This window comes from Pinus tabuliformis, chromosome 5_2, assembly GCF_031772625.1.
Source record: "Pinus tabuliformis cultivar Carrire ecotype Pingquan chromosome 5_2, CPIR1, whole genome shotgun sequence".
Classification (NCBI taxonomy): Eukaryota; Viridiplantae; Streptophyta; class Pinopsida; order Pinales; family Pinaceae; genus Pinus; species Pinus tabuliformis.
This window is the reverse complement of record NC_142306.1, coordinates 679,320,009-679,464,187: the sequence shown is the minus strand read 5'-3', so window position 1 is coordinate 679,464,187 and position 144,179 is coordinate 679,320,009. Positions and strand designations below refer to the sequence as shown.

At 37.9% G+C, this 144,179-nt stretch overlaps 3 protein-coding genes and 2 long non-coding RNA genes across 8 annotated transcripts; 2 read left to right on the top strand and 3 right to left on the bottom strand.

The window, feature by feature from the left end:
• Positions 1 to 44,699: 44,699 nt before the first annotated feature.
• Positions 44,700 to 46,480, bottom strand: LOC149160942 (uncharacterized). The gene is made up of 3 exons (XR_016261482.1): positions 45,382 to 46,480; positions 45,159 to 45,200; positions 44,700 to 45,052 (listed from the first exon to the last, which is right to left on the bottom strand). It is a non-coding gene; the product is annotated as an uncharacterized LOC149160942 (long non-coding RNA).
• A 12,437-nt stretch (positions 46,481 to 58,917) lies between these two features.
• LOC149160941 (putative anthocyanidin reductase) lies at positions 58,918 to 61,524 on the bottom strand. The gene is made up of 6 exons (XM_089434738.1): positions 61,461 to 61,524; positions 61,119 to 61,255; positions 60,210 to 60,440; positions 59,937 to 60,131; positions 59,241 to 59,439; positions 58,918 to 59,147 (listed from the first exon to the last, which is right to left on the bottom strand). The coding sequence occupies exons 1-5, from the start codon at positions 61,522 to 61,524 to the stop codon at positions 59,413 to 59,415; spliced, it is 654 nt and encodes a 217-aa protein (XP_089290864.1). The 3' UTR covers positions 58,918 to 59,147; positions 59,241 to 59,412.
• Positions 61,525 to 67,500: 5,976 nt separating this feature from the next.
• LOC149160938 (uncharacterized) lies at positions 67,501 to 120,947 on the top strand. 4 transcript variants are annotated; one of them, XR_016261818.1, is made up of 2 exons: positions 67,501 to 67,809; positions 120,739 to 120,947. It is a non-coding gene; the product is annotated as an uncharacterized LOC149160938 (long non-coding RNA). The 4 variants fall into 4 exon arrangements; XR_016261817.1 differs by lacking the exon at positions 120,739 to 120,947 and adding an exon at positions 99,555 to 99,697; XR_016261819.1 differs by lacking the exon at positions 120,739 to 120,947 and adding an exon at positions 90,996 to 91,188.
• Positions 101,092 to 115,974, top strand: LOC149160940 (uncharacterized). Its single transcript, XM_089437604.1, has 5 exons — positions 101,092 to 102,098; positions 102,213 to 102,354; positions 102,479 to 102,770; positions 104,805 to 104,910; positions 115,898 to 115,974. The coding sequence occupies exons 1-5, from the start codon at positions 101,135 to 101,137 to the stop codon at positions 115,972 to 115,974; spliced, it is 1,581 nt and encodes a 526-aa protein (XP_089293730.1). The 5' UTR covers positions 101,092 to 101,134.
• LOC149160939 (F-box protein At3g12350-like) lies at positions 118,337 to 119,681 on the bottom strand. The gene has a single exon (XM_089436837.1). It carries the CDS (start codon positions 119,589 to 119,591, stop codon positions 118,359 to 118,361), a length of 1,233 nt encoding a protein of 410 aa, XP_089292963.1. The 5' UTR covers positions 119,592 to 119,681; the 3' UTR covers positions 118,337 to 118,358.
• Positions 120,948 to 144,179: the final 23,232 nt, after the last annotated feature.

The following is a 144,179-nucleotide window of genomic DNA, read 5'->3' as shown; positions in this document are numbered from 1 at the left end:
ATTCCATCTTTATAGCTTGTTTCTCTGTGGTTTTGGAATGATTCCTGTATTTCCTGTGTGTGTTGTTCCTTAGTCTTTTTTCACTTCCCTTGAAATGGTGACTCTTCCTCTGCTTTCTGTTGTTTGATTTATTTTTCCCTTCCCTTTGTGTTGTTGAAGAGCACTGTAAAACTTCCTTACTGATGGGCTTAGAAGCTCTGTTGGCTTTGAGTTGAGCTGCCCTGAAGACTTCGAGATTGAAAGAGAGCTCTTTCTTAATATCCTTATCACACAGAGAGACAGAGTGGTCGATATGGATGACTGGCAAAGGATTGATGGGAGAGGAGCTCAGATTTTTATGTACTGAGGATCCGGGGAGTCGATGGGGCAAACTAGAAATAGAGGCTACAATGATCTCCTTAACGCAATTACAGTTGAATGATGGAGGGGAAATCTCGTGCTTTGAAAAGGGAGGGCAGTGGAGATAACTATCATATGAACTCTTCTTAAGATCCTTTGCACACAGAGAAATATATCTAGTGTATACACTTATGGAGGAAGGCTCTTTGCGATGACTTGATGGATGGGAATTAATGGGGGAGGGACTCAGAGTATTAATCAAATGGGGAGAGTGCGAGGCAAATATTTCTTGAGGTCGATGAGAGGGATGAAAAACAATGGCTTCATATTTCTCTTTGACAAGGCTGCTATTGAGAGATGAAGGGGAGTGCTCGTGATTTAAAGAGGGGAGGCTACAACAATGACTGTCATGGAGAAAACGATTCGTGCCACTGTGCTAGTGAACGAGATGCTTATCCACCTTAATCTTCGGACTGATATCAAAATTGGATACTCTCAGGATTTTTTGGTGTGGTTCACGTGATTTCCTTGTGAAGTGAGCTGTTGGAATATCTCTGAATTGATTTGTTGTTGTCCTTTGAATAATATTTTTGTTGATCTTCTGGCTTTTTTTGAGGAGTGTGTTTTTTATCATGATAACTGATTTGATAGAACTAAGGGATTGAATTGTGATAGAACTCCTCATTTTCTCTGATATCTCCTTCCCTTCTGTTTGTTGCCTTATTTGCATAATGGTCTGTTGTTTTGTTATGCTCTCTTAATATATGCTTAAATGTGACTTTGCCTGCATTGTCCAGGTTGTTCCTTATTTGTTTAAATATCCTATTCATGGCTGCATTTGTGGGTTTTTTGTTGCTTGCCATTGCTTCAATAATGATCGCTGAGTCTCCCAATATTATTGGGTCTTTGATGGCTCTTTTTTTAAGGATTCGTGAGCCCAACAACAAACTATAGGCTTCTGCTTTGTTGTTTGTAGTTTCCCCCAGTCCCCATTCATAGAAGACCATCATTTTCCCAAGGGTTAATTATAATACCTCCAGCACCTGCTTTCCCCTGGTTATTTTAGATGCCCCACCAAAGAACAAGCAAAAAAAAAATTGGTTTTCTTTCTAGGTTGTAAATTCTTCTTCATTTAGTCGGATCTCCCAGTTTTGTGTTGTAGGAGTGTTCCTGAGACTTTTATTTCCATTGTTTTTTATTGTTGCTTTACTGATCCAGTCCCTTTCTTCTTGTTGTAGGAGGTTGTTGTCAATTGCTGTAGTGCCTTTCATATTTAGGAATTCAGATGTAAGACCCCATGTTTTTTATAATATTCTCCCTATTTTTGGTGCCTGATCTTTGAAGATGCTCTTGTTCCTTGAGAGCCAAATTTGCCAACAAAGAACTGCTGGGAGACATTCCCATAACCTATTTATCGTTGCCTTTTTCTTTGTCGAGTAGGGGTATGTCTTTTTCCATTCTTGAAAGAAATCCAAAAAAAAATTGGAGAAATTTAGGTTGATTTCCAAGGGGCTTGATAGTTGTTTCCAACACTCTTTTGTTACCGTGCAGTCCAGAAAGAGATGTTGAATAGTCTCTTCTTCCTTCAGGCACATCGGACACCTGGATGGACCATAGAAACCTTTTTTTTTAGGTTTTCAGTGGTGAGGATTTTCCCTTTTAACAGGGTCCATATGAAGATTTTGATTTTAGGGAGGCTTTCAATCTTCCATACTGACTTCCATGGTGTCCACTCTTGTTGATTTTGTTGTTCTTGAAGGGTTGTGTAGCCTGTCTTAACTGTGTAGCATCCTCCACTTGGATCCCATGCAAAAGTGTCTTCTTCCTCAATGCTTGTTGGTGCTGCTCCTTTGAGGTGCTGCCGAAGGCTGTCCCATTGACCTTTCAGATGTAGGGGAATTCTTGTAATGTGCCATTCTTGCCAATTTCGATTTTCCCATCTGGAGATTGAATGTAGAGTTTTCATGCCTCTATCATTCATCCATTTTTTAATGTCTTCATGGCCCGAGTGGAGGGATAATGGTTCCTTCCCCATAATTCTATCCTCCCATATCAAGACAGTTTTACCATTGCCTGGAATTTTAGATATATGTTTGCTGATTAGAGGTATCATCTTCTTCACAAGCTTCCAAACTTGTGTGCATGGTCTTGTTGGAATATTTTCAGTCAGTAAATTTGTTCTTAGGTGGTTCATATATTTTGTGGCTAGAGTTTTTTTCCACCAGCTCTCCTTACCTGTTATCATTCTGTTGAAAATAGCAACAAGAAATGCTAAAAATAGAAATGTTATAAATAGCATTGCTATAAATAGCATTTCAGGTACCAGTGTTGAAGATAGAAACAAGGAATGATAAAATAGAAATGCTAAAAATAGCATTGCTATAAATAGCATTTTGGGATACATTTCAATTTTAGTGAGTCCCTGAACTAAAATTGAGAATTAAAATTCGAATTTGATCTTAGCAGCAGTTTGAAAAACAATTAATTAATTCATCTTGAGTTAATTAGTTGGAGAAAATCAAACATGAAGTCTATGTGAAGACATGCAACAGTTTTCCCTTTGATTGAGGAAAGTTATCCCTTAATTAAAGTGATCAGGATGAGTTGTAATTAATTAGCTCAGTTAACTAAGTTAAGTCCAGTTAGATTAGTTCCAACAGTTTGTGGAACTGATTGTGAGTTCAGTTAGTTAATGCATGCATGCATGTAACTAGTGTACTTCAGATAACTGAATATTCTCTCATAAATAACTCATGCATGTCAGTTTAGTCAGAGACCCAGTTGAGATCAGAGGAAGGGACAGTGTACTATCAGTTGGAGGAATTTTCCTATATAGGAAACTCATCCATGCAGAAGGAATTATCTCCTTCAGGATTGCGCAGTTATTTCTGAGTTTGGTGAGTTGTGCGAGAGGTGAATTCACACAGGTGGCAGCCAGAGGACCCAGGAGAAACTGCGCAAGGAAATAGGAGGCTTGGAGGATTGAAGGAAGGCATATGTTGTGTCTATTCAGTCTATGAGCAGCATTGAGGGATTGTACTGAGAGCTGGATAGCTTGTGAGCTAAAGCTTTGTGTAATCCGGAGATATTTCCACTTGTATGATAATACAGAGATCAAGGTTTTTAGTTGAGGCTTTCCCCAGAGTATTCTTTTGTGTTCATGTGTGATTGATTTTTCATTCTCTGTTATATGTGTTCTATTTGATCTTTCTCAAAATCGATTAAGCTTCCGCAAGTTTGTTTGTAGAAGTAGATCAAGTATTTTGCTTTAGTATATTGCATTATCAGGTGATCTACAGTGAGAATTTCTACATGGTATCGGAGCAAAGGTGATCAAAGCAGAGAACAGTATAAAAAGAAGGGAGAAGTTCGAAGCTTGAAGTTCCTGATTATAGAATTCGAATTCTTATCACATCTCAAATTTCACCAATGGCGTTCAATGGTTTGAGACTCGAGTATGCCCTTGATGGCAGCTCAAATTATATATCATGGAAGGATCGCCATGGAAGCGGTATTAGACGACAACGGGTTGAAGGACTTCATTGATCAAGAAGTCCCTAAGCCAACAGCTGCTAATGCCCAAGAATTGGCAGAATGGAAGAAATGTGTGGCTAGAGCAAGGAGGATTCTTCTGGAGGGAGTTCGAGACCACATTGTCTCGAGTCTCCATGGGAAGGAGACACCGTTTTCAATGTGGAAAACATTGAAGGATCTATATCAGAACAACGGCGATCAGAGGAAGCTGGCACTGAAAGACAAGCTTCTGAAAATCAAGTGTCAAAAGGGCGACACAATCTCTACATATCTGAACAAGCTCACCACCTGCAGAGATGAGCCTGGAAATGTAGGGATCACGACAGCCGATGATGACATGGTGAGTCTTGCTCTCCTCGGTCTTCCTAAGAGCTAGCATAGCTACCAAGACTTGGTAAATGGAAGAGAGAAACTACTAAATTGGGAACGACTGTGGTCGGATCTGATGCAGGAGGAGATCAGGAGAAGCACCAGAGATGGTTCTTCATCCAAGGAGGATGAAGAAAATTGTGCCTTAGCGAGTAAGGCAAAGAAAGGGAAGGAAAAGAATTATTGTCCCAAATCGAGTTCTTCCCATGGTGGGAAGAAGATTGAAAAATCGAAAGTTCAATGCTTTCATTGTCATGAGGTGGGCCATTATGCAACAAATTTTCCATTAAAGAAATCCAAGATGGGATCCAAGGAAGGATCTGAAGGTGAGGCATTGACCTCTCAATTCGAATTGGATTTTACCCTCATCGCATGCATGGTTTCATCGATGATGGGTTATGGTTGGTTTCTTGACAGTGGAGCCTCATTCCACATGGCCGGCGATAAGAGTTTGTTCAGTACCTTGGAGGAGAAAGACCTTCAGATACTCATAGTGATGGGTAATGACGAAAAGTATAGTGTTTCAGGTTTGGGCATGGTTTCTTTCCAGAGGGAGCATGGAGCTCACATTACCTTGACAGATGTGAAGTATGTGCCAGGACTGAAGAAGAACTTGGTATCGATCGTGATGCTGGAAGACAAAGGCTATGATGTAGTCTTCAGTAAGGGAAAGGTTTTCCTTAGACACATCACCACGAGACAGGTGAAACAGATCGGTTCACGAGTCAAGAACCTGTATGCTCTTGAGGTTCAAGATGCATGCAAAGCCTTGAGGAGAAAGGCAACTATTGGAGACTTGGTGGTTGAGAGGGAGAGTACATTACCTCTCAACATGCAACGCCAAAAGAAGTCTCAGACAATTGTGGAGGAGCCACAATTGGTGAAGCAGCTTCAGGGGGTTGTGGAGCAGCCACAACTAGAGAAGCCGAGAGGAGATCAAGTGGAGGCATCCACTCATGCAGAGACCTCCAGTAGGGGGGAAGTTCGAGCCAAATGGGCAGAGGGATCACATGCATCCATACCTCTAGGTAGGAGGTGGGGCGATGTGGAGTGACAGTCCCATGAAGGCTAAAATAGGGGTAGGATCTTTGAGGTACCCAACCTCTTTGATTAGACCTTGCTACGGGAGCCCCGACGAGGATTAGTAGGACTGGCCAAGTGGGTAGAGACAGATGCGGATGGAGCAGCAGAGGGAGATTCAGCATCAGAGTGTGTTTCTAGCCCAATAGGGAGGTCAGTTGGGAGATCAATTACTTACTTCTCAGTAACTGAGTTGCAGTGCAGCAGTGGGCAGCACGATGCAACATGATGAGAGGAGGTGCAGTGTGGATGCATGCTGGGAGATAGGACTAGTAGCAGCATGGATGAAACAGTGGGAATCAGTGTGTTGGATGCAGTCAGAGATCAAAGTGACAGAGGCTAGAGAAGTCAGATACTGAAGAGCACAGAGGTGAAAAATTTTCAGTCGACAGAGGCAATAGCAGTCAGAGACTTTGATGAGAAAGGCATCATTCTGATTCAGGTTGGATAGTTTTTTTGTTTTTAGAGTTGCTGGAGAAACAACACTAGGAGAAGTGTTGCATGCAGAACATTCCAAAGGTTTAGGATCGGGTTCGAGTTGAATGCCTTTCTTGTTGAGAGGGAGTGTTGAAAATAGCAAAAAGAAATGCTATAAATAGCATTTCAGGTACCAGTGTTGAAGATAGCAACAAGGAATGTTAAAATAGAAATGCTAAAAATAACATTGCTATAAATAGCATTTCGGGATACATTCCAATTTTATTTATTCCCTGAACTAAAATTGAGAATTGAAATTCGAATTTGATCTTAGCAACTGTTTGAAAAATAATTAATTATTTCATCTCGAGTTAATTAGTTGGAGAAAATCAAACATGAAGTCTATGTGAAGACATGCAACAGTTTTCCCTTTGATTGAGGAAAGTTATCCCTTAATTAAAGTGATCAGGATGAGTTGTACTTTGAGTTTTAATGATGGTGGGGATGCAGGCTTTAGAGATAGTCTCTCCAATCTTCCAGCAGGCTCTTCAATATTTGGGTCAACCTCCCTTTCAACTTCTGTTGTTGGCGCATCAGTCATTAAACTGATGTTTCATCCCTTTCAAGAACTCTTTCTAAGTCTTACTACAACCAAGGCCTTTCCTGGAAGCGCTTAAGGAGGAGCTCAACTGGCGCTATTTACAACGTTATATTGTATTTATATATATGCTATATCATATAGCGTTACATTCCAGCTCGTGTATCAGATACAGTCAATGATGCCACACCCTCTTACGCAACCGAAGTCATATATAAGTATATAACAGTCACGGTTTATGCATGGAGCACACGCTCAACAGAATGATAGAACCTTTTTATACCAATATGGCTTCCTCGGCAATTAAACATACAACAGGCATAGAAATAGCAAATTTCAAATGGTTATTAACCATACGCATACAATACGTAGACAATATATCTATATCCACTTACGCCATCCGCAGTAGGTTCTCCCCTCTTGTTTGATATCGCGTCGATTATAGTCTGGCTTCACCATAGGCAAAGCTCGTATATGATGGCCGACGTTGTCTATGCATATCTATGCTCTCGGCTATTATTACAGGCGGCACTCTCTGCTTCGGTTCGATACCTTTCCACGCCCAACAGCTTCAGATATGAATATATATATATACACGGCATATAATTAACAATTAACGGAACCTTGTTACGCCATCCGCCGCCAGCAACCACACAGCATATAAACACGAATCTTTAAAGGGATTTAACATATGATACGCTGACACTAGATTACATATTTCTGCTAAGCACATGGTAATTCGACACATAACCATAGATGAAAGTTAACGTGGGCGCTGCTACAGACCTCTTAACCGGAATTCAGAAATGGCGTTGTAACATCGATTCTACACTCGTCCCTCCGGAGTTCCGATTGCATCCCCATCGGAATCGCTGGTTTAAATCGAAAATCGACCATGCATTACACCTTTAGAGCTCCGGCCCAATGCAGATACAGGATCGATCCAACTAACAAATTAAATACTTATAAAACAGCATTGTAACACCATGCCAACAGTTCCAAGTCTCAGCGCCGTAGCCAAACAATGATGATAATCCGCAGGTAAATCATTCAGTTATAAAACAGAGGTACCATCATTATGAAGAGAACAAATTCAATTATCAATGCATCCAGAGGCGCATGAGGGCCAAACAATTTATTCCAACACACACCATTATATTCCATAGTGTTATGAGTATATACATTACAAAGAACTGAACTGAACAATTTGGAGCGCATAGTTTTTCTCCTTTAAAAGTATGATCAAGGTGCTTTTTCCTAGATTTTCTGCCTTTTGTTTTAGGATCAAAATAGGCATTTTATCCTTATCTTTTACAAAAGCCAGCTTTTCCCTTTTTCCCATAATGATTTAAAGCATGAGTTTTATTCTCCCTCTTATCCTAATTTTAACTGAAAAACATAGAAATTCTATCCTATTTCCCTCATATTCTTTTATTTAGAAAAAGAATATTTACATAATCTGCTTTATTAAAATAACAAAATACTAAAAATTATCACACCCCCCTTTTCATGGTCTTGATGCTCCCGCATCAGACACCCAACCTTAAAATTAATCATGATCTCCTGATCATGTGTTTGGATCTGTGGATGCCTGGATCCCATATCTTGTGCTGCAAGTCATCATGTGCTATTGCTTGCTGTCTTTCTCCAGGTTCCCATATCTTATGTTGCCTCGCTCCGCTAGCTGCACTTCCGCAATCTTCTTCTGTCGTGTTCTTGCTGCTTCTCTTTTGTTTTGTTGGTGTTGGCCTCTTCCAAGATACTGGAATCATCAGCTTTCTGATGCTTTCAATCTCTTGGTCCAATAAATCTCCCAGTTGTTGATTCCTTACTCCTATGCTGGTCTCTGTTCTGACTGCCACACGATCATCCACCCTCTCTTGTCTTCTGGAACAGAAAACTTCTTCTCCTTTCATTTGACTGTTCAACTGAGTCAAATGTTTCTCAGGACCAGCAACAATACCTGCATTGACAAAGCACATGTTAAAATTAAAAACATAAGGCTCCTGGGCCTTATCTCCTTTTGGCAATGATTCAAGTGGTTGTTCTGTTTTTTCCTTCTCTTCTGCCAGCATATCAGTATGCTGATCCGAATTCTTGACACTATCCATAATGCTTTCTTGCTCTTGTCCCCTGTACTGAACTTTTTCACTTGCAATCTCTCTGTCATATCTTGGATTTTCCAACCAGTATTCTATCAATGCAATTTCTTTATGGCATTGTTGCAGCATTTCATCATCACTTACAGTCCCTGCATTCACACACAAGCTGTCAGTTTGAAAATCACAGAGTTCAACTGTAGGTTCACTTATCCATGCTACAGACTGATCTACTTCTTCTGCATCTATAAGAACTTCTTCTTGTGTTGTAGCAGCTTCACGAGATTGCATATCCTCCTCAGCCCCTGTAACCACATCAACAGTATCAGCTCCATTATCAAGCTGGTATGGCTTTACCCAATAACTCAAAAATTCATCAATGATCTCCTCTTCATGACTCAACGGTGTACTTATTGTCTGCTCCAGGTATTCCTTTTTTCCAAGTAACAGAGTTCTTGAATTAGTCTTCTGTTCCGGCTCATCTTCTTCTTGCAGAGGCAACAATGTATGATTGATACCATCCTTCCCAAACTTGTAGGTGTTTCACTTTCCGTCATGCATGGCTCCTCTGTCATATTGCCAAGGTCTTCCAAGCAATATGTGACACACGTCCATAGGCATCACATCACAAACAATTTTGTCTTTGTACTTGCCCACTTGAAATTCTACCTCACACTGTTCACTTACCAACAGTTGATGTCCCTTCTGTAACCATGACACCTTATACGGTGTTGGATGCTTCGTTGTCTTCAGCTTCAATTTCTCCACTACATCTGTAGAGACCAAATTATCAGTGCTGCCACTATCAATAACCATCTGGCAACATTTCCCTTGGACTTTACATACTGTCCTGAATAAAGCTTTCCTCTGTGGCGGTTCAGCAGCCACCTCCTTCATTGGCTTAAGTAAAACTTTATTAACCACCAGAGATTCTCCTCTTTCTGGTGCATCTTCTTCTTCTGTTACCACTGCTGCTGGTGCTTCTTCTTCAGCTGGAGCAACAACTGCATTCCTCTGCTTTATGTCTGCATTCTCTGGGTACTCAAAAGCTCTGTGTCCCGGCTTGTTACATCAGTAACATCTTATCTCTCTGCTTGCTCCTCTGCCTCCTCTTCCTCTGGAAAAACTCCATCTGCCTCTTGCATCACCTTCTCTGGGTGCATGCGGGGTTGAGCTACTGCTAGCTCCTTCTTTAGGTGCTGTAGATCCTCCTCTACCACCTTGACTTCCTTTTCCTCTGAAAGTCTCTTTCCCTCTGGCAGACTGCTTCCTTATGAGTTTTTCCTCAGCTTTCAGCGCCAGCTGATAAGCTTCCTCTACTGTTTTAGGAGACAACAAACTGATCTCATCTTGAATGTCCATTCTAAGGCCATTCATGTATCTAGCCACCTTCTCATCTGTGTCTTGGGATTCACCAGCTCTTATGCTTATTTTATAAAATTCTTCTGTATACTCTTTCACTGTTAAAGCTCTCTGTCTAAGATTTTGCATTTGTCTAAACAACGTTTGCTAATAATTATTGGGCAAGAACTTACCTCTTAACTTTGCTACCATTTCGGCTCCAGTTCTTGATTGGCTGCTTACCAAGTCTCTTCCTTTCCGCCTGCACGCCATCCCACCAGAGTGCTGCATGGCCCTTTAACTTGGTGACGGCAAACTTGACTTTCTTCTCATCTTCTGTTTCTTCGTAATCAAAGAATTTCTCCATGCTGTTAATCCAATCGATGAATTCTTCTGGATTCAATCCTCCTTGGTATACCGGTACTAACTGGTTCCATGGACTGGCTGTGGACTTTAACATTGACTGAAATAACTTTATCTCAGGCGTAACCTCTACAGCTTCCTCTTCTTCAGCAGCTTCAATTTCGGGCTCACTGACATCTCCATCATCTATATTCCTATCTGAAGTTAATGCCTCCACTTTAATTCGCAGCTCTTCTATGGTTGCCATTAGCTCAGCATTTGTAGCAGGTCGTCCTCTTCCACCACGTCCTCGTCCTCGTCCTCTTCCAACTCTGAAAGCCATCCTTCTTCTTCTCCTGAGATTCAGTTCAACGCCAGTTGATGGCTCTGATACCACTAATGATGGTGGGGATGCAGGCTTTAGAGACAGTCTCTCCAATCTTCCAGCAAGCTCTTCAATATTTGGGTCAACCTCCCTTTCTTCTCCTGCTGTTGGCGCATGTTTCATCCCTTTCAAGAACTCATTCTAAGTCTTACTACAACCAAGGCCTTTCCTGGAAGCGCTTAAGGAGGAGCTCAACTGGCGCAATTTACAGCGTTATATTGTATTTATATATATGTTATATCATATAGCGTTACATTCCAGCTCGTGTATCAGATACAGTCAATGATGCCACACCCTCTTACGCAACCGAAGTCATATATAAGTATATAACAGTCACGGTTTGTGCATGGAGCACACGCTCAACAGAATGATAGAACCTTTTTATACCAATATGGCTTCCTCGGCAATTAAACATACAACAGGCATATAGAAATAGCAAATTTCAAATGGTTATTAACCATACGCATACAATACGTAGACAATATATCTATATCCACTTACGCCATCCGCAGTAGGTTCTCCCCTCTTGTCTGATATCGCGTTGATTATAGTCTGGCTTCACCATAGGCAAAGCTCGTATATGATGGCCGACGTTGTCTATGCATATCTCTGCTCTCGGCTATTATTACAGGCGGCACTCTCTGCTTCGGTTCGATACCTTTCCACGCCCAACAGCTTCAGATATGAATATATATATATACACGGCATATAATTAACAATTAACGTAACCTTGTTACGCCATCCGCCGCCAGCAACCACACAGCATATAAACACGAATCTTTAAAGGGATTTAACATATGATACGCTGACACTAGATTACATCTTTCTGCTAAGCACATGGTAATTCGACACATAACCATAGATGAAAGTTAACGTGGGCGCTGCTACAGACCTCTTAACCAGAATTCAGAAATGGCGTTGTAACATCGATTCTACACTCGTCCCTCTGGAGTTCCGATTGCATCCCCATCAGAATCGCTGGTTTAAATCGAAAATCGACCATACATTACACCTTTAGAGCTCCGGCCCAACGCAGATACAGGATCGATCCAACTAACAAATTAAATACTTATAAAACAGCATTGTAACACCATGTCAACAGTTCCAAGTCTCAGCGCCGTAGCCAAACAATGATGATAATCCACAGGTAAATCATTCAGTTATAAAACAGAGGTACCATCATTATGAAGAGAACAAATTCAATTATCAATGCATCCAGAGGCGCATGAGGGCCAAACAATTTATTCCAACACACACCATTTTATTCCATAGTGTTATGAGTATATACATTACAAAGAACTGAACTGAACGATTTGGAGCGCATAGTTTTTCTCCTTTAAAAGTATGATCAAGGCGCTTTTTCCTAGATTTTCTGCCTTTTGTTTTAGGATCAAAATAGGCATTTTATCCTTATCTTTTACAAAAGCCAGCTTTTCCTTTTTTCCCATAATGATTTAAAGCATGAGTTTTATTCTCCCTCTTATCCTAATTTTAACTGAAAAACATAGAAATTCTATCCTATTTCCCTCATATTCTTTTATTTAGAAAAAGAATATTTACATAATCTGCTTTATTAAAATAACAAAATACTAAAAATTATCACACCCCCCTTTTCATGGTCTTGATGCTCCCGCATCAGACACCCAACCTTAAAATTAATCATGATCTCCTGATCATGTGTTTGGATCTGTGGATGCCTGGATCCCATATCTTGTGCTGCAAGTCATCATGTGCTATTGCTTGCTGTCTTTCTCCAGGTTCCCATATCTTATGCTGCCTCGCTCCGCTAGCTGCACTTCCGCAATCTTCTTCTGTCGTGTTCTTGCTGCTTCTCTTTTGTTTTGCTGGTGTTGGCCTCTTCCAAGATACTGGAATCATCAGCTTTCTGATGCTTTCAATCTCTTGGTCCAATAAATCTCCCAGTTGTTGATTCCTTACTCCTATGCTGGTCTCTGTTCTGACTGCCACCCGATCATCCACCCTCTCTTGTCTTCTGGAACAGAGAACTTCTTTTCCTTTCATTTGACTGTTCAACTGAGTCAAATGTTTCTCAGGACCAGCAACAATACCTGCATTGACAAAGCACATGTTAAAATTAAAAACATAAGGCTCCTGGGCCTTATCTCCTTTTGGCAATGATTCAAGTGGTTGTTCTATTTTTTCCTTCTCTTCTGCCAGCATATCAGTATGCTGATCCGAATTCTTGACACTATCCATAATGCTTTCTTGCTCTTGTCCCCTGTACTGAACTTTTTCACTTGCAATCTCTCTGTCATATCTTGGATTTTCCAACCAGTATTCTATCAATGCAATTTCTTTATGGCATTGTTGCAGCATTTCATCATCACTTACAGTCCCTGCATTCACACACAAGCTGTCAGTTTGAAAATCACAGAGTTCAACTGTTGGTTCACTGATCCATGCTACAGACTGATCTACTGCATCTATAAGATCTTCTTCTTGTGCTGTAGCAGCTTCACGAGATTGCATATCCTCCTCATCAACAGTATCAGCTCCATTATCCAGCTGGTCTGGCTTTACCCAATAACTCAAAAATTCATCAATGATCTCCTCTTCATGACTCAACGGTGTACTTATTGTCTGCTCCAGGTATTCCTTTTTTCCAAGTAACAGAGTTCTTGAATTAGTCTTCTGTCCCGGCTCATCTTCTTCTTGCAGAGGCAACAATGTATGATTGATACCATCCTTCCCAAACTTGTAGGTGTTTCTCTTTCCATCATGCATGGCTCCTCTGTCATATTGCCAAGGTCTTCCAAGCAATATGTGACACACGTCCATAGGCATCACATCACAAACAATTTTGTCTTTGTACTTGCCCACTTGAAATTCTACCTCACACTGTTCACTTACCAACAGTTGATGTCCCTTCTGTAACCATGACACCTTATACGGTGTTGGATGCTTCGTTGTCTTCAGCTTCAATTTCTCCACTACATCTGTAGAGACCAAATTATCAGTGCTGCCACTATCAATAACCATCTGGCAACATTTCCCTTGGACTTTACATACTGTCCTGAATAAAGCTTTCCTCTGTGGCGGTTCAGCAGCCACCTCCTTCATTGGCTTAAGTAAAACTTTATTAACCACCAGAGATTCTCCTCTTTCTGGTGCATCTTCTTCTTCTATTACCACTGCTGCTGGTGCTTCTTCTTCAGCTGGAGCAACAACTGCATTCCTCTGCTTTATGTCTGCATTCTCTGGGCACTCAAAAGCTCCGTGTCCCGGCTTGTTACATCTGTAACATCTTATCTCTCTGCCTGCTCCTCTGCCTCCCCTTCCTCTGGAAAAAATCCCTCTGCCTCTTGCATCACCTTCTCTGGGTGCATGCGGGGTTGAGCTACTGCTAGCTCCTTCTTTAGGTGTTGTAGATCCTCCTCTACCACCTTGACTTCCTTTTCCTCTGAAAGTCTCTTTCCCTCTGGCAGACTGCTTCCTTATGAGTTTTTCCTCAGCTTTCAGCGCCAACTGATAAGCTTCCTCTACTGTTTTAGGAGACAACAAACTGATCTCATCTTGAATGTCCATTCTGAGGCCATTCATGTATCTAGCCACCTTCTCATCTGTGTCTTGGGCTTCGCCAGCTCTTATGCTTATTTTATAAAATTCTTCTGTATACTCTTTCACTGTTAAAGCTCTCTGTCTAAGATTTTGCATTTGTCTAAACAACGTTTGCTGATAATTACTGGGCAAGAACTTACCTCTTAATTTTGCTACCATTCGGCTCCAGTTCTTGATTGGCTGCTTACCAAGTCTCTTCCTTTTCGCCTGCACGCCATCCCACCAGAGTGCTGCATGGCCCTTTAACTTGGTGACGGCAAACTTGACTTTCTTCTCATCTTCTGTTTCTTCGTAATCAAATAATTTCTCCATGCTATTAATCCAGTCGATCAATTCTTCTGGATTCAATCCTCCTTGGTATACCGGTACTAACTGGTTCCATGGCCTGGCTGTGGACTTTAACATTGACCGAAAGAACTTTATCTCAGGAGTAACCTCTACAGCTTCCTCTTCTTCAGTAGCTTCAATTTCGGGCTCACTGACATCTCCATCATCTATATTCCTATCTGAAGTTAATGCCTCCACTTTAATTCGCAGCTCTTCTATGGTTGCCATTAGCTCAGCATTTGTAGCAGGTCGTCCTCTTCCACCACGTCCTCGTCCTCGTCCTCTTCCAACTCTGAAAGCCATCCTTCTTCTTCTCCTGAGATTCAGTTCAACGCCAATTGATGACTCTGATACCACTAATGATGGTGGGGATGCAGGCTTTAGAGACAGTCTCTCCAATCTTCCAGCAAGCTCTTCAATATTTGGGTCAACCTCCCTTTCAACTTCTGCTGTTGGCGCATCAGTCATTAAACTGATGTTTCATCCCTTTCAAGAACTCTTTCTAAGTCTTACTACAACCAAGGCCTTTCTTGGAAGCGCTTAAGGAGGAGCTCAACTGGCGCAATTTACAACGTTATGTTGTATTTATATATACGCTATATCATATAGCGTTACATTCCAGCTCGTGTATCAGATACAGTCAATGATGCCACACCCTCTTACGCAACCGAAGTCATATATAAGTATATAACAGTCACGGTTTATGCATGGAGCACATGCTCAACAGAATGATAGAACCTTTTTATACCAATATGGCTTCCTCGGCAATTAAACATACAACAGGCATAGAAATAGCAAATTTCAAATGGTTATTAACCATACGCATACAATATGTAGACAATATATCTATATCCACTTACGCCATCCGCAGTAGGTTCTCCCCTCTTGTCTGATATCGCGTCGATTATAGTCTGGCTTCACCATAGACAAAGCTCGTATATGATGGCCGACACTGTCTATGCATATCTCTGCTCTCGGCTATTATTACAGGCGGCACTCTCTGCTTCGGTTCGATACCTTTCCACGCCCAACAGCGTCACATATGAATATATATATATATATACACGGCATATAATTAACAATTAACGGAACCTTGTTACGCCATCCACCGCCAGCAACCACACAGCATATAAACACGAATCTTTAAAGGGATTTAACATATGATACGCTGACACTAGATTACATCTTTCTGCTAAGCACATGGTAATTCGACACATAACCATAGATGAAAGTTAACGTGGGCGCTGCTACAGACCTCTTAACCGGAATTCAGAAATGGCGTTGTAACATCGATTCTACACTCGTCCCTCCGGAGTTCCAATTGCATCCCCATCGGAATCGCTGGTTTAAATCGAAAATCGACCATACATTACACCTTTAGAGCTCCGGCCCAATGCAGATACAGGATCGATCCAACTAACAAATTAAATACTTATAAAACAGCATTGTAACACCATGCCAACAGTTCCAAGTCTCAGCGCCGTAGCCAAACAATGATGATAATCCGCAGGTAAATCATTCAGTTATAAAACAGAGGTACCATCATTATGAAGAGAACAAATTCAATTATCAATGCATCAAGAGGCGCATGAGGGCCAAACAATTTATTCCAACACACACCATTTTATTCCATAGTGTTATGAGTATATACATTACAAAGAACTGAACTGAACGATTTGGAGCGCATAGTTTTTCTCCTTTAAAAGTATGATCAAGGCGCTTTTTCCTAGATTTTCTGCCTTTTGTTTTAGGATCAAAATAGGCATTTTATCCTTATCTTTTACAAAAGCCAGCTTTTCCCTTTTTCCCATAATGATTTAAAGCATGAGTTTTATTCTCCCTCTTATCCTAATTTTAACTGAAAAACATAGAAATTCTATCCTATTTCCCTCATATTCTTTTATTTAGAAAAAGTATATTTACATAATCTGCTTTATTAAAATAACAAAATACTAAAAATTATCACACCCCCCTTTTCATGGTCTTGATGCTCCCGCATCATTTAATTAGTTAGCTCAGTTAATTGAGTTAAGTCCAATTAGATTAGTTCCAACAGTTTGTGGAACTGATTGTGAGTTCAGTTAGTTAATGCATGCATGCATGTAACTAGTGTACTTCAGATAACTGAATATTCTCTCATAAATAACTCATGCATGTTAGTTCAACCAGAGACCCAGTTGAGATCAGATGAAGGGAAAGTGTACTATTAGTTGGAGGAATTTTCATATATAGGAAACTCATCCATGCAGAAGGAATTATCTCCTTCAGGATTGCGCAATTATTTCTGAGTTTGGTGAGTTGTGTGAGAGGTGAATTCACACAGGTGGCAGCCAGAGGACCCAGGAGAAAGTGCGCAAGGAAATAGGAGGCTTGGAGGACTGAAGGAAGGCATATGTTGTGTCTATTCAGTCTATGAGCAACATTGAGGGATTTTACTGAGAGCTGGATAGCTTGTGAGCTAAAGCTTTGTAATTCAGAGATATTTCCACTTGTATGATAATACAGAGATCGAGGTTTTTAGCTGAGGCTTTCCCCAGAGTATTCGTCTGTGTTCATGTGTGATTGATTTCTCATTCTCTGTTATATGCGTTCTATTTGATCTTGCTCAAAATCGATTAAGCTTCCGCAAGTTTGTTTGTAGAAGTAAATCAAGTATTTTGCTTTAGTATATTGCATTATCAGGTGATCTACAGTGGGAATTTCTACACATTCTCCATATGATTTTCATTCCTAATGCGACATTCATTAGGCCATGCAGTCTTATAGATAAGCCTCCTTTTTCATACGACAAAGTTACTTGCTCCCATTTTACCAAACTAAACTTTTTGTTCTCTTGTTTCCCTCCCTGCCAAACGAAGCCTCTTATTATTAATTCCATTTGCTTGTGTGCACTTGCTAGTGCCAAAATTGTAGCATACTGATATATTGGGAGCACCGTGAGTAAGGCTTTAACTAAAATTACCCTACCTGCCATGTTCAGCCACATCATACCCCACTTTTGGATTTTCTCTTTCATTTTTTCAATTTGTTTGATCCATAGCTCTGCTTTTAGATTCTCTTTTGAGATAGGTAGTCCAAGATAAAAGAAGTGAGTCCATCTTTCTTGGATAGGGATCTCAAGGATCTGTGAGATTCGTTGCATGGTTCTGGGAGAGGTATTCCAACCATAAATTCTGCACTTAGTGTTGTTTAAGAGACCGCCAGAGACCTGCAAAAAATTATCCAAAACTTTTTTAAATCTTCGAGCAATTATGCTTGAGGCACCTCCCAACAAGAGTGTGTCATCCACAAACAGAGAGTGGTTAATGCTTTTGATTCCTTTTGAGATTTGCAGTCCAGTTATGGTTCTTTCTCTCCTTTGTTTTTCCAGTGCTCTACTTAGAGTATCTGCCATTATGATATAGAGGAAAGGAGATAGAGGACACCCTTGTCTCAATCCTCTTGAACTTTGGAAGAAGTCACTTGGTCTTCCGTTTATAAGTGGTGCTATCCAAGGGTCCGTGATGCATGCCTGGATGACCTCTATAATTTCTTTTGAGAACCCAAATTTCTTTAGAACAACCATGAGATATGGTAGGCTGACCCTGTCAAAAGCATTAGCCATATCTAGTTTTATGATAATTCCTTTTTCTTTTCTTTGCATGCTTGAGTGAATGGCTTCCTGGACAACAATAACATTATCGATGATCTGCCTGCTTGGAACAAAGCCTCCCTGATTTTCCAATATTATTTCCGGAAGCACTTTCTTGATTCTATTTGCTATGATCTTTGTTACTATCTTATAGGAAGAGTTGCATAGGGAGATTGGTCGGAATCTACTGAAAGTGGAGGGATTGGATTCCTTTGGAATTAATGCCAGATAAGAAGATTTTGTGTTGCCTCCCATTTTTTTTTTTGTTGAATACGTTCCTTACCATTCTTAAGAAGTCTTTTTTTATAGTTTGCCAATGCTGCCTATAAAAGGCTATTGTGAATCCATCTGGGCCTGGTGCCTTATCTGGGTGGAGGCTCCATATTGTTGCCTTTACTTCTTCTTCTGAGATTTCTTTCATTATTTCTGCATTCTGTCCTTCTCTTATCTTTTTTTGAGTGTCCCGCAGGAAATTTTCATAGTCTGTTGTTTCTTCATTCGCTGTCAAGAGATTTTTAAAGTGATTATGTGCTGCTTTTTTCAGCTCCTCCGCTCCCTTAATTTCTTGTCCAGTCACTTGGATTTTGTCAAATCCGTTTCTTGCTCTTCTTATTTGCATGGAATTGTGAAAAAATGTCGTGTTTTTGTCCCCTGCATTTAGCCAAAGACTTATTGATTTCAATCTCATCTCTTCTTCTTCTTTTCTATTTTCTCTGTAAATTTCCCAAAAAAGTTCATTTTCTTGTAAATAGTCTTATTTATCCTCCTCCTTATTTTCCTTTGCCTCTTGCACGTTGTCCAGTATTTTAATCAGCTCAGCTTTTCTTTTTTTGTTTGGCTTTTCATTTTCCCTTGCCCAAGTTTTCACTTCTATTCTCAAATTTTTTAATTTGGTTTCCCACACAAAGTGAGGCGAACCTGTGACCTTCTGTGCCCACACTTCTGAAATTAGATTTCTAAAATCTTCATTGCTGTCCCATATTGGGCTGTATTTAAAAGGTAAAGGCCCTTGGTTATCCATTTTGCCCATAATGATTGCTACCGGCTTGTGGTCAGATGTCGTGGTGTGAAGAATTTTTTATCTTGCTGAGTTGAAACTTGAGAATATGTTTTCTTGAACCAATATATGGTCCAGCCTCTCTTTTATATTACTTTTTCCCACCCTTTTATTATTCCATGTGTACTTCCCATTGCTTGGTAGGATATCAATTAACTTGTCCTGTTCCATGATTGTTTCCAGAGCCTCCCTAGACAGGTTTGCATGGTAGGACCCTCCAGATTTTTCTTCAATATTTTGAATCAAGCTTAGGTCCCCTCCTAGGATCACTCTTCTATTTTGAGTTTCATTTAGAGTTTCTTGCAATGTGCTCTAACATTGTTCTTTTTCCCTGTAATGATTTGGGACATAAATGTTGATAAAGTTATATTGCTCCTTGGTGTTTATTTCCTTTAGGTCTATTCGGATCCAATGTTGCTCCTTTTTTTGCTGCATCATTTCCCATTTTCCTTTCTTCCATAGTGTACATATTCCTCGTTAGGCCCCTATGGCCTGTACTGCTATTCCTTCACAGTTTTAAATTTTTTTTTTTTTATCATTTTTTCTGATTCTTGGCTGCTTGTTTTGGTCTCTTGGATCATAAATATATCTGAGGTTTCTTTTGCTAATATATCTCTTGTTGCATTCACTTTGAAGGGTGTTCCCAATCCACGACAATTCCAGGAGACCATGATCATTACTTGTTTGTTTGATGGGATGAGGGACCTTTCCCTCTATGTTGATTTTGATTTTTTTCATTATTCCCAGAGCTTTTTCCAAAGAAAGAATCCATGGGTTGTTACGTGCCTAGTGTCATCTCCTTAGCTGCTGCTTCATCTCTCGGCAGCTTGTTAGAATTTCATCCTGCCATTTTTTGTCTTCAAAGGTTTGGAGGCACTCCTTGGATTGATTTCTAGTTAATATTCGATCCACTGATAGGGGAGGGGGAGAGCGGAGGTTTATAGGAATTGATGGCATGATAGGGGAGCTGGGTGGATGTGGGGGGGATCGTGGAGAGGGGGGAGTCGAGGACTCTTCCAAGGGACCAAAAGGGTTGGGGTTTGTAAGAGATGAGGGGATTTCTGCATTAGGTGAGGTCGGGGAAGGTTCAATGGATGCTTTGGGCTGTGATGAGAAAGGAAGGGGTTGTTTGTTGGATGATTTCTTCTGCTTGACTTGTTCCCATTTGTTTTTGGGTTCTTCTGCATTTTCATTTTCTTTCTTTTTTAGACATCTATTTGCAAAATGACTGTATTCATGACATACCTTGCACTTGAATGCGATTTGTTCATAGTCCAGCTATTGTATATGCGTCCATTGGTCGAATTTGATCTTTATTGCTTCTGGGAGGCCTTTCCCTAAGTCCAATTCTACACAGATCCTGGCACACGCTTGCATGTTCTCCTTTGGTTCACATATGTCAATGTATTTCCCCACTGCATTCCCAATAGATTTTACTTATTCATCTCCCTAGCAGTGAAGAGGAAGATGTGGTAATCTGACCCATACTGGCACAGCGCTAGGGACATCCATTTCAGGGTCAAAATCAGGAGTCCATCAGTTTAAATATAATCCTTTCATGTCCATGAATTATGGGCCATTCCTGAAGATTAAATCGCGATCTTCTTTTGTTTCGAAATGGAAGGTATAATACCCTCTTCCACAAAACCTTATTGAGATTTTTCCATTGATTGACGATGTCCAGTTTCTTTCTACCCATTTATGAATAGATTTGGGTGATGGCCATAAACATGTGAACTGGCCAACCAGGCCACGTTCTGCAAGGGACGATGTTGCTCATCGAGGGAGAGTCGGCGGAAGGGAGATCTCAAGAATATCATCCAGTCTCTTTACAAACTCAGTCAATGAAGGCCTGTTTTTTGGAGGTCCCATTGCGAAGATGAGGGATGCAAACACATTTGCAGAGTCTTCATGTTCTTGTTGATGATCTGATGATGGATCTCCATCTTCTGGAGAGTCCATTTGCTCCATTGATGCGGCAGGAGGCTGCTGGTGGGCGGTTGTGAGCAGCGTGAGCCCAAGCTAGATGCGTTCAGCACATCAACGGAGGAGAGCAATTAACTTTGACTATTAAATAATTATATACTAGCACACTCAAATTATTTTATTTAATAATATTTAAATATCACTTTTATAATTTACATATATTAAAACTTATATACTAAGAAAACTATATACATTAACATAATAAAATTAATAACTCATTATTTTCTGTATTCAAGCTTCTGTGATCCATAATGAATTAAACAAAATCTTTTGGTAGAAATCACATGAGAGAATTTTTTGGCCTACGCGTTTCGAACCAACAAGTGTAGTCCTGATGATGAACCACACTTATTGGTTCAAAACGCGTTGGCCAAAAAATTCTCTCATGTAATTTCTAACAAATTATTTATAAAAATTAATATTATAAAAAAAATTATTAAAAAAAAAAAACAAACAAACAAAACAAAACAAAACTTTTTAATATTCATTTTTATTAATCTCAATAACACCCAATTATAACAAAACATTTACATGATGTTTGAACCAAAAAATCAATAAAAATAAACACTCAATCATAATCATAACATGGGTCTAAGATGTTTAGAGAAAATAAAGTTAACCCATAAAAGTAAAAACAAAATGATAACATAATATTTAATATAATAAATTTAGAAAATAATATCATTAAAAATTATTTTAAAAAATGGTTAATAATGTAAATTTTATTATATTATTCCAATAAACTATAAATGATATTAATAATAAATTTTATTGATTAACGTATTAAAAAAAATAATGTTGACATTAAATCTAAGTTGTGTCCAAAAATTTATAAAACTTTCCTAAAGTTGAACATTATAAATTAAAATTTGTTATTTTTAAATAATATTTAATTTTATTTATCTTAAATATTATTGGCTGAAATTTTTGAACTCTTATTATATAATGATAGCATATGTACTACTTTGTACAATCCCTTCTACTCTGTTTTGTACAGCCTATCACACGAATTGACTTTGATCACTCACGATTTATTATAAAATTCATTCTCTATCGAACACGTATAAAGGAGGTCCCAAGCCATTAATTATGTCCATATGGTACGGGGCACTAGAGGACATTTAGCAGTGATATGAGATGATATTCTATGGTACAACAGATCTTTTATTTATTGGTTTAAACTTTATTGTGGTGAATGATGTGAAGTAAGAGTCCAAATTAACATGTTAAGCATTTAGCCAATTTTTATTTTTTGTCATAAAGCTTATTTACGAGGTGACACGATTCAAATCAATGATGAAAATCATGTTTGATTTACGAAAAGTTATTTTCTTAAATTGAAAAAGTTTAACATTATGCATTTCATTGCTATGGAGGTCAATCATCTCACGCATTTGTTGAGGGGTTAATACGCCATATAGAAGACACACAAACATTTATCTGGCAAATAGTTCAAGTGGAACTCAATTCCGATGTGGGTTGGACGGCCTATCGTGGAAAAAATTTGATTTTTGGTACCACGGAGGATTAATGAAAATTGTCCCTCCCAGAAAACGGAGCCAAGGAACTAGGGCCACTTCGAAGTCTAGTTACATTGCATTAATCAAAGCTTTTGTTCTTTGTCTTATCAAATCTTGAGTGAAATTCAAAAAAAAAAAAAAAATTAATTAATTAAATATTAAAAAAAAAAATTCTCTTTGATAAAGTAAACATTATATATTAATATTCAATTTTTGGTCAATGTAAACCTTATATATTGAGATTCAATTTTTAGTCGAAGGGCAGGTTAATGGATGGTCAACCCAATTACACAGCAACTCTGATAACAAATTTTCTTCTTAAAAAATGGAAAAGATTGGAACAATTTTCACGCATTTGTTTAAATAATTCATTTACAAGCCACCACAAACTGTAAAAATTAAATAAGTACAACAATATTCAATAAAAAATTATTAACTTATTTAATATTTCACCATTTTCCGGTACGTAGATTTTAAAGATGTTAGATTTCTTAATTATAATTTGTGTAGGTATTTCTTAAACGTATTTTTGTCAGATGCGTGCATTTTTATATTTTAGTCTATTCCTGTCATTGTCTAGTTTATTCATGTCATTGTTGTATTGAGTCAATGTTTACTATACTTTCAGTTAAAACCGGAGTTGTCTTTAGTGTGACTTTTGGTGCCGGAATCCGACGGAAAAATTTGAGGTGAAATCTTGATTTGTGTTAATTAAACTGGCTTTTAACTGCATATTTGGATTCAGCGCCCTGTAAAACCCTTAAGACACTTTGATTGTGCAGGAATTACCCATCAAGCTTGTGATTTCAATAAATTGCTACCAGATTTTAGAGAAATTTGATCGGGAAAACCCACCAGAAAAGCTTTCAAAAAGTCGCACTAAAGACAACTCTGTTAAAATCATATTGACAATTTTTTCTTTTTCCAAAAATTTGGAACAATTTTCAAGTATTTCCTTTAATAATTTTGAAACAAAAATGGTTAAAAAAAAGTCATATTCAGTGACACGCCATAGCAAATTGCATCAATGTTAATAAATGTTCAGTAATTACACCAACATTCAGTAGAATTCTATTATTTTAAAGTTGATACTAGTCATTTTCGTATTTAGTCCATGTCTACGATACTTTTAATTAAAATCATATTAACAAATCCTCTTTCTCCTTAAATCATTTTGAAACAAAAATTATTTAAAAAAAATCATATCCAGCGACAAGCCCAACAAATTACATCAATGCTCATAAATGTTCAGTAATTACAACAACATTTAGTATAATTCTATTATCAGATTATTGAGCTATCAAAATTAAAGTATAGATGCATGCTCCCAACAATCTGCTAATGCAATGGATTCTATTTAGACAAAAAGGGAGGTTTTGTTTTTGTTTATACAAATGCAATGGATTTTATTTAGACAAGGGGTGTTTTGTTTTTATTTTTTATTTTTAAATCAGAGGAAAATGTATTTTTATGGATTAAAAAATATAATGATTTGATTTTAACGAGAGAAAAACTAACTATATAGATATATATATATATATATATATATATATATATAAACTCTGTGGCTTATCTAAACTCGCATACTTTTTTTTTTCTCTGTAAAAACTAATTCTATTAAGAGGAAATATTGTACAATAAGAAGTTACATCCAAGAGAGGCAAGAACACAGGCTGCCGGTAAGGATATGCTATCCACCTCGGCCCCTAAACGAAGAAGAGAAGAGAGCTGAACTGAGCAAGGGAGAAACAAGAAGAACAGAAGAGCGAGAACAAAACAGAGGATTCTACCCAACATGTGTAGAATCAACTATTCGGCATTTTTTCCCTTTCTTTTTCCCAACTTTGACCCAATCAGGGGGAGACTGATGAACCAGCATGATTTGCAAACTGAGCTGAGCTGTCGGGGAAGGCTCCTTGTCTGAATCCGAGGTGGAGGATTCATGAATTATTTTCTGTGAGATTGATGGGACGGATAAATCCTTAGGATCAATCGAAGGCGGATCCTGAGCTGGCTTCGCTTCCATTCCATCCACTTCCTCTTCCTCTTCATCCGAGCTGAAATCAAAGTCATCCATGGGGGGAGGATCATGAGGCTTCCAGCTTTTGGATTTCTGCTTAGGCTTTACTTTCTTCTTTTGGGCCGCCATCATGGGACAAGAACTCTGAAGGTGCCCTGTGAGATGGCAGTTTCGGCAGCGAAAGGCTGTGTTCTCGTAATCCAAGTTCTGAGTCCAATGGAAGTCTCCGATTTTGAGATTGATCTGGTCAGGGAGACCTTTGCTTATATCTATTTCTGCACAGATTCTGGCAAAGGTGTATAGGCCCTTTTCCCCTCTAGAGACGTCTGTGTCTAGAAAGCGTCCTAGAGAATTGCCGATCCCTTGGAATACAACAAAATGCCATAGGTGTGCCGGAAGATTTGGAAGTCTGACCCAGATAGGGAGCTTGGTGATGATTGCTGTAGCGGGATCGAAATCTGGGAACCAGGGGGTGAGGAATAAACCTGCTGAGCCCCAGAACCATGGGCCTGCAGTTAAAGCTTTTTGGTAATCCACATCAAGAGCAAACACTACGATGAAGAAGCCCTTTGAGCATAACAGCACCTGGCAATCGTTGGTCCAGTTAGAGTGAAGCCATTGGTAGAGGTCTGATGTGTGTGGCCATAGCCCATTGAACCTACAAATGATGGCGTGATCTGCAACATTTTGGGTTAGCTCATCCAGCGTTGGGTGCATGATTTCGATGGAGGGGGTTTCCTCCAGTTTGTCCACCAGAAAGGGCTTGGGAGCCTGAGAAGGTGGAGCTGTTTTCTTAGGCATCTGAGCATGGACAGCTTCTTTGTAAGAAAACGACTTAGTTGAGGATGACTGTCCTGCAACTCCCCCTCTCAGACGTAGGGTAAAAATAATGGATGCATTTCTCTTAATACTGTAAAAAGACAGGAGGAGATGATCCTCGAGTTGTTTACCTTCGTGGAGAAGTCTTTGAGCTGCAAAGGGTATACCCAGCTTGAGATCGAGAGCATGTTTGAGGTCCAGCACAAGATCTGACGAGCTCACCCACTGTAGCAGAGTTTTGCCAGAGATGAGTCTGATTAGGATTTGGAATGCTACTTGATCTGTTTTCTGCTTTCCTCTGCAGATCTGGGATGAGAGGAATCTGGTGCATGCACTGCTTGCTGAGAGCCCAATCTGTGTCTGATTCTTTTTTCCCTTCGCCGCGCCATCTTTTTCAGGGCCTAGTTGAGCGCAGACGGTGGCTGAACATTGCAACCCGTGAAGGTTTCTCAAAGCCTCTTCAGAAAAACCATTCTGGGTGTGGCTTGAGATCAGGGTCCTCCATGAGACCAAATTTCTGTATTGTCTTTCGTCAAACACTTGCCGCGCATCCTCCCTGCTTCGGCATTTTGCATATTTTTTGAGACTAAGGTTTCCCGAAGAATTTTTTTCCTCCAATCCACACATCCTAGCATACCGCAGGGACGTGGATTGTTCCAGAGGAAAACATACATGTTCTATGACCCATCTCCCCGCCCATAAGCGGTTTGGGAGAGAGCGTAGGGTATCCACAGACTTTAAAAGCGATATCTCAAGCAGCTGTTGTTCCCCCTGTAACCAGAAGGCGTATCCATTCGTGCCGTCAGAAATGGTCCTGTGGGGTTCTTGGGAAGCACCTTCACTCGTTAAGCAAACCTGAAATAAATCGTGGATACCAAAATCTGCTCTTCCGCTGGAAATGACTTCTGTTGCCTCTGAGCTGAGCGGATCCAGAGTAGTGAACAGAGCCACATCGAAACCGGAGCCAGGGAATCCAAGCACGAAAGGGATGAGACTTGCCCGAGCTGCGCCGTCCAGGGAAACATTGGAACGCAGGGAGAACCTAGCCGAGCACGCCATTCTTCCTCCGGACTCAAAAATTCTGATTTTTTTTTTACGGGCCGCTTTCTTCCTTTGTTTCTAAAGGGAAAAATATATAAACTCGCATACTTGCTCCGTGGCATATCTCAAATTGCTTTGTGATCTATATATATTTGGCATATTGGAACTCATTTTGCGGTGGTCTGAACTCCTACGACATATTTAAACTTGCTCTATGCCATATATACAAACATTGCATCTTCACATCTAATATAGCTATCTTCGGCTTCGGATTGAAGTCCGGGAATTAAATACTATATGTGATCTCGGATTGAAGTCTCTACTTAGAATTAAAAAACCATATATTAAATATATTTGGCATTTGGGCATTGATCAAATAAAAAAATTCAAGCTGATACTAACTATTATCCTATATAAGCGTTGTAGATTTAATCTAGATTCCCAAATTTACATGCTTATCGGTTATCTTAATAATATCCATATCACTCAAATGATCATGGATTAGTTGCCATCATAAAGAATTTTGTTTACTTTAATTTAACTATATTTAGACTAAACAACAGGTACTTGCTACTATGTAGCACTTGTTCATAATAGTTTTTAGGAAATGTAGGGCTCTTCATTATTTCATGGTTTCCAAACTTTGATGCCACAATAATTGTGGTCTCCAAAATGCTAGTATGGGTGAGGCTACTGAGCTTTCCACTCCTTTTCTAGCACCATAAGCTTCTCAAGGAAATCGGAAACACTCTGGATCTTAAAGATCCTAGAGAGAATAAAGATGTAGAAAATTAATGATTTGCACCCTTTTCCTAGTTTAAAATTTTTGCAAAGGTTTTTCAATCCCAACCCACATGTTTTGACATGCTGATATAAAATTGTATGCATTCATTTGCAACATTTAAAGAGTGCTTCTACTAATTCTGTTTGCACAACTGATAGTAGAAAATAATAAGCACACACAACAGTTTAAACACAAGTAGTTTGGTCAATTTGACCCTGGAAAAATCCCCACAGCCTCTTAGGGAAAACCAATTTTGAAAGGATGATTTATTTTGTTTATATAGAGATTTTCTAACAACAAAAATATATAGAAGATTCTACTTATCTCTCCCATGAAGAATCCATTCTTCAGTCCCTTTTACATTGGAATTTTGAATTGATAATCGCACAGGTATTTTCTCTCTTGGCAGCGAAAAAATCAAACCAGAAGCAACTCCTTTTGCACAAGGATTTGAATCTATGAACATGTATTATCTCTGCCTTGCAACTCAATATGAAAAACAATTATTACACCCACCTGAAATAAGTGTTTTCTTCCTTAACAACTAACTGTAGCATACTCTAATCCCTAACCCAAAAATCTCATTGTTAACCCATAGAACAAGCCCAAAAAAACAAGACCAAGAATTTCAGAAGCTCGAAAAAGTGGGGTCGAGAATTTCGGATTTAGTATGTTGGTTGTAGGAAGATATGAGTTGAATGAACTCTAACCTCTGACAAAAGAATAGATCTAAACTCACTTTGACCTGTGTGAAAATGACAGTAGTAGCTACAATAAAATTCATGCCTTCCTTAAGTCTTCAACTCAGGTTCCTAGAAGTTAGAACAACTGTAGCCTTAGTTCCTTAGCCTCTGTTGTAAGGTTTCTTCACAAAACTCTCCTCCTTTCTTAAGCTGCTCTTCTCTCCTCTTTTCAATGTACTCATGAGAATAATGAAATGAGCTCCGCCTCCTTTTCTCTCTTTTTGTCCCTTGAGAAAAGATTGGAACCCTGCCCCTAAGATCTAATGGTTGAGATTTAATCTCAAACCATTAGATCAAGGGTGGAGATGATTCCCTTACTTGACCCCTCCTCATGTGGTCTTCTTTTCTATTAATGAGGCTCCCTAATACTTTTTGATGTTTTAGTACCTTCATTTTTTCTCATAAAGTCACTTTAGAATATAAAAGTCACTCTAATGATATAAAATGTACTTAGTACTTTTTCATATAAAGTGACTTTTAAAACACATGTGACTTTAATAACTTAAAGTGCCTAGTACATATCCACATAAAAAGTACATTAGCCCCCTTGATATTAATAAACTCATAATATCAGAAAAAATGTGATTTATGTGTCTCCTTAGGTCAAAAGGAGAAAATCCTAGGAAACACCTCCTTGGTACATTTTTTACACTCCCTTTTACCAAGGAAGGTGTTTCTCACCACTCTCATCTTGTCTCTAAAGAATACGTGTTTGCCCCTTGACAATGACCTGGTTAGAATGTTTGTTATCTGTTCATCGATGGATATATACTCAAGCTTTACAACTCCCCTCTAAACCCAATCTCTGATGAAGTGGCATCTGATCTTTATATGCTTTGATCGGTCATCAAATACTGGATTCTCAGAGAATTTAAAACAACTGTGATTATCACAGTATATGATAGTTAGTCTCAGCCTCTGACCAAATAAACCAATAGCATCTTGCAAAGCCACAATACCTCACAACATGCTTGACTAATTTCCATATACTATGCCTATGCATTGCTCAATGCCTCTGACCTTTGTTTCCTGCTAAACCATGACACAACTACTTAGCCCATTGAGAAACAACGTAGAAGCAGTTATCATCAGATAAGGATTTCCGAAGGTGATATTTGGAATACTGCTTTTAAGACAAAACAAGGTTTGTTTAACTGGTTAGAAACGCCTTTTGGGCTTTGTAATGCACTCACTACTTTCATGAGGGTGATGAATGATGTATTGCGTCCATTTCTTGATGATTTTGTCATAGTCTACTTAGATGATATTTTGATTTTTAGTAATACTCGAGAAAAGCATGTAAAGCAAGTGCAAGATGTTTTGAAAAAATAAAAGTTGTAGTTGAAAATGTCTAAATTTGAATTTGGTAAAACATATTTGGTGTACTTAGGTCATATTATAGGGGGTGGTGAATTGAGAAAAGATCCCTCCAAAGTAGAAGTTATTGTAAAGTGGCCTAATCCTAATAATGTAATAGAAGTTAGAAGTTTCTTGGGAGCAACCCAGTACTGGAGAAAGTTTATTGCTAACTTCTCGTCTATTACAACGCCATTACATGCTTTGACAAGTGTGAAACAAGTCTTTTAGTGGAGAGGAAAACAACAAAAATCCTTTGATGCATTAAAAGAGACGATTGGTACAACACCAGTTCTAGCACTTCCAAATCTTAAACAACCATTTGAAATTCAGACTGATGCAAGTGAATATGTTATGGGAGCAGTGTTGATGCAACATGGTAAGCCAATATGTTATCATTATGAGACTTTTTCTAATGCAGTAATTAATTATCCGACCTATGATAAGGAGTTGTATGCTCTAGTTCAAAGTGTGAAGAAATGGAAACATTATTTGATGGGTAAAGAAACAATTATTCATATTGACCATCAACCTTCGCAATATCTTCAATCACAACCTAAGCTTCAACAAGAAAGACATTTTAGGTGGATGGGATTTTTACAACAATTTCATTTGGTCATTAGGTATAAGAAAGGAATTTATAACAAAGTTGCAGATATGTTATCCAGACCTAGAGTCAATGCATCTGTCATTCTTAAGCATAATTTAGTCATGCATGAAAGTTATATTGAACAATATGCTCAAGATGAAGACGTTAAATATGTCTATGTAGCTTTATGTCAAGGCAATCACATTGAAGAGTTGGATTATCATGTTCATAACAAGTTATTATATCATCTTGGCAAATTGTGTGTTCCACAAGGTGAAAGAGTTAGTGTCATAAGAGAAGCCCACACTTCTCTTATTGTTGGTCACTTTGGTGTATGCAAAACAATTGCTCAACTACAGAGGTATTATATTGGCCTCGCATCAATGAAACTGTGTCAAGATATGTAAGAGGATTTTTTTTATGTGCGCTACCAGTAAGCCAAGTAACAAGAAATTGGGTTTGTATACTCCACTTCCTATTCCTTCTTGTCTTTGGGAAAGCATTCCTATGGATTTTTTAGGAGGATTACCTATGTTTAGAAAAGGTCATGATTATTTATATGTTATGGCGGATCGATTCATAAAAACGTGTGCTTTGATGCCTTGTAAGAAATATCTAACAACTGAACAAGCTGCACAAATGTTCTTTCAGAATGTATGGGTTCACTTTGGGTTACATGCTTCTATTATATCCGATCAAGATTCTCAATTTACCGGGATGTTTTGGTCAAGTTTGTGGGAACTCATGGACACAAAATTAGAAAACAGCACAAAATTTCTTCCACAAACCAACGGTTAGACATCAGTAGTGAATAAGACAATAGTGCATCTAATGTGTGGATATTGTGGTGAGCATCATAAACTTTGGGATGAACATTTGCATTATATCCAGAATGGCTAGAATTGTGTCAAGCATTCATTAACTTAGACATCTCCATTCGAGGATTGTTTCAGACATTTTCCAAAGTCTCCTTTGGACTTTATATTTGGCAACGATATTGCAATGGATGGACATAGTGATGTGGATAAAGCCAAGCAATTCATTGAACAAATCCAATTGGTGCATCAAACAATATAAGGATAGTTGGAAAAGAGTCACGCTGAGTACAAATCTAGGCATGATAAGCATCGAGTTGATCATAATTTTCAAGTGGGAGATCAAGTATGGTTGTATATCAGCAAGGAAATACTACAAGGTGAAGGTAAAAATCTAAAACCAATCATGTATGGTCCTTTCAAGATTATGGAAAAGTTTGGTAATAATGCTTTCTGATTAGATTTGCCACCTTACATGCAATTTTTTGATCCAGGTGGATGTTGGTGGCCACCCACCTATCCCATTTGGACCCCCACAACTGTCTCTTTCAGCTTTTTCAGTTTCCTAAATTGTAGCACAGTTTACTATTTTTAGCAGTTTTTCGGGTCCTGAACTTCCGGAGCCGTTTTGAGGCCCTAAACGACGTTTTTTTGGGAATCTGGGGCATGGACCCATGTTGCCTCCCAAAGTGGTAGTTCTCGGATAGATCTTTCTAACGAGCTATCGTACGCGTCAAACGGAGATCATATGCCAAAGTTACGACCCCGGGAAATTGATGTACCAATTTACCCAAACGGGGCCCACAATTTGGCGTTTCATCTTCTAGAGTTAGGTTTCGGGATGTGAAGGGTTTTCCATTGTTTATCAACAATAAATAGGCCTTCGAGCCTCATTGTAACTCAGTTCGGAACAGTTCAGAGGCATGTAGCCGCACATCTCTTCTCAGAGATAAGCTACCATCGCCCTAGCTGGTTTATTTCCATTTCTGGTTGTAAGCATATTTCGGTTTTTTCCATTAATGAAATGAAGTATTATTTCCGCTGCATCTCTGTATTTATGGTTATCGCATCTCTGTATTTATGGTTATCTCTGTAATCTATTGCGTTCCTGTTTAAATCCGGATCAGTGGTATCAGAGCGATCTGCTTTTTCTCTGTTTTTCTTTGCATGTCCCCAATGAGGTCGGGATATAAGGAGTTAGGGCTTGAACTGGTCGAACCTTTGCAAGACCAGCCTCGCAAATCCCGACGGCCTCCCATGGCAGATGAGAAGAAAGACGAGGGGGCAGGAGATCCTATCAAAATCTTGCTCGAAGAAGCCCTCGAGCGACAACGGAACGCGATGATGGATAGCTTTGCACAGATCCTTCAACGGCTACCCAGAGGCGACGCATCGGCTTCCAACAGCGACTCTGGAAACGCCACACCGTTTAAGGTACAAGTTAATTTTGAAATCCCCATCTTCGAGGGTCAAATAGACGCAGATGTCGTAGATAAATGGTTAAATCTGCTAGATGGGTATTTTTCTGTTCATGAATTTTCAAGTCGGGAAAAGATTGTTTTCGCTCTTCTCAAAGCAGCCCCCCACGTCAAGGACTGGTGGGAAACCTACTGCGAGCAGAAGGATGAAAGTACAGGCTCACTATTTTCAGCCGCACCCACTTGGAATGACTTCCGGGATGCCATCAAGGAGCAGTACTACCCTGTCGGAAGCTATGAGGACAAATACATCAAATGGACCACACTGCGGCAGGGACGAGACCAAGATGTGCCAGAGTTCACAAACATTTTTCATACCCTTCGCACACAGTTGGGTATCAAAGATTCTGAGCTGCATCTGGTACTCAAATACCGTGGCTGCCTGCACAAATACATCCAGGAAGAGATGGTGTTCTTGAACATCTCCTCACTGGGCACAGCATACCGATACGCTGTCAAAATCGAGCAAAAGTTCAAACAAAAGAAGCGAGACTTTGGATCTGTAAATCCGAAGCCCAAAGGACAAAGCCAAGGCGGGGTGACCCAAGACAACCCGTCGAAGCCGCAAGAAAAGAACAACACCACGAAGTCGAAGAAGGACACAGGAAAGTGGTGTGAGTTCCACAAGAGTCCCACTCATAACACAAGTGAGTGTCGGACCAAGCAGTCACTGGTGGCTGAGTTGAAGGCTTCTGAATCAGATGCATGTTCTGATCCTGAGCCAGAACCCGACAAGGGGAATGGCAAAGGGAAGCAGATCATTGATGTAGATCCCAGTGCCACTGTTGCCACCGCCAAGATCCAGAAAGATGAGCCCGAAAATCCAGAGGAAGGGGAGCGTCTTTTCCACTCACAGATGTGGGTGAAGGGTTCGCCGCTACAATTCATTGTCGACAGTGGCAGCCAAAAGAACCTCATTTCAGCAGAGGTCGTGAAGCGGTTGGGCCTACCGACTACACCACACCCACAGCCGTACAGTATCGGGTGGCTTCACGAAGGACGAGATCTGAAAGTTCGCCAGCAATGCCGCCTTCCCTACAGCATCAAGCCCTTCACAGACGAGGTATTGTGTGATGTTACACCTCTGGATGTTTGTGATGTATTATTAGGCCAGCCATACTTGTGGAGGCGACATGCTGTGTATGAGTCAAGACCTCGTGCTGTTATTATTTCTTTGAATGATTCATTATACAGGATACCGGAGGTAGCCCCACCTACCGCCACATCTTTGATCACTACCAAGAAAGGCAGCAAGCTCATATCACAAACCAGGAAATTCATCTGTCTGGTTCACTCCAAAAATAAGGGGAAGATCGTTGCTACATCCATGACCCCTGCAAAGGGTTCCTCCATGCAGCAGCAGCAGCAAAGGGATACGGTCATGACAAAACACAGGAACAACTTCTCCTCACCCACATGGGTACCACACAAGTTTCAGGTGGGCAACAAAGTCTGGTTGCATCGACAGAAAGAACGCCTTACCAGAACCCATCAGAAGCTCAGATCACTCCGACATGGTCCTTACAGCAGTACCAAGGCTATGGGGAACAATGCTTTGGAGCACATCATTCCTCCATTCCTTCGCCTGCACCAAATGTTCAATGTGGACCATCGTCGGCCATGCTTCCCACCATCACTGGACACATCAGAGCTTGCAGGACAAGTTCAGCAGATGGAGGAACTCAACGCAATGGGGACCATTGCTTCCTAAGGGGGGAGGAATGATCCAGGTGGATGTTGGTGGCCACCCACCTATCCCATTTGGACCCCCACAACTGTCTCTTTCAGCTTTTTCAGTTTCCTAAATTGTAGCACAGTTTACTATTTTTAGCAGTTTTTCGGGTCCTGAACTTCCGGAGCCGTTTTGAGGCCCTAAACGACGTTTTTTTGGGAATCTGGGGCAACATGGGTCCATGTTGCCTCCCAAAGTGGTAGTTCTCGGATAGATCTTTCTAACGAGCTATCGTACGCGTCAAACGGAGATCGTATGCCAAAGTTACGACCCCGGGAAATTGATGTACCAATTTACCCAAACGGGGCCCACAATTTGGCGTTTCATCTTCTAGGGTTAGGTTTCGGGATGTGAAGGGTTTTCCATTGTTTCTCAACAATAAATAGGCCTTCGAGCCTCATTGTAACTCAGTTCGGAACAGTTCAGAGGCATGTAGCCGCACATCTCTTCTCAGAGATAAGCTACCATCGCCCTAGCTGGTTTATTTCCATTTCTGGTTGTAAGCATATTTCGGTATTTTCCATTAATGAAATGAAGTATTATTTCCGCTGCATCTCTGTATTTATGGTTATCGCATCTCTGTATTTATGGTTATCTCTGTAATCTATTGCGTTCCTGTTTAAATCCGGATCATTTTTTTTGTTGTGAATGTGGAAAACTTGAGTTTGTATGAGCCTCCTATGATAATTGATCAAGAAGAGAATGTTCAGATTCCATCTATAGAATATTTTTCTCCTGAATACTTAGATGAACTGCAAGAAGATACCATTCTTGATAGGAGAATAAGAACTTCACGCAGAGGCAATGTGGAGTATCTTCATGTGGGGCTCAAAGGTAACAATCCAAGTAAAGCACGGTGGATAGAGATCGGGAAAGTGAGGGAGTTGTACCCTCACTTACTTGCTGAGTAAAAACAAACTTTTGGTGGTCCAAAAGCTTTCAATGGGGAGGAGTGATCCATGGGATATAGAAAATGCTCAAAAATAAAAGTGCTCAAATTCTCCTAAAACTAGCACCTAGTCATATGGCTCGTCACAGTAATTCCAATGACGCTTGAATCGTGTCAATCTGACATTATATGAGCAAGTTATGGCGTTATGAAGTTCTAGGCAAATAGTAAAAAAGTCAACTTGCAGGGTATAGATGTTGGCGTGCCAGTCCGTACGCTAACATGGTAGTCAATGGTTGGTGGTACGGATGGTAAAATGGGCCAATCGCAAAAGTGCACGTGCCGCAGACGTCGGTAGTACGGTATTGAGGTGGCCCAATCATAAGCTGCCACGTGGGCCAATTAGAGGGCACCATGTGGCCCTATGAAAGGTCGCCAAGCGGCCTTGATTTTTATGCCAAAACTTGTTTGTCGAATCGACCTCCATAAGGTTTCAAAACACTGACCTCCCATACACAAAACCAATGTCCAACCAACTGGGCTATGTTATGGCTTATTAAACGATAGGCAGATGTTTTAATTTATTGTCATAATAATTGGAGTTTGGCATTAAAATGCTCGGTTGGTTTTACGCTTGGTTATATGAAATATACATGACCAACGACAAGTTCTACATGCGGAGGTGACATAAACATTAATATGCTTGGTTGTATTTGACTCCATGTGATTGGAGCCATCAGAATAGGTGTGAAGTTTTGGTTCAACAACAACGCGAATAGGTGTTATGCCAAGGGTTATATGGTGGTTGTATGACTAGAGGTAGGGCCGAAGGTTGGTGCTAACTGCCTACGGTCGATCGGCAAATATGACTAGTGCGCGGACCGCTTGATGGTTATAAATTTTTATTTATTTAATATGAACAATAAACAACACAACCACCAACGCATTTAGTTATTCGAACCCATGACCAACGCCATAACAACACCTACACCCAGCCAGTCGGGCTATGAGCCCATATTGTTGAATCTTTTGCAAAACAAATCCTTTTTGTAGAGATGTTTGATAATCATATGTTGTAAGGGGGGTATTTTGCTCATTTTTAAGCCTTATTGAGTGTTGGGAGAGCTTAGATGGGGTTTTTGAGCATTTTGAACAAGATGGAAGTGTTAGTTTTTTAGTTTGAAGCTGGTAAATTGATGTATTAAGCACTTGAGTATTTAATAAAGTTGTCACCACTAGAAGTTCGACCCAGAGACATAGCCCAAGATGGGTGAACTTCGTTATCAAGTTGTGTCTTGTCTATGTTGTGTTTTTATCCTCTTTGTTCTGTAATTTTCTGCAATTTTACTTATGTTTATGTATTTTTGCAATTACGATGTGTTGCACAAAGAGACATAAACTAACTTGCAAATTGTTTAGTAATACCTTCACTTTTGTTTTTTGGATCAAATTTGGTATCAAAGCATGGTTGTGTGAAGGTTTGATAGGATTTGCATGAATCTAAAAAGAAAGGAGCTAAAACCTGTACTTCTCCTAAAAAACGAAGGGGGGCAAAGATCCAATGCTAGACCTTCTAAAGCTTGCATCTCTTATTTCTTGAGAACATGAGTATATTCTTACAAATTTTTGGGATAAGATGATGCAAGAATAAAAAATTTCTAAGATTTGAGAGAAATCGACCCACCGCTAAACCCACGGGAGGCAAGATAGTTTTTGACACCAAATTTTGAGGCTTTCTTGTTTCAAATTTTCCTACTTCTAGTTAAAGGAGGGGAAGAACACATATTATTTTTAGCACTTCTAAACAAGAAGGAGAATAAGAGGGGGGTTTGATTTCCTCCTCATCATCCATTCCAACTTCTTCTCCTTTATTTTCTATAGGAGGGATTTTGTCAGTATCGTCAGATGAATACTTTTCCTCAATAGATGAATTATTATCCTTTGGAGACACTTGATTTAGCAATGTTTGATCAAATTGGGCCTCATCACCCATAAATTCTACCACTAGAGACTTCAAAACTTCATATCTACTACTGAAGAAAGGATGTTGATGAGATTTAGGCTTGTTAGCATGTCGCCTCTTAGTCAATTGCTTCTTGTGTTTCCTTGTAACTAGTTTGAATGCTCCTTGCTCATCATTACAATGAGAAAATGACAAAGGATTAGAAGAAAGCTGAGAAGTTGGAGCCTTGGGACAACTTTTTACAAAGTGCCCATACTCATGACAATAATTACATTTAAGGGAACTTGTTCATAATCTAGGGCCTGAAGATGGGATCAATTTTCCAAGTTAAGTTGAATAACCTCGTGAAGGCCCTTTGAAAAATCCATTTCAACATAAATTATGGCACAAGAGAAGTTATTTTCCTTATCCATGTCACTAGAAATAAACGGGCCCAATTTATATCCTATAGCCTTGAAAATACATTCACCCAAGAAAAGAAGGGGAATATATGACAATCTGATCACTAGTAGAAAATGAGAAGTTAGTGACTAGGTGACTAAAAAAGTTAGTCACTACAATTTTTCCAGATGAAATACTACCAAAAATGAGCAATCTTGAGTGACCCAACTAAAAACGACTAACATAAACGACTAATTTAGTTCCAAGTTAAAATTTATGACTAACTAATAAGTAATACAACTAAAAATGACTAATGTGAATGACTATTTTAGCCTAGGAACAAAAATACGACTACCTAACAAGTGCTACAATAATATGAATCAGTTGTTTATGCTAGTCACTTTAATTTTGTCAATTCAACAAACCTTATGTATACACAACATGTTTGTGTTAGTTAGTGCACCTAATCTCCTAATACTTAATCCCTTAATGCCTAATACCCTAATACCTAAAAACCCTAAGCCCTTAACCTCTCACCACTAAATAACTTATCCCCTAAGTCCTAAACCCCCTACCCTTAAATGACCTAATCTCTAAACACCCTAACACCTAAAGAATTAACCCCTTGACCCCTTAGTTGTAATCCCTAACATCTACACCCTTAAATCCTTAACCACAACCCTTAACACCTTAAACCCTTGACCCCTATCCTCTAAGCCCTTAACTCTAAAACATCTAAAAAATCATTTTTATGTTTTCCATCCCATCGACTCGGGTTCAAGTGCCCGAGGACAGAGCCTGTCATAGTAAGGCTAGAAGGATAGGTGTCCCGTTGGAATCTGGGATCCCGACTCCAGTTTCAGTGGTCTCTATATGTCTCGATCCTAGGTTGAATTATGAGTTCACAATATATTTGGCTTGCGGGTTGTTGCATATATCTGGGGAGGTTGCTAGTTCCCCATCAAAATTTTGTCGTTGTAAAAAAATACTATATTGATGACACATCACTCAAAATATTATAGTGGATTACCATAATGTCAAAGATCGCATATGTCCACAAAAAGCACACATATCAGTCATAAAAATCTTTCAAATAAAAAAATCGAAGCAAATCAGTAATAGTGGGCCTATTTCATTTGCTAGTCACTAATAGTGCACCTATATCCCAAAAACCTCATAGCAAATCATAACAAACATTTCTTACTTGACCTAGTCACTAATGGATTACCATAATGTCAAAGATCTTATATGTCCACAAAAAAGAACACATATCAGTCATATAAAGCTTTCCAATAAAAAAAAATCGAAGCAAATCACTAATAATGGCCCTATTTCATTTGCTAGTCACTAATAGCGCACCTATATTCCAAAAACCTCATAGAAAATCATAGAAAACATTTCATACTGACCTAGTCATTAATACGGGCACTAGCAAAAAAAAAACCTCTTATGGCTTTTTGTGCAATCCTTCCCTGTTTCAAGTTTTTGTTCATGGTCCATTAGTTGAGAAGCAGAAGAAACAAGTAGCTACTTAAGAATTTTGGCAAGAGAAAATCTGTGAGTGCATTGGAGAGTTTTGTTCACAATGAAGAGCAATTGCTGTGGGCTTTACTGGCATGCTATTATTCGGTAACTGGGGCTTATTTTGCTATTATTCAATAATCTCCCTCTTAAAAGGTTTTGTATTAATGCATGAACAAAAAATTGTTCCAATATTAGGTTTTCGCTTAGTCGGGGAGACTACATTGACATTCATTTTTATTTTTCCATTTTCTTCTCATTGGTAGTCGATGCTCTGCTCTCCACTGAGTGAATGTTGTCCTACACCCTTGGCTTCTCTCCTTTCCTTCCTACTGGTTAATGGCTCTTGAATGTGCCCAAGCAAATTCTGATTCCATTTATTTTGTATCTCTGAAATTACATTTTTATTTTGTAGTGCAGAGTTTCCCTATGATTCTTAATTTCTTTAGTTTATTTATGACAGGTTGATTTCCCTTCACTAGGATACTCAACTAGGCATTCATTTTCAGAGTCAATTTTCTATTTGTCTTCGTTCATTTTCACCCTCTTTCCAAATTATTTTTGGAGTTTGGAAGGATGAGGTCAATCACCTGACCCTATTTTTACAAAATTGTTGTCATAAATCCTAATTCTTTTTTCATTTTTCCTTGTATCTAACTCTTCTAATTTCTAGAAAACCAAGAAGTTTGTTGGAGAGAGTACAACCAGGTCAGTGTTTGTCCTCCATACTAATAAATTCAATAAAACTCCATCGCCTTTTCTAATATTCAACTATATATTTGAATTTACTTCTTCTTTACTACTATCTAGAGGACTCTCTAGTCGGTTCTACCAATAATTTCCTATGTCATATCTTCAATCTTGGTCCCCTCACACATATGGTGTTAGAAACTCATGGGCCAGGTAAAATGTGGAATGTTATTTTACCATTTTGGGTTCTTTGTCAATGTGAATCCTTCTTGTTTCATTTCGAATATACCTTTGTTCCCAAGTCTAATCAATTGATTTTAATAGTGTTACAGGTGAAACATGGTATCTTAATCACATGTGATTATCAAAACTATTCTTATATTATTTCTAGTAATTTATTGCAGGTTCGCATTCAATTTTTGGTTGTATAACAAGCTCCTCGCAGGGATTCTTTGGCCTTTATTGCATAGATCTACTACAATTTATCTTTTTAGGGTTCTAGTTCGATCTCTCACTTTGTTGCAGACCTTCTCCTCTCTTCCAGGTTAGGCGTGTCGTAATTAATTCCAGGTTGAGGGGGCAGCCAGATGCACATCCTTTGTTTCTTTTACCTGAGATGTGTTCTATTTCGTTCATGGTTAATCATGGGAACTACCCACTTGTAACTTCGGGTTCCATTATGTCCACCCTTGGGGTGAATAAATGTGTACCTACAGTCGCTTTTGACTGTATAACAATCAAATTATTTTAATATTACTCTATCAATGTTTCTTTTGGACCATTTATTTCTTTATTCGATGTATGGAATTTTCAATAAGACTTCACATAAAATACTTGCTTACTCTAGATTTTTCTTACTCTGTACTATGCTTAGTTATTTATATACTTGGACTCCTCTTGGGGATGTTATGAGCATTTTTTGTCTGATAGTTCTTATTTCATATTAATAATGTAATTATTAATTAACGAAAGTTATTTGTCAACAAATTTCAGTCTTGCTGACTTCAACAAGTTATTCCATTAGGTTAATTTGCTAACTGGATTCCACATACTTATGAAAATGTTGGATTACATAGGAGTCTCCTTATTCTTGGAGTATTTGTTTGTTCAAGTCAATACCATAATTTGTTAGTAAATTCAACGAGTTTTTTTTCTTCTTCTTTATGAGTAAATCATAGGTTCTCACCTGTAACTTATTCTAGAAATTCTTTGTCGATATAATTAAATTTTATGTGTGAGTTCAGAGTACTAGCTTAGACCCTTACTCACCCAAAATTATCCTTACCCAATATAGTTATGTACTAATCTTGTATGTTGTCAGGTTTGAATTCTTTTTGTTGGACGATTAATGAATAATATTTGGAATTTATTCTTTTGTTTACTTGGGAGGTTGTATACAGGGGAAATTTTCAATCCCCTTATCCAAATTTCCCAATTAATATAAGTATTGGGCCGAAGATTGGAATTGTTAACATTTTGTTACTTCACATCATTCAACTTTGTCATAAACAATAAAGAGAGCATAGCTTAAAACTCTTATTTAAATTTCATGTTTCCTGACGAGACTCGACCCCTAATAGTTTTGTTTTAACTTCTACTTATTTCGACCTCACCGCAGGTTATTCACACTACACCAACTGACTATCCTTCCTTCCTCATAAAAGTCTATTTCTTACCTAGTTGGAAGGGTAAATATTAAGGTATTATCATACCAGATTCTCTATAGTCCCAAACTTAACAACCATTTGTTTGTCTCTACGCAACAAACAAAATCTTTAAGAAGAGAATCTGTCAAGTGTCCTACCAGAACTACAACAATTATGAGGAGGGCACAAGCCATATTATATCAGAGTTTAATTTGATATGTTCGAGTCATCTAGACTTCATTCAACTATGTTCACAATATTATATCTTTATAATTTTGACATTTAATTAACCATGTCTCCACTGGGATGATCCAAATACTTCTGCATGTACGACACATGGAATAACAATAATAAATATTTATCTTACTAAATTCATTTGGAAACATAATTTTTTGCTCTATCCGTAACTATTCCTTATATATTGCATAATACAAACAACCCTATTCAAAATTTAGAACAATAATTTAAAACAATCTCATTTTGAAACGATAACACTTATCTAATCAACAAAAAAATATTTAGGAATGATAAAGGGAAATGCACATTCCTCCCAACCAACGAGTTGCCACCAACAACTCTCCTCGAGCTTAGACTTCTTTCCTTCAAGAATCCCCCTTTGTATTCCCTCTGTATTCAGGAATCCCCCTCCGTATTAGATCAAAATTTGGAGTTTGATTTCTCTGCTTCTTAGCCTACCCATAAAAATATTTTCTATCATTTACACATAGTCCAAATTGTGACCATGGTAGGAATTTAAGGAATCCAAAGAATGGAAGATGAATAAAATCTAGACCATGTGAAATAATAATATTTGCATGTTTATCTGTTGTTAATACACCCAACATATGAATACTTAGTTATCATTGTTTTTATCTTGTAAGAGGTATATGGCTACATAAAGAAAAAAGTTTAAATATGTACTTTAGGACCAGTGGTTATAAATTTACAACTAGTTTTGTTTCCATTATTTATAAGATTTGCATAAAATACTAAATTTGGTGCCATCATTGTTTTGTTCTTGATTGGGGTTGTATGTGGTGATGCCTTATAATGTATGCTTTCATTGTTACAAAATGAGCATTCATGCATGCTAATATTTTTATTATTTCTCACAGAAATTGCTCTACAATGTGTGGGCTAAAATTTCAGAACTGCGACATTCTGTTAGCATGAAGCAAGTACGATTGCAACAAGTGAAGCAAGTTGGCATGTTGAGCTCAATTATCTCTGGACAAGTAAGGTCTTTAGTCTATATAATCCAAATATGCCACCAAAATATTATTTGCAAAACCATTAGAGAATTTGTTATTTATTTATTATTTCTTTAATTATAAATTTAAATTCTCATTTTGACACATTCTTATAAAGGTCAGGGTTGAGCATAGGGTATTTTGTTCATGTTTTCCTAGCCATTTCTATGTCTTATCTTCAGTTTTTATGGTTTTGCAAACAATGACAACAATTTTACAAACAATATTGTTACCATTCTTATCCTGTAACGAGATTATATAAAACATCATGTTAAAGAAAACTATTTTATTTTCACATAAACTGACTATATGATGAATATCAAGAGTGGTGCAACGACAATAAAAAAACACTCATCAAACTATTTGCAAACTCAAGGAAGGTATGGAGCACCAAGATCTTATCGCACAATTCCCTCGTAAGGGTTAACTTCTATTAATTCCTCAATCCTTGAGTGTTGCAACTATTGTACAAAGGGTCCCTTATATAAATATAAAATGCCATAACAATCTCTTCAATTATCTCCACAATATCTTCATAACTATCTCCTTTGATCTCTCCATTATCTCCTCAAATCCTTCCATGAATCTCTTAGTAAATCTTCATCCCTATTTTCACTCCTTCCTCTTCATCCCCTGTATACTTATAGAATTATTCTACATCTCATTGTATTATTTATTTATTAATCTTTACAAATTTAGGTTCTTTTATTGGTTTATATTTATTTTCTAAACAACTTAGTAAAATTGGGATAAACCTGGTTTCTGTCGTGGTAGGTGGCTAGGGTGGAGCTAAACCAATTGTATACTATATCAATGGATTACTGGCATAAGCAATATCTCATGAGAAGTGGTTATCAACAGCTAAGAATTGTCGAAGATGATATTTGGAACACGACTTTTAAGACAAAACAATGTTTGTTTGAATGGTTAGTAATGCCTTTTGGGATTTGTAATTCACCTGCTACTTTCATGAGGGTGATGAATAATGTACTGCATCCATTTATTGATGATTTTGTCATAGTCCACTTAGATGATATTTTGATTTATAGTAAGACTTGAGAAGAGCATGTAAAGCATGTAAACAAAGTGCTAAATGTTTTGAAAAAGGAAAAGTTGTATTTGAAAATGTCCAAATGTGAATTTGGCAAAACATCCTTTGGTGTACTTGGGTCATATTGTAGGGGTTGGTGAATTGAGAATAGATCCCTCCAAATTAGAAGTTATTGTAAAATGGCCTATGCCTAATAATGTAATAGAAGTTAGAAGTTTTTTGGGAGCAACTCAATACTGGAGAAAGTTTATTGCTAACTTCTCATTCATTACATCTCCATTACATGCTTTGACAAGTGTGAAACAAGTCTTTCAGTGGGGAGGTAAACAATAGAAAGCCTTCGATGCATTGAAAGAGAGGATTAATACAACACTAGTTCTAGCACTTCCAAATCTCAAACAACCATTTGAAATTCAAACTGATGCAAGTGAATATGCTATGGGAGCAGTGTTGATGCAACATGGTAAGACAATATGTTATCATTATGAGACTTTTTCTAATGCAGTAATTAACTATATGACCTATGATAAGGAGTTGTATGCTCTAGTTCAAATTTCGAAGAAATGGAAACATTATTTGATGGGTAAAGAAACAATTATTCATACTGACCATCAACCTTTGCAATATCTTCAATCGCAAACTAAGCTACAACAAGCAAGGCATTTTAGGTGAATGGGATTTTTACAAAAATTTCATTTGGTCATTACATATAAGAAAGGAATTTATAACAAAGTTGCAGATATGTTATCTAGACCTAGATTCAATGCATCTATCATTCTTAAGCATAATTTAGTCATGCATGAAAGTTATATTGAACAATATGCTCAAGATGAAGACTTTAAAGATGTTTATGCAGCTTTATGTCAAGGCAATCATGTTGAAGAGTTGGATTATCATGTTCATAACAAGTTATTATATCATCTTGGCAAGTTGTGTGTTCCACAGGGTGAAAGAGTTAATGTCATAAGAGAAGCCCACACTTCTCTTATTGCTGGTCACTTTGGTGTAGGCAAAACAATTGCTCAACTGTATAGGTATTATTATTAGCCTCACATGAATGAAATAGTGTCAAGATATGTAAGAGGATGTTTTATGTGTGCTACTAGTAAGTCAAGTATTAGGAAATTGGGTTTGTATACTCCACTTCGTATTCCTTCTCGTCCTTGGGAAAGCATTTTTATGGATTTTGTAGGCGGATTAACTATGTCTAGAAAAGGTCATGATTATTTATATATTGTGGTGGATCGATTCAGAAAAATGTGTGTTTTGATGCCTTGTAAGAACTAGCAATTGTCCCAAAAGGTACAAAGAGAGGCCGATAGGATTATTAAATTGGAATTATTGAATTTTTCTACAAGAGTTAATTCGTTTGTGGAAAAACTCAGCAGTTACAATGAATTCTTACAGTAATGCCACTGCATAGCAATTTGCAGTACCGCTGTTTTTCATGCGACATAGGCAGTGCTAAGGCAACCTTACAAGTGGTAAAGTGGGATACACGAATCTGAACATTTGAGAATATCAAAGATGAGATCCACATGAACTTGCAGAAGGACCTCCCCTGGTCTGCCAGGTGTTATAAGAGTTGCAACTTTGACACTTGTGTGCAACAATGTGAAAATTTACTTAAGAAGAATTTACTTCAAAAGTTACTCCACAGTCATTGCATAAGATCCAAACCTGCTCAAATGACCGACGAGAAAGTGGTGAGGTATTTTCTCTCACGCTACTAATGGGCTCTAAAATATGCCTCCAAATTATACCACATTAACATCAGATAACTTACCATTTTGTTCTTGTAAGCTTGAGGCATTGGAGTCAAAGCAACCTACATGACAAAAAAAAATATCAGAATCCACTCAAGAAACTTAAAAAATCAATTGCCATTGGACGAAAGAAAATTTCAAATATGAGAAATCAAAAATAGCAAAAACACATATAATAAGCTACTCTTTATACAACCCATTGCAAGTTGACTTCAAGATGTTCATCTTGTCGAAAATATCTACCTCTCGGTCAAGTTTCTCCCACAATTTAGACATATCACAAACAGATTTGGAGCACACTGGACAAGCAAATCTGCAAAGGACAAACAAACATGTTAGAATGGCAAGACATTTGAAATAAAATTAAAGCTGCTACAAGCTGTGACCACAGATCGCTGAAGAAGGTACCATCAATGGGCATATCAGTGCAAGTATATCTAGTATTGTGTAATAGTATAGGTAGACTGGAAACAAGAGGTTGTGAGCCAGGGCACAAAACAGGCCACATATGAAACTTACTGAAGTGTACCTACACGATAACGCTTTAGGACGGTATTGCATGTAAAGCCATAGGTGGATAAGAAGGGGATTATTGATCATGTGAATAAAATCTCAATACAGGGATATGACTATTCCAGAATTCTGATAGACATGAGCAAAGCTAACTGATCATTAAGCAAAGTCAACTGATTTTTGATAGACATGAGCAAAGTCAACTATTTGACTTTTATCATATCAAGCATATCAGGTATTCTACTATAACAAGATAGCTTGCCATCACATATATAACAACTACAAGGCAGGACACTGAAACCACTGATGTTGTTTGTATAAGAGCAAGAGAAAAATAACATAAATGCACCCGGTATAGCTAGGTAATCCGAAGCTAGCTTAGAAGTGGGTATTATTGGTCGGCTTTTTTCTTCCTCTGCTTCCCCTCTCTCCATTAGAAACAGTGAGCGTCCATACCGATGAAAATGAATCCATTACTATCTTTCTATGCTTTTGCGTTAGAATATAAAGGTCAGGTGCACTGGTTTCGTCATATCTCTCTACAGTTGGAAAGAACCCGAGTGCTGAAGGCGGTCAATGGACTATATGTGCATTGCGAGGCCGAATTCACAGGCATCAAGCGGTGGAAAGCCAGGAAACACGCCAGATTGACGTGGGACGTTGCCCCCCATGGCGAAGAAGAGGTTGGTCTGTGTGTTGTGGTGTCTTTGTGGTTTTCTCCAGATATTGGGTCAAGGGTTCGAGCTTCTTAGAGACCGGGAAACCCCCAGCTCAACTGAACTGCTCTCACTCACTCTGTGTATGTTGTTTGGATTGGATTGCTAGTGGGTCAAATTTGACTGTGGGAGACGGGTCACTGGCTGTGTGTAGGTTTTCTTCCAGTTATTAGCTCTAGAAGAACTACTCCAAAGGATACACGTCCATCTTCTTATTAACCTGGCCATACATGAAATATTCTGGAGCCAGATACCTGAAATATGATAGCAGCTAGTTTTACGAAGCCTTGATTATAAATGACATTTATTTTCCTAAGGAAAGAGTTGGTGTAAAGAAAGAAATGGATATTTACCCAAATGTACCTACAATATCACTACCTATTGTTGTTTCTCACCCCCTCGAGAATAGATTCACTATGCCTGGGTACTTAGAATATTCGTTTTTTTTACATTGTTATTTCAATGATTTATCTGTATTCTAACAACAGACAACAAAATCCGAAACTTCTACCTATAAGTCTATGTGCAGATGCCGTTGTGGAGCCGAAGCAATTAGCGTGTAGCCACTTCTTTTGTTTGAAATGTGTGCCAAAGGTGAGATAAACAAAGCACTCATTTGCATTATTAAATCAATATATTTTTGAAAGAACATATATAATTGATTCAGGCTGCCATTTCTGTGAATTCTGCTGGTGCAGGTAATTAAATTGTCTGAGGAGTGCCCTATCTGTGTGCAACACAAGGGCAACCAGGTCTTTAAACTTTCTAGAAGGAGAGATTTATAATTTGATTATTACCCTTGGGAAAGAGAGCCAGTCCCACACCAAATGAGTGGTAGTTATACAAAATATACATCATGATACTCAGCTTGGTCCATTTCTCAGATGGCACCGGGTCTAAAATATAAAACAATTTGAAAATGGTGCAAATGCAATCCTTTGTATCTATATGAAGATACAGATAATGTACACAGTGCCCTGGGATGCATCAAGGTTCTGCCCTGGGGCCTGATTTATATTTTGTTTTTTTCGACTGAGATCTGCATCCCCACTGAATTGGGATTTTCAAACTGAGCAGGCAGCCAGGAAATTTGTCTACATATAACTATAGAAAATTCAGAAGATACCAAAAAAAGTATAGTTTACAGGAATAGTGTTGGGTATTTTAACCTAGGGAATAATTATTACCTAGTCTAGTGAACTACTGCTGCTACTACTGCTATTACTTGCAGTTATAGAAAACAACTATAGCCGTGATCAAGTTGTAATTCTTCAGTATAGAAAACAAAAAAGCATAGAAGAATTATGGGCGAGCTCCCTTTCATTGTGGCTCAAAGTATCGTTTGTTATAAGAAGTCTTTGAATAGTACAATGAATGACGAGAAGATTTTTCACATTATGTGTATACAACTTTCATACATTTGGTGCTGATGGTGATTTTTATGTGGATGAATCATATTTGGTGATATATTATTTGTTTGATTGGACTTTGTGGGACACATATATATAGAAATTAGATTCTTCAATTCACAGACCAATTAACACACGTACAGTTATAACATGCTGGGTTGACCTGCAGGAGGCCCGCAGGCACCACAATTTGTAATGCAAGAAAAAGACATTGTTCTGCATGGTTCTCTTTTGAAACTTTCCGTCGTTGGGTTTGCTGCAGAAACTGAATGCGTTAGTAGTTACAAGTATTGTCATGATATTTATCAACAAGTGAGTGTGTGGTGGAAAAGGCATAGTTGAGTTGAGACTTTAGACCTCCCTCTGGCTGTCACAAAACACCCCATGACTAATGCACATTGAGCACCTTTGTTACATGGTTAAAACGATTGGTAAATTAACTGTCATCCACTTTTTGCAGCCACTGGAGGGACAGAATGAATCTCAACATCTCTTCTGCGTACCATCTGGCCCACCTTCCACAAAGCATTCTTACCTTGATGATACCGCACACTGGCACTTCTGATAGAGTGGCCAACTTTGTCCTTGATGACAGACAGGCCCACTCTGGACAGGCATCTTAATGAGGGACCAAGGAGTCGGATGGATGGACCAAGGAGTCGGATGGATGGAGAAAGAGATGCTTGGAAAATAGTTAAACAAGGCGCCAGTACTTTGTATTCATAACTGTCACTCTAGTGAGGCGCTCACAGTATTTTGACAAAAATATGCAACAAATAATTACACACCATTCTGGCAATCCTTTGCTGTAACTTGGTGTAACAAATCTTTTGGCTTTATCAATTCAATCAATTTTGGATTTCCTTTTTAGGCCATAAATCTGTTCAGAGAATTAAAAAACCCCAAGACAATTGAAATCGGCCGGCAGGGAAGGTTTCCAATGCGATTTATCGTCAGATTCGAGGAGATAAGTCGCTTTAAATGTGATAGAGAGAGTTCAATTGGTTGCATTTTTATCTAGTCCTTTTCAGTTTCTCGGTAATTAGAGCTGGGCATGGAAGGATAATGTGGACTTGGCTAACCATGGTGAGAAATGTGTACCTTTCTGGCTCAGGCGTAACAAACTCTTGTGTTTCTGATCAACGCAGTAGGTTTTGGATTTTTTCCAAGTTACAGATCGCTTCAGATACTCTCAAAATCCAGTATAGTTGTGTGTGAACGGGGAATGTTTTCAATGTGGAATGGGAAATTTATGGCCTACAAATCGGTATATAATGAAATATTGTGGAGTAGGTAACATAAATTTTTGGCCACAGATTTAGTTTGCAGGTTGAACAGGACAAAATATATGCAACAGAGCTTCATTTCAGAACATATTTCATGGAAAAACAAACTAAAATGTCCACTGCCTGGAGTTTCTGTTGGGGATTTCACTGGGGAAAAAGTAAACATGCATATATGGGATTTACATAGCCTTGCTTGTTATGAATTTTATGGTCAGTAGACATATCGACTGCCTCATAGCAAAAATAGTATAAGCAAGTTCTGTAGGGCTTTGATGATCATATGTAAATTGCTGTTACTATCTCTTCTGTATTAATAAAAACAGACATTATATCTAATAAATCCAGGCGATGTTAGTGGGTCCATTGGGTCATCGTGCAGCAGTGAGTTGCACAAGGATGACCTAGATTCAAAACCATTCTATCCTAACACAATTTTGACATGAATTGTCCATAGAAAACTCTGACGGAATAATCATCCTTTCACGCCCTCTCTAATCAATAATAATACACTAACGAAGAAGAAAGTTCATGGAAATTTGTGCACTTACATTTTGGAGCCAAATAATCTCCGAGCTCGAAGACGTAGTGTCCATCTTTATCATCTTCACGCCATGGAGGAGAAATACCGCGCTGAACCGCAGGTCCCTTCTGACCACCGAGCGCAGAAGGCGGAGGATGAGGAGGAGGAGCATGCTCTAACCCTAGCCCTGCCGAAGAGGAAAGGATTCGAACCTGGTGTTGGGCATCATGGGCGCCACCATTATAGAGTAGCGTTCGCTGAGTCTACACACAGCCAGCGACCCGTTTCCCACAGTCAAATTTGACCCGCTAGCAATCCAATCCAAACAACATACACAGAGAGAGTGAGAGCAGTTTAGTTGAGTTGGGAAGCTACCATATGCATCTTTCTCCGAAAACACCATATGCATCTTTCTCCGAAAACACAATGCGCCATTACTACTGGAGCTTAAGAATGCATAAGCTTCCGAAGAAAACAGCACGAATTTAGCAGCAGAACCGTCTTCATCAATATCCATGAATACACGACGCAGCTCACTTGCAGAACTCTGCGGTTATGCCCGCTCTTTTCCCGATGCCACGTAGCGTGAGATTGCAGAACTCTGCGGTTATGCCCACTCTGTTCCCGACGCCACGTGTCAGCGTGAGAAACAAAGGGACGACGAAAGTCCCTTTCAAAGGAAGGCCTATAGGATTATTGAAAGGAAGAAACCTCTACAGATAGTCAAGCATATACAAAGCTCACTAGTGACCAAGGAAATAACCACGATGACACAAAACCAAAACCAAACCATTCATATCAATATATTAAGTTTAAAACGCGTTCATACTAAAAACTCAATAGATTATTGGCAACACACTTTTTTTTTTTAACTAAAAAATAAATTATACCGTTTTACATGGTAAATGAAAAGCGGAGAAATTTGTGATTTCCAAATACTAAAACAAACCACTTACAACTTACATTGCTGGTTGACACTACAACTAAAACATTAACTAATTGTAATATGCTTTTCCACATTGTAATTTAATATTTTAAAATAACCAAGCGTTATCTAATCTATTCCTATCTTCAACTTGTAAACTCAATAATTATTTCTAAAATTGTTGTCCACTTATACCATATATAGAACCACCTTAATTAATAATGATAACCCCTCAAGTGAAGGTCAGATCAACAATAGTTAATTTCAAATAAGGAAAATATTATTTACTTAAACCATGAGTGTTGAAAAAGCATTATTTAAATAGATTATATAAACATTAACCATTCCGCAATATCAACATTATTTACTTGCATTATGTCAACATTTACCATTGCGTGTATCTTGGTAACCATAACCAGATGGAAATAAGGTCGGCCCCGTAATATTATTTACTTGGTTTATGTCAACATTTACCATTGCGTGTATCTCAGTAACTATAACCAGATGGAAATAAGGTAGGGCCCGTTGTTGTGTTGTTGTATAGTGCGATTAGAAAGTCAAATTATAATATTCTTAAACCAATATTTATTGTATTCTTATGTGATGTTTAATAAAATACAATTAATTTTGTGATCTATAAATAATTTTGTAACTATTTTTATTTAAACATTAATAATAATAATAATAAATGGGTTTTCCATTGATTAAAACCTCGACTTCCCATCATTTATCATAACCCCCTGTTCAGTATTAATTCTTAGAAGATCACACATGTTTCTTTCATCTGACTTGCAGTGTCTACATTCTCCACATTCTCCAGTAAATAAGGGAAGCACACTGTGACCCTCCTTGAAGTCAGTCACCCCTTCTCCAACACTCTCAACAACTCTGTGTCAAGCAACAGATCTATAGTTAGTGACCAATGCAATGCATTGCATTTTTGCAAAAAGGAAATGAAATGCAAAAAAACAAGGTGATATTGCATTGCCAATTTGGATTACTCCTTTGGCTCATTAATGGAAGGAGATTAATCTACAGGATCATGCAAAATTTGGTAATCGGATGTGCACGTGTATCCTCATGATTTTCTATTTATAAATTTCAGTATTGATTATGCAAGAAAGCAGGATTGGGTTTTGTAATTTGTCAATTACTTTCTTTGGTTGGAGTTTTGATTATAGTTTAAAATTTGGTATTGCCCTAGTGACTGCAACGTGTAACTATGTGATGATACCCGAGCATCTGCGCTCTTCAGTATTGTTCTGCAATAGTTAGAGCTAAGGTTTTCCAGAGATTAAAGTAAGTCTCACTACTCATTTAGAATGGCGATTGAGATTCAACGGCCCAGTTTCAAATGTGGTCTACATTATCAATTTAGTATTTCATAATCGGCATGGCCAAACTGTCTATTTTGATTTTCGCAAATTCAATTTCAAAAAACAGTGTTTGGAAATATTTATTTCAATTGTGGATTGGTTTCATGGTAAACCAAAACAGAAAATCGCTTTCCTTGCACATATATGCTGCCCCGAATTGTTATCATTATCAGTATTATTATCTTCTCCCAACAGCGGCAGAATGACGGATATATGCACAAGAGAAGAACCAAAAAGACAAGTACTCCAAGATATCCACTGAAAAGAAGCCTATAATCACAGAATCATTACTGCAGTAGAGTGTTTACATTGTTACTTTAGCTCTCAGAGGCCTCACGTAAACTCTAGGTGCAAATTTCAATAGTTTTGCACAATCATGTATGATTTAATAAATATTGAGGTTTGCAGCTCAACATCTTTTTTATCTCTCTCAATGCTTAATAGATCCAAGTAAAGGTGAAGCTATGCTAGTTTACAGTTGTTTGAAGTTAGGAAGAAAGGCAAAAAATGTCATCATATTTTGACTATATGGTAATTTAAAAAAAAATGGCATTGGTTCTTTTTCCATTTTTATATTAGTGTTATATACACACACAAAGATCTCCTGCACCCCAGACTGTAAAGCTCCTCACTTCTCTTGACCCAAATACAAAACTCAATTGATTTTTATAAGTCTATAAGTGCATGCTTCAGTCCAAAAATTGGCTCCAAACAGCTCATACAATATAATAATATATGGTTATACAGATCTGTGCAGGTGTCAAGTGAATGAAAGAAAATTTACCACAGATTTGTCCATACTAGGGCACCAGAGGGGTTTTGTACCCAGCAATGTGCATACTGAATATGTGGTTGACACTACAACTAAAACATTAACTAATTGTAATATGCTTTTCCACATTGTAATTTAATATTTTAAAATAACCAAGCGTTATCTAATCTATTCCTATCTTCAACTTGTAAACTCAATAATTATTTCTAAAATTGCTGTCCACTTATACCATATATAGAACCACCTTAATTAATAATGATAACCCCTCAAGTGAAGGTCAGATCAACAATAGTTAATTTCAAATAAGGAAAATATTATTTACTTAAACCATGAGTGTTGAAAAAGCATTATTTAAATAGATTATATAAACATTAACCATTCCGCAATATCAACATTATTTACTTGCATTATGTCAACATTTACCATTGCGTGTATCTCGGTAACCATAACCAGATGGAAATAAGGTCGGCCCCGTAATATTATTTACTTGGTTTATGTCAACATTTACCATTGCGTGTATCTCAGTAACTATAACCAGATGGAAATAAGGTAGGGCCCGTTGTTGTATAGTGCGATTAGAAAGTCAAATTATAATATTCTTAAACCAATACTTATTGTATTCTTATGTGATGTTTAATAAAATACAATTAATTTTGTGATCTATAAATAATTTTGTAACTATTTTTATTTAAACATTAATAATAATAATAATAAATGGGTTTTCCATTGATTAAAACCTCGACTTCCCATCATTTATCATAACCCCCTGTTCAGTATTAATTCTTAGAAGATCACACATGTTTCTTTCATCTGACTTGCAGTGTCTACATTCTCCACATTCTCCAGTAAATAAGGGAAGCACACTGTGACCCTCCTTGAAGTCAGTCACCCCTTCTCCAACACTCTCAACAACTCTGTGTCAAGCAACAGATCTATAGTTAGTGACCAATGCAATGCATTGCATTTTTGCAAAAAGGAAATGAAATGCAAAAAACAAGGTGATATTGCATCGCCAATTTGGATTACTCCTTTGGCTCATTAATGGAAGGAGATTAATCTACAGGATCATGCAAAATTTGGTAATCGGATGTGCACGTGTATCCTCATGATTTTCTATTTATAAATTTCAGTATTGATTATGCAAGAAAGCAGGATTAGGTTTTGTAATTTGTCAATTACTTTCTTTGGTTGGAGTTTTGATTATAGTTTAAAATTTGGTATTGCCCTAGTGACTGCAACGTGTAACTATGTGATGATACCCGAGCATCTGCGCTCTTCAGTATTGTTCTGCAATAGTTAGAGCTAAGGTTTTCCAGAGATTAAAGTAAGTCTCACTACTCATTTAGAATGGCGATTGAGATTCAACGGCCCAGTTTCAAATGTGGTCTACATTATCAATTTAGTATTTCATAATCGGCATGGCCAAACTGTCTATTTTGATTTTCGCAAATTCAATTTCAAAAAACAGTGTTTGGAAATATTTATTTCAATTGTGGATTGGTTTCATGGTAAACCAAAACAGAAAATTGCTTTCCTTGCACATATATGCTGCCCCGAATTGTTATCATTATCAGTATTATTATCTTCTCCCAACAGCGACAGAATGACGGATATATGCACAAGAGAAGAACCAAAAAGACAAGTACTCCAAGATATCCACTGAAAAGAAGCCTATAATCACAGAATCATTACTGCAGTAGAGTGTTTACATTGTTACTTTAGCTCTCAGAGGCCTCAAGTAAACTCTAGGTGCAAATTTCAATAGTTTTGCACAATCATGTATGATTTAATAAATATTGAGGTTTGCAGCTCAACATCTTTTTTATCTCTCTCAATGCTTAATAGATCCAAGTAAAGGTGAAGCTATGCTAGTTTACAGTTGTTTGAAGTTAGGAAGAAAGGCAAAAAATGTCATCATATTTTGACTATATGGTAATTTAAAAAAAAATGGCATTGGTTCTTTTTCCATTTTTATATTAGTGTTATATACACACACAAAGATCTCCTGCACCCCAGACTGTAAAGCTCCTCACTTCTCTTGACCCAAATACAAAACTCAATTGATTTTTATAAGTCTATAAGTGCATGCTTCAGTCCAAAAATTGGCTCCAAACAGCTCATACAATATAATAAAATATGGTTATACAGATCTGTGCAGGTGTCAAGTGAATGAAAGAAAATTTACCACAGATTTGTCCATACTAGGGCACCAGAGGGGTTTTGTACCCAGCAATGTGCATACTGAATATGTGGTTGACACTACAACTAAAACATTAACTAATTGTAATATGCTTTTCCACATTGTAATTTAATATTTTAAAATAACCAAGTGTTATCTAATCTATTCCTATCTTCAACTTGTAAACTCAATAATTATTTCTAAAATTGTTGTCCACTTATACCATATATAGAACCACCTTAATTAATAATGATAACCCCTCAAGTGAAGGTCAGATCAACAATAGTTAATTTCAAATAAGGAAAATATTATTTACTTAAACCATGAGTGTTGAAAAAGCATTATTTAAATAGATTATATAAACATTAACCATTCCGCAATATCAACATTATTTACTTGCACTATGTCAACATTTACCATTGCGTGTATCTCGGTAACCATAACCAGATGGAAATAAGGTCGGCCCCGTAATATTATTTACTTGGTTTATGTCAACATTTACCATTGCGTGTATCTCAGTAACTATAACCAGATGGAAATAAGGTAGGGCCCGTTGTTGTGTTGTTGTATAGTGCGATTAGAAAGTCAAATTATAATATTCTTAAACCAATACTTATTGTATTCTTATGTGATGTTTAATAAAATACAATTAATTTTGTGATCTATAAATAATTTTGTAACTATTTTTATTTAAACATTAATAATAATAATAATAAATGGGTTTTCCATTGATTAAAACCTCGACTTCCCATCATTTATCATAACCCCCTGTTCAGTGTTAATTCTTAGAAGATCACACATGTTTCTTTCATCTGACTTGCAGTGTCTACATTCTCCACATTCTCCAGTAAATAAGGGAAGCACACTGTGACCCTCCTTGAAGTCAGTCACCCCTTCTCCAACACTCTCAACAACTCTGTGTCAAGCAACAGATCTATAGTTAGTGACCAATGCAATGCATTGCATTTTTGCAAAAAGGAAATGAAATGCAAAAAACAAGGTGATATTGCATCGCCAATTTGGATTACTCCTTTGGCTCATTAATGGAAGGAGATTAATCTACAGGATCATGCAAAATTTGGTAATCGGATGTGCACGTGTATCCTCATGATTTTCTATTTATAAATTTCAGTATTGATTATGCAAGAAAGCAGGATTGGGTTTTGTAATTTGTCAATTACTTTCTTTGGTTGGAGTTTTGATTATAGTTTAAAATTTGGTATTGCCCTAGTGACTGCAACGTGTAACTATGTGATGATACCCGAGCATCTGCGCTCTTCAGTATTGTTCTGCAATAGTTAGAGCTAAGGTTTTCCAGAGATTAAAGTAAGTCTCACTACTCATTTAGAATGGCGATTGAGATTCAACGGCCCAGTTTCAAATGTGGTCTACATTATCAATTTAGTATTTCATAATCGGCATGGCCAAACTGTCTATTTTGATTTTCGCAAATTCAATTTCAAAAAACAGTGTTTGGAAATATTTATTTCAATTGTGGATTGGTTTCATGGTAAACCAAAACAGAAAATCGCTTTCCTTGCACATATATGCTGCCCCGAATTGTTATCATTATCAGTATTATTATCTTCTCCCAACAGCGACAGAATGACGGATATATGCACAAGAGAAGAACCAAAAAGACAAGTACTCCAAGATATCCACTGAAAAGAAGCCTATAATCACAGAATCATTACTGCAGTAGAGTGTTTACATTGTTACTTTAGCTCTTAGAGGCCTCAAGTAAACTCTAGGTGCAAATTTCAATAGTTTTGCACAATCATGTATGATTTAATAAATATCGAGGTTTGCAGCTCAACATCTTTTTTATCTCTCTCAATGCTTAATAGATCCAAGTAAAGGTGAAGCTATGCTAGTTTACAGTTGTTTGAAGTTAGGAAGAAAGGCAAAAAATGTCATCATATTTTGACTATATGGTAATTTAAAAAAAAATGGCATTGGTTCTTTTTCCATTTTTATATTAGTGTTATATACACACACAAAGATCTCCTGCACCCCAGACTGTAAAGCTCCTCACTTCTCTTGACCCAAATACAAAACTCAATTGATTTTTATAAGTCTATAAGTGCATGCTTCAGTCCAAAAATTGGCTCCAAACAGCTCATACAATATAATAAAATATGGTTATACAGATCTGTGCAGGTGTCAAGTGAATGAAAGAAAATTTACCACAGATTTGTCCATACTAGGGCACCAGAGGGGTTTTGTACCCAGCAATGTGCATACTGAATATGTGCTCAGAATTATCCCACAACTAAATGTCTGTTCATCCTCAACTCTTTAGGGCCCAACATGTGCCAAAAAGAACAATCTCAAAAGATTGCATGTCAGCCAAAAATAGCTTGACTTAAAATATAACAAGAGAACAGATACAATTGACATTGAAGCATCTCCATCCAAAGACCACAACTGTAGTTGAATCAAGTGTGTTTCTTATAGTGGAGAAAACAAGGGATCTATCATGAATCAAATTGTGTTCTTATAGTAGAGAAAACAAGGGATCTATCTTATTTGTGAAAAGCACTCACCATAATCCCCAACTTTCTGACAGAATTAAGTCTTCTTGTTTCATGACACATGTACACACTTGGCTCACAAAAGTTTGAATGATCCATAGTAATCTATATCTACCAGAAACAATTGCAACATAGCAAAATCATCCTGAACCAACAACTATCACATGCCACGTACCAACACTAATTCTGAAGGGTTAATCCATAATAGTAATACTTTAGGTGAGATCACGTAATTAAAGAAAACCATCTCTAAGCATCTTGAACCCCAATGTCTATAGGTCTCGTGTGAATTCTATGATAGGTGCAACAAAATATATAAGAGTTCAGTTTTGCAACAGTTAATGGAGGTTTTGCAATTTTTATGCAGGTAATGGAGATTTTGCAATTTTTATGCAGGTGTAAGCAAGCCTAATATGATTTCACAAAATTAGACAAGAACAACAAATCGTTTTGCTTATGACTGCTTTCAGATTAACATTTACGAATGCGGTCTCCATTGAGCTATTAAAATAATAATAATAATAATAATAAATAAATAAATCATTATTTTTCCTTTTTTAGTATGAAATTATATTCTGAAAAATTTCATGCAAATTTTGTTAGCTATTAAAGCAACTCCAACTTGGATCCACAGAGTCGAACATCACCGACTCAAGCTGTCTTCCATAGGACACGATACACGAGAGCAAATTCGGATATTTTGCATAGGAAATTGGCAGTCTTAGAATTTGACATCACATTTTTCAAATAAACTATGATGATAACTTCTAGTTTCATTTGGGCAAAATACCAAATGGTATTCAACTGAAAATTAAGGCCATATCACAGGGCTATACACTAACCATCAATTTCTGTAGTGCACTACCTATTTGAGACTTGAGAGAGCAACAACAAAAGAAATGTCTCCCAAAACAAGAAATATGAAAACTTCAAATAAAAAACAGCAAGAAAGCAAAACCATTCTGAGGTTCAGCAAAACATTGACTGATGTAACAAACAAAATATAAATGCACAAGGACGTTCATAAAGAGTTCCTGTCGATGATCAAGGTAACAGTTAACTGGGACAGCGAAGAATTTTACCAAAATCTAACTGACTAAATATTTAATATGAAAGGCTACTAACATGTCATTCACCATGAAAAGCATGACATTGCAGGCACCATCTGCCCAGTGTTAGTCATCAGTTCAAACAGCCAAAATCATCACGTACGTACACATGATATATTATAGACCCCAGTACCATCTGCAGTGCCTGCTACTATCATACCGTTTCAAAGGTTGGCTGATTGATGTTCATTGTGTTCAGTTACATTCCTTATTAGCATCATTAATAATAATATTATATACTTACATCAAGACTAAAACTAAAGCAGCATTCAGATTTAACTCAGCTGTTATTTACACCTAAGTTGATCTTATATCTTGTTACATTAACAGCATTGATTATCTACACCTGCGGCACAACTACAGGCAAAGAAGGCTTTCAAATAGATTAAAAATCAAGCTGAGAATCATTCAAACTTCAACTCAGACATCAATTTACATCATAACCAAAAGTAAAAAGGCTTTTACTAATAGATTCATTTTGAAACGGGGCATTGTCGAACAAATTAACTTTTAATCCATTTTTTTTTCCAGGAAAAGGTGAAAGATAATAATAATCAGACTGAAGACCGCAGCGTAAATACAGTTAAGGAAGCAGCTGATGCAATTAAACCACGAGCTTGTCCATGGATACATAGTTATAACACCACCATCACTCTCTGCATTATCCAACCTGTAAACCAAAAAATATGCTCACAAAAATTATGATTAACTCATGTATAGTGGTGGTGTTGAAAATAAAAGATGAAAACTAATGGTTACTTACTGAAAGTCTATCTTGTACTTTGGATAACGCTTGCAAATGAAATCTACAAACCCTGATAAAGTGGTGCTATGGGCAGAGCAAATGTATCTTTCTCCCACTGTAGGTTGTTCCATCAAAAACAAATGAGCTCTACAAACATCTTCAATATGAACAAAAGATGTCACAATAGACTTCAATAATCCTTGCCATTATGTGTTTCCTGCAATTCAATCATGGCTTTTTATCGTTAATTTGATTTTATTTAAATTTGGAACATACCCATATTTAAAAGATAAATGATATTAAATCTACGGAATGTTTATCGTTAATATGTAAAACCTAATGGTGAGATTGTAACCTCATACCTCATTATTTTCTATTATATAGAACCTGAGGTTGCCGTGCCACATCAATTATTAAAAACAAACCCAAAAAGAGAAAAACAAAACAAAAAAATCAGGCTCGAGTTTGTGAAACCTGTGATGAGGGACATGGTTACATCGACGCTGGAGGGAATTGTCGTTGTTAGCCAAGGACCCACTACTGTGACTGGGACCATACTGACAACTTCCATTTTGTTTTCTTTAGCAAATTGCAGGGCAGGTTGGTCTGCCAGGGTTTTTGACACATAATACATCTGAATGCATTCAATCAATGAAAACTGTAAAACTTCCTACAATGTTCAATTTAAACCAGAAATTCGTGCAATAAACTTACCCAACCAGGGGGTTTATTTTGTCTGATGAGATCTACTGAGCTCCAGCATGATTCATCGATGATTTCCACTAGTTTCTCTGGAAAAGAAGCAGCACTGGCAGATGATGTGTTCACCACACGCCTTACACTTTTGGTTGCTAGGCAGGACTTGAGAACATTCAGAGTTCCTCTCACGGCAGTTTCAATCACCTCTCTCTGTACAAAACAATTCGATTAATATCATATCGTTGTCCCAAAAACATCGGTAACTTACTTCTTTACTGTTTCACTTACCTCTGGATCTTGGGAACCAAAATCTGTAGGAGTTGCAACATGAAAGACGCCGCGGCAGCCATGGATGGCATAGTCAAAGCTCCCTTCCTCGCAGAGATTTGCTCTGAAAAGACGAAGCCTCTCTTGGGCCCCTGAGAGTGAGAGAAGGGATGAGTTCTTTGATGGGTTGTGTGGATCTCTGAGAGTGGCATGCACTGTGTACCCATTCTCCAGCAGAGTCTTTACGAGCCATTAAGCTAATTTTTTTACTTTGAACTTCACCTTATTATAAATTTTGAAAATATTTTAAAATCTAAATAAAACCAATTGTGTGCTTTCTCTTGTTTTTCCTGTTATCTGTAAGAATGACCAAAAAGGTGTGAATGCTAAAAATGTAACAAGTTCAGCCAAACCTTGGAATTAAATAAATTTTCCCATAAAAATTGTCAATATTATTTTTATAATGTATGGATTTTGACCTATTCATATCATCGTTCTATCAGGCGAAAAAAAGAATTCTAAAAGTTGTCCGTTCCAAAACTTCAGATGCAATTCATTTCCCAAAAAACCTTTTACAGCAATACCGATTCTCTTTGTCAACAAGTAAATCACAAATCGGGAATTGCCTAGGTTATATTAGCAAAGAAGAGAGAGGTGCGAGGTTCGAATCTCTTTCCCTCCCCGTTAAAGTGTTTTGTATCTTAGCTTCGTAACTGACACAAATCAATCCAATAACGAAAAACTTGGTAACCAAAATAATTCGGTGACAATTTCGACTAATAATGTGATATCTGAAGGCAAATAATGAAGCATAAAACTTAATTCAAACAGTAAAGAAAACCTGAACACTCGAATTAACTATTCCTCACAATTCATGATAAAAAAATAACATGAAATTGACACAAATATGCAAAGAGCCGGGCAAATAACCTGGTCAATTCTTCTCTTCTGAATTCCAAATTGGGTACCTTTAAACCATCTCAGCCAATATATATCAGTACCACCTCTGTCCCGTGAATTTTCCTCCGCCGCTGAGTTTATAATTTCTCCCGTGTCCGACGATGAAGCTGGGAATAGCAGAAGCGAAAAAAGTAGCAGTAACCCCAGAAATCCTCCGTTAGGCCTGTGGATATTCATTCCCTAAGATGCGCTAATAAAATGTAAATTCGCCAGAAATAAATCAATATGCAGTAAAGATCTGCTCCAACATCAATGCCGAAACGCTTTGACAAATTCCCGTCACTTGCTGTTCTCAATTGAGACACCACAAACAGTGTTTTTCTTCCCGTCTCGACAAAGGGGTGGAATAGAAAAAGGAACTACCCGCTGTCTCCATTGCGCGTATGAACCGTGGACCAGAGGCAAGCAGGCGGAACATTCTTGAAAATGATTGAACTACCTATTTGGACTGCAAATTTTCGTTGAAAAGTCGGTCTATTGACAGAAACGGCAGTTCTGCTAAATGTGGGAAGCCCGTATAAAATATCCATGAATACACGACGCAGCTCACTTGCAGAACCCTGCGGTTATGCCCGCTCTTTTCCCGATGCCACGTAGCGTGAGATTGCAGAACTCTGCGGTTATGCCCACTCTGTTCCCGACGCCACGTGTCAGCGTGAGAAACAAAGGGACGACGAAAGTCCCTTTCAAAGGAAGGCCTATCGGCCTAAATAGGTAACAACTAAACAAACTGTACAAATGTTCTTTCAGAATGTATGGGTTCGCTTTGGGCTACCCAATTCTCTTATATCCAATTGAGATTCTCGATTTATTGGGAAGTTTTGGTCAAGTTTGTGGGAAATCATGGGCACAAAATTGGAAAAGAGCACAACATTTTATCCACAAACAGACGGTTAGACACAAGTAGTGAACAAGTCAGTAGTGCATCTACTACGTGGATATTGTGGTAAGCATCATAAACTTTGGGATGAACATTTTAATTATATCCAGCATGGCTATAATTGTGTCAAGCATTCATTAACTTATACATCTCCATTAAAAGCTTGTTTTGGATATTTGCCAAAGTCTCCTTTGGACTTTATATTTGGCAAGGATATTGCAGTGGATGGACATAGTGATGTGGATAAAGCCAAGTGATTCATTGAACAAATCCAATTGGTGCATCAAACAGTACAAGGATAGTTGGAAAAGAGTCGGGCCAAGTACAAGTTAGGAATGATAAGCATCGAGTTGATCATGATTTTCAAGTGGGAGATAGAGTATGGTTGTATATCAGCAAGGAAAGACTGCAAGGTGAAGGTAAAAAGCTAAAACCAATCAGGTATGGTCCTTTCAAGATTGTGGAAAAGATTGGTAATAATGCTTTCTGATTAGATTTTCCACCTTACATGCAAATTTATTCTGTTGTGAATGTGGAAAACTTGAGGTTGTATGAGCCTCCTATGATCATTGATCAAGAAGAGAATGTTCAGATTCCATCTATAAAATATTTTTCTCCCAAATACTTAGATGAACTGCAAGAAGATACCATTCATGATAGGAGAATAAGAACATCACGTAGAGGCAATGTGGATAATATTCATGTGGGGCTCAAAGGTATCACTCCAACTAAAGCATGGTGGATAGAGATCGGGAAAGTGAGGGAGTTGTACCCTCACTTACTTGCTAGGTAAAAACTAACTTTTAGTGGTCCAAAAGCTTTCAGTGGGGAGGAGTGATCCATGGGATATAGAAAATGCTAAAAAATAAAGTGCTAAAATTCTCTTGAAACTAGCGCTAATTCGTAGAACTCGTCGCGCTGATTCCAATGACGCTTTAATCGCTTCAATCCGACACTGTATGAGCAAGTTATGGCATTATGAAGTTTTAGGCAAATAGTAAAAAAGTCAACTTGTAGGGTTCACTGTGCAGGCCAGTGATGTTGGCGTGTCAATCCATACGCTGAAATGGTAGTCGATGGTTGGTGGTATGAATGGGAAGATGTGCCAATTGCAAAAGGGCACATGGTCTAGATGTCGACAGTACAATATTGAGGTGGCCCAATCATAGGCTGCCACGTGGGCTAATTAGAGGGCACCACATGGCCCTATGAAAGGTCTCCAATTGGCCTCGATTTTTGTGCCAAAATTTGTTGGTTGAATCGACCTCTGCAAGATTTCAAACCAATGACCTCCCATCCACAAAACCAATGTTCGACCAACTGGTCTATGTTATGGCTTATTGAATGATGAGCGAATGTTTTAATTTATTGTCATAATAATTGAAGGTTGGCATTAAAATGCTCGATCGGTTTGACGCTTGGTTACGTGGCACATACGTGACCAACGATAGGTGTTACATGCAGAGGCAACAAAAAAAGTAACAAGCTTGGTTGTATGGGGCTCCACGTGACTGGAGCCATCAGAATAGGTGCGAAGTTATGGTTCAACACCAACGCGAATAGGTGTTACGCCAAGGGTTATATGGCGACCGCATGACTAGAGGCAGGGCCGACGGTTGGTGTTAATTGACAACGGTCAATCGCCAAATATGACTAGTGCACAGACTGCTCAATGGTTATAATTTATTATTTATTTAAGATAAATAAAAAACAAAACAACCATCAACACATTTAGCTATTCGAACCGATGACCGGCGCCATAACAACGCCTACACCTAGCCAGTCGGGCTATGAGCCCATATTGTTGAATCTTTTTCGAAACATAACCTTTTTGTAGAGCAGTTTGATAATTCTATGTTGGAAGAGGGGTATTTTGCTCATTTTTAAGCCTTTTTGAGCTTCGAGAGAGGGTAGATGGGGTTTTTGAGCATTTTGAACAACATGGAAGTGTTAGTTTTTCAATTCGAAGCTGGTAAATTGATGTATTAAGCACTTGAGTATTTTTAATAAAGTTATCACCGCTGGAAGTTGGACTCGGAGACATAGCCCAAGATGGGTGAACTCTGTTATGAAGTTGTGTCTTGTCTATGCTGTGCTTTTATCCTCTTTGTTCTGTAAGTTTCTGCAATTTTACTTACGTTTATGTATTTTTGCAATTACGATGTATTGCACAAAGAGACATAAAATAGCTTTAAAATTGTTCAATAATACCTTCACTTTTTCTTTTTGGATCAAATTTGGCATCAAAGCATGGTTGTATGAAGGTTTGACAAGATTTGCATGAATCTAAAAAGAAAGGAGCTAAAACCCGTACTTCGCCTAAAAAGGAAGGGGGGCAAAGATCCAATGCTATACCTTCTAAAGCTTGCACCTATTGTTTCTTGAGAACATGAGTAGATTCTTACAAATTGCTGGCATAAGATGATGCAAGAACAAAACATTTCTAAGATTTGAGAGAAATCGACCCACTGTTAGACCCACGGGAGGCAAGAGAGTTTTAGACACCAGATTTTGGGGCTTTCTTGTTTCGATATTTCCTACTTCTAGTTAAAGGAGGGGAAGAATGCATATTATTTTTTAGCACATCTAAACAGGAAGGAGAAGAAGAGGGAGGTTTGATTTCCTCCTCATCCTCCTTTCCAACTTCTTCTTCTTTCTTTTCTATAAGAAGGATTTTGTTAGTATCCTCGGATGAAGATTTTTCCTCAATAAATGAATTAATATCCTTTGGAGACACTTGATTTAGGAATGTTTGATCAAATTGAGCCTCATCACCCATAAATTCTGCCACTCGATATTTCAAAACTTCATATCTACTACCGAAGGAAGGATGTTGATGAGATTCAGGCATGTTGGCATGTCGCCTCTCAGTCAATTGCTTCTTGGGTTTCCTTGTAACTAGTTTAAATTCTCCTTGCTCATCATTACTATGAGAAAATGATAAAGGATTAGAAGAAAGTTGAGAAGTTGGAGCCTTGGGACAACTTTTTACAAAATGCCATACTCACAATAATAATTACATTTAAAGGAACTTGTTCATAATCTAGGGTATGAAGATGGGATCAATTGTCCAAGTTAAGCTGAATAACTTGAGGAAGGCCCTTTAAAAATTCCATTTCAACATAAATTATGGAACAAGAGAAGCTATTCTCCTTATCCATGTCACTAGAAATAAATCGATCCAATTTATATCCTATACCCTTGAAAATACATTCACCTTAGAAAAGAAGGGGAATATATGACAATCTGATCCACACTGGTGTAGAAGAAATTTCCATCATGGGGTTGAAATCTAGAGACTAGTGGGTGAGAAACATTCCTCTAGTGTCCATGAAAAAATGTATAGATTTGTAGATCTGATGTTTATCCTCCTTGTTTTAAAAAATAAAAGAATAATAATTGCTTCCATGATAGAAAATACCTGTGAGCTCATGATTTACCCAATTAACAAATACCCATTCCAAAATACAATTGTTCTTAGGGAAAAGGCCAATGAACCCTCTTTCTTTCAATATAATCACATTCTTCTTCACAGAGGAGAAAATTCCCAAATCACGAGAGGGAATTGATTTCGCCTTTTGAACAAATCTACTTCTGAGATGCATTGAAAAAACAATGATCTCAACCACTCAAGAACTAGAGAAACACCACTAGATCATAGTCTGGCAACAGGAAAGACCCCAATGAGTTGGGAACACATGGAACAAGAAAATAATTGCCAAGTTGATAGCAAACCGAGCTAGCTTAAAATCAAGACAAACATTGATTCAATGGCAAAAAACTCCAAAGCTATCATGAAGACTGAAAAAATCCACACTTACCCACAAATGAAACTCCAATGTACAACAAAAATGATCAACACAAAGGGGAGGAAAAACAACTGCTAGAAAACCCTAGAGTCTCACTATCAGGTCTTCAATTCCATTACTTCCCTAAGATAGTTGACACACTTATTTATAAGAGGAAAAATATGCTTAAATTTTATGTGAATCTAATTAAACTCTCTTTGTTAAGTGGTTCACTTTATATATATATATTCTTTTTGCTTGTAAGTTAGACATCTTTGTATTACAAAAAAAAGTACGAAGATTACATGTTTTGAGGGATTTGGCTAGGCAGATACAAGATTGCACTAGAAGCAAAAGAGGTTGGTTATCACAAAATTGTGGCAGGTGGGACCACCTGCTCTTGTGAAGAAAACTAGGTGACCACCTGAATAGTTTAGATCATCAAAAAAATAGTAAAGGGCAGAAGCCTCAAAATGACTTGAGTCGCAATGGAAGCCTAAGCAATGTTAAGTGCTACTTGTTGGGGTTATCCTTCCCATACTTGAGCTCAGGAGGATCTTCCCATTGCACTAGCATTGGTCTATAGTAGTCATCATCATCAAGTGGTGGGTGCCCAACTAGTGGATGGTGCATTACTGGCAAAGAGTGCCCATCTAATGGTTGGTGCATTGTAGGTGGAGGATGGGTGATGCTGCTTGGGAAATTGGTATGAGCTTCCTTACTACGAGATGTTCCAGGATTCACAAGATTGTTCTCCATGGTATTGCACTGCTGCCGAGGCCTAGATGAGGATTGGCCCTCAATGCAACACATATGCTGCCTATAGGGTCTAATATCTTGCAAGGTAGAATCCACACAACTTTGTGAAAAGGAGTTGTTTGCAGATGAAGAAGTATGTTGGAGTTGAAGCCCTAGAGCACTAGCGATGGTTCACAACACAACTTGGGCACGAAAAATGTGAAAGTCTAGGTCCCAAGCATGTCCCTCCAACACCATAGTAGCATCTTCTTGGTCTATGATGTGGTGACCCAACAAATTGTAAGAGGGACTATGCTTTATCACTGATGATGCCCATCTCTTGGGCCTCTAGGTTTGTAACTAGGCACTGATAATGACGGGGGATGCTATCATCAAATTGTTCAGTGGCCTAGCTGTGCCAAGTAGGGAGAGGCAACTTGCCTTTGCCTTTGCTTCCTCGATGAGGTCTGACACACTCGCTCACCATAACAAATGCGAAGGGATGCTATAACCAATGTTTCTACCTTTTATTGCCCATGCTTCTAACATTCTTAACATTCTCTACAGGCAAACCATTACTAGCATCAAGTGGACATGTGTACCAGAACCTGATAAGCCATAAATGTTGAGTTGAGAGGAATTTGCCACCATCACGATCTCTTGGATTATGGAAAAACAAGGGACAGGCATGAGGCAATGTTGTTCCCTCAAAACAAATGCTTTGAACACATTAATCATGAGGGCAATTAATGCATCTCTCTACCATCTAGACACCCTAATTCGAGGTTTAATAAATAAAATTTTAACCAACATATAAAAATCTTAAAAATAATTAATCCATATTTTTTTTTATTAAATATTTATTTTCACTAATATATGATCTTAAATACAAAATAATAAATAAAATATGAAAGAATTAGAACGAACATTATGTGTATTTAAGCATTATCTCGTATTCGCATTGATCCCCATCGTCGCTGAGATTGAATGAAAACTCGGTAGGTATGGCAATTCCTCTCTCGGCTTTGATGAAATCTTGGTAATTGGCTGGTTTTACAGAGTTCTAGCCTACGCCACCATGACTTATAGAATCCGTCATTGATGGCGCCTGCGCAAAGGCTCTCGGGAATGCCAAGGCAGGTTTTGAGTTTATACAGAGGATTCTTGCGAGCAGCCGGATCCAAAGATTTCCTCGAGCGATGCAGAGTAGAGCAATTTGTATCGGCAGAGTTCAGAAAAATTGCAAAGTCCGCAGGTAAAAGAGATTTCACCTACATCGAGTATTTGCTCTGTAGAGGCAACAAGCATTTTGAGCTCTTGAAGACCGCCACTGTAGATTTATCGGTTGTTGAGGTCAGATGATTTTTGTTTTATATTTTCTCGGTGATTGCATTTGATTTGCAGTAAACTGCAGCTGGTCTAGGGTTTTCAGGGTTTTGGATTTGGGGTTCCTCAGAGAGAAAGTTGTATTGGTATGGCGGGTTCCGAGGGGCAGATCAAGGTTCTCGTTAAAATCCGATTCTGCATGACGTATTTAACCCTAACCCTAACCTCTGGTCTTTATGTATGCCTATATATCCGAAGCCCTAATCTTAGGCCATGATGGTTGTCAATAACCCTAAACCGCAATTTTAGGCCATGATGGTTGTCAATAACCCCAAACCGTAATTTTAGGCCGTGATGTATATCAAATTTCGTTCATTTTAATCAAGATTGAATGTGAAACTCATTGGCCCTAAACATACCGGAAGTTAATAAAATTGCCCTAGGGGCGATTTGAATTTTTATTATTGTCTGAAGTGGGCATTGCCCTGGACATCTTTGAAGGCTCGTTTATCCTTTTAAATATGCAGAGGATAACTACAAAGCTATAACATATTTATGCTATAACATATTTATTTATTTATTCAGCAGGGTTCTTTTATTTTGTTCCTATGAATTCTTTTTGTAATTGGTCATCCTGTTTGGCTTTTGTTGAAAATTGAAACTTTAGGTGTACAAAAGCACAAATATTTTTATATCTGAGGGAGTGCCCTTGTTTTCAAGGGGTTCGCAAAACGTCATTTGTCGATGTAAATTTGATATTGTTAATCAGCGATAAAGGAAATTGAAAATGATAATGTTCTTGAATTTATCCCTCTGATAATCATGCACAACATTGACTCCATAATATTTTATTTCGGTGGCTAGAACTTGTGGAATATATCTTTCTACTTTATTTTTATTAACTCAATGAGAATGCTGATCCGCGACTGTTGCATTATCTACTCTTCATATATTTAGCATTCAAATACCAAGCTTGCTATCTTCAGAAGAGGCATTTAGTTCAAGGAAACCCAATTGATTTATGAGCTCAGTTTCTTCAACAGAGCTTAACCATATGCCATATTTTTCCTTCTAATCCATAAACAAAATAATCATCAAGCTTATAGTGGTCAATTCAAGCACTTATAGTGGTCAATTCAAGCACTTTTAGTGCTTAGACCTTGCGGGTATAGATGTTGCCACTTTCGTGCTGCCAATAGAGCTAACTACTGCATCAGTGACCTTGATGGCTTACAGATGTTGTGCATGTCTTAGGTGAATTTGGCATAATAGATAACCATCTGTTGCGACACCTAAGCCAAAGGTAGGCCACTTTCTTATTGCGAAAACAATTCAATTCGTGGAGTTACCTCCTGGCCTGACATGGTATCAAAGCCAACTCCCAAATTAGCTTTTTTTGCTGTAACTCTTGCCATTGTCCTCATTTTTCCTGCCACTCTCTGTCAGATCTGAGTCTGCCACCCCTCTGCTACTCAAACATGTCAACATTCCTCACGGAAAATCATCGAACTTGTAGCTTGGCCGCACCACTTGCCAACCCTTACTCGCGAGTTAAGTACGCATATCCCAATCGAGATCCTTGGCATAACTCTGTCGTCGAACCCCTAGCTCTACTCTGCACATTGGCCACTATTTCCAAAGTTGAGCCCTTTTCAATTTGGCGTTTCCTTGCTCTCTATTGTGATAACTTCTGCATGTGGTTGAGCCATTTTCTGAGCAAGCCATTAGAGCACCAACGCTCCTCTCTTGTGGCTTGCTCTCATTGTGGCATTGAGCCATTGTTTGAGCCAATTCAAGGCATCGAACCCGCAACTATAGGCCGTTTTTCATAAGCTTTGTGACACTCTCATTCCTTGTGGCCAAGCTCTTCATACCAATTGCTTAGTTATCAATTAAGCCCTTCTCAACAATGCAACTTGACTTACAGGTTGGCTCTTGGTCAATGAAGTGAAAGCCAATTGGCTCGCCTTTCTCTAAGTTGACTTGCGGGTACATCTTTAGCAACAATATTTCATTTCTACAGGATCATGTAGAGGAAGATCATGCATCAGGTGCAACTACTGGAATCGTTTTGATTCTAAGAAAAATTCCAAAAAAATGTGAGGAAGTGTGTAAATATTACCGAGACCTGGCGCAATGGAAACATGCTATCTCCTCCTTGAAGACCGATATGTTTTTAAAATTCGTTGAAGCTTTTGGTTGGCACATATATGAAGTGCGTGAGTGTATATGCTTTGGTTTTTCAAGAGCGTGAAGTTTGAATGGAGTATGTTGGTATTATGTATGTAGTATATGAATGGTGAGTGGTGTATATATGAGTCTTTTTTTAAAGAAACCATGGTGTATAATAGATAAGAAGCATATATATTTTCAAGGCCGTGGGCATGAATAGTTGGTATGTCACATGAGAGTAGGTTGAAATATGTTGAGTTCCTTGGTATGAAAGTATGATACTATGTATAGTATGCCATATAAATTATAATATGATGGAGATATATTATTGTATTTTTGAATACATCAACCTTTTGTTGCAACTATTCAAATTATTTCGAGGTCAATTCAAATCATATGATGCATTCACTCATATCCATTGTGGGAGTTTTTCTCACTAGCAAGGAGAACTATCCTGAGTGGCCCCAAAAGATAAAACACTCCCTCATTTTTAATGAGTTGTGGAAAGGGGTTTGTGAAGGTGTAGGAGACAATGCACCTGAAAAGCCCACTTCACACAAGGAGCTTGCCATTTGGGAAAACAAGAACAACAAGGCCTATGCCTTTATTACAACATTAATAATGAAGAGGTGAGTCACCATATTTCTCCATTTTCAAATGCCTTTGAAGCCTTAAAGAAGTTGAATAAATTGTATGACTCACTCTTTGGAACTTGAAGTTGTTCATTTGATGATTAAGTTGTTCAGTCTTGAGTTGAAAAATGATGACCCTCTTGCACATCAAAATTAAGATCCATTATGCATGACATAAAAGCCACTGGTGTTGAAATAGATATTCCTCTCATAGCTTATGTCAAGGCACTATATCCCACCTATTCACATTATCTTGAGTCATTGCAAGCAAGCGACAACCTTAAGGAAATTAACTTTGAATCCCTTGAGAAGAAGTTTGTTGAGAGAGAGAAGGATTTTGGGAGGAAGACAACTCCTCATTCTACTGAAGAAGCTGTATGCCTTGCACAAAAGGAGAAGAATCACGCACAAGATTTCTCTAGAGGAAGAGGTGGTCGAAAAGGAAGAGGAAGGAGGAATTTTAAAGGCAGGGTGGGCAGATAGTTCCAAGGAGAAAAATTTGATCTTCATTGCATATGATGCAATAGAGATGGACATGATGCATCCACATGTAAGTTGCCTTGGGACAGAATTGAGCAAGAAATAAATGAAGGAAAAGGTAAAACACTTGACAAAGGGAAAGGTAAAGTACCTGAATTCGCTCATGTTGTTGTGGCACATTGCAACATTGGAGTAATTGAAGACTTGTATAATGTTTCACGTGCTTCATGGAAAGATGATTGGTTGCTTGATTCAGGATCAACTTGCCACATGACTTTTAAGAGTGATTTCTTTGAAGAATTCACTGACAATGTTGATGGAGCAATATACTTTGCATACAAGTCAAAGCTCAAGCCATTAGGGCTTGGTACCATCAGGCTTAAGTTGCCTGGTCTTCTAGACTTTCTTTTACATGATGTTCTATACCTCCCGGAGTTGAGGAGAAACTTGTTGTCTTTGGTCCACATCCACTAGCAAGGACACTCCATTCATATATTTGATGGCAAGGTTTAGGTCAAAAAACATCAAATCACTCACTTGTCATGACGTGGATAGAAGAAGAAAGACTTCTGACGCTGCAAGGAACCTCTGCCTGTGCACAAAACTTCTCATATAATTCTCACTATGATGAAGGTACATTTCCATCAAGTCTTTTATGGCATGCTAGATTTGGATACTTGAACTATGACAACCTTCGTTTGTTGAAGAAAAATGGTGTTACTGGTTTGCCTACAATTCTTAGGAAACTTAAGCAATGTGATGCTCGTACTTTAGGAAAGCACAACACACAGTGTTTTCATGATTCTCATTCTAGAGCAAATAGAAAACTTGAAGTCATTCATTCCGATTTATGTGGCCCAATGCCTGTTCCTTTTGCAAATAGTAATAAATTTATGATGACATTTATTGATGACTACACCAAAATGTGTTGGGTTTATTTATTGAAGAACAAATCTGAAGCTTTGGAAACATTCAAGAACTTTCATGCATGGATTGAAAATGATGCACAATCCAATATTGGCTCTATTCGCACTGATAATGGAAAATAATGCACTTCAAATGAAATTGAAAACTATCTTCGCCAGAATGGGAACAAACATCAAACAACCATGCCTTATAATCCCCAACAAAACGGAGTAGCTGAAAGAATGAACAAGACAATATTAAATATGGTACATTCCATGATGTTTTTCAAGAATGCTAAAACTGATGTTTTGGGCTTATGCAGTTCTACGTGCTGTGTATATAAGGAAATGTTGTATGTCCCATTCTTTCGGTGAGGCATATCAGGGTTTTTGGTTGCACCTGTTATGCCTTGATAGTAGATACCTAAAGAACAGAGAAATAAACTTGGTGCAAGGAATCACAAGTGTATCTTCTTGGGGTACTCAGATACTTCCAAAGCATACTGTCTCTATGATGAAGTTAATAAGAATTTTATAATATCTAGAGATGTGATTTTTCTTGAATCTTCCAAGACTGACAATTTTGTTGAGCGACAACTTGATTACTTGGATAGATTTGGACATGCAAAGACTTTTCAAGAATTTGATAATGAGATTCCATATCTTGAAGTTGAGTTGTTTGATAGTACTTCATTGGACACGCCATTAATTCAAGCCCTGGCTGTGTAATGCAAAGTGGATCCTCGAATCTGATCTCTTCAAGCTAGAAATGGTTCGTCTCCCTCTGGTTCTTCTAATGTTGCCTCTGCCTGTTCGAAAATCCGAAAGGCAGAAAGATTTTCTTTATCTTGATAATGACTTGTGATATTCTTATGTTCTTATCAACTTTTCTTATATTCTTCTTTTATGTTAGTTCATCAAGCAATTATCAAAACCATAGCACGAAGATCAAAGACCCCAGATGTAGGTGGACAGCCAGGGAAAAACCCCTATCTAGGGGAAAACCCAGTCAACAACTCTTCCTTCACTAGATTCACGAGATAATCCAAGACTCTTGACCTAGACTTAGACTTCCTCCAATCACCAAGTCAACCCTTTCCTTCTTTTGCAGATGATGACCCTTCAACTACAACTTCGACTTCAATCTTGCAACAACAAAACTTTGATCTAGTAGCAACAACAGATCTTCGACCTAGAGGTAGTAGCAAAAATTCGACCTTGATGCAACCGTAACTTTGACCTTGATGAAGCAGTAACTTCAACCTTGATGCAACAACGACTTCGACCTTGATGTAGCAACAACTTCGATCTTGATGCAGTAGCTACTTTGAACTCTTTTGCAGCAGAACTTCGACCACAGTAGTAGCCTAGTACCTTCGTATGGGAGAGAGAGATAACCCAAAATTTCAGCCTTGTCCTTCTCTTGCAATTCTTCTTCTCTTGGAACTTTGCACTTTTTCTACTCCTCCTTGTGTATTGAACTTGTGTGATTGATACTCCAAATGAATCGAGTTGGACTTCTAATATATAGCCTTTTTTGTGGCTTGAATTTCCCTAATGTAGGTTGACTTGATCAGGTAAGGGTCGACTTGGTGTGGAGTTGACAACTGACTTGTTTGACTCAATAAAAATTTCTTTTTACATGATTCAAAAGCCCAAGAAGGGTCTCATAAAATGGACAATGACTCTAATGACTCAATATAAAACCTAGATGTCCTCAATGGGAACTTTGACCTAAAAACATGATGACCCAAGCATGAAACCCATGCTTTAATAAGTCACAATAATAATAATAAAAACTCTTTTTCTTTCTTTTGATAAATTCATTCATTATGACTCAAATACAATTATGAAGACTGAACCTAGTTACATTCTTCAACACTCCCTCTTAACTAGGGAGGTATTCATACACACATATACAAGTACATGGAAGATCTCAAAACACTTGAACCATGAAGAGTTTAGGCACTCTCGGTGCCACAGACTAGATTCCTGACTAGGGCAACCTATCCATGTGGGACTAAGATGGACTAAATCTTTTAGCCAGTCTAGATACCATCAGACTTACTTTCTAACCATCAACCTAGGGAAATAGGTGTGTAATGCAAGGTCAAAGCTCTATGACCAACGCCACCCTCCCTACTTCGGGAACTAGACATAAACACACAGGCGGACCAGATGTCCTCCTAGGCATTACACAATGCCTCAACTCTCTCGATTATTCAAATCGATTACAAATCTCTCCCGATCAAACAGATCGGTAACCTCAAGCATGCTTCAAAAGCTTTGAGAGATTTACTTGTACAAACACAACCCCGTTCAGTAACAACTTTTCAAATACACATAAGTAAACACAAACCTTCGGGGTCTTTAAACATCTTGATGTTGTTTCACAATTCATCACAGTAGGACTTAGAGGCTTCTCCGAAGTTTTCTCAATCATACAACTCCCTTTCCTACTTAACATACAACAACATATTCTACAACCGGATCCTGCTTTTCTTCTTTCAACAACAACTCAATATACATTCTCCAATTTCTTCTTCAAGGTATCCATCATGACTATAATATGCCCTCCCTCTCAACCTTGGGAGTTATACCCTTTCTTTTGTCCAGGCTCCCTCTCAACTTATGGAGATCAACTACTTTCTATGACATCGGAGAATCTTTCATGGCGTCATCCTTCTTATTAGAGTCATCTTGATCATCATCATTCATATAACTTCATCATGCTTATCAATCAAATTAAATTTACTTACGAATATCTTCAACATCTTGAAGATTATGTACCTGCACAACTTAGACAGCAAATATGACCAAATACATATATAGAAGCATGAAGTTAACTATATTAGAATCATACATTAGACTTTAGACATCGAATAATCAACAAGACACTATACTTCTATACTTCAACTTCTTGCTCGGGTTTTGGTTACAAACCCTAGATCGCATCAGTAACTCAATCAAGATATTAGTCTCATTATATCTAAGGTCTCAATATTACTTTCAAAGATATGGCAGATTCTTCTAAGACATATTGCAAACCCTAGAAGCAAATCAAACAAGTGCATTCTAAACTAACAATTTTAGAATGCAAACCCTAGATTCCATAGTAAGCCTTGGATATCAATAATCAAAACCAATCACATCACAATCTAAGGTTTAAAGTTTAAACAATATGGCCAACCTTTTTGTAAACCCTAGATTTTATCATCACAGTCATATCCTAGAATATCAAACTTCTACTAGGGTTTAGTTACAAACCCTAGAACAATGAGCATCAACAGTTAGGTTAGGACATATCTGTAGGATTTCATAATCATGCACAAGCATATCACAACAACATATATTAGGCAAACCAAAGGCACAAATATCAATACATTAAAGTTAGACATACAACAATTTTGATCCGGCTAGGGTTTCAATCAGACGGACAAACATACATCTAGGGTTTCAATCCTAGGATCTTATTATAGATATCATAAGGGTTTTGGTCATAAACCCTAATTTACCAAAAACCTTAAAGGTTTATGATTTCAATACACAAAGATTACCATCCAACCCTAAAGGACTAGGGTTTCCATAATAATTCCAAAACTCTAAACATGACATAATCAAAACCCCAAACATCAAAAGAATAGAATTTTCTAGATTTCATCAATAACCCTATGCAGACTAGGGTTTTCACATTAGCATCGACATACCCTTAGGTTAGGGTTTTGTAGAGAACTTCTTAGGGTTCCACAAAATAATGAATGATTTTAATGAGGGTAGATTTATCTAATGATTAATTGCCCTATCAAGAATCATTATGATTTGAAGGAGCTAGACACAATGATGTGTTTTTTCAATGGAAAAAAGCTTAATTTTATTAGTGAAAACAAAATTACATGTTGCATTTGCTGAGAATACATTGCATCATCAAGTCTATGACTGATGATAATCATAAACAAACAAAAATCAAACTTAATATACATTGAGGAGAAAAGTTAGGTTTTTATCCCTTTCTTTTTCTCTACCTTCGCCATTCCCTAAGAGATGGCGCCAAAGAGACAAATGCAAGTTGATTTCCAGCTTTAGGTCTTGCATTGTCCTTGTCTGAATCTGAATTGTCTGATGAATGTATACGCTTGCATCCATTGCTTCTGGTATGTTTGCTGGTTGTACCAGATCGTTCTGTGATTCAGTAGGGCCTTGTGTGGATATCACCCGTGTTTCTGGTACCTATGTTTTCTGATTGTTTCCCATGTGTGTGGGTTCCTCCCCAGCTTCGTCCTCCTCCTCTTCTGGCTCAGGTGGGGGGAATTGCCAGCCTTTGGTCTGTTTCCCATTCTTCTTCTTTCTTTTGGTGTCTTTCTTGGCTTTCGGGCACATATTTTGAAGATGCCCTGTTTGCCTGCAGTTTCTACATCTAAAAGCTGTGTTCTCATAATCTAAAAGCTATGTCCAATTCCGTTGTTTGTGGATGAGTTGTATGCGATCCGGTAAGCCTTTGCTGAGATCTACTTCCACACATATACGTGCGTATGTGTAGATCCTTTCCTCCAATCTTTGGGTATCTGTCTTTATATATTTCCCAATGATGTTTCCAATACCTGCTAGAACACGTTCGTCCCAGAAATGGAGAGGGAGGTTGTGCAGCCGGACCCAAACCGACATACTAGAAACAACCATGGTGTTTGCATCAAATTTAGGGAACCAAGGTGTGATGAAAAAACCTGTCGATCCCCAGAACCATGGGCCATCCTGTAGGATGATGTCTCTTGCTTCCGATGATGGGAACTTTACAATAAAGAAACCTTTGGAGCAAAGGTGTATTTCACAATGTAATGACCAGTTGGTCAAAACCCAATGATATAGCTCAACTGGTTTTGGCCAGAAACAGTTGAAACGACATATAATGGCTTGTGATTCAAATGTAGCACAATGCTCATCTATTTCTGGGCTGTCTATAGTTAGTTCTGGAGTGAAGTTCAGTTGCTCCACTATGTACGGGTTAGGGGTAGCACCTACAAGTTTTGTTGGTTTAGAAGCTATGCTTTTTCCCCCTTTAAGGATGTTTTTGAAGGAGAGACCTCCATTATTATGCCTCTGTTTTGTTTTTGTGCTCTTCGAAGTATTATTTCCATAACCTCCTCCTGCATTATTAATTTTACTGGAGGCTGCAACACCCCCTCGTAGTCTCAGAGTTAGGATTATGGAGGATGCTGATAGTATATGGTAATCCTGCCATGAATGGTTATCCTGTAATGTTCTGCCCCCAAATATTAGATTCTACATATGAGTACGGTATCTGACATTATGCGAGATGATGTGTTTCAGCTGAATCACACTGTTTGTATTATTTACCCAGATTAGTAAAGAAATGCCAACCAGAGTTTTTAAAAATATTTGGAAGCAAAGAGGATTTACCAGGTTCCGGAAGACAAGGTCTCTTTTGTTTTCGAGGGGCTACACTGATACAAATATCCCATTTCGCACAGTACTCTGTGTGGCGTGGTAGATGGCGTAGGTCGAGACATGGGCCACCTCATCCGAGCCACATCGCAACTCTTGTGCCGGTACAGACTCAGGAGTGAAGTTCAGTTGCTCCACTATGTACGGGTTAGGGGTAGCACCTACAGGTTTTGTTGGTTCAGAAGCTGTGCTTTTTCCCCTTGAAGGATGTTCTTGAAGGAGAGACCTCCATTATTATGCTTCTGTTTTGTTTCTATGCTCTTCGAAGTATTATTTCCATAACCTCCTCCTGCATTATTAATTTTACTGGAGGTTGCAGCACCCCCTCTTAGTCTCGAATTTAGTATTATGGAGGATGCTGATAATATATGATAATCCTGCAATGAATGGTTATCCTGTAATGTTCTGCCCCCAAATATAAGATTCTGCATGAGCAGGGTATCCGACATTATGCGAGATGATGTGTTTCAGCTGAATCACGCTTTTAGTCTCAGATTTAGTATTATGGAGGATGCTGATAGTATATGATAATCCTGCAATGAATGGTTATCTTGTAATGTTCTGCCCCCAAATATAAGATTCTGCATGAGCAGGGTATCCAACATTATGCGAGATGAATGTGTTTCAGCTGAATCACATTGTCTGTATTATTTACCTAGATTAGTAAAGAAATGCCAGCCGGGGTTTTTAAAAATATTTGAAAGCGAAGAGGATTTACCAGGTTTCGAAAGACAAGGTCCCTTTTGTTTTCGAGGGGTTGCACTGATACAGATATCCCATTTCGCACAGTACTCTGTTTGGCGTGGTAGATGGCGCAGGTCGAGACATGGGCCACCCCATCCGAGCCACATCGCAACTCTTGTGCCGGTACAGACTCAGGAGATAGGTTGATGGAGTATAGATCCAGTCGCAGAGTGCCTTTTTCCTGTATTCCTTCAAATCCAATAAAAACTGAGCCCAGAGTACCTAGTACAGATGTTTTCCCATCTAAATCTGTGTCATAGGGCTGGTTTAGTCGTGTAAGATATCTCGCCTCCTCCTTATTGCCTAATAATCTGTCTGTCTTCATCTCTGTGTGGCTCGAAGGTTGTCCTCTCGAGTATTCAGTGCCAGGAGCATTACAAAGACCGTGTAAGGGTTCCGAGGCACAGAGGGCCTCCGAGACCCAGTCCTCTGGTGAAATTGTTGCTGCCCCCTTCCATAGAGACAGTAAATACAACCGCACTAGATTTATCCATGCTGCCCTATTCAATTGATCCACATGGGAAAAGCCATCTCCGGTGGTCTTAAGGAGTAAGAGGAAACACATACGACAGACCGGGTTCGACCTTGTTGCCCCTTGGCTGTAGTCCGCCACATGGAAAATGGCTCCATTTCTTGTACATTCCAGTTCCCCTGCGAACCAATGTCCGGGTTGTTCACGCCGGTTTGGTGTTTCAGTATGTTCCCACCTAAATGCCAGAGTCCTCCAGTGACCATGTTTCTCAGATCCTTGGGTGCCATTCAAGCCATCTGAGAGGCAGTTCTTGGCGGTCGATCCAAACCCCGCTTGTCCACACAGAGAAACCCTAGCTCCGTTTACCTCCATTTTTTCTCCAATTATTTGATTCAGACACAATGATGTTAGTAATGTAGAAAAAATTATTAAAAGGAATGAATATACCTTTATCATGAAGAGAACAAAGCTAATGGTCTAAGATATACCTTAGAGTTGTTTTCTTGACAAACCTTGTAGGACATCAATTCCAATAGAACTTCTATCATGCTTTGTCTTGTGAGGTCTTCTCCAAAACCCTTGAGCATATCAACAAGTTTTTCCTAAACAAGAAAAATACAAAAATAAATGTTATTAGCATCTTAATACAAATACATCTAGATAAGAAAAGGGAAACCAAATATAAAAAGATAATACAAGCAGGAAGATACTTATCTTTTGAAAAGTGGTGAGGGCTCCCTCTTAGTCCAACCTTGAGGGATACCTATAACTTCAACAAAAAAGTGTTTTTTTCTTTCTTTTCAAAACATGCTAAACCTATAAATACTAGAAACCAAAGTATAAAAGGAAAACAATTGAAAACTTAGAGTAGAAGGATATGTAAAGAATAGAGTCCTTAAGAGTCCTTAGAAAATAGGTCTTTGAGTTCAAATCCTTCCATCTTGTTCTTCTTTGGTGAACCTTCAACAAAGTTTGTTTGATCTCAACATTCCTAGGATTGTCAAGACAATAATTTCTATAGTGACCCATCTTATGACAATTGTAGCATTCTATCTTGGATAGGTCTATCTTCCTTCCTTGGTCCTTTGGACTTCTTGAAGGTTCCTTATTCTCCTTTCAATAGATCTCCAGGTCGCCTTTTTCCTTCTTCTTCACCTTAACTCTAATACCATGTTAGAAAATCAGAAAGGCAAAAGTATTTTCTTTATCTTGATAATTACTTGTGATATTCTTATGTTCTAATTAACTTTTCTTGTATTCTTCTTTTATGTTAGTTTATCAAGCAATTATCAAAACCATAACACGAAGATCAAAGACACCAGATGTAGGCAAACAACCAGGCTTAAACCCCTATCTAGGGGAAAACCCAATCGACAACTCTTCCTTCAATAGTTTCACGAGATAATCCAAGACCCTTGACCTAGACTCAAACTTCCTCCAATCACCAAGTCAACCCTTTCCTTCTTTTGCAGATGATGACCCTTCAACAACAACTTCGCCTTCAATCTTTCAGCAACAAAACTTCGACCTAGTAGCAGTAGCAAATCTTCGACCTAGAGGCAGTAGTAGAATTTTGACCTTGATACAACAGTAACTTTGACCTTGATGCAACAGTAACTTCAAGCTTGATGCAACAACAACTTCGAGCTTGATGCAGCAATAACTTCGATCTTGATGCAACAACTACTTCGACCTATTTAGCAACAAAACTTCAACCTCTTTTGCAGTAGAACTTCGACCCCAGTGGTAGCCTAGTACCTTCGTATGAGAGAGAGATAACCCAAGATTTCGACCTTGTCCTTCTCCTCCAATTCTTCTTCTCTTGGAACTTCACACTTTTTCTCCTCCTTGTGTATTGAACTTGTGTGATTGATACTCTAAATGAATCGAACTACACTTCTATATATAGCCTTTTCTGTGGGTCGAATTGCCCTAATGTAGGCTGACTTGATCAGGTAAGGGCCGACGTGATGTGGAAGTGACAAATGACTTATTTGACTCAATCATTTTTTTTTACATGATTCAAAAACCCAAGAAGGGTCTCATAAAATGGACAATGGCTCTAATGACTCAATATAAAACTTATAAGTCCTTAATGGGGACTTTGACTTAAAAACATGATGACCCAAGCATGAAACCCATGCTTTAATAAGTCATAATACTAATAATAATTTTTTTCTTTTCTTTCTTTTGATAAATACATTTCATTATGACTCAAATACAATTCTGAAGACCGAACCTAGTTACATTCTTCAACATTGCCTCATCCCCCACACATCACAATACCCCTTGGTGTACATTTCATAAGACCAACTCACATGCTTTTGCAAATTGTCGAGTTCTAAAAAATCTACGCCCTAACAAGACTCTTTTTACAGACGTTGAGCAACCAAATGCCACTACCCCACTTGCAGTTGTTTCTCTCGACAATCCTTCCGAAGTGGACCCCTCTCTCATCCTCATGATTGCTAATGTAACAAACACCTCTGTTGTGCCTCTGTTTTCCCATAATTGTCAAATCAAACATGAGTTGGCCACTCTTATTCTCAACAATGGGAGTCAAAAGAATCTTGTGGCACAAGACTTTGTTTAACGCCTTTGGCTTCCCACCACTCCACACCCACACTCATATCAGCTTGGTTGGGTCCAAAATGACGGTCCTCGTCTTACCATCTCCCAATGATGTGTTGTAACCTTTGCTATTGGACCTTTCGGTGATACTGTGGTATGTGATGTTTCTCTTCTCGATTGTGCCGATTTATTATTGGGCATTCCATACCAACAGGCCTAACATGTTGTTTATCATGCTAAAGATCACCAATACCACTTGCAGCACGATGGGTGCACCTATGTGCTCACATCCTGAGCTAGAACATCAACCCAACCTTCTACTGGCAAAGCTCCCATTAAGAGAGTCAATTTAAACCAATGTGTTTCTTTGTGCTTTGGTTCACCCTGTTGCTTCCTTACACAATACCCCATCATATCGCCTCGCTCCTCGAGAGGCAGCTGAGATAGAACGCCAAATTGAACAATTGTTGACATTCAGAGATATTTAGCCTTCATCCTTGCCATGTGCATCTCCAACTTTTATTATTCCCAAATGGATACTTTTGAATGGCGCCTCGTGACAGACTATCGGACAATTAATAAAGCCACTGTTAAAAACCGCTACCCCCTACCCTGCATTGAGGATTTGTTGGACCACTTACACGGGGCTTGTTTCTTCACAAAGATGGATTTGACTGCAGACTACCATCAAGTTCGCATGCATGCAGTTGACACATGGAAAACTGCTTTCAAAACAAAGTTTGGGCTATTTGAATGGTTGGTCATGCCATTTGCACTGACCAATGCACCAACCACCATTATGAGATTCATTAATGATGTTTTCAGGGCACACTTGGGTAAGTTTGTGGTCATTTACCTTGATGATATTTTGGTATTCAGTAAATCTTGGGAAGACCATATTCAACATGTTCACAACATACTTGAGTTATTGCGAGCACATCAACTTCAGGTCAAAGAGAAGAAATCCTGTTTTGGACAAACATCAATTCAATATTTGGGATTTATTATTGAAAGCACATGGGTTCGCCCAGATCCCTCTCGGGTACAGGCTTTGGCGCAATGGCCAACACCTTCCAATGCACATGACCTCAAGAGCTTCATGTGAGGTATTAATTTCTACAGAAAATTTGTCTCTCATTTCTCACAGCTGGCTCGCCCTTTGCACCAGTTGTCTAATCAAGCAAAGTTTATTTGGGATGCCGAATCTGAGCGACAATTTGCTCAACTTAAGAATGCATTATGCTTTGCCTTTGTTTTTCATTTGCTAGATATGAATCAACCATTTGAGATGGAAATTGATGCCTCTCAGTTCGCCATAGGGGCTATTCTTAAACAGGGAGGCCACCCTATGGCATACCATTCTGAGGCGCTTGCTGGTACAACACATATGACAAGGAATTCTACAATTTAGTGCAAGCTTTGAAGCAGTGGCACCATTACATTCTTGGCAAAGAGACCATCCTCCATACAGATCATCATCCACTGATCTTCATCAACTCACAACGCAAGATTCAAGAGCAACACCATCTAAAGTGGGCTGCTTACATTCAACAATTCCATCTGGTGATTAAATTTAAGAAGGGGACAACTAATAAAATGGCTGATTTGTTAAGTCGACCACCTACTCAGGTCCTACACATTCTAGAGGTGTGTTGTGCTGCATATGATGCTTGGAAAGATATGTATGCAACAGATCCGGTCTTTGGTGAGATATGGGAAGCTCAACAACAACCTACAGTCATAAACCAAACTCCTTTTCTTGATTATACCATTCATGATGGTTGGTTGTATAAACTTAACCAACTGTGTTCCACAATTTGATGATCGTCTCCTTCTCATCCGTGAAGCACATGCCTCTTCATGTGGAGGGCATTTTGGCACAACCAAGACCATTCTCAATCTTCAACGCCACTTCTATTGGTCCGCCTTACCCAAGCAAGTGGAAAAATTCATTCGTGCATGTTCTCTCTGTTCACAAAGCAAGCCCTCAAACTGTAAGCATGGTTTGTATCAGCCATTACTAGTTCCCTCTCATCCTTGGGAATCCATTTCCATGGAATTTTTAAGTGGCCTTCCTACTACTTTCCGCAAACATGATGCTATTTGGGTAGTGGTCTATCGTTTCTCCCAGATGACTATTTTTCTTCCTTACCATAAGACTACCTCTGCTGCTTAGACCGCAGATCTCTTCTTCAAACATGTGTGGCCACTCTTTGGTTTGCCGAGTAGCATTATTTTTGGCGTACTCTTTGGTCTTTATTGGGTTGCCAACTTCGTTTCTCCACTGCCTTTCACCCACAAACTGATGGACAAACTGAAGTTGTCAATCACACTTTGGTTCACTCCCTTCACAGTTATTTTTCCAAAAACAACTAGTGGGATACACATTTGCACATCATTCAACATAGTTACAATCGGGACACACACTCCTCATCTAGTTTTCCGCCTTTTGAGGTTTGTTTTGGGTTTTAGCCAAGTGCGCCCTTTGAGATGCTACTGACTGTCACCCCTTCTGGGTCTGCACATCAACAATAGAAACACAAATCAGCTCAACATTTCATACACTCCATATCTCAACGCCAAACTCAAGTAAATGCTCCTTTGCAAGCAACCCAAGATCGCGCCAAACAGAGGCATGACAAGCAGCGAACACCCTTGTCCTTTCAACCTGGAGATTGTGTATGGCTCTTGTTGGACAAGCAACACTTCAAGGGCCAACACCATAAGCTGCACCATCTGTGATATGTGGCCCATATACTTTTTTGGAATGCATTGGAGAAAATGCATATCGCTTGGACTTGCCTTCCCAGCTTGGCGTCTACGATGTGCTTAATGTTAATAATCTCAAGCTCTTTGAACCACCTCTCCTTGAGGAATCTGTTACAGTTTGTCATCCGGTGGATAATATTCCAGATTTTCAGACTCCTCTGCTCAAAGATACAATTCTTGACTCCAAGAAAAGGAATACACGCCAGCAAGCATACTTATCATATATGGTTGGTCATAAGCGACACACCAACGTAGGAAAAATGGATGACTGTAGAAACATTGCAACACACTTTCCCCCATTTGGTGGAGGAAGCAGAGACACTTCCTTCTCTAAACAGGGAGGAATTGGGCAACCAAGAAAGACACACAATTTAGAAACCTCTAACTGATTGGGAAATGAAGAAAAAACACACTCCTTCCTTGGAAACATCTAAGAGTAGAAAAGACAGAAACATCTAAAAAACTAGGAAAGAAGGAAACATACCATTGTATTTACTTTATCTAATGATGTATTTGATTTTTATGCAATATCTTTTGTAATTACAAATTAAAAATAAGGAGAATGTTTGCATTGCTTATAAAATGCTCAACTCTCCCTCATAATAAATGGTGGCATTGTTTCCAGAGCTGCTGTGTTATTCTCTTTTCGTGAATCTATATTGTTATGTGATTCTCTGAATAAGTTGTTAGATCTGCAGGTAGATCAAGATCTTCTTGAAAAATAAAATATGAATGCAATATGAGTTGCAAATTGTGAAAGAGATCAACTTTTGTTTGGACTACATATTGTTCCTACTCTAATGCTCTTTGATTGGATTGTCGTTGAATCCTAGTGGGGATAGGCACAAACAAGGTCCTTTGTTGATCAAATTGTGGATGTGATATGGATTGGATCATTATATTATTTGTCATCCATTTTGATGCTTTAAGAGTGGAAAAATTGGAGGACTCAACTTACATGATTATTTTATCAATGGGTCCTAGTTTGGTGAATTGGGGTTTTTAACCTTTGGGAGTCAATTTGAGGCTATTGACGAAGTTTTTTGGGGTCCAAAATCTTTCGCTTTTGCCAAACCCCTTGGGGTTGTTCTAACTTCTACACTCATATACCTTTCCAATGGCGCAATAAAGGCTTCAACTCGGGTCCGTATGCAAACCACATCAACCCCATTACTCATGGAAGAGGGGCAATACTCTAGAAGGGCCAATATTGTGACTCTAGTTAATAGTTGAACGAGTCAAACTTAACCACTAGTTGGCTATTGAGCTATGTTATAATTAGACCACTAGGAAGAAAAGGGGTTCCATTCTATTCAAGTGCATTTTGTTCCATAGATGAGCAAAGTAGCTGAGAGTGAATAAAGGAGAGAAAACAAAGAGGGTTTGTTTTAGTATCTTAGTCTGGATCTTGTAGGTACAGTAGTGGTTGTTGTTTTTTGTGGATTACAATTTCCTTTCCTAGCAGATAATGCTTCCACTTTTTGACAACTAGTATGAGAGCATAGAGATCCTTGTCGTAGGTAGGGTAGTTGAGAACCTCCCCATGAAATACTATAGAATGGAAGCATACGAGCCTTCCTCCACATGTCAAGATTGCTTCCATAGCATACCCACTCTCATTTATCTCCACCTTGAAGGCTGCTGTAAGTTTAGTGGTAAGCTCCATGAAGTGTCTAGTTATAATATGAATGATCAATTGTTGTGGTATTCCGTTAGAAGTCACAACAAATATAATAAAATTATACTGAGAATCTGAAATCTATACTCTGAGGGTTAATTTTTCCTTACATTGCTAGATTTATTAAATTACTGTTGTTTTGCTTATGCATGCTATATATAAAATGTGGAAAATAGAGAAAAGGTAAAAATACAATCACTCATAAACCATAGTAACACCAAGATATGATTTGGGAAACCCTTACGAGAGAAAAATCAATTGGAAGGTGAGACTACTTTGCTCACTCTTTGTCCTTTCAGCTACTTTGCTCATCTATGGAACAAAATGCTCTAGTGGCGTGGTTATAATGTAGCTGTGATCTTTGATGTGGGTGGCCTTGAAAGTATGTTAGCCAACTTGTTTGTGCTGCTCTCCTTATACTTGATCACTAAATGAAATTGCTGTAAAAACCCCATCCACTTGTAATACTTGGTTTGTTGCAACTTACTGTGGGCTTGCAAGTACTGTAGTGGTTGGTGAATTGTGTGGATTGCTATCTCCTTTTCCATCAGATAATGTTTCCACTTTTTGATAGCATGTACCAGGGCATAGAGGTCCTTGTCATAAGTAGGGTAGTTGAGAACCACCCCATGAAATATTTCATAATGATAGCATACAAGCCTTCCACCTTGCATCAACATTGCTCCCATAACATACCCACTCGCATTTGTCTCCACTTTGAAGCTCTATTACAAGCTAGATAATGCCATAATTGATACTTGACTAATTTCCCGTTGAACTCCTCAAAGGCTGTCTGCTAACCCTTTCCCCATTGGAAGCTCTTACCACTCACTGTTATGGTGTGGAGTGGTTGCTATTGTTGAAAACGAGGCTATGAATTTCCTCATGTATTGTTTTGCTGCAATGAAACTTTTGACCTATTAAATATTGGTAAGCACCAACCACTTCATGATGGCCTCCATCTTGGTAGGATCTTTCTTCAATTCTTCTTCACCAATCGCATATATTAAAAACACCAAAACTATTGTGCAAACACACATTTCTTGAGCTTTACTAGTGGCTAATACTTCCTCAATGTCTCTAGCAGTTACATCAAATGTTAAATGTGCTCCTCCCATGTAGCACAATATACCAATATATCATCCAAATAAACAATAACAAATGAATTTATAAAAGGGAACAATATGTCATTCTTAATCTCATGAACGTAGCTGGTGCATTGCATAGGCCGAATGACATGACTAACACTCATAAAAAGCCTTCTTTGGTTTTGATGGTAGCCTTCCAACGATCTTCCCTGACTCGAACATGGTGATACACTGACTTTAAGTCCAACTTGGGGAAGTATTTTGCTTCCTACAACTGGTCCCACAAATCATCTATCCTTGGTAGGGGGATACCTTTTCTTGAGTGTAGGTTTGTTTAACTCCTTGCATTCAATACACATCCGCCAAGCCTCATCCTTCTTTGGCACAATTATGATGGGTAACCCACATGGTGAGGTACTTGGTTGAATGACACTTTGTTCTAGTAGTTGCTACAACTGCTTCTTCACCTCATTTGCTTCTATAATGGATTGGCTGTACAACCCAATGTTTGGCAACGAAGAGTCTGATAATAGCTAGATATTGTTCTCCACTTCCCTTTTGGGTGGTAGCCCTTCAAGTTTGTGGGACACACGCTTGCATGCCTGTAGAAACTCTTTCATTTGCTGTTTTTGTTCCTTAGTGCACCCATCTAGTGATGACTTGGCTCCCATTGACTCTTCTACAAATTGATTTTCTTTTAGATATAACAAAGTATACTTCTTGCTAGAACAAATCGGTTTCTCACCCTAGTTGGCACTTACTAATGAGATCTTTGACTTGCCCTTGTGGGCATTGATGATGAAGGAATTTTTGTCCTTCATGAGGCAGTATTAGTTGGCTCTCTACATGAAGATCGCATCCTGCATGTACTTGGAGGGACTCCCAAACATAACTACACATACATTACGTGGAAATACATCCAACTTTACTTCATCAATAAAATCAACACTAGTATCAAATTTGATTCTACACTATTTGGTTACCTTTATCTCTGGCTCCTTGTTGACCCATCCTAATGGTTGTGGGCTAGGATGGTCATGAACCTTTAGTCCAAGTTTCTTGACTTGATCTGTTGCTATGAAATTAGCTTGTGATCCTGAATTGAGCATAACATCAATTTTTGTTTTCTTGACTTGTATTTTCTTTTGTTATTTTTTTTTTGTCGAGTGGTTCACGAACATTGGGTGGCTGTTACATCCACGGAAAATCTGGGCTAATCAACCTCGAAGGGAATCAAGCCCCTCGGCCAGACTAGCAGGGCCTAACCCCAAGGGTGTCGAGGAGAATTGACCCTGTGACCTCCCGATTGGCGAGGTACTTAACAACGGGGACTCGACGAATTGAGCTAACCCTTGGGGCTTTTTGACCTGTATCTTTATATGGAAGAGTCTAGTCATTTCCTTCTCTTCTTGTTATTGAAGGCTACTAAGATCACCCTCTTCTGCACGGATGTACACAAAATATTCTTATCCACGTCTGATATGCTTTCCACTTGGTTGCTCAAATTAGTGGCCATGAAATTTTTCTTCTTAGTATATTTCTTTTGGTTTTTCGAGTTGAGCTCTAGATGTAATTTCCAACATTTCTCCTTTGTGTGACCATCAATGTTACAGTGGGTGCAATGGTTGCTAGAATTGTTGCATTAGTGTGTTGTGGCTGCTAGCTTTTTGCCCTTCCCTCTTTCCCACTTCTTCCATTATTTGGAGGCTTCCTGGTGTTATTTCTGCTACCCATTTGATTGCCCTTTATGCCACTTGGGGTTTTCCCTTCCTGTTTTGACTGTCATGATTTAAGTGGATGTCGTGTTAGTGCCATTACTCATGGAAAAGGGGCTAGCCACGTGATCATAACGAAGAAGACTTTAGAAGGGTCAATATTGTAATTCTAGTTAAGATTTGAAGGAGTGAAACTTAAGCACTTGTTGGCTATCGAGCTATGCTATAATTAGGGCACTAGGAGGATAAGAGGTTCCATTCTATTTGAGTGCATTTTGTTCCATAGATGAGTAGAGTAGCCGAGAGTGGATAGAGAGAGAGCACATAAAGAGGATTTATGTTCTTTGTAGTCCACAAGCCACTAGTCTCACTCCTTTGTACATGCATCCATTTCCATTCAAAGAATGAGAGAGCAGAGTGGCCTCACCTTCCAACTCGGTTTTCTCCAATAAGGGTTTCTTAGATCATATCTTTGTGTTATTATGATTTGTGACTGATTGTATTTTTACCTGTTCTCTATTGTCCACGTTTTATATATTGCATGCATAAGCAAAAAACAATAACTTAATAAATCTAGGAATCTAAGGAAAAATTAACCTGCATAGGTATAAATTTATCATATCTGTTTTGACAAACTGTCAAGTGGAATATCCATGGTAGTTTACCGATCAACATGACTGATTTGTTCTTCTTCTTGTTGTATTTTATCATCTTTCATGGAAAAATCCAAGGAAATCACTACTAAACTTGGCTTTTCAACTTCACCTTCTTGGAACTCTTCATATGGCTCGAGTTTTGCAACCATTAGTTCATGATTATCAAGTATGAGTCACTTTTATTCTCTTTATCATTGCAAGTTTGATAAGATGGAAGGTTTTCATCATCATATTCTTCCACAACAACAAGAAGTTGTTGCAAATGTTTGGCGGCCTTCGTGAATTTTTGTACTCTTCAGGTGATTAAGAAAGCTTTTTCTAAATTTGTTGGTTTTTGACTCCAAAAGAGGGTACAAAACATTGAATGACAAGCAAAAGTATAATCCACCATAATGATTTTTGGTCAGGATGTAGGGGGTTCTTATCATATCTATTGATGAATTTGACATGATACTCAGTTTCACCTTTTCTCTTCTTAATGTGAGAAAACTCCAAACTTTATCCCACACGAATTGTATGTATTCAACATCCATGATCAATCATGATCTTCCTACAATGGAGTTACCAATGGATGTTGTTAGGTGGTGATCCATCCTTGTGTACTGGTTCACTAAAGCCCAAAACAATGCCTTATGTATGATCAAATCATGAGAATTTCCTCTTGTTAGCCAATATGATATGATCCTACATCAAATGGAGTTGCAAGATGAGTAAAAATAAAATATAGCAATTACAGAAAACAAATGTCATTAGAATAGTTGAAGATTGACGTTGGTTCCTCATGAGAATTTCCTCTTGTTAGCCAATATGTAGATGGAGTCACTAGACGAGTAAAAATAAAATATAGCAAATAAAAAAAAATCACCAATGTTATTAGAATAACTGAAGATTGACGTTGGTTCCTTGCAACAATGCCAAATTGTTAGCACACAAATTTGCACCACGTTAAAATGTTGACTCCAATATTTGTAGCACAAAAGTAAAGTGGTAACTAATAGGCAAATCATCCCAAAGGTCACTAGTTGATTGCCTTTCCATTTGGATTGGTTTTTCCAATCTTGGGGGGGTGTCCCTTGCTTGTCATGCATTGAAAATTATCTAAAAATCTGCAAAGTAGCATAAGAAGTCAACACATAATATGGATCCTTGACATGCAATCAGACAACTAAGGATAAAAATGGTTGGTTAATTAGAAATAAATGTGACAATTTTAATTAGTAAACAACAAAATATGAAAGAAAGGAAAAAAGAAATGTGCTCTAAATGACTAATAAAATGAAAGTAGAGGAGATACTATCTATATCACCGTATAATAGTGTTGCACATATTGTGATAATATCAGAATTATCATGATATTATAGTCGAAAGAGCCTCTGTCGATACTATCACCAGAAAAAATCGCGATAATTAGCCTAATTTAATTTATTGCGAGACGATGAGAAATTATTGGCCTATTACAAAAGAACGTGAATATAAGTTGTGATTTGGGTTTTTCCAAGGCCATTTTCGTTTTTTCTTATGTTAAGATTGAGTTTTGAGGGTTGTGTGAGTCTTGTGACCATTTTTCATCAAGCAAACAAGGGAAAATCCATAGTTTTCTTTGCTATCAAAAGAGCATTTTTGGAGTGGAGATTTACTCCAGTATACCATATCCATTTATGTAAAAAATATTTCCTTCCTTTTCCTTCTTTTCCAAGATTAGTATATGCTATAAATTTAGAGTTTGTCCCTTCTTACCCTCTTTTGAATTTCCACATTTGTTTTGTGTGGTAGGTCCAAAACTTTAAAATTTAATCAGAGCACTACAAAATGGGGAAACCATTGGATCAAATGTGGGAGTATAGTAAGCCATGTGAGGATGACAATAGAACAAAGATGAGGTGTAAGCTCTGTGGAATGGAAATGTTTGGCATAATCACTCGCTTGAAATACCACCTTGCCAAAATCCCAGGGCATGATGTGGATATTTTCCCTATAGCCTACCCAGATGTTGTCCTTATTGCAAAGAACTCAATTCTCAATACTACTAGAAAGAGAGATTAGAGGGAAGAATTAAGGAATTTCATGGGAACCACAAGCATCTTAAGGGCTAGGGAAACCTAATCCTTGGCCACGCCTTCTCAGTGTAGTATTATTATCAGATTATTGTTATAGTCAATGTTGTTAAAAGCACGAGCGGGATTAAATCGGCGCCGGGAATAAAGCTGAAAAAATCGGAAAAAGCGGGAAAAAAGCGGAAAAAAGCGGGAAAAAAGCGTTTGGTACAAAAATATTCATTTTTTTTCATTTTTTTTTTCAATTTTTTTAATATCTAAACCATCTACAACATAAAATAAATACATTGACACATAAATATGATAAAAAAACTAATATATAAGATGTTTAATATCATTTCTAGCGCTAAAATCACACATAACATTGAATCATGTCATCATGTCATAATGTCATATACAATAAAATGAAAGTCTAATGACCAAAAAAAAATCCAAATTTTCATTATAAAATGACCAAAAAAAATCCAAATTTTCATTATAAAATGACCAAAAAAAATCCAAATTTTCATTAAAAAACTCGCTGCCCCGCGCCCCCGAGCTTTTTTGCAAAAAAGCGGGCTTTTTTCGAAAAAAGCGGCAAAATTTTTTTTAGGCGCTTTTTTCCCATAAAAAGCGCGATTAAATCGGCTTAGGGAAAAAAGCGCGATTTAATCGCGCTTTTAACAACACTGGTTATAGTATCTTCATGAGATACGTTTAGATTTTTTTAATGTGATTTTGTATTAAGTTTTAACTATTTTCTTGTTAGAACTTATGACCAAGGAGTCAAGAAAAAATGACAAATATTGTATTTCAGACTTTCGTATCTACATCTTATACATTTTATATTGTAGTTTTATTTTTATGTTTGTGTGACAATGTGTTTGTTTGATGTTGATGTTTGCTTTAAAAGAATAAAAATTTGAAAAAATGTTGGGATTCATGACAAATATCATATTTCAGTATCTACTATCAACGATTGATGTACCACTTGACATCTTATACATTTTATATTGTAGTTTTATTTTCATATTTGTGTGACTATGTTTGTTTGATGTTGATGTTGCTTTAAAAGAATAAAAATTTGAAAAACAATAATTATTTTTTGTATTTTTTTCAAGTTTCTTGATAGTTTCCGATATTTTCCCCGATATTATCGATAATGTAAAATTTACACTGATGGTAGTAAATTGCTGATAATGATAAATGTAACATTGCCATATAGAACATGAAATATTGTGTCCATGAGTGATAAAGCTAGAAGAAAAGCATGGTCAAACTTTGACTTTGTATTTGTCAAAAGATTGTTTACTCATCGAGACAAGGTACAAGATAAATAACGATAAAAGTGCCATACATGAAATATAAATAGAGAGAGGAAGAAAAAAATGATGGAAAAGAGGCTCAACTAATTACTCTCAAGAAAACTCTGCTAAAGAATGGTCATTTAAACTCACTTTATAGAATTCCTCGTAAAGGAGATGCATCTCTCATGCAATACGCCTTGGTAACTTGTTTTGAAGTGGGTGGAAGTTGAGAAGTTTGCATGTGTCTAAACCATGCACCTTATTAGAAGTGACAAGGAGTGGAGTGAACTCAAACAAGCCCAGGTTCAACTCTCCCATGCGCCTTGAGTGAAGTGGAGTGAAGAGAGGTGACCTCATGCATTTTCTTCTACGAAGTTGAATTGAGAGAGAGAGAGAGGTCCATATGTTCTAGTTCAACTCCCCATGTGCTTTGAGTGGAATAAGCCATGCACTTTTTCCGCTATATTAAGGATAACTCAACAAGGTAGCCTCATCCATGCTCATGCACATTGAACTGAACTGTAGTGAAGTGAACTAAACTAGAGTGAGGTTGAGTCAACTCCAGTCCTTAAGAGGAGGCAGAATGGAGATCCAGTTTCTCATTGTTGAAGGGCTATGGAACATTCTCTGCAAGGATTCGAATCCTTGGGAACCCATCATCGACTTAGCGTGTACAGGTCTGGAAAACTTCCAAATGAAATTTTCTTGAGAAGTCTTGGAGACTGTGCTTTGCAAAGTTGTTAAGGCCTACTACACTCCCAGTATAGCTTGAAACACACCCTCAAATTTCATACATTCCACATATGTTTTGATCGTCTTCACTCCCACTTTGGCCTCTACTTGAAAGAAGACAAATATCTGTTGAGAAGGATTGTTGCGCTTGGCTTTATTAATAACAAGATATTCCTCCTTTGGGTCTTTTCCGAACTTATTGAGGAACTACTCTTGGTCATGTTGATATCGAAATCACTCTCGAGATAATCTCTGTCATTGAGCATATGAAGAATGGTTCGTTGGATTCTAAAGAGCTTGTTTGTCTGCTCATCCAAAACCATGGTGAGTTGCTCTGCCTCTGCTTAATTCCTTCACGAGTTGCTTTCAAAGCGTAGGAGTTGTCTGTCTTGAAAACATAAGCCCTTTTGCCTATGCTATCTTATATATGTTACCAAAAACAAAAGCTGGAGCCTCTTACACCTCACTAGCAATCTGACAACCTTTCAATCATTTGACTTTGACCATGGTTGGTCCTTGCTTTGACATCAATGACAACATCTCAACTATCGCTCCCTTTGTCATTGATGGCAATACTCTTATCATTTCTCCCCCTTTTGTTCTTGTCTTCCCCGTTGGCATCAATTGCAAATGGGGTGCTTCACCTAACAATGTCTTTCCCATTGGTTGCATATTTACAACACTTCTTGACTTGTGCTCCCCTTGTCTGTATTATCTCCCTCATTTCAATCACTATAACCTTCTTGAGCTCCCTCTGTGTGTATTATCTCCCTCATTTCAATCACTATAACCTTCTTGAGCTTCCCCTGGGCATATGCTTCGGTTTTTTTTCTTTGGTTGTCAATGGTCATGCTAGGGTCATCAACATTATCAACATCACTTATCTTGAAATCCTTTTTATCTCCCTATAGTTTTAGGCAACAAAAGTCAAATAAAGCCCACATTTGTTTTAGGTTGTTTTGAATAGGTGTGCTACTGACAATAATACGTGCTAGGAATCTCTCAAAGGTTTTCGACACATTGAGTATTGGGATTTTTGATGATGTGCCTTTCATCCAAGATCATGTAACAATATATTCACTTGTATATCCGTCTCTTCCATGATAATCCCCTCTAATTAATTTTCAATTAATTTGAGCAACATCATCTTCTTCCTCAACAATAACTATTTCTTTAATTATAGATTCCATTCCTTCTGCTATGTCATCAACGACCCTTTTTGTCAATAGTCCAAGATGGTCACATAACTTTTTCAATACAGTTAGAGCAGCTAGAGTTGAACCATCAACTAACAATTGAGCCATTTCACTCTTAAGAAATGTTGAGTACAATTGTTGTTGTCATGTTACCGATTTAAGCTATATAATTATATCATTGTTTTTGCTAGTTTCTGATGAGCAGAATCCCTAGATCGTGGGAAGACTTCACTTTTGAGATGACACAAAAAGTACGATTGAATTAATGCTTTCAATTCCTGTGTAGCTTTGAAACCAATCCATATTTGTTCAAAGACGTTTGTTGTTTTTTCAGAGTAGGTTGAAAATCCTTAATAGCCTTGATCTCAAATGAGTTCGTAGCAATCGATTTTGTAATCAAGATACCCATTGAACTAATAAGCAAGGGGTAACTTATGGCAATGAAATCATGATTATTTTGAAATGATAGAATGGATGCCACGACAAGAGCAATACAAGAAGCTTCAACATAGGATCCAAACAAATCTGAGCTCATGCCAATGTTAAATGACATTGATGAACTTCCTTAATTTAGACTTTGATCCTGAACATGCAAAGCTAACTCATGGTTTTTTGTCTTTGGCTCTACTTGTTTTCTTCTCCAAATTTGGTGGAATTTTTAGATAATCTCTGTTCTTTGATTTGCTTAGGAACCCACTTCATGCCACTTCTACAGTCCCGTGCTATATGACCAAAATTGTGACATTGATAACATTCTATATTGAGCTTGAAAAATGGAGTAGTTGAGTTGTAATTTCTACTATCATTACCATTAGCAACTCTATCTTGTCTGACTGCAAACTTACTTTTAGGATTTTAATGATAACCTTTATAACCATTGCCATAGTGCGCTCTACAATTTCTTGCCTTGTGACCGAAATTAGTGCATGGATAACAATAACCAGAAAATATCCCTAGGTACTTGGATGAGTAGCATTCTCTTGACGATCTCTTGAAGTTGTTCTACCTTGGAGGAGGCTTAGACTTTTGCAGATCCTTACTACTGCTTGCATTGAGAGCATTTGCATAGCTTCTTGGTGGAGTGGTTCTTTCAAATTCATCTTGATTTCTTTTCCCACTTTCACTGTGACTGGAGCGTTGAAGGATATAACTTTCAGGTTTTACCTTGATTTTGATTTTAGGTGACTTAGGGCCTTCATCATCTTTGCATGAAGCCTCACCTATATAGCCAAGACTTGATTTGTCAAATGGTGACCTTTGGCAACTGAGGTTGTTATCTAACACTTGTGTGCTCTTCAAATTCTTGCATAGCTTGTTAACTTCATTTCTCAATGTTATAATTTCTTCTTCAAGCCTCTTCTTCTTTCTTCATCAACTGGATCTTCATCACTTCTTTTTCTCTCTTTGTTTCTTCTAGCTGAATTTTCAAGGGGATGACTTCTTCTCCATGTCTCCTTACTTATTGATCAAATTTTACTTCAAGCTTGTTCAAATCCTCAGATCTTTGCTTAAGATGGTTTGTCAGAATTTCTTCCTTCTTTTCTGCTTCCTCTAATTGGAGTATCGGGAGGATAACTTCTTCCTTTGTACTATCAAGGTCATGATTATTTTCTTCAACATGTTGCGTCTGCTCCTAAAGTTATTTATTATCTTTTCTCAATCTATTTATTTCTTCTAGAGCAGCGACAAGCTCTACTTTAGCCTTTGATTTAGTGTCTTCTTCATCTTCATAGTCTCTTATGCTTTTGGTGTTTTCATCTATCTCCTTTGATTCTTAATTATTTCTTTTGTTCTTGTTCCACATACTTTGGTTTTGGCTCAACATACATGAAGACAAATTCTCCATAAAGCTTTTGTAGTTTTTCCCAGAGGTTTTTGGCTGAAGAACATTGACCCACCTTGATTTTTATGGAATTTGATAGGCCATTCAAGATGGCTTTTAATGCTTTCATGCTGTTTTCCCTTGACGCTTTTGCAACTACATCCGTTGATGGAGTTTTTGAGGCTGTGTACTTTGTAAGCATTGAATCCTAGACATCATATCTTAGAGCCATCAAATAAAACTACATTCTTTTGCTCCATGACGCATACTTTGTTCCATCGAACAAGGGAGCTTTGCCAACCTGATTGACTTTTGATTTCATGACTGAGGAGGAGATATCTTCAAAGGGTTTGGAGGTTTTCCTTCTTGACTTTTCCATTTGTGTTTCTAGGATCTACCTTCTAGCTATTAAGCTATGCTTGAAGGAACCAACTTTGATACCAATTGTTGAAAATACTGGGGGGTGAACCAATATTTCTTTCAATTGTTTATTAGCCAGTTAAGATTTTCCTTATTTAGAAGCATAATATATGCGAAAACAAAAAGTAGTTTTATTATTGAAAACAATAGTAAGGATTCCAATCCTCTTTTACAAAATCAGGCTCGAACCTTTTCAAATAATTTTATTTTACAAGGCACCAACCTTGTATAAGGACACCAATCCTTTGAAGCAAATCCAAGCTCCAACTTGGTTTATATGAGGACAGTAATCCTCTTAAGCTAATTCAAGCACCAACCTGATCTATATGAGGACACCAATCCTCTTAGGCTCCAACCTTTCCTAAAGCACTTCAAGTTCAAATACAACTTAATCACTAGTTAAACAAATAAATCAAGGTACTGCTTCACGATGTCTTCTAGAATTGCTTCAATATGGTTTCAATCACTGATCCAAAATCTCTTCAATTGCTGCTCCAAAACCTCTTCAATAACTACTCAAAAGATTCTTCAAGGTTAGCTTTAAGTCTGCTTCAAAATTGTCTTCAAGTCTGTTCAAAGAATGTCTTCCAGTCTGTTCCAAAAATATATCGAAGGGCTGCTTTTAAAAACTGCTTCTAACCTAACTTCTCTTGGCCCATTAACTTTGGCAATTCAATGACACATGCACATTCAACAACTTCAGCACCAACATGCTTCATAAAATCATGGTTGTAAATAAGGCGCCCCCAGTAGCAACATTCACATATACTCAACCATACAAGGCATGTAGCAAATCTCAATTCTTCTTGTATGCTCACATCAATGATTAATACTCAGTGTAGATCACAATTGATTCAAGGGGCAATGATCAATTTTCAAATTTCTCATCACCGTTCTCAGATTAAACATATATAACACTGCGACCTTTGTACTAGAACAAACAAAAAGCAAAAAAAAATCGTTTACAATCTTCAGATCACATATTACTTTATCAACCTTGAATACAACACCATTTGACAATTGTCCCTTGACTCTTCTTCAGTGGCAAGGCCTTCTTTTTCAAGTTCAGAGCTATATCTCCTTTTTAATCTATGAGTTAATTCCTCTCCAATCTTGTGAATTAATTATCTTATTTATACTAGCCGAGAGGGCCCTTTGTGGTTGGCTTGTGCATTTGATTTGGGGACAACTTGCAAATGCAAGTTTAATCCTCTCCATTTCCCTCTTGTATTTGTTCTTCTTCTTCTTTGTTTGGTTGAGGGAAGTCTCCTTAAGAGGAGGCATAATGGAGATTCGATTTCTCATTGTTGGAGGGCTTTCAAACATTCTCCTGCTGCAAGGATTCAAATCCTTGGGAACCCATCATCGACATAGTGTGTACAGGTCTGGAAAACTTCCAAATGAAATTTTCTTGAGAACTCCTGGAGACTTTGCCTTGCAAAAGGTGTCAAGGCTTGTTGCACCACCAATATAGCTTGAAACACACCCTTAGATTTCATCCATTCCACATATGTTTTGATGGTCTTCACTCCTACTTTGGCCTCCACCAGAAAGAAGACAAATATCTGTTCAAAAGGATTATTGCGCCTGGCTTTGTTTATAACAAGTTCTTCCTTCTTTGGGTCTTTTCCGAACTTATCGAGGAATCGCTATTTGGTCGTGTTGATCTCAAAGTCACCCGCGAGATAATTTCTGTTAGTGAGCATCTGAAGAAGGGTTCTTTGGATTCAAAAGAGCTTGTTTGTTTGCTCATCCAACGCCATGGTGAGCTGCTATGCCCTTTTGCTTAATTCCTTCGCGAGTTACTTTCAAAGCATAGGAATTGTCTGTCTTGAAACCATAAACCCTTTTGTGATTACTGGAAATGGAGAACCTCTTGCACTCAAAATATAATGTAGACTTATAAAAATTTGCAAAACAAATAAACCTAATGTTCAACCTTTGGATGGGGAGATCAATGATAAATCTGAAATCAACCAAGAATGGGTTACATCTAGAATACAAGCTAGAGCCTCTTACATCTCACTATCAATTTGTCAACCTTCCAATCATCAGTGTTTGACCATGGCTGGCCCTTGCTTTGACATCAATGACAACATATCACGGTTGCCATTACACCAAAACCTGCAGTTGTTAGTAAACAAACACATTGCTAGAGTTAATGGATCCTCATGAGGTGGTTAAGCACATGTCATGAAACACATGGGGAGCGCTGGATTATCCAATGCCCAACAATCTCCCCCACAATGCGAGATCAGTGTGTTTTGAACTCGAGACCTTTGACTCTAATACCACTAGTTGTGAATCGCGATTGTCATTAGACCAAAACCCACATTTTTTCGTCAATGATCACATCGCTAGAGATAAGGATCCACGAGAGGTGGTTAGTCCATGTCATGAAACACAGGGAGCATTGGTTCATCCAATGTCCAACAATCTCCCTCTAGTGCGAACCGGGTGTGTATCAAACTCGTGAACTACGCTTTGATACCACTTGTTGGAATCATGATTTCCGTTACACCAAAACCCGCAGGTGTTAGTAAATGGATGCATTGCCAGAGTTAACGGATCCTCGAGAGGCGGTTAAGCACATGTCACAGAACATATAGGGAGCACTAGATAATATAATGCTCAACAGATCCTTGCCAAATCTAGCACACCTAAAAATGAGCATTGCTAAAAATTGAAAATGTTTGCATGTCAATGAAGTTAGGCTCATTGAATTTGATTTTTTGCAAGGAATTTGGATATGTGCTTAGAATCTCCACGCGAGCCTCAGAATCTCAACTACTAAAAATAGCAATGTCTCACTTGTCGTGCAGAAATAGCTCCTTCAGAATCATGAGCTCACACTTTTGACGTTAAAGCCTTTGAACTCTGGCTGCAAAAAATAGTAGTGCCCTCCAGAACTGATGAAAGTGGCCGTGAAATGTCTTTGACTATGAAATGGGCTGAAATCATTGAAAAATCCCAGTGTTGCACACATCGCGATTTAATCGCGATAAAATCGGAAAATCGCGATTTTTTCAAAATGCCGATTCAAATCGCGATTTTTATCCAAAAAATCGGCGGAATTTTTTTTTAACGATTTTTATCGAAAAAATCGCGATTTTTTCGAAAAAATCGCGATTTTTAAGGAAAAAATCGCGGGAGGCGCGGGCAGCGGGGGTTTTATATGTAAAATCGATTTTTTGTTTATTCATTCAGCAGTCCGCCGCGGAGGAGAAGGAGGAGAAGGAGAAGAAGGGAGGGAGAGGGTTGCCGTCGCTTGTGGGAGCCGATTTTAGGAGGAATCCAAGCCAAGATCGCGAATTTGTCCATAAACCAGGTATGTAGATTAATTTTTTTTTGTTTTGGTTCTCTAAAAACTTTGTTTTTCATTGTTTTTAAAGAATTTTTAGAAATTTTTCATTGATTTGGGATGGGTTATTTGTTATGACTATGAGAACCAATTTTTGATTTTTATTTTCTCATTTTCTTTAAACATTGTTTATTTTTTTTGATTTTTCATTGTTTTTTGGGTTTAGAAATTCAAATTGGGATTTTGGAAATAATTAGCTTGTAATTTTGCAAATGCTAAATTGTAATTTGTATTTACTATTTACTATTATCATTTATGTAATCCTAAATTCCTATTTCCTAATCCTTATTTTTCCATAGGTTTGCAAATTCAAAATTCAAAAACAAACATGCCAAGGAAATTGGATCCTTTCTGGGAATATGGTGACCCTAAAACTCCGAATGATAGACAAAACTTGATTTGCAAGTTGTGTGGAAAGGAAATATTCGGGGGGGTGTACAGGTTGAAGTTCCACCTTGCACAAATCCCTGGACGTGATGTGGGGCCCTGTCTAAAGACAAATGCTGAAATTATCCAAAAAGCCATGAGAGCATTGGGAGAATTAGAGCACACTAGAGACGCCAAAGAAGAACTCAAAAGGCAACTAAGAAGGTCAGTTGAAGGAAGTGGGCCAAGTGGCACAGGTTCTACTGCAGCGTCAGTCAATCCGTTTGCTGCATCATCATATTTTGTTCCTCGAACCACACCTGGTTCACAACCAACTATCGGTTCAATGATGAAAAGAACTGAAAAAGAAAAAGCTGACAAGTTGATGACAAAATTTCTCCTCTGGAGTGATATTCCTTTCAGCATTATAAGGAATAATCCATTTTTCCAACCTACTCTTGATGCTGTTGCCAGTGTTGGCCCGGGGTACAAACTCCCTTCTCTTCATGATTTCAGAGGCCGGCTTCTTCAAGATGAAAAGCGTGACTGCACCCAAAGATTGGAGGATTTTAGGGCATCATGGGCACAAACAGGATGCACTGTTATGTCAGATGGTTGGACTGACCAAAAGGGAGAACCCTTATAAACTTCTTGGTTAGTTGTCCCTTGGGGACTATGTTTATCAAATCTGTTGATGCAACTCATCAAATCAAAGATGCAAAAAATTTATGTGATTTGCTGGATGTGTTTATTTTGGAGGTGGGTGCAGAAAATGTTGTCCAAGTCATAACGGACAACGCTGCAAATTATGTTGCTGCTGGTAGATTGCTTATGGACAGGCATCCTACTTTATTTTGGACACCTTGTGCTGCCCATTGTATTGATTTGATGTTAGAGGACATAGGGAAAATTCCCTTTGTCAAAGAGGCTGTTGACTCATCAAAAACCATCACAAAATTTATTTACAATCACACATCTGTGCTTAGCTTGATGAGAAAATGCACCAACAACAAAGAGTTGGTGCGCCCCGCCATTACACGGTTTGCGACGAGTTTCATATCTCTTCAATCCCTCTTGAATTCTATGTGGGATTTGAAGAGAATGTTTGTTTCAGAGGAGTGGCGTTCTTCGCCAATGAGCCGCAAACCAGAAGGAGAGGCCGTCTGCAGACTTGTTTCATACCAAGAAGACTTCTGGGCGGGAGTGCAGGAGGTGTGCGCTGTCACAGAACCTTTGGTAAAGGTTCTTCGGTTGGTAGATGGTGAGAAGCCCGCAATGGGCTATTTGTATGAAGCCATGGATAGGGCCAAAGAAGCCATTCGGTCCTACTATGATGACAAGGGAGATGATGGGTTCCAGAGACAACTCCTTCTATGGAAGGTCATTGATGAGCGATGGAACAACACACTCCATCGTCCCATTCATGCTGCTGGCCTTTTCCTGAACCCTGCATTTTCTTATGCATGTGGGTTTAATTTTGATGTTGAGGTCGTGGAAGGATTATTAACTTGTGTCCAGAAGATGGTGAAAACTCCAGAAGAACGTATGGAGGTCTCTAGACAAATTGAGCAATATAAGTTGTCAGGTGGCACATTTGGCTTTGAGATGGCTATCAATGATAGGACGGTTAAAATCCCAGGTATTTTTTAGTTTGTAGTATGTACTTTGTAACTTTGTTTCAAATTTCATTGTTTCTTCAAATTCCATTTTTTTCTTATGTTTATTTAAAATTTTCTTTGTAATTTTGTTGTAGACGCATGGTGGAAGATGTATGGTGGCAGAGTACCCCTTTTGCAAAATCTTGCCGTGCGCATCCTCAGCCAAACATGCAGCTCCTCGGGATGTGAGCGCAATTGGAGTGTATTTGAAAAAATACACAACAAGAAGCGCAATAGGTTAACACTTAAACATTTAAAATATTGCAAATTTCCAAATAAATTTTTGAATTCATTAAAGTTTTAAACAATATTTTTTTTATAATATTAATTATTAATTTATTATTTCATGAACTTTGTACAGGTTGGAGTCCCATAGACTTAATGACATGGTCTATGTCTACTACAATCTTCGATTGTGGGTGAAACAACTAGAGAAGACACCTGATACGGAAGCCATCTCATTGGATGGGATTGACACCACTGCTGAATGGAGGGTTGAGACCGAGAGGCCTCTCATGGATCCCACTGAGGATTGGTTAGTGCAGGATGAGGGGGAGGAGGAGGGGGAGGAGGAGGAGGAGGAGGAGGAGGAGGAGGAGCAGGAGCAGGAGCAGGAGCAGGAGGAGGAGGAGTTGGAGGAGCAGGAGGAGGAGGTGACACCGCCTACCCGGGCTACCCGGGCTACCACTACCACCAGTAGAGGACGTGGTCTCCGTCCACCTCAGCCTCTTGTAGCTGCTACTACTAGTTCTTCAGCTTCTAGAGCACGTCAGACTCCACTGCCATTTCCACCACCACAGGCACCAGCTTCTACATCTAGAGGGAAAGAGAAAGCTGTGCCATATTCTCGCAAGAGGGGCAGAGGAAATCAATAGGATTAGACTTTCATTTTATTGTATATGACATTATGACATGATGAGATACATTATCATATTTTTTGTTGATATTTTGAGGCTGAGTTGGACTTGGGACTCAGGACTTACTATTCAGGACATGATTCAATGTTATGTGTGATTTTAGCGCTAGAAATGATATTGAACATCTTATATATTAGTTTTTTTATCATATTTATGTGTCAATGTATTTATTTTATGTTGTAGATGGTTTAGATATTAAAAAAATTGAAAAAAAATGAAAAAAAATGAATATTTTTGTGCCAAACGATTTTTTCCGATTTTTTCCCGATTTTTTCCCGATTTTAACGATTTTTCCGATTTTTTCCCGGCGCCGATTAAATCCCGATCGCGATGTGTGCAACATTGATTAAAATCCTTCTTCTGATCTCTATGAAAGTTGGCTCGGACCTGTGTTGAAGCAGCAAACTCTGAAAATCGACTCTGAATGCCAGCTGAATGAGAGCTGGATCTTAACCCTCTAGTTTGCAAGAAGCAAATCTGAGGGTTAACAAGGCCCACAGGATTTTTGTGTTGATCTCCAAGCACACCTTGGTATTCATGATATTAGCATCAATATTATGAAACTTAATGAGCCATCACACTTGGACAAAGAGGTGCATGTGTCTCACTGGGAAAGGTACCATTCCAGAGTTCTATTAATCAGTTTGAGAAGATATTTTTGATAGGAAGCAAGCACAACAATTTATTTGGCTGGTCAAAAAACAACTCTACCATATCAAGCTAAATGGATTTCCCATTTTGCGTTTGAAAAAAGATTTACTGATATTTAACAGAACTTATTAAGAAGGAAATGAGTAAATGATACCTCAATAGGCTACATGAACTCAGAAAGGGGATGTGACCTGAGATGCCCATCCTTCACCTGGGGAAAGGACATGCAGTGAACCCAATCCAATTCAGGGGATGTTCCTATTTTATAGGCTAATTAATTCGCTTAAAATTGTGGTATGATTGGTTTTGTGGCTTCTCTGTAGATTGTCACATTCCCAGTACCCATTCCTGGAAGAAAATAATGTTGTCTTCACAACAACCGCTAACATCCTGCTGTATTTTGTCGGATGGACTTGAGAAAAACTGCATTATTTCTCTAATCTCCAGTTAAAATAGTTTATTGTGGACTATAGCCCTTGATGTGTGTGTCCTCAAATTATAGAATAAAACAAAAATGAAAAATCTAAGTCAATAAAAGGTCAATGGTTTATTTGCTCAATCCTTTACACTCTTTGGGACATACATAACTTGAAAATAAAGCCTTCATTGGGCACCTATCCAATAGGAAATCAACAAATTCATACATATCTATTTTTTTTAAAATTAATTTATCAATGGGGGAAGTCGGTAACTAGAACATACAATCATTGCTGCCTCCAAGATCACATAGTGCTGCTGCCTAGAAAAACCCCCCTGGCCTGTTATGATAGCACACAAACCGTACTGAGCAAGGTTACCCGTTATTCCAACCAGGGGGGTGGCATTAGCACCATGAATCCCAACCACTAAGGCTACTCCTGACTGGCTGTATCAGATCTGAGTTAAAAAAGGTCAATGCTTTATTTTCTTAACCCTAAACCTTGTTTGGAACATGTATAATTTGAAAATAGAGCCCAACAATCAATTTTTCCACCATGGAGATGAAAAATGCAGCAACATTGTTCGTCATTTGGTGAGTAGTGAAAACCGCTTTTGGTTCTCAATTTGGAGCTTGGGGTGCTTATTTGCAGTTGCAAGAACTGGTTTTTTTCTGTTCTGGCTCCTTCTTGCTGTGTACAGTATGCAGTGGACACCATTTTCTTTCTGTTTCCATCCATTTTTTGCCGTGTAGGCTTCATCGTCTTGCTGTGGACAGTGACTGTATACAGTGGGTATCTGCATTTTGGTACGTGGGCACCATTTTGCTGCCATGGGCTTCAATTTTTATTTTTGGGCAGTTTTCTGTTGTATGTACCATATTCTCGTAACCTACAATGATTTAATGTTACACACACCATTGTCTTGTTGTTGACAATCATTTCACCGAAGAAATAAGCTCACAGAATTTCACCCACTTCCCCAGAGTCCTAGATGGAGGTTGGTATCAACCAGCAGCTCGAATGAGCAGATGGTAACCTCAGAGGACTTGGCTGGGAATGGATCCTGTGATCTCATGTCAGACTGCATCTTTGGCAGATGTTGTCAAACCAACCAAGCTAACATGTGTGCATGCATACACAAAAACACCCGCTCTTGGCATGCTCTATTTTTCAGGGTTTGTACGCAGTTATCGCAAATTTGATGTGTTTGTGTGTGTTTTGATGCACCCATGAGCTTTGGTCAACTGAGATTCATTGCACCCTTAAGTTTAAAATATTGATGTACATAGTACATACCTGGACTTGGCATAGCCTATTTTGGAGATTTGTATTGGGTACCCCATCTCTAGAAATGTCTAGTGCCCGGGTACTATAAATGTTCCCATACAAGAGTTTCTATGCAACTTTAATGTGCATGCGTGTGTTTTGATCCACCCATGAACCCGGGGTACTAGACTTCTCTAATAGCCTGGGTACTAGAATGTCCCCATACAAGAGACTCCATTCAACTTTGATGTGGATGTTTGTGTTTTGATGCAACCATGAACCTGGGCAACTCAATGTAATGCATAAGTACCAAGTGTACAATAATGTCTAGTACCCGGGTACTATAAATGTTCCCATACAAGAGTCTCCATGCAACTTTGATGTGCATTGGCATAGCCTATTTTGGAGATTTGTACCGGGTACCCCATCCCTAGAAATGTCTAGGACCCGGGTACTATAAATGTTCCCATACAAGAGTTTCCATGCAACTTTGATGTGCATGCGTGTGTTTTGATGCACCCATGAACCTGGGGTACTAGACTTCTCTAATAGCCTGGGTAGTAGAATGTCCCCATACAAGAGACTCCATTCAACTTTGATGTGGATGTTTGTGTTTTGATGCACCCATGAACCTGGGCAACTCAATGTAATGCATAAGTACCAAGTGTACAATAATGTCTAGTACCTGGGTACTATAAATGTTCCCATACAAGAGTCTCCATGCAACTTTGATGTGCATGGGTGTGTTTTGATGCACCCATGAACCTGGGGTACTAGACTTCTCTAATACCTTGGGTACCTGAATGTCCCCATAAAAGAGACTTCATTCAACTTTGATGTGGATGTTTGTGTTTTGATGCACCCATGAACCTGGGCAACTCAATGTAATGCATAAGTACCAAGTGTACAATATTGATGTGTTTTATTTGTAGCACATGCAGACATGTGCATGAAAGTTACCTGACTTGGAGTCAGGAAGAACTTGGTGAGGCAGAAGAGTTGAGAGTTTAACTCAGATCTGGAAAAACTCTGCAAAAGCTCGGGAGAAACTTAACAAAGGACACAAATAGTACGGAACACACATAAACAACTATAAATAAGTACACAAGCACAAAATACTGGATTGGAAGAAACTTGGGAAAGCAATTGGGGAGGATAGTTTAACTCGTGAGTCTAACTCTTTTCCAGCCCAATCCAAGTTGAACTCACGAGTCAGTGAGTTTAACTCGTGATCCCTGTGAGAATGATGTGCACACTTAGAGAGCAAGTCAAGTCATGTATTTGGTGCAATCAACTCTTAGAACAATTAAACAGTTTCTGAAAGATTGAACTCAGGTGATAAAATGTTTGTGGAAGTTTGCAGTCTCTCCTTCAAATGCAGAGCTATGAGTGATGTGTATAAATCCCATGAACATCAACCTGTTCAGGAGTTCTGGTCTTTGACAAGGTCATATTAAATCTTGATTCAGGTGAGGCCTATTGGGCGTAACATTCTAAAATTTATGAACTGGAGAGCTGAAAGTTAATAGTAATAGCTAACTGTACTTTGGAGTTTAATTGAAAAAAGTGTGGTATTTAATGACATAAAACAACTGGTTGTTATGGTTGTGCTTAAATATATTGCTCAACTTGCTATGTTAAGTTGTAATGTGGCTTGTCCACGTCAATTCATTTATTTGGTATGGTGAGGTATCAGAACAATAAGCAGTTCCTGAAAAAATTGAACTTGGGAGAAAAAAGTTTGTGGAAGTGCACAAGCACTTTCTCCTTCAAATTCAGCGCTATAAGTGACTTGTATATATTGCAAGAATGGCAAGCCGTCCAAGCAGAACTCTTTTTCAATTTCTAAGGATTTGGTATTTATTAGTCCTTTAAAAATGAAGTCTAACATTTGATCAATGGTAATGCTCTCCAATCTAAGTAGAATTTCTTCCAAAATTTTCTGTAATTTGATGTTTTCTTTTCCCCAAGATGTAGAATAGTGGTGATGGTGTTTTATTAAGGCACTCCTTGTGTTAAGGTCACGGGTTTGAAACCCCGTGGGTACAAGTAATTCAGCCATTCAAGGGTTGGTCTGGCCCAGGCTGGGTGCAATCCCCAGGGGATTTTGATGGCTTAGATACCCTTGGGTCGTGGTTTCTCAGTCAAAGGCTAGTCCTGCAAGTCACAGACAAATTAGCAAACCAAAAAATATCATGGTTATAATCTCTCTCTCTATATATATATATGTGTGTGTGTGTGTGTAGATATCTTTGTATAAATGTATAAAAATATATCGAACATACACCATGCCATAAAGAAAAAGGCATCCATACACATGCACTTCCTACTTCTGTTGAACTGCAGTTAAATATATTGACCATATGGTTATATATTAACCATGTTGACCTTAACTATAGCTAAAAGTTGATCATGATTGAGTGAAACTGATTGCTGTTAAAAGTTGTATATAATCTTTGACAGAAAAAGATCATGATGAACTGCAGTTAAATTTCACGGACATAAATTAAATCTAACACATTATTTTGGCATCCAGGTTGATAAATTGACTATCTTATGCCATGGTAATTACTTTCCGGACTTAACAAGATCTGTGTCTGAAGTCTGAACTCTCTAGAATGCATTCGTAAGAATTTTACCTAGAAAATATATTGTAGGAAGAAGACGACCTTTGTTATCTTAGTGGGAATGCTCATGCTGATAAGGGTTGGTCTTCTTTTCCTCAGGTTTTTAAATGTTTCTCATGAGGAACATGCATGCACTTTTGGGCATGAATTTCTGCCTTCCTCTCTTCTTGAACTTGCAAATCTTCCTTGATGGCATCAACCTCACCTAATCCCTGTCAAAATTGTTGGAGGCCTGCTGAAAAAGAGTGGAACATAACTAACTCTTGAAGTTCCTGAAAAGATACTGCTTGAACGTTATAACAAAATGCATAAGATCTTTAACATGAGTACATCAATATACATACCTTAGGGAGGTTCATAACAGTGAAATATTCAGAGTTCAACTGTTTGCCTCTTGAGAATATAAATGATCAACTCTTGATCATAGGAATTTAGATAGCTATTTCATATAAATGATGTGAACTAATAAACGGGTTTTGGAAGATGGACAACCCTAGGGCAATGCTGTTTCTTCTTAAAGCATGTGCAGCTCAAGGGCAATGCTTTGTAAAAGCTTTAACTATCTAAATTTTGTTCATAATAATAATAGTAATAGTTAAGTTATTAACTTAACTAAGGGTTTATTCGTGTGAATAACTAAATATGTAACCCAACTTATTCTGGCAAGTTGTGACATGGTTTGTGCAACATCAAACTATTCAGTCTGTATGGTACAACTCTTAGAACAACAAAAAGATCCTGAAAGATAGAATTCAGGTGAAAGGAAATTTAGGGATCTGCAAAGTTTTTTTCTCATTGAAAACCAGATCTATGAGTAGAATGAATCCAAGAACAATGCATCCAAGCAGAATTCTTGACCAATTTTTGAAGATTGGCTACTTATTCGAGTCCTTCCTGTTTGAAAACGCAGTCTAAAATTTGAGAATATTCTGCAACCTGAGCAGAACAGTTTCAATTTTTTTTGGTAATTTGGTGGTTTCCTTTTGTGAGTATTATGTGTTGGTATAGGCACATATTCCTATATGTATGCCTCGGTGCATGTTGAAATATATAAAGAGAATAGATATATACACCTTGTTACAAAGAAATCTGAAAATGGTATGGGTATATGTACTTGTATATATCCCTGCTCTTGATCACAGTTAATTTCAGGCTAAAATTGACCATACATTACTGTTGTTAGAAATCGACTGCAATTGAACATAGTTAAGTTCCATTTCTATCTATTTTAAATTCAAACTATGATTGTGGTATCCCAACAGATAATTCATAGGAGTGAGAAAGGATTGAATGGAAGCAAGCAGTAAATTCCAAATCTGCAGTAAAGAGAAAGAAAAGCAGCGCCAGCTAGAGAGAAAAATAACCCAAGAGCAGCATGAGATAAAGAGAAATAACCCTATCACAAGAGAGGGCAACATTTTATGGTGCCCATTGGCCAAATCACTTTTATAAAGAATGATCACAAGATTTGTGAAATCACAAATGAGAGCTATGTATATATGCACAACTCAAGAGTGTGGTGTTTTACCCAAGAGGGATTATGAACCAACTAAGTCAGCCTTAACCAAACCTAAAAATTAATCATGAATATTGACTAGTTTGGTCTTAGCCATGTTGAAATATTAGTAGTTTGAAAGGTATTTCTTGTTGTAAAAGCCCTCGAGGCAAATTCTAGTTTGCTTAATGGGCTTTGCATCCAACTTGGGGGTTTTGGACCCAAAGTGAGTGGGCTTTGAACCCAAGGAAAACATTTATAATCCTAATTTAATTATTGTCGGCTTAAGGTGTCAAGTTGGCTTAGGTCAGCCAGCAAGGCCAAGAGACACTCCTTTGGAAAGTATAAATACAAGGCAATGGGGCAAAAGGAGCATTCTTCTTATAAGGATTAAAGCTAAAAGTGGCTTAACCATGGCAACAAAAGGAGCCACAACTGAAGATAGATTTCTGGACAAGGTCCAATTTGCTTAAGGTTCTGTTGGTTAGGAATGGCTAGACAAAAGTTTTGTGTAGACTGTTGGCAACTTGAAGTGAGGCCGCAACGAAGGAATAGGCTGCAGGTCTAAACAAACCCGCCATAGCACGCAAGGAGGAGGGTCGCAGGGCTTTTGTAGCAACTTGCTAGGCTTAGGGAAGCATCCACTAGTTTAAGGTAAAAATAGGAGGCTACAACAGAAAAAGAGTTGATTAAGGCTGCTATAGCAGAGAGTAGGGTTGGTTGAAGGGTAAAGGAGTAGGCAATATGCTATTAAAGGGGCCGAAGGCCTAATAGAGTTGGCATAGGGCACAAGAAAGATACAACAAGAGGACCATGGGCTAAAAGATCATGCCCAGGTAAGCTGATTTGTGTTTGAGTAATCTAATGTGGGTTGGTAAAAGCCCTAGTTTGCTACAACTAAGTATTTAGAGTGTTGTAGGTGTCTTTATGAGGGAAGGAAAGGCATAGAGGACAAAGTCTTAGCCCTAGGGTATTGGTCAAAAGGACTTGACATTGTATTTGGCATTGTATTGTGATATAAAGGGCCGTTATCTTTGGTAGAAGAGCCCCATGAGTTTTCTTATCAATGGAATTGTAAGAAACAAGTTTTGGGCATAATTGATAGTATAAAATGTTTAAAGTTAGAAACTGCTAGTGTGTTTATGCTTCCTAGCCAAGGCATAAACCATAACTAGGGTGCATGGATTTCTAAAATGGTGTCAGAACTACTTCAAAGAGCAGTTGGATTTGAGATGCGCACATGTGTCAGCTCTGAGAGGGAGTTGTGAAGTTGTTGCAGGAAGTAACATTGGTGCCAAGAGAGTTGGCTAGGTATGCCTTTTAAGACATGGAGTAAAATGTTCAGACAAGGAGCTATGGATTATTGTAGCTTCGGGTGGTGAAATGGGAGTTATGGTGGAGAACTCAGTGCACAACATTATGTTGAGTGGTGGGATGCCAATACTGTTGATGGACTTCCGTTGACTTGTCAAAGTAAGTTGCGACAACCCAATGGCCTTGGTAGGGAGTGCTTTGGCATGGACGGGGTAGCTTCATATGGATTGCAGTTTGATGAGTTCTGTGAGATAATATCTTCATTGGGTTGTAGAGTTGCAGATTTGATGGTCGAGCCATGTGCATATGAGGTGTTTGACCCAAGAGGATGAGAAAACTTGCAGAGTCGAGGTGTGGTGGGCTAGAGTGGACTAGGCCATGTGTTCAACCACAACTTGACACTGACCTTGAAAGGACACACGTTTAGTTGCAACACATGCATAAGTTTTCATGAGGTTACTTTCTTGGAGGGAAAAGTAGAGTGTGCTAAAGGATGGTTGTGTAGGCTTAGAGGGAGTTTGGCTTTAGGATACTACAGGATTTAGGGGGATAGTCAGTAACCTAGTGGAAGTCTAACCTTCAGGTTCAACTAAGAGAGGAATGTTTGAGGCCATGCAAGGAAAGTCATGGTGCGTGCAAGGAAAGTTGTAGACCATGCAAGGAAGTTATGGTGCACGCAAGCAAATTTCATAGTACATTCAAGGAAGTCATGGACCATGTTAGGAAAGTCATGATCATGTAAGAAAAGTCATGGCCATGCAAGCAAAAGTCATGGCACATGTAAGGAAATTCATGGAGTTGGAGATTTCTAGGAAGTAGTCATGGAGCTGAAGATTTCTAGCAACAAGGAAAGTCATGGTTTGGATGGCCATGCAAGATGCTTTGAAGCGGGAGGCTTCTAGGAGCACGATGTCTTGAAAGATCTAGGTCTTTCAAAAGGACGTGGTTTCAGATTAGATTTAGAGACAGGTTGAAATACCTTCCTCATTAAGAGGGAGTGTTGAAATTTTGGTAGTTCGAAAGGTATTCCATGTTGGAAAAGCCCTTTGAGGCTTTTGGGTTTGGTTAATGGGCCTTGCATCTAACATTGGGGTTTTGGACACAAAGTGAGTGGGCTTTGAACCCAAGGAAAATGCTTATTATTCTAATATAATTATTGTCGGCTTAAGTTGTCAAGTCGGCTCAGGTTGGCTAGCAAGGACAAGAGACACAACCCTTGGAAAAGTATAAATACAATGGTAAGGAGACAAAAGGAGCATTTTTCTTGTGAAGATCAAGGCTAAAAGTGACTTAACCAAGGCAACAAAAGGAGTTGCAACTAAAGAAGGAAAGATTTGTGGACAAGGCCGAGTTTGCTTAAGGTTTTGCTGGTTGGGAAGGGTTGGACAGAAGTTTTTGTGTAGACCACTAGCAACTTGAAGTGAGGCTGTGGCCAAGGAATAGGTCGCAAGCCTAAACATACCAGCGATAGCAAGCGGGAAGGGCAGTAGGAAGGCTGTAGGAGGGGTGCAAGGTTGTTGTAGCAACTTGCTAGGCTTAGGGAGACATTTGCTAGCGTATGCAATGTAAGAACAGAGAGGTTGAGGGAAAAAAAGAGCTAATTAATGCTATTGTAGTAGCGAGCAGGGATGGATGAAGGGTAAATGAGCAAGCGATAGGCTAGTAAAGGGGCCGAAGGCCTAAAGGAGCTGGCATAGGGCCCAAGAAAGCAATAAGAGGACTATGGGCTAAAGGTCCCTGCCGAGGTAAGTTGATTTGTGTTTGAGTAATCCAATCTGTGTTGGTAAAAGCGCTAGTTTGCTACAACTTAGTATTTGAGAGTTGTAGGTGTCTCTGTAAGGGCAGGAAAGGCTTAGAGGACAAAGCACCAACCCTAGGGTATTGGTCAAAAGGACTTAACATTGTATTTGGCATTATACTGGGATATAAAGGGCCACTATCCTTGGTACGAGAGCCCCATGAGTTTTCTTATTAATGGAATTGTAAGAAACAAGTTTTGGGCATATAATATTGTGTACTATCATTGATCTAATTGTTGGTATATTCCGCTATGCAAAGTTGTATAAAGTTAGGCACTGCTAGTGTGTTTATGTTTCCTAGCTAAGGCATATACCAGACCTAGGGTGCATGGATTTCTAACAAGCCTATCCTAATACATAAAATAATTATTAAAATCCTATGTCAACCTTGGTTGAGTGAAACTATACCATTCTCAACAACCTCCCATTAAATTGAAGAGTGGGTTGTAGAGAAAAATGATGAAATAAAAACGAAAGTGGATTTATGGAAACTCAACTCAATATAGGGTTGAGCATGGATGAAATAGAAACAAGAGTGGGTTTATGGATACCTGATCTGAAATAGTGTTGGTCATGGCTTAAATATAAATGAGAGGGGGATATGGATAGCCAATTCAATATACAAATGAGAGTGGGCTGATGGATACCTAAATCAACACAAGTGAGAGTGGGTTTATGGATACCTGGTTCAATATAAATGAGCGGGTTGATGGATACCTAACTCAAACAAGTGAGAGTGGGTTTATTGATACCTAGTTCAATAAAAACGATAGTGGGTTTATGAATCCCTATCTCAATATAAGGTTAGCCTTAGATGAAAATGGCAATGGGTTTAGAAATATCTAGCCCAATATAGGCCAATTTTAATTGAAAATGAAGGTTATCCCATTAGGGTAATTTGAGTAAAAAAAGGGGCGTCAACAAAAATGTACAATTAAAATTGACTTTAAAAGAACCTCTAGGATTCAAGAAGATGATGTCAACCATAAGGGTAAATATTTTTGTAGGGAAAGGAAGAAAAATACTTTTCTTAATCATATTTTTGGTTTATCTCCGTGTAAGCGCTTGTTTCTTTCCCTTTGATAATTCATAACTCTTATTTTATTATTTTTATTGGGAGGCTCATTTTAGATCTCAAATTTTAGCTATGGAGAGAAGAAATTCACAAGATACATTTCTTTTTAAAATTGAATACAAGCCAAATAGAGAAGCCATTGCATATAGTCCCCCCTTGAATGCCATATTTCCAAATTAGTATGATTCCGCGAGTTGGCAAAGGTGGCCTCTAGTAGAGGTTTTGTGAAGAGATGTTAGCAAGTTGGTTTGTCAAAGGCTAAAAAGCTTGGCACAAGCTATCCTCGAGAATGAAGTTATTGAATGTAGATGTGTAGGGCCAAATAGGATGGGATTGAAATGATTCATCAACATTGCATTACCCAACGACTATAGGAGTAACATCATAATGTGGAAGAGAAAGATCCAATGAAACATGTTGGTTTAGTGAAGGTTCATAGACTAGCACACATAATGTAGTGCATCCAGATTAGACTAACATCATATAGAGAAAGTTCCATTGGAACATGTCGAGAATCATTTGTGGGCAAAACATATATAGGAAGTAGTGGAAAATACCTTGGTGGACTATGAATAGGAAGTTAGGAACTTCATTAAAGAGATCATTTGGAACATCAATCCTCTTGTGACAAGAAGGATCATATAAACTATGGTAGAACATGGACCCATTTACTTGATTAAAAAATGTAGAAATATAAAATTGGTGGGAGTCATATCTTGAACATCAAGAGGAAGATGTTACTACATGTGCATTCGTAAACTCTTTCTCCAAATAAAGGTAGTTATTTGATCTGCCCAAATATCATAATTAGCTCATTATAATGAGTGAAACATCCATTGCAAGTGAATAGGTTCAATAAAGAAGCTTTCCTCCATGTGCATCTACAAAATCTTGCTCCAAAGAAAGGTATTTGATCTGCCCAAATATCATAATTATCATCCTTAGGATGAGTGAAACATCCCTGCATGACAGTAGGTTCAACAAAGAAGCCTTCATAAAGTCTTCAAAAGTTTTGCCTTTATAAACCCAAGAGAAAGAGAGGTATCAACTTCCTTTAAAAAATATGCAATGTGCCTTGAGGAAGGGTTTATACCCTAGGAAATTCTAGAAAAAATGCACTAGCCTTGAAGATGTTGATTTTTTGTAGCATCAGGAGGTATTCTTGTATGCGAAAAGGCCTTCCAAGTTGGGCAAAGAAAATTATACAAAATGAAAATGAAAATTATTATTTTGGGCTTCATGTAGGCCCCAAAAGTGAAGTCCACCCCACAAGTGAAGGGGTGTGACTTTTGGTCAAAAGTCAAGTGAAGGGGTGTGACTTTTGGTCAAAAGTCACCCCATCTAACTAATATCCTCCACTTTGACCAATTTAGACACACAACATTAGTTTTATTCTTCTGCTCACGTGCGAAGTCAAGGGGGGCGAATTTGATACTTTGATTTTTTGACCAAGTATAGAAGTTGTTATTTGACCTCAATTTGACTGAATCTGATCTGCTTCATCTGACCAAGAATTAGGTTGCTGTTTGACCTAGATTGATCAAGATTGACCGCCGAAAGGAGGTTTTTGACTTTAGGAAATTCTGACTTTGACTGCAGTTAACTGCAGGCCCTTTGATGTCTGAACTTGACCTTGGTCGAATTTCAGATTGTTGACCAACATTGACTCTTGGTATTTTTGGAGGTTTGACCATCTAGGACTAACTAGTATTTGACCAGGTTTGATTGGTATCTTTGACCTGGATTTTGGCACAAATTCCTAGAATATTTTGAATTGTAAATATTGCTGAAGAATAAATTTCTCTTAAGAAAAGTTTGCTGGGTTTTTACCAAGGTTGGGTTTCCTTAGGATAAATTTGTTGTCTCTTTGTTGCTTGGCTATATCTTTATGATCCTAGTGTTATAATTGTATTATTGTTGAGATTTTTTATATACAATTGCTTGATGATACATGCGACAAAAAATTAACCTAATAAAAAATCATTGGAAAGTAATTATCATAAGCGTAGTCTAAAAAAACCACAAATTAGCCTGAAAAATAATGGAAATTTCGACAAGATTATGATAAATTCAATAGAAAGTTTTGAAAATCTGGGTTACAACTGTCAAAATTTAGGATTTTGGGTGCCCTAGGGGTTGTTGATGGCGCTGAATCCATTTCCACCATGAAAAAAATGTTTCAAACACTAGCATTTTGAATTTTTGAATTTTTTTTAGTCGGATTTCGGCAAGAATCCGCCGTTGGGCGAGTTTGTGGCGTCGGTTACAACACCATTATGATATTAGAAGATTAGTTTCTCTTACAGAAAGTCAACATGGTATTAGAGCTTTGGTGAAAGAGCAACCATCAAAGTAACTTGAAGAAGCCAAGTTTGGGAAAGTCTGTTGTTAGCCAAATGTTCTCAAGCCCTATATGGAAGAGAAATTACAGAACAAAGGGTGAACTTTACTGAATGTCTAAGCCTGATTATAGAGATCGGTTTGTGATGTATTCTAAAGGACATTTTAAGGGCTGATTAATGCACCTCCAATAACAGAACTTAAGAGCCAAGAAGGCATTCTAAGATGGCAGAAAGCATTTTCGAGGCATGAGTGCTTTTTAAGGACAACTTGCTACCTGAAATGGTCTAATTCAAGTCTGGGGATTTTTTTTTTGTTTTTGTTTTAATGATATGAGTTTCGAGATCATGCTTTAGATGATGACACCTTTTTCAAGCATGTCATGTGATATGGTAAATTTGATTATTTGAAATTTGGATCAAAGGGAAGTTGTTATTTTGATTCAAGGAAGTTACTCCTGAGCCAGAGGGAGTTGAGGAGAAAGGCTCCTTCAACCTTCTTTTAAAGCAAGAGTTCGAGCTAGTTGTTACCCCTTTCTTCTAATAGGGGTACCTTACCAAAATTTCTTTCAACAAAGCCTCTAGTTAACTGACATTGCAAAGTATGGACATTAGTGCAAAAGAGGAAGTGACAAGAATGGGGGATATGGCATAAGATCTATTTTCAAAGCTAAGATACAAACTATCAATGGATTAAGCTGTGATCACAACCAAGATTAGGCACTGAAAGAATGTTGGAATTTGGGCAATGGAGGAAAGAATAATGTTGTGACTGTTGTCCTTTGAAGACTGTTTCTGGCTAAGGAATTGTGCCAAAGCATCTGGATGAGGGGTTTGTTTTAAGGGTGGTTGCTTAGGGTTTCAAATCCTTGATTTAAGTAATTAAACCCCCTTCTTTCTAAAGCCTGATCAAAGCGCTAGCATCCAACCATAACAACATAATAGTTTGAAAGATTTGGATAGAAGATATTAGAGGACATCAGATAACATATATTTACCCATATTGATGATTGATATTATCTAATAAGAACATAAAGTGTGAAGAAAATCCTTCAACAATTCAACTACAATACAAATTGCGACTATACAAAAGGCAACAATCTCAATATGCAGAGGGATTAATATAAACAGATCGTCTATTTAGTGAATTGAGTGATGAATATAACTTTGCTAGTTGATTTAAGGGAGGACGATTTTCAACCTATCCTCTCCTATAGATCCACATAGCTTCAAAATGCATGAAAAAAATATAATGACACATGAAACAATATTTTCATACGCTGAAACTAATACTGTTTGATTAAAATTTCAAATATTGAGGTTTTTACAAAAATACCAACGTATTTTAGCCCAAAAGTGAACCCTTCTTAGGAAAGAAACTTTATCAAAATAAACAACTTATGAACTGTTTGCAAGAAATCTGGAAATGCTTGAAGATTCTCTGCCTTGTAATTTGGAGTTGATTTGTTGACTACTCACTTTGTGCCTCAAAATCCGCCCTTTGGAATGACTACTCACATAGTCCGCCCTTTGGAATGTTGTTTTGTAGTTAAGAAACTCATGGAAGAACTCCAACAAGTTTATCTCAATCTGTACCAGTTGGATTTGTAAAAGAGATAAGCTTTTTGTAAGCCTCAACTTATGAAAAGTAGGCATTACCGCAAAAGAGATTTAATTTCACAATTTAAGAGAAAGTCATAATTCTTTCAAACTAGCCAATTTTGACTCATCATTCCCATAATTGTTTAGTAGCTTCTGGTATTCTTTTTTGGGCACAAGCCTTCTTTCAGAATTCCAGAATGATGGTAAACCTTTTAGTTGTACATTATTGAATCTTTTATTGAATTTACCAATCTCAATTTACACTATCCCACACTTTTTTCCGAAGAAATAGAGTTCGTAATTTCTATTAAAAAGATAATAACAGAGATTACATGTTGTTGATGCCGAAGCATATGCTGTAATGTGGTATAATCCACAGATCAGAGGATTTCAAAATACCATCCTGTAATGTCCCAAAAATGGTAGATACTGTGCTCAGTATCCAAATCACAAAGTACCGGAATTAAAACAGAGTTCATGTAGCAGTAAATAAAACAGGTATTTGAGGCATAAACATCCTCATGCAGTAAAAGATAGACTTAGAGCCGAAATAGTGCATAGCTGATATATACAATAAATAAACATGTAGATCAAAAACTTTCTAAGTATCGGGGGGGTCCCCCTGTTGCAGGCCGTCGATGTATGGGCGGTGGTAGTAACTGTGTATGCCTTCTGGAGTGTACTCATCAATCTGCCAGTCTCCTATGTGACGATCCGCCGCTTCTTTCGAGAGCCGGTCAGCAAGCGCATTTCTTTCCCTTCCAAAGGCCCTGCAAAGGGCGTGCTGGAGACGGAGACCAATGCGCAACCTTGACAAAATGTTCTGCTTCCCATTTTCTCCTTCCATAGCCCGCTGCGCGCTCCTTATCCTTCCTCCTTTGCTTTCGTGCGGCCCTCACCCCACTAGGACTGACCTTGTTTGCAAAGTACTCGTAAATCTCAGACTGCAACCTATCTGGAAGGCTTCCCGGTGGCGAACAGGATCCATTCTCCAACGCCGCACTTTTTTTCTTCGAAAAATCTGAATAGCTATTACTTCTACCCAGCAATAACTCCTGTGCCTGATGGTTCTTCACCCAGCGCCGATCCTGATTCTCCTCGACAACAATGTGAGAATTCCCAACAAAGCTCAAGTTCACCGACATCAAGCCGGCCGGAACACAATCCTCCAAACCCATATCTTCGAACGGGTTCTTAACTTTGTCCACCCGGAACCCACTGCACATGTTTTCTTCCTTCTTCCCCTCTGAAAAACCAGATCCACCATCAACACCACCACCCAAACCAGAAAATGACTGAAAGCCACCATCATCAATACCTGTAAACAACCCAGACCCGCCTTCAATTCCCTTTCCCTTACCAAACCCTGAATCCGGAAGCCAATCAGGGTTAATAAAACTCAAACTCTTGCCCTCTCCCGACACCCCCGTCCACAAAAATGGAACCTTGCAGACCTCATAACTACCAACCCTAACTGGCATTATCCTGGAAGCAACAATACAGCAAGTCCCCCAATCAAAAGCAACAAGCGGGCCATTGCCCGCGTGCCCGACTCCTCGCCAAAAGCCAACCAAATTATCCCACTGTTCTAATATGTTATACAACAATCTGTATTTAATTTTCCCGCTCCCCCATCTCCCGATGTCCGTTGAGGGCCCCCAGCGCCTCTGGCAGACTGCGAGCCAAACCCTGCGATCATCTGAGCAGAGATCGCGTAACCGCCTGTTCAGGCAACGGCATGCCGAGATCTCATCGGGCGAAAGGAATGAGAGAATGCACACAACTGCATCCTCCGATATGTTATCGAGGGTTGTAAAAGTAGAAGAATTAGAATCATCTGAGACTTTTTCTTCTGAACTAGGGGGAGAAATTGGTATTTTCTTGACAGGGGTTTTCGGCTTCTGGGGTCGTGGGATTGATCCGCCGCAGTCGACATTGGTAGATCTTTTAGGAATTCTGCCAACGTACATTCTAGGCGAGTCTGAGTCGTCCTACTCCATTTTTCTGCTAAAAAAGATGGAATCGTCTGTAAAGCGGTTTCGTCTGTAAAGTAATTTTGAATGGCTCACACTATCCCACACTTGTCTCTCACTTGCAATGTTTTTCTTGGTTAAAACCTTCTAAGCCTCCATGATTACAACTGTTCTGTCATTGATTCCCATCTCTTTCAGCTGTAACTTGTTCTTAAATTACAGAATTTAATGATTCTGTTAGTTAATGCTGGTTTGTTCCCCATTTGGTTTTCAATCTGATCTACTGTTGTATTGGCAAGGTTTAATATTTCCATTTCTTCTGCAATGATCTCAATTGATTTCTAAATTTGAGAGTTCAAATCCATGATTTCTATCCATATGCTTCTTCTGCATTGAATCAAAGGCCGAGTGTCGATTATCTGTTTATTGTACTAGCCAACTTGCTTTTGTGAAGTAGTACTCTTTTGAAGTTCATTAACTATAAAATTATTCTTTTTGGATTCTTCCTAACTCTGATTTAACATTTTCTTTAAATTGTCATTTTCTTGATCCTTCAACGTCAATGATGATAACTTTTTTGCTAACTTTTTTGAAGAATCCTCTTCCAGATTGCTAGCTTGAGATATAAGGATAGCTAGACTTGTCTGCCCTGTCCTCTCCTTTAATAATTGTTCAACTTGTAGCTAGACTTGTCTGCCCTGTCCTCTCCTTTAATAATTACAGTAGAGGATATTCTTTCTCTCTTGAACTCAATGGCTAGTTTCTATACTGTTTTTTGCAGATTTGTCACATTGATAGTTGAATTGGTTAGGGTACTGTATAACATTTCCCTTGTTTGTATATGAAGATCAATTTGATTAATAGGATGAACTTGCTTTAAATCAAAATAAAATGTGGGAGTTTTGTAATCTTCTGCAACTTTAGCTTTTTGGACTTTTGGCTCTAAGAATGCCAATTGGAACTTTCCTTTTTCATGATCTAAGGTTGATAACAATCTATTCTTTGTAAAATATCCTTGTTTCCAGAACTCACTATAAGTAATGGCTTTAAGACTATCATTCTTCTTTTTGATTTTCATAAATTGAGCAAAGATATCTTGACTAGGACTTGTAGATGATGCTGACTGTTCTTACTCTGATGATAGATGTTCCAAAGTGAAGACAAGTTCACTTGATGTGACCATTTCTTTGGTTGAAACAACTTCTTTTGAAAGTGCATCTGAAACTGAAACTTCAACTTCTTAGCAATTCAGAACTATGTTTCCTATGACTCTGAACATGATTGTTGAACATTCATGATTGGTGTTTTTAGTGCCTTCTCCTTTTGTTATGGAGTGGCCAATACATTAGCTTTGATACACTGTTGTATCTCTTCTTTCTTTGATGTATTCACTAATGTGCCTTGTTCCCAATTTTCTTGATTTGCAACTTTTCTACTAAAGGCTTTGGGAAATGAATATAAGGCGATGACCATTGCTCCACTCCTAAAGCTGAAATCTTGCCTAGAGGGTCACATGCCATTTTTCTCCTCTGAGCAATTTCATTTCTTGTAGCATAAGTTCTACATCAACACTTTCTGTTCTAGTGTTCACCACAAAAGGCCCAACTTAAGCTTTCAACATGAACAATGTAGGGTGTTTTCTAGGCAAAAAATGTATTTGATCATTGTTCAAACTCTGCCTGAGGAACTCTAATGGAAAAATCTTTATAGGAAGAACACTTGCAATCTATATGGAGTCATTTCACACCCATATAACTTGATTTCTGTAAAATTTTCATATAAATAACAATCTCTCGCTTTAACATCTCTGATGGGTTGCAAGAATGTTTTAATCTCTAGGAAAACTCTTGGAAATGTTGTACCACTTAAAAGGGTGAAAATCACTGACAAAAATTGATTAACGAAATTAAAAAAAGCAACTCTTCAGAATGTCTTCTCACTATAGAAGTCCAATAAATAATTGGCAATTCATGTCCCTATGAATCTTGCTTCTATAGGAAAAGACGAGGAAATCCTTCTTTCTGAAAATACAACACTAAGTATACCAATAAAGATTGGTACCGAAATGACCTATTAAGGTTAAATTTTGATAATTGATCATTGATGACATCAGAGATATATTGGCAATGATTGAAAATGCCAGAGAATTTCTTTGTCAGAAAAATTGAGTGTATAAACCCTAAAGTAACCTTGTCGATTGATTAATCATCATCATACCCGACAACAGATCATTGATATGATTCACCTTGAGACTTCAGGGAGTATAGTAGAAGAGTAAGGTGGATTATTTTGAGGAATATCAACTTCACTTAGTAAAAATGACTCTAACAGAGAATTTCTTTGTTCAGGGGTTAATAGTTGAAAGAGATCTTATAGAACTTGGGTGGACAGAGGTTGAGTTTTACTAGGCATAACAACATTAAGCATTTTGGAAATGGACTCAAGAGTAATTTGAAACAATTGACTCACATCTTTGGCTATAATAGGTTGTTGACTATGCAAATAACATTCAAAGCACCAACTAGTTTGGGAAAATGATAAGTTTGTGGGACGACGTATTGAGCTAATAAACACTCCCATACTGCGAATTCATCTATTTGATCTTGATGTCGCTGAAACACCCAATTTCTTATTTCAAATAAGACAAACTCACCTTTGGTATCATTGATGTTTGCATCTTTATCAATTAATGGAAATTCGTTTAAATTCACAAAGGTTTCAAGGAAGGGTCTTGGCTCAGGTCGAGCTTTAACCACCTTTACTTTCCTTCGATACATTTTACCAATTAAAACGTTGAGAAGAAGAGAAACAATTACTTGGAAAATATAAATTTAGTTGAGTCTTTATTCATTGCTGTTGCTCACTGTCAGTAAGCTTGCGATAATTGTGTAGTAATTACTGATAACCTTCCTTTTAGCTTTGACCTTTGAAGTCTTAATTGTAGACACACAGTGACAAATAATTTGAAGAATTGGTCCAACTGGCTTCCAATGTGGGTCCCTTTGCCGAGTTAGTGTGACACATGGTTGATTTGACTTCAAACCATGGCAGAATGTAAGGGGTGTGTCAGTTTTGAAAAGCATGAGGGGGGGGGGGGTTAGTATTTATGAGTGGACGCCACGTACCTCGAGAGTTGTGTCATTAAAACCAAAAATTGTGCAGTCCCTTGCATTAAACTCGATACGATAAGGGGGGTCTGCTATCAGATCGTGACCGTCCTTTCTTGAAACAACATCAATGCCCTTGATAATAACAAGCGCTTTATCAAAGCACTTTATTCAACCTTTAATCAACAAACTTTATAATAGCGTTATATTTTAAAATTATTTGATTTTCATACTTTTCTATTAAAGGCTTTGGGAATATAAATTGATGACCCTTGTTCCACTCTTAAAATTGAAATCTTGCCTAGAGGGTCATAATGCCATTTTTCTCCTTTGAGCAATTTCATTTCTTGTATGATAAGTTGAACATCAACACTTGCTGTTCTAGTGTTCACCACAAATGGCCCAACTTCAACTTTCAACTTGAACAATGTAGGGCATTTTCTAGGCAAAAAATGTATTTGTTCAACGTTCAAACTCTGCTCAATGAACTCTAATGCAAAATCGTTATAGGAAGAAAAACTTGCAATCTATATGGAGACAATTCACAGACATGTAACTTGCTCTTTGTAAGATTTTGATATAAATACTAATCTCCCACTTTAACATCTTTGTTGAGTTGCAAGAATGTTTTAATCTCTGGGAAAACTCTTGGAGGTGTTGTACCATTTAGAAGGGTGAAAACTACCGACAAAAATTGATTATCAAATTTTGAAAAAGAAAATTCTTCAAAATGTCTTCTCACTATAGAGGTCCAATAAATAACTAGCAATTCATGTCCCTATGAATCTTTCTTTTGTAGGGAAAAAGATGAGGAAATCGTTCTAAATGAAAACACAAAAATAAGTATATGAATATCGATTGATACCTAAATGACTTATGAAGGTTAAATTTTGATAATTGATCATTGATGACATGAGACAAATATTGGCAATAATTGAAAATGATAAAAGGATTTCTTTGATGGGGAAATGATTCGCCTTGAGATTTCAGGGAATATATCGGAAGAGTAGGGTGGATTGTTTTGAGGAATATCAACTCCGCTAGATAAAAATGAATATGAGAATTTCTTTGTTCATAGGTTAATTGCTAAAAGAGATCTCGTGGAACTTGGGTGGCTAGAGGTTGAGTTTGACTAGGCATAACAACGTCAAGCATTTTGGAAATGGACTTGGGAGTAATTTGAAACAACTGACACCCATCTTTAGCTAGAATAGCCTGTTGAATATGCAAATAATGTTTAGAGCACCAACTAACTAGTTCGGGAAAATGATAAGTTTGTGGGACAACAAACTGAGCTAATAAAGATTCACATACTGCAAATTCATCTCTTTGATCTTGATGTCACTGAAATGCCCAATTTCTTATTTCAAATAAGTCAAACTCACATTTGGTATCAATTACGTTTGCATCTTTGTCAATTAACAACAATTTGTCTAAATTCACAGAGGCTTCAAGCAAGGGTTTTGGTTCAGGTTTAGCTTTAATCACCTTTCCTTTCCTTCGATACATTTTACCATTTAAAATGTTGAGAAGAAGAGAAAGAATTACCTATAAAATATAAATTTAGTCGAGTTTTTATTCACTGTTGTTGCTTGTTGTCTGTAAGCTTGCCAACTTTGGCATTTCCCAGGCTCGTAACTGTGCAACAATTATTGATAATCTTCGTTTTAGCTTTGAACTTCAGAGTTTTAATTGTAGATACACGACAACAAATAATTAGGAGAATTAGTTCCATTTTGGGTCCATCCGCTGAGTTAGCATAACACATGGTTGTTTTGACTTCAAACCATGGCAGAATAACGTTTGGGGGGGCGGGAATGGTGGGGAAAACCACGAGTGGGGGGTCTGCAATTTACAAGTGGATGCCACGTACCTCGAGAGTTGTGTCATAAAAACCATGAATCACAGACCCTGCCCCCCCGTGCATTAAACTCCCAACGATCAGGGTGTTTGCTACTTGATTGTGATCATCCATTCTTGAAACAACATCAACACCCTTGATAATAACAAAGCACTTTATCATAGTGCTTATTCAACCTTTAATCAACAAATTTGTAACAATGTTATATTTTAAAATTATTTATAGTAGTGCTTCAAATTAAAAAGTTATAATATCATAACTTTACATATTTTGAAATTTTTTTTGACAAGAAAATGTTACAACAATGACAACAAATAACTTGAATATTTTGAAAATTTTTTGACAAGAAAATGTTACAACAATGACAACAAATAACTTGAATAGGAAAAAATATGACCTACACCCAAACATTGCCCCAACAATTTGTATGAGCCTTAAAAGGACAACATGAAAGGTTTGTGCACTACTAGTAGCCTCACTCAACTTGTTCAAGTGAAGGTAGCAAGGAATATTGGCATCAAGAGGATGGTATTGTAGGTTCAAATTGTAGTTCTACCTCAAACATTTAACATGCTTGGAAACACTCCTAACATTATATCAAGCCACTTTGGTGATATGACAGATTGTAAACATAATTAAATGTTAGAATCATTCGCTGGTCCAGAGGGAGATGGATCTTTGTTGATATGTACAAAGTAAAAAATGTCATCGAAGAAATTTTGAAAAGAGAATATTTTTATGACAATTTTGGGTTCAACCTCGAAGAGGCTAGGTTGTCGCTAGAGGCTAAGGATATTTTAGATCAATCAAAGGTTAGGTTCTAGAGGAGTTAAGATAAAGGCACATCCATAAGAAGATTTGGAGACTGCATCTTGTATTGAAGTCTTGAATAAGAAAGTACTAGGGTTTGTGTCATGCATGACTTAATGAAGAAACCCTAGCCCTTACAAATCATCCATTAACAATTGATGCTGAGTATGAGGGTGATTTTCCACCTTAGGAGAAGATGAAATAATCCAAGTTTGATGAGATATCAGATGTACTTTGTTGATTTTAGCAAGGAAGCAAGGATCAAGAGGGAGTTGACAATTCCATTCAACTCTCAGTAGTTGACTCGAAAGGTACATTGTGAAGGCTGCCAAGGCAATAATTCTAGCAACATCGGGAAGAACAAAACAAAGTTTGTAACAAGAGGGTTCTCCCAATAAGAGGGAGCAACTTCAATAGGACTTACAACTTCAACATAAGGACTTCCTTGCATGATGGAGGGAGCAACAGTGGCAAGAGGATTTGCTTCCATGGCAGACGAAGTTTGGCTTGAAAGATTGAAATGAAGGATTTTGGCTAGGTCATAAAGGACTTTGACTAGAAAGACGAATGACCCATGATAGTGGTAGGGGCAATGATTGAAATGAAGGATTTTGGCTAGGTCATAAAGGACTTTGACCAGAAAGATGAATGGCCCAAGATAATGGCAGGGGCATTTATAGAAACATTCACCTCTGATTCCAGGAGGACTTGGCTAGGTTGACCAGAGGTGAATGTGTTAGGGAAATTATAAGATTGGACATATCTTCTCCTTAGAATTTAGGAGGACTTGGCTATGTTAACTAAAGGGGATATATGTAATTCACCTTTAGAGTTAGAATGACTTGGCTATGTCATAAGGGACTTTGACTAGAAAAGTGAATGGTCCAAAGGCAAATTTTGTCTCAAGAAGCTAGAAAAATTTGGATGCCTAGGCCAGGTCTTGACCAAGGAGATTGATACATTGCTTAAGGAGCCATAAAGAATTTCAGCCAACGCTGGATATATGAGGAGTTACAGTGCCCACTCCAAGATGGAGTTATTTTATAGACACACATTAGCATGACAAGCTCATGAACTTTTCTTAAGGAGAAATTTTAGCAAGGGAAATTTGTTGTGGAGAATACCTCCCTTGCTAAGAGGGAGCACTGAATTTTTGTAGTGTCAGGCAGTATTCCTGTTTGCCAAAAGGCCTTCCAACTTAGCTAAAGAAAATTGTACAAAATGAAAATGAAAATTATTATTTTGGGCTTCATGTAAGCCCCAAAAGTCAAGTCGGTCCCACAAGTAAGGGATGTGAATTTTGGTCAAAAGTCACCCCATCTAACTAATGTAAATACGACATGACCTCCTCCACTTTGACCAATTTAAAGACAACATTTCTTCCATTCTTCCGCTCACATGTCGAAGTCAAGGAGGATGAATTGGATTGTTTGATCAATTATAGAAGTTGTTGTTTGACATCAGTTTGATCGGATTTGATCTGCTTCACTTTGATTGAGAATTAGGCTATTGTTTGACCTAGATTTTGACTAAGATTGATCACTGAAAGGAGATTGTTTTGACCATAGGAAATTCAGACTTCGACTGTAGGAAATTCAGACTTTGATTGCAGTTGATCATAAACCCTTTGATTGTAGGTTTGATCATGACCTCAAGCTGAATGCCAGATTATTGACTAGCATTGATTGGTTTTTTTGGAGGTTTGACAAGCTTGGACTAGCTGGGATTTGACTAGTTTTGACTAGTATTACTTGGTTTTTGGCAGAGATTCCTAGAATATTTTTGAGTTGTAAATATTGTTGAAGAATAAATTTCTCCTAAGAAGGAAAATTTGTTGGGTTTTTATGAAGGTTGGGTGCAACACATTATGACCGCAGATCTAATCATAAGTGGATAACACATGTAAATCATGAGCAATATATAATCATAAATGCATGTGAACCATAAGAGCACAACACATCAACAAGTCAACATACACATCATCACTTAGTGACATCGAATATTAGGTGGAAAACCCAACTGGGAAAAACCACCATTATTGCTGTCTCTATCTTCTTATTAATATTTAGAAAATCTTCTTTTACATCTTACAATGGCCACAATCAATGTGTAGGCCCATGCCCACTAGATGCCACCACTTCCAATTTTTTCTGTAACTAGCATTGGAAGGAAGCCACCACTCCTTGACCAAATACTTTGGCCAACACGGAAAGGATGCTACCACTCCCTCTCACTGAAGGCTCCAACCCTCAAACTTTTGTGAACCTCATTTCATAATATTTCACACTGGGTCCACTTGCAACAAATTCAAATCTTGTAGGCTGCGTTTCATCCAATTTTCAGACTAGACCCACACTAACATTCTCGCTCAATACATCAATACATTTGCAATACATCTCTGTCACAAATTCAACCAATAATATACCTAACAATCTCTCCCTCTCTGACAAGATCAATCACAACACAAAACTAAGCCCTCCCAACAACAAGCATTACGCAACATAACTCTACAACAACTCTCTTTACAACACCATCAAATTAACTAGAACAATAACATGCATATAAACCCTCTCACTTAGCCATGACACTTTAAAAGACTTAGCTATAGAGATATGAATCAATACAAAACACAAGATTGAGCTCTCAAACTCAACCAACAACATCTCTGTCTCTCACACTGAACTATGCATCACACTCATGTTGGTACACAAAATCAACTAATATAAACTCTTCCTCTTTGTCATCAACTGGTGCAAGCTACTTTTGACTCCAATCACTCTACCTTTCTATCATTCGATCTTCAAAATATACTATAGGAAGGTATCCTCTGTTCTAGATCTAATCCATCACACTTCTCTCGAGCTATTCATTGATCTCTGTTTCTATGGAACATGTATGTAAGCTCTATTTTTTAAATCATTGCCAACACCATACTCTGATCTCCTTCTGTTCGTATCTCAAGCTACACACATCAACAATTATTCAACCAATCATCGCACTTTGTCCCATAATGCACACACAACACCATTGTATAATCACGTCTAAAAGTTGATCTCTTCCATAACCCCCAACTACGAGGCAAATTGCTCCATACACATTGATAAATCAAAAACTTGGCATATGGAATCCCCGACTCAATAAAAATTACTCCTATGCGGAAGATATAATCTTTTTGTTCCTTTGTCATTTGCACAAGTAAAATGAAATACACTCGGTGCAATACCAGATTACCACGTAGGCATATTCAACTGTGGTGCCCAACACCACAATGATTGACCCAATCACACCTATAAGACAATGCACACTAGATGAGACAAACTTGCTATAGAATCAGATTGCCACCAATTTGCAGAGTACTTGTGCCGAAACAATTCAAAGAAACTTGAATAAAATGAGTGTTGGTGCAATGTAGTCAAAATGTTCAACCTCCAAAAATGCACACCCCTACTACTCGATTACACACTATACTTAATAGTCTTCGGAGGATTAATTAGATCACATCAGTTCATGGTTATCATGGGCAAGAGCCAATGGCAATATTTGATGGTATTTCAAGCTGACCTCGAAATGCATTTAAATGACCAAACTTAGACCATATTGTTTCATCGAAAAATATATAGCCATTGTGGCCCATACTTAAATAAATGGACCAAAGCAATGTGCAAGTTCTTGGACCATTTTCATATATTATCATTGGGTAATGTGCAACCCCTTGGACCATTTATTATCAATGTATTTATACTTTCTTGGATCGGTTCAAGTAACAATCGTGTTTACATTTTCAACAACAAACCATGGCTTTAATAATAATTGTGTTTATACCATGAAGGATTGAGTCAAGCGATTGATCAATGGAGAGGTTAACCATGAGCTAACAAATATTAAACTTATTCAATACAACGATTTAAAATGAACAAATCAACAATATTTTGCCAGCCACATCATTACAGGAGACAACCCTGCAACCTTGCCACAACAACAATGCGCCCTTAGCCACAAGCAACAATCATCATCATCATCAAGAGTTGGCATCGTTATCAAGAGTTGACATCAATGCATTATGCCAACATGATCCTATTGTTATTATTGCATTATTGTTAAGATTGTCTATGTATAATTACTTAATGATACATGTGATTTAAGTTAACCTGATCAAACAATCATTGGAAGTAATTATTAGATTAGAAGATCAATTTCTCTTATAGAAAATAAACTTAATATTGGTTTCAACTCTAGGAAACCTTTGAAAAAGAGATGATCAAAAACCCTAGTTCATATTCATAGTTAAGTGATGCCATTGGCGAAAATTCCTCTTATCAGTTTTTGAAGTGAGCCCTTGAAATATGGTATTAAAACCCTAGGGAATCATTAAAATGGATTATTCGAAAACCCTGGTATTTCAACCCGTAGGTGATGCTTATAGCTAAATTTTTTTGAACCATGTACTGAATTGAGTAAATGAGATAATATGAAACCATGATTCTATGGTCACAAAAAATAGTGATGCCACTAGACAAAATGTTGTTTTGATCAACTGCTGAAAATATGTAGTAAAAGCTTATTTGAAACCTTGATTCCATAGTCACAAAATCAATGATGCCACTAGTGAAATAGAGCTATTGAAATTCCGCTGTAAAAAGATGCTTTGAAACCTTGGTTCCACAGTGACAAAATCAATGATGCCATCAGACAAATAGCCTTAGATCAATTGTAGAATTAAGGGAGGTTCACATCTGCGTTGATACTAGTGGAGATTCATGAGAGAGAGGATTGAATGGAACCAACCAGAAAAACCTAGTTGTTCAATAAAGAGAATGAAAAACAACACTAGGCCACTAAGAGAGGCACAAACCTAGAGAAAAAAATTAATCAAAGTGCAGTGCACTAGAGAGAAATAATCCAATCACAAGAGCACACCACTTTATGGTAATTATAAGCCAAATCACTTTTATAAATAATGAATTAATGATAACAAGATACATGAAATTACAAATGGGAGTTGTGTATACACACAACTCAAGAGTAGGGCATTTTTCCCAAGAAGGGTTATGGGTCGACATTGACTATGTCAACATTAACCAAACCTAGAAATGCGATAAATGAATGTTGACTATGTTGTCCTTAGCCAATCCTAGAAACATAGACAATAATGATTACAAAATTATCTCCGTGTTGGTTGAAAATGAAGCTTACACCATTCTCAAGATATAAATTAAGCATAGTATTGTGGCAATTATTTTCCATGGGTTTGTATGACTATATATGTGTGTTTGAGCATAGTCTTGCTGTTGTTTTTTTAGGGCACAACTAGAACAATATATTTTTCAATAGGTAGCTACTTCTAATGTTTAGTTTTGACAATATTTATCCATTATTTATAGCATCATCAAGCAATTACATAAGAAAATTACAACTAACATGAAATGATTAGTAACAAGAGACAAAAATTAGGCTTGAGGCTAGGGAAAAACCCACAAAGGGGAAAACTCAACACTGTTTTCCTTATGAGAGAGAATCCAATCACAATGTCCATAAAAATATCCAGAGACTAAATGATAATCAAGATAACTAACCTAAACAATATCAAGAAACAAGCCTCAACACTCTTTTCTCTTCTAGCTTGTAGAAAACATATATATTGATCCAAAAATGAATTGCCCAATTGAGGAGCAATTGGTACACACACACACACACACAATCATCACAGGGGGTCGAATGAGTGCCTCCAAGGGGCCTAACCTACCTGACTTTTAGTGGAGTTGACTTGTCATCTTTTGGGAGACATAAATCTAATTTTAAATTTCCAATTTCGTCATAATGAAAATATCGACCATGGCTACCAACACTCCCTCTTAGTTAGGGAGTTACTTTTCACTCTCTCTCAAGATCAACCTCTTTGACCATTCCATAGGTCTCCCAACCCGCAAGCTAAGGGAGAGATCATCAATGTTAACATAAGGAAAGCTGATAGCTTCAAACCAAACAACATTGTTCATGAGGCCATAACACAGTCCAATCTCTCACAAGGATGACTCATCCTCCTTGACCAAATCATAGATCTCACTGAACATCCAAGTAAGGGATCACACCATCAATCTTCCTGACCATACCACATGTCTCACAACGGGAGGGATGAAAATACCATCAATCTCCTCACAAATGGAGAGATGAAAATAATACACCATCAATCTCATTTTAGGGAGAGATGAAGACAATACACCATCAATCTCCTCTCAGGAGAGATGAAAATAATATACCATGAATCTCCTCTTAGGGGAGATGAAAATAGTACACCTTCAATCTCCTCTTAGGGAGAGATGAAATTTGTACCTTATGACTGTAAGCCTCAGAACCAAATTTCCCGACCACATAGGTCTTATAGTAACCCGATGATGCTATCAAACTAATGCTCCTTCTCAAAGGATCCTCAACCATTCCTGGTTTCTTACATAATCATCAACCTGCTCAAAAGAAGAAAAACAACCATGGTGGATTTTAGCACTTGTTTCAGTAACAACATCCAGCGATTCATCCAACTTTAACCAGAGCTTTGTATAGAAGCAAGCATCAACAACCTATTAGTGCTCTTTCTTAGCTTAACATGCCAAATCAACACATTAGCAACGAAGTCTTGCAACTTCTTAAACAAGTATCCATGGACTCATAGTTCATCATGCCACATTTTCAACAAGTATTTTATCAGGTTCATGCAATACTTTTGATCAACTCCCTCTTACACTGAAGAGGTTCTCAGCATTTGTCAGAAACATATCACGAACACATGGCAAAGGAGATCAGGAACTCATCTTTAGTAGATCAACATATTCCTTTAAGACTTCAAGCCATCTTCATATTGAACTTCATAGGTCAAAACATGCTTCAATCAGGCATATCTTGTCTACTCCCTCTGAATCCAGAGCTCATCCAATCACGAGTCATCTTGTCACTTCGTTTTTCCATCCATTTTCAATGGTTGCCACACCTTGAAAATCTTCAATATGTACCTGCAATCATCACTAGGAGAACAAGGAAGAACAAATATGACCAAACAAGATATACAAAGACAAGAGACTCATAATGAAATAATAATAGAAACAAATAATAAAAGACTTATCTCTTCAGAGTGTGTCAACTCCTCCTTAATCTTAACCTTCTTGCAACCAATCAACCTTGTCCACATCAACAAGATCATGGATGCCAGTCATCAAGCGAACAACCCATGTCATCAAGAAGATAAATTTGTTCAGTTCATCCAAGATTCATCATCAAATGACTCCACATCATCATCGTCATCATCATCAAAGGAATCTATCTCTACAAGGAGTCAAAGCACATCATCAAGGAATCCAATCTTGTTCATGTCAACAAGGAATCTATATCATCATCAGTGAGACAACTTCATCAACATTATCAGAGAGCCAATCTTGTACATATTTTCAAAGAGTTGAACTTGTCCAAGTCATCATCAAAAGACTCCATATCATCAAGAAGTTTATGTCATCAACATCAAGCATCATCATCATCAGAGAGTAAGCATCAAGAAGTCCAAATCACCATTAAGGAGTCCAATCACATCATCCACATCATCAATGAGTCATACATCATTGTCAGCGAGGAGTACACATTGTCAACATCATAGAGTATGCATCATTCAACAAGGAGTCATATATCAATATTATTAGAAGAATCCAAATCATCCATGACATTAAGGAGTCCACATTAACAACAACTAGGAGTTCACATCATCAACAACAAGAAATATACATCAAGAATTATATATGAACATTAAAGTGTTCGAGCTTCTTCTATTAATGAGACATAATGGTCTATACTATCAAGGCGATACACTTTTCCATGTCATCATTAGAGTCAACTTCATCAAGGACAAATCATCAAGAGGCTCATATTATCCATGTCATCATCAACAAGGAATTAGGGTTAGGTCCATTAGTCTTAGATTTTTCCATTCCAAACCTAACCTAGGGTTTTACAAATCATAAACAGTCCAATGTTAATATTAATAAAAAAACAAAAAAGGAATACACGACACTTATCTTTTAAGATCAAGACAACTCCCTATTGGTCTTCAGTTCTTTTGGAATCCAACCCGCAAATTAGTCTCAACATCAAGATGGTAGATCTTTCTAGGGTTCTTTTATTTAATCAATCCACATGCACATGGCATTCATTTCTAACCCTTATTGAATTGAAAGGGTTCCAAACCCTAATAACCTTTTAGGATTAGACAAGGGTTATTTTGATTTTGATATCAACATCCTTACATCATAGGGATTCACAAAACCTAGGGATTTTCATGATCAAACCCTTACTAGGGTTTTGCAGATCCAAGTTATTCCAAGAAATTAATCATTAGAGATCACAATATCATCTTTCAGGTATACAACATTTCAAAAGAACATTCACACCAATATGTCTTGCTATTCAAGTCTAGGGAACTTTGTACAACTGGATGTATACATGTCTCCTTTCATATTGTAGATCCATCATTATATGTCATTGTCTTTTTGCATTCTTAATGTCGATGGTCAATTCTATTTGGTAGAGGTAGAGCTTATCTTTTGACATTGCTTTAGCAATTCATTTCTCCATTCAGAATTTGGGCCTATAATCCAATATTCATATCTTTCCATGACTTCTCTTTCAAGAGCTTCTTGTACAGTTGCAACATTTATGGCAAGAGATCATTCCATTCAATCAGTTATGGTGGGAGATATGTAATCAACACCTTTCATTAGGATTAGAGTGATGAGACACAACTATAAGGGACTCGTTCCTCATTATCCTAGATAGAGCTAGGAACACAATTCATATCATCATCATAAACATAATGTCGAATTCCTTTTGTCTTGCATACTTATATGTTAGTCACAACTTCTCAGAATTACAAAGAGAGTTCATCTCTTTTGTCATGTATTATGAACAAAGATCTCTATTAGGGAAATAGATCAATCTAGGAGTGCTAAAGACTTGGTTATTGTCACAATTCTAGGCTTATACATCACACAATACCCTTTCAAACTTAACATCTGTAAGAGGTGTTCTAGATAACAACACTATCAAAAGAGAAAGATCACTAGCACTGCTATCATGGCTACTGTCATATAGAGGTATCTGCTACCCTAATTCACTGTCTTCTCCAAAGGTTGTAGTTTCTTGAGGTCACATATGAGCCACAATAAAATACCATAGGTGATTTACACAAGCCACAAAGAAATCACAAAATGCGAGCTATACCACAGAGTCTATAGGATATGAGACTGAGCCATAAATCACAAGTATAGTCCATTGATATATAATGCTCACTATAGAGGCGAACCACACAATTGGATAGAGTATGAGCTATTGTGAACCATAGAGATAGAATTATGAAGGCACATAAACAATGTAAAATGATGCCATTATGTAAGTAAGGAGAGCCACAATGTGAACCTCAGAGCGAGCCACACAAGTTAGTATAAGTCACATGGTAGGAGCTCCGAGCATGTGTAATGTATGTTATAGAAAGCAAACCATATTGTAATATGTATGCCATAATGTGAGCCACACTGTATGACCAAATTACAGAGGCACAAAGACATCTGAATTTGTTGAGCCACAAATCCTCAAACATAAATGCGAGCCTCAGAAAAGCAAGTCATTGAGTGAAGTGCGAGCTGTCACATATGCGAGCTATACTGGGTATGAATGTGAGCCACCAAAGGCCATTGTTTGTGGGCCATCACAGAGAAATTCAAACCATTGTAATAACTCGCATCATACCTCAGAAATCATCATATAAGATTATTGAATTCTCTTCACCGCTCAACGAACCTGCACTCTGATAACATGTTGTTTTTCTAGGGCACAACTAAAACAATATTTTCTTCAACAGGCAACTACTTCTAATGATTAGTTTTGACAATATTTATCTATTATTCATAGCATCTTCAAGTAGTTACGCAAAAGAAAATTACAACTATCAAACATGAAATGAGCAGTAAAATCCACATTGAGACAATAAACAAGAGACACAAAAATTAGGCTTGAGGCCACGACAAAACCCACAAAGGGTAAAACCCAAAAATGCTTTCCTTATGAGAGAGAATCCGATTTCCATTAAAATATCTAGAAACAGAATGACAATCAAGAAACAAGCCTCCACATTTTCCACAAATTTCACCCTCTCTTCTCTTCCAGCTTGTATAAAACAAATACATTGATCCAAAAATGAATTTTTCCAAATGAGGAGAAATTGACACACACACACACACACACACCTAGTCATCAGAGGGGGTCGAATGGGTGCCTCGAAGGGGCCTGACCGATTTGACTTTTAGTGGAGCCGACTTGTCATCTTTTAGGAGGCATAAAAATAATTTTAAATTTCCAATTTCGTCATAATGAAAATACTGACGATGGCTACCATATTTTTCAACGCTTACTATGTAAACTAACATGATTTGAACAAAATCTGTTGCGTGAGGATGCTGCTAGAAAATAAGTATATTACAAGGAAAGATGATCTGACTTATAACAATAGGAAATTGGATAATTGATTTATGGAAGTGAAGTGAATCGACAAATGAGATTTGAAAGGTGGACAAGAGGAAGGGTGTTGTTTTCTTTTAAAGCGAATTCATACCTCAAATCATAATTAAGGTCAAATTAACCGATCTCTAGGCATCTAAATTTTATGAAATAGATCTTACAGTAGTAGAATAGTTGGATCTTAAGGACATTTTGGCTATTGTGATTTGTTCTTGTGGGTCCTGTTCCCTCAAAATCTAGTAGGTCTTGTGAGATGCCTCACAAGACAAAAGTAGGGCGAAAACCCGACGAGGTGGATGCCATTGTCACCTTAGCACTCCACCTGCTGCTCTTTAGTGAAATTTCACCACATGGGAGGCTTCCTAGTATAGGTGACCTAAATGGTATTCTAGGTCAAAGGATCCAAGGTGACACTTCTTTAAAAAATAATGAGAGGGGGGTGAATCAATATTTCTCTTCAATTAGTTAATTTTAATAAATATATAGAGCATTGTTATTAGTATTAGATAAACATAAAGCAATCATCAACACCGTTCAACAATGCACAACAATAAAGACAGTACACAAGATTTTTTGGTGGAAACCCTTTTGAGGGAAAAACCACCGAACGCTTCTTAATATTTTTCTTCAATATTTTACATCAATTAAGAAGCTCCAACTTTCAAGAATTTCAGCGCCTACTGAAGGAGGCTCCAACCCCCCTGGTTTATAGGCTCCAACACTCTGTGTACAAGCTTTCACTAGAAGGACGTTCCAACGCCCTACGCAGGCTCCAACTTTCCCTAGCACCACCTTGCGACCCTGAAGTGTTCTCAGACTCTAACATGAAAGGGACTCCACTCTCTTGCCTTTCCCCACCCTATTCAACAAACTACCACTTTCCCTGAAGGCTCCAACCTTCAGCTTGTACGATTTAACCCTGTACAAAAATTACATGCATACGAATTCTAAAGAAACAAAAAATAAACATTGGCTAGAGCATAAAACATATATACATAGATATTTTCCCCTAGATCCCAAAACTGGGACTAGTAGATTGATTTTTCATTATATTCCTTTCTATGTCACAATACATATATATACATGCCAAAGCATCTATAAACCCCAATCCATTAACCCTGGATTAGAACATAACCATAGTTCCCTTGATCGGATCTACAAAATACCACTGGTAGAAAACCATCATGCCCAAAACCATGTGCGAAATCCAGGCACAAAACCATAGGTAGGTTTGCCCACCTAATATAGGGTCCAAGTTTTTTTCCCCCGTACCTTGTGCAGGCACGCTACTGCCCCCTTGCAAATCCCCCGACAGGGGGGGCTGCCGCCCCCTTGTGACACACCCAACACAACTCACCATGGTGGACCATGTTCCACAGTTTTCAGACTGGATCCACATGTCTAAAATACAAGATCATCAACAACAATGCCAATTATTCTTTGCCCAAAGGATCAAACCCTAGATCAACATATGCATGCTTCTATAACAATATTTCTGCTCAAGTATGTACATTAAATCCATGCTTACTTGTCATCAATCATCCAACGATACTATAAACCCTATCTTATCAATTCAACATCATACTCGCCAAAACAATGTGAAAACACAGAGGCAACAATACCACCATATTCCAACATTCTATCAATCAACACACATCAAACCTCAACAATGTCAATTATTCACACACCTTTGTTATACTCATCAATGAAATCTCTCTTACGCTCATAATCTTAACAACTTAGTATCTCAATAGTCAAATGGTCAACTACACAAGCTAGCAATATTAGTTATGTTCTCTGCAACTTGAACAATACAACATGAAACCTTTATAAACATCAATACAAGACACTCTTTCTCATGTCATCAAGGCCTTAATGGAAACAATAGCTCTGTTCATTTTTATGCTAAATTGCTATCGTGATTGGTAACTTTTCCCATCAATATTGTAGTATCAGTTACAAGGATATACAAAACAACAATGATATGTTATGTTCATGTGAATTACGCTGTCAATTGAATCCTTGTTATGTATGGACAGTGAGGTTGATCGATGACTATTGTACAAACCCTTGTAAGCATATATCTCACTGATATGTACAATTGTTTTAATGCCTTAGTTGATGTATTTAGAAAATGGTGTAACAAGATGTTGATGTATATTGTGGATGCACAATCCTTTCATTGAATAGTCTTGAAGATGTGTGCTGTTGTCTTTAAATGATGAAGACACTAATGCATCAGAGAATACTTTTGCAAAACATATTGTTGCCTTCAAAGTTTGCCTTTATGACACCCAAGGATTGAATACAATATAATAATTTAGATATGGTATGTAAACCTTAGCCCTTAGATCTGTATTCCGTGAACAATCTTTGCTCAAGTGTCAAATATGATATATTCAAGGTAGGTTGAATACAAGAATGCTTCAAATTTGAGTAGACTTATTTTATGCAGAAGCAATCATAGATCTTGGCTTGAAGTATGCTTCAAGGAGCATTTACACTTGTTTACACAATTGGAGCATGCTCAAAATTTTGGATCTAATGTCCATCACAATGATAGGGGCTAGTAGGAGGCTAGGTGATTTAGCTATGAAAGTTTTTGTTGCAAACATTCTCCATAAACCAACTTTGATCAAATAAGGATCTCTAATGCATGCTTGATTTCTAATAGTTAGGGCACAATGAATTTCACAACACTTCGAATGCAAACTAAATATAATCTTTCCACAATAGATAATGGTACTAGAATAGACTTTTGAAGGGTTTCCCAGGTGCTTTTCACAACTATCTTCTCAAATGAACAACCCAAGCGTATTTGTTATGCGAGTGCACCAACATTTATTCCTGAGAAAATGAAAAGCTACAATGATGCACAAATCAAAACCACCTTCAAAACATATTAAATAACCCCAACGAAAACCTTAGATAAGATAAGCCCATGTTTCTTCAAACAGATTGATGTAGAAGGATCAAAACTTTTAGGGTCCGCAACAATGAATTTGATCCGATTTTGTAGCACAAAGTTGTGCCCTTAGGGGGCTGAAAATTTTAGGAGTGCTTGCCCTATGAATGAGAAATAGAAACAAGACTAGGCCTCCATAGAAGTAGGGTTAACGCCTCCTTCAAAACTGCTCCAAGACAAGGCAAAACTTGAAATAACTAGCTCTTGTCATTCCAACGAGTAGCCCAAATCATCAACAAATTGCATCACAGGAAATGGGGGAAGATCCCTTTGCAATAAGAGTGAAAAACTAAAGAGAACTTCAGAAGTTGTTTGCCCAAAAGCCATAGCCCAAGATAGAACCATGCTCCACAAGGCCGCAGACTTCCTCAAATTTATAGTTGCATGCGAGTTGCAATTGGAGGTCTAATTGGCCTAATATATATACTAGCTTGTGAGGTGTTTTAGGAGGGAAAATATTCAAATTTTATTTGGAAGCAAAACCCCTTTCATAAATATAGGCCGACTTGGTTTAAATTTAGAATCCTTCCATAAAGGGTTTTTCCATAATAATATTTGATTTTAATTCTAAATAAAATCTTTTTTGATTCTCATGACTTGAATAATGTTCTAGCTAATGATAAGTTGCCACCTCATCTCCTTTTGGGGATTTTGATCATAAGAAGGTCACATTTAACTTTGATGGGGCATATCTCTCAAACCTTGAGGAATCTCGTGACAAGCCATATACCTTTAGAAGCGAAACGACGAGGACTATCCAATGATGAAGATCTCTAGAGTAAATCCACTAATCTTCTTCCTCAAAAACTTCAACAGGTTTCTGGGGATTCCTTCAGGGCTTCTTGTATATTGGAGTTTTCAACTGATGTGATCCATGATATATATTAAAAGCATTCAAGAAATGACGTCGGCGTTGATGAAAACATCATTCAAGAACGTAAGTAGGCTTGATCAAGGTACTCATGCTAAGAACAAGGCTCAATTCTTTGTCAGGGAATAATGTACTTATGAAGACACGTATAAGGAGAAACTTGTAGCCTAGGGTTAACAATGACATAATTAGGAATACAAGAAGGAAAAAGTTTGCTTCGAAGCTATGATCAACAATAAGAGGGACAAACCTTCAAACGACCCTAAGTAGAAGCCTTAATGCAAAATTAGGGTTTTGTAAGCTTAGAATTTCCTAGGGTTGATGAAGTCAACCTTAGGGAAGCACTTTCAACCATGCAAATTGCTAGATTTTGATGTTTTAAGGCTCAACAAGGTGAAACAACTTTAAATTAGTTGAATGTCCAAGCCTTAGTTGAATTTGGCCTGTAAACCTAACCCTAATAGCTTGTCTTGAAGGGTTGAAATTCTAGGAGAGAGAATTTTTGTTTTTTTTATGAATTTTGATCACCAAGATGGATGTCAGTGCTTTCTATCTACTTGGGTGAAGGAGTCTTAGGGATTTTTACCATGAAAATATCAAAATCTTGAAGGGAGTAACAAGGAAAACCCTAGGTTTTCACTTGCTAACCCTAACTATCACTTTATGAGGGGATAATTTTTACTAAAGAAAATCTCTCTAGGAGGTTCTCTAAGGAAGTTCAAGGATACAAAATTAAAGCATGCAAAGTTTACCAGACATTTCATATAAATATGAACATTTAGACATGGAACATATAAACCCTAACAATATATATTACATTTAATAATCATGAATGATATTTTACAAAAAGGATTTCCAAGAACAAGCCTTCATTATCCCAAAATGATGTCTCCACAACAAGCACTAGTCTCCAATAGCCTAAAATCCACAAAAGATCACATCTATACAAAGTAGCGAGGTACAAATAGCTAGGCCAAGTTCTTTAAGGAAGGCTGAGTTTTCCACAAGCGATGATGAACAAAATCAGAGAGGTGATCCTCTATTTATATGAGGTTTGCCTATTCTAATTTCTAACTAAAATCCCCTATGCAAGTTTGATTTTAGAGTGGACAAAAAGTAAAATTGGGTTACAAGCCAATGCACTAGCTTTAAAACAAAATATGCCAAGGAAAAGTCCACGTGTGGGATGTAGACCTAAAAGGGTGATGATGTCATGCCCTTTTTGGGCTCCAAATGCTCCATGAAGTCAAAATGAAGGCTGAAAATGTCTTTAGTCATCATGATCATTCCCATTTGAGGAAAATCCCCACATCAATCATCAAGGTAGCTACAGGGGTCCAAAATCCGTATGTGCGTGCTATGTCATCTCCATGGGTGTCAAGTGAGCAACATGGTGCCTTCTTTCTCTAGTGTTTGGGCTCCATTAGGTGCCACAAACCCTCCTCAATCATCCTATGGATGACCATATCATATGGGCCCTTGATCATGGCATGTCCATCAACTAGTTTCAAGGCCAACCTAGGGGCATGCTGGGTCAAGTGGTACATGATCGAGTATCCTCGATGCTAGGTAAGAGAAACCCAATGTTTTGGCTCTTCGAGGTGCTCAATGATGTATTTCAGCTACTTAAGTCATTAAAAGGGAAAACGTTTTGCCAAAAGTGGGCAACATTGCATCTGCAAAGTTATCATTCTCTTTGGAATGTAATGTATGGATTGGGCATCCTATGGAGTAGGGTGCCCTCAAGGCTTATTTTTCTCTAGACCACTTGGAAAAACCAACTCAAACTCAATTGAAAGCAGTTGTTCATTAGAAGCTGAGATCATAAATACATCTAAGTGGACCATACTTAAGTGTTAAGGGCATATTCATACTTCAAATTGAGATCACATTTAAATATCTAACTAGACCAAGTCTCACAAGGGTGTTCCCCACGTTTGTAGGGGTGGATAAGTAGTCAACTCTATTAGGTGCTTCCAGCCCCCAAGAGGAGTTGGCATTTCCAAGGTCAATCTTTCAATCAATAGGTGTTGGTATAAGAAAGTGGCAGTGGAGGGGATAATTTTCATGGCCAAGTGGCATGGTCAAGGGACCAACTAGTGGGAATCCACATCATGAGTGTATATATGTAGTGGAGGGAGCAATCATGGATGCATGAGTTACTTTGCTCGACTTGCTTTTTTCACCCCTTTGGTGCATCTTTAACCCTAACAACTTCTCATGAAAGGCCAAAATTTTAGGAGAGAAAATTATATTATTTTTGAGTTTTGATCACCAATATGGATGCCAGTGCCTTTTAGATACTTGGGTGATGGAGTCTTAGGAATTTTGACCATGGAAATATCAAATCCTTGAAGGGAGTAGAGGGGGCAGAGGCAGGGGAACTAGGTTTTCACTCGCTACTCGTAACTATCACTTTATGAGGGGATGATACTTTAACCTTAGCAATACTCATTACATGCAAAAATCATTAAAGGTATCTGCCAAAATGTACTCATAAAATATCCAAGAAAAAATCTCCTTTATCCCAAAATGATGTCTCCGCAACAAGACGAGTCTCCAATAGCCAAAAATCCACAAAAGATCACATCTTCACAAAGTAGTGAAGTACAAATAACTAGGCCCAGTTCTCTAGGAGAGGCTGAATTTTCTAGAAGTGATGTTGAACAGAATGAGAGAGGTGATCCTCTATTTATATGAGGTCCACCTCTTCTAATTTCTAACTAAAAGCCCCTACACAAGTTTAATTTTTGAGTGGAAAAAAGTGAAATTCGGTTACAAGCCAATGCACTAGCTTTACAACATAAATATGCCAAGACAAACTCTCATGTGAGTCATAGACCTAAAAAAGTGATGATGGCATGCCATTTGAGGGCTCCAAATGCTCTATCAAGGCAATGCCAAGGCTCAAAATGTCTTCAAGCATCATGATCATCCTGCATTTGAGTAAAATACCCAAATCATGCATCAAGGTAGCTCCAAGGGTCCAAATATAGCTATAGGTGCCACATATAATCTCCATGGGTGTCAGGTTAGCAATGTGGTGCCTCCTCTCTCCATTGTTAGTGATCCATTAGGCGCAACAAGCCCTCAATCATCCCTAAGGATGATCATCCTCATATGGGCCTTGGATCATGGCATTCCCATCAAGTGGTGTTAAGGCCAACTTGGGGGCATGTTGGGTCCATTGGTACATCATCGATAATCTTCTATGCTAGGCAAGAGAAACCCAATGTTCTGGCTCCTCGAGGTGCTCTTGGATGTATATCAACTACTCAATTCATCAACAGACCAAAGTCTCTGCTAAAAGGGGGAAACACTACAACTACAAAATCATCATGCTCTCTGGAATGTAATGTATGGATTCATCATCATGTGGAGTAGGGTGCCCTCAAGGCCTCTCCTTGGACCACCTAGCAAAACTAACTCAAACTCAATTGAAAGAAACCATTCATTAGAAACTAAGATCATAAATGCATTTAAGTGGACTATGCTCAAATGTTAAGGGCATATTCATGCTTCAAATTGAGATGACCCTTAAATATCTAACTAGACTAAGTCTTGTAAAGGTGTTCCCCACTATAGTGGTTAAGTAGTCAACCCTATTAGGTGCTTCCGACCCACAAGGGTAGGTGAAATTTTGAAGGTTAATCCTTTAATCAATAGGTGTTGGCATAAGTAAGTGGCAATGGAGGGGATAAATTTCATGGCTAAGTGGCATGGTCAATTGGGGCCAACGACAGATGTAATGGAGGAAACAATGCATGCGTTACCCTACTCGACCCACTTTTTCCTCTAAAATGAAATAAAGGCTCTAGTGGGCCTTTTATTTCTTTTTGATAATGCTTTGTATTTTGGTGCACAACTTAAGGATCAAATCTCGCTCTTTATGATATAACATTTAATTACCCCTCAATATCAAGCAATTTATTGATCAATATGGTTGGGACATGCAAATGTTCCTTTTGATGAGATGGAGCATCAAGTGCTCAGGAACTCAGTGATTGTTAATGAGAAGGGTAGAGCTCATTTTAGGTTTTTTCTCACATGCTAACTTATGTCTCGACCACATTTTACATTTCAATCTTCTTTTTCTTTCATTGTGGCCATATTATGCTTTTACATTCTTTTCGCTGCAATAACTTCTAGGTCATTGTTTTCTGGCCCTACCAAGGATGTGGATAAGAGAGTGCTAAATCCTAATGAACCGGTAACATTTGAACTTAAAGTATGGAAATGATATAAAGGGCTAATAATGTGACTTGGAAAGTGTTAAAGGATGGTAAAAGGGAGAATAAACACACTATTTCAATCCAAGTCTTCCACATAGTGCCCCTCCTATAATCCTAAGGCCTTATGGGAGGTCCCACTGGACCTAAGGCTAAAGATTAACCCCTCGAGTAAGGTGAGAGAAGAAACTTAC

Coding starts and splice junctions, on each gene's coding strand:
- LOC149160941 (XM_089434738.1), bottom strand. CDS start 61,524: ATGGAGACAGCGGGTAGTTCCTTTTTCTATTCCACCCCTTTGTCGAGA. Junction 60,441..61,118: donor AGAAGAGAAGAATTGACCAG/GTTATTTGCCCG, acceptor AAATTAGCTTAA/TGGCTCGTAAAGACTCTGCT. Junction 60,132..60,209: donor TTGGTTCCCAAGATCCAGAG/GTAAGTGAAACA, acceptor TGTTTTGTACAG/AGAGAGGTGATTGAAACTGC.
- LOC149160940 (XM_089437604.1), top strand. CDS start 101,135: ATGTTTATCAAATCTGTTGATGCAACTCATCAAATCAAAGATGCAAAA. Junction 102,771..104,804: donor TGGAGGAGCAGGAGGAGGAG/GTGACACCGCCT, acceptor TGCTGTGTACAG/TATGCAGTGGACACCATTTT. Junction 104,911..115,897: donor CAGTGGGTATCTGCATTTTG/GTACGTGGGCAC, acceptor AATTTTTTTTAG/TCGGATTTCGGCAAGAATCC.
- LOC149160939 (XM_089436837.1), bottom strand. CDS start 119,591: ATGTACGTTGGCAGAATTCCTAAAAGATCTACCAATGTCGACTGCGGC.